Raw genomic sequence first — 139,172 nt, forward strand, 5'->3', positions numbered from 1 at the left:
GTCACGCAGCCTTGATTTGTTTTGAAACAGGAAATGAAATTACGCTGCTATGGTCAAAATTAAGCCACTCTGGCCTCCCGCTCATGAATATTCAGCAAGCCGGCGAGGCTCGCGACACCGCCTCCTACCCCCTGTAGAGAGAGTGCGCACGCGCCGCCGGAGAGCGTCCCAGGTCTGGGAGTGCGCGTGCGCAGCTGGCGCGCCCCTCTGTCGTCATCAAGACGAGCGGGCGCCGGCGGCGCTTGCGAGGAAGTAGAAAGCTGCTATGGCGAGTCCTACAGCTACCGCCGTGAGACCGCCCAGGCCCAAGAAAGAGCCGCAGACGCTCGTCATCCCCAGGAATGCGGCCGAGGAGCAGAAGCTCAAGCTGGAGCGGCTCATGAAGAACCCGGTGAGTCGGAGTGGGCTCTGCGGTCCGGCCGAGGCCCAGCCCCCTCGCCCCTCCAGGCTCGGGAACGCTATCTTCCGTACTCCTGGAGGAGGCCTGGCACGGGGAAGGCTGCCCCGTCGAGAGTGAGCTTCGTGGTTGTCTTTGTCCTACAGCGCAGCTGCATTGAGGGCGAGCTTCAGCCCTCCATACCCTCCTTATATTTTCTTTTTGAGGTACTGTGGAATTACGCGTTTACTCACGCTCCAACTGAATCGGCTCTGTAGCATAGGCAGTCCTCAAGTTTGGGGCTCCCCTGCCTTCGGTCCCCAACTACTCCTACACTGCGATTCCAGGTTGCTCCACAGCTCTTTCTGTTTTAACTTCAATAAGAACAAAAGCGGCAGAAACTGGGCATGATTGGGCACACCTGTATAATCCCAGCACTCTGGTGGCTGACACAGAAGACTGCTACAAATTCCAGGCTAGCCTGGTCTACATAGTGAGTTTCAGGCCAGCTGTATAGTGAGATCTATCTCAAAAACCAATAAAAACCGAGAATCTATGCCTTGGGAAAAGTGCTCAACCCCTCTAAATAGCACCCGTTATTGAAGAGGCATTGGCTAACAAATTTGGAACGCATCACTCTTTACCTTCCAACCCGACTTCAGAAAACAGCCGAGAAGGTCTCATAGCTTCGCCAAGAAGAGGTTGGCTCCCCCCTCAGTAACTTAGATTCTAGACATCTGTAGTGTGGGAGAGTTTTTGCCCATGTTAGACTCCATGGTTTACAGGATGAAGTAAGCTCAGGGCAGAAAATGAGCAGTCAACTCCAGGTTTGAGAAGCGTGCTCATCTGTGTTAGGTCCCGAGAGAGGGCACTTCCTCCGCAAATGCACGCTCACAAATGCGTTTCTGTTTAACTGTTGCAGGACAAAGCAGTTCCGATCCCAGAGAAGATGAACGAGTGGGCTCCTCGGCCTCCTCCAGAGTTTGTCCGCGATGTCATGGGTACTGTCCTTGTCTGTGTCGGGCGGGGGGAGGGGGTGTAATTTTTAAGGGGAATAGGGAACACTATTGTTACTTGTCAGCTAGATCTTTGGTAGGAAGTTGTTTTTGTCTTTACAGTGAAGGAGTGCTGTGTTTTATGGTTTGGCACTAGATAATGGTTGCCTAGTTATTATTTGGTGTTTTTGTTTCTTGTGGTTAAACCATTTTATTCAGAGTCCTTAAAAAGTTGGTAAAGGCTGAAGGGTCCACAAGATCAGACAAACTAGTCAAGGAAGATCTTCCAGGCTTGCTTTGTGCTAAAGGTGCTTGTTTATTTTTTGAGATAGAGTCTCACTATGTAGCCCAGGCTGTGTTTGAACTCAGAAACCTCCTTTGACTCCTTGACCTCCTAAGGACTGGCAGGCATTACAGGCTTTCATCAGTGTCCTAGAGTTTCTGTTGCTGTGATGAAACACCATGACCATAAGCAAGTTGGCGAGAAAAGGGTTTGTTTGGCTTACACTTCCACATTGTAGTCCATCACTGAAGGAAGTCAGCACAGGAGCTCAGGTAGGGTTGGAACCTGGAAACAGGAGCTGATGCAGAGGCCATGGAGGGTGCTGCTTACTGGGTTCATCCTACCAGTATGCTTGCCCAGCCTGCTTTCTTAGAGAACCAAAGACCACCAGCCCAGAGATCACACTACCCACAACCAGATTTTATGGAGGCATTTTCTCAAATAAGGTCCCCTCCTTTCAGATGACTAGCTTGTATCAAGTTGACATAAAACTAGCCAGCACAATGATCGGCCCTCTTCTGGCCTCTCCTGGCACCCATATGCACACATAGGCACCTACTATACACATAATCACTTTATCTCAAGGCTCTTAGCGTAGGTCTGATAAATAAACAAGATGTGGCTCCCCGTCTCTCATTGACCTATTTGTCTTCCTTCTGTCTCTCATGCCATCATGCTTAAACCATAAGTCTAAGATAGACTATTTCTATATAGTTATTCATATGTTTTTGTATCCCACTTCTTTTTTTAAATATTTATTTATTATGTATACAATATTCTTTCTGTGTGTATGCCTGAAGGCCAGAAGAGGGCACCAGACCTCATTACAGATGGTTGTGAGCCACCATGTGGTTGCTGGGATTTGAACTCAGGACCTTTGGAAGAGCAGGCAATGCTCTTAACCTCTGAGCCATCTCTCCAGTCCCCTGTATCCCACTTCTTATCGGAAGCATTTTTCCAGCTGTTAGGGATCTGGCTGTCACTTGTGAAATCATGGAGGGACGCTGTAAGTCTTTCTGGATGGCCAGTTGTCAAGCGCAGTCTGCTTCTTCTCTTACTGTCATATAGAAGCTTTCTTTAGAACCGAGGGTTTGATGTGGAGCTTAAGTTGACCCTGAACTCTGGGTCCTCCTGCCTCAGCCTCTGAGTACTAGATTACAGATGTGTGCCACCACTGCTGTTTTAGAGTGGGATTATAACATGTCGTTAATAAACCTACGATGCGCCACACCCTGTCCTTGTTGTAATACAAGTAGAAAGTCCCAGTACATATCGTACCTTCAGTTTGAGTTCTTGTCCTTAGTCTCAGGGTTAAGTGCAGCTTATGTTGGTAAGTGGATTCTTCCTTCCCTTTTGCCAGGCAAATGCTCTGCTATGGTATTCTGTCCCTAGGCCTGGTTCACTGATTTTATCTACAACTCTGGACCGTTCTGGCTCTAGGTTCCAGTGCCGGGGCTGGCAGTGGAGAGTTCCACGTTTATAGGCACCTGCGGCGGAGAGAGTACCAGCGGCAGGACTACATGGAGGCCATGGCCGAGAAGGTTAGTGAGCCAAGGCATCCGGTGACTCTGGGTCAGACTCGACGAGCTGTTCACACTAGGGGAGGGATGTATAGGAGTCTTCCCTGTATAAGAAAGGGCTCCAGAGTCCCCTTCCCGCCCTCCACAGGCCATTTGTTATGTAATGGAACAGAAGGTCAGGCTTCCACACCATTGTCCTCCTTCCTCTCTTTCCTCTCCGCTGAGCTGAGTGTCTCATACAGTTCATTGTGGTCGGTGTGGTCGGTGGTTTGTGTTCAATGTCGGGTTCTCAGGATTTTAGTTTTCTTGGTTCTTACATTTCCTCCTGATAGGCAATAGAGCCTGTGCAGCCCAGGTAGGTCTGAGTGATGACATGTTTTGTTTTGTTTTTCAGCAAAAACTGGATGCAGAGTTTCAGAAGAGACTGGAAAAGAATAAGATTGCCGCAGAGGAGCAGACCGCAAAGCGCCGGAAAAAGCGGTAAGAGCTTTCTGATCATTGTGGTCTGCAGACGGGAGGTGGGGAAGCGGGTGCTGGATAGTGAGCCAGGGCCTTAGAGGCTCAGGCAAGGACAGGAGTTCAAGACCAGCCCGAGCCAAATAGAAAGACACTGTCACGAAAAAAAATCAAAAGGGTTGGTGATATGGCTCAGCAGGTACAGATGCTTGCTGCCAAGCCTAAAGTTTAGACCCTAGTACCTACATGGTGGTTCTTAAAAGTTATCCTCAAGCTGGCCATAGTGGCTCACACCTTTAACCCGTGCACTCCAGTGGCAGAGTCCAGTGGGTCTCTGAGTTTGAGAACAAACTGATCCTCAGAGCAAGTGCCAGGATAGCCAGGGCTACACAGAGAGACCCTGTCTGAGGATGGGGTCCGAAAAATATAAAGTTGTCTTCTGACCTCCATGCATATGCCAGTCACACACACATCATTCACAACACCGCACGCAAATGTATGACTAGACGGCTCCGTAAGCTTACAGCTCCTGCTGCTCTTCCAAAGGTCCAGAGTTCAGCTCCTACACCTGTGATGTTGGGTAGCTCACAACCACCTATGACTCTAACCCTAGAGGATCTGATGCCCTCTTCTGGCCTCCATAGACACTGCACTTAAGTGCGTATACCCACACTCAGATACACATGATAAATGAATTATTATTATTGTTGTTGTTGGCTTTTTTTTTTTTTGGTTTTTCAAGACAGGGTTTCTCTGTGGCTTTGGAGCCTGTCCTGGATCTAGCTCTTGTAGACCAGGCTGGTCTTGAACTCACAGAGATCCGCCTGTCTCTGCCTCCTGAGTGCTGGGATTAAAGGCGTGCGCCACCACCGCCTGGCATGTTGTTGGCTTTCTTCAAGGCAAGGTTTCTCTGTGTAGCTCTGACTGTCCTGGAACTTATTCTGTAGACCACACTGGCCTCAAACTCACAGAGATCCGCCTGCCTCTGCCTCTCAAGTGCTGAGGTTAAAGGTGTGCACCACCACCGCCCAGTTGATAAAATGAATCTTTAAAAAAATAAACCCTCTCTGGGTGGTGGTAGCGCACACCTTTATTCCCAGTAATCAAGAGACAGAAACAGACAGATCTCTGAATTCAAGGGTAGCCTGGTCTACAGAATGAGCTCCAGGGACAGCCAGTAATACACAGAGAAATCTTTTGTCTCTAAAAACAAAAGAAAGATAGAAAGATAGAAAGATAGAAAGATAGAAAGAAAGAAAGAAAGAAAGAAAGAAACCCTCAAAACAGGTAATAGAAAGTTGACTTGTGTAACCTCCAGGGGTTCTGGGCAGGCCAGCCCTGAGATAGCGGCACTAAGAGGAATGGTTTCTTTCTTTCTTTCTTTCTTTCTTTCTTTCTTTCTTTCTTTCTTTCTTTTTTTTTTTGTTTTAAGATTTATTTATTTATTATGTATACAGTATTGTCAGTATTCTGTCTGCATGTGTGCCTGCAGGCCAGAAGAGGGCACCAGATCTCCTTACGGATGGTTGTGAGCCACCGTGTAGTTTCTGGGAATTGAACTCAGGACCTTTGGAAGAACAGGCAGTGCTCTTAACCACTGAGCCATTTCTCCAGCTCCCGAGGAATGGTTTCTTATAAGACTTTGGGAACCACACGTCCTTCATGGTCCTTCAGCCTGTTACAGATCTCCCAAAGTTACTGCCGGAATTCTGGTGACTGTGTGGGTTTCCATGTCTCCCAACATTTCTGTATTTTGGTTTTGTTTGCCTTTTGAGATAGTCTTGCTGTGTAGCTTAGGCTGGCTTCAACACTGATCCCCTGCCTCAGTTTCCTTTCTACATTTGAACATTTTATTTTTGAGACTCTTTTAACCAAACTTCGCATGTGACTTTTTTTGGGGGAGGGGGGCTGTCAGTTTGTTTCTTTGTTTTTGAGACACTTTTACTATGTACCCCAGGCCAACCTTGAACTCTTGGTTTTTCTGCTTGGCCCCACCAAAATTCTGGGACTACTTTTATAAGCCACAACACTCAGCCTACTCCTCAGAGTTTGATCTCTACTTACTTCAGTGAAAACAGTTGACAGTGACAGGCTAGCAGAATCACTTTTTTTTTAAAGGACACGTGTGTCTGTGTGGGTTTGTGCATGTAAATATGGGTGCTCATGGGGCTGGAAGAGAAGCTGGCGTTGCGGGCAGTCGTGAGTTGCCTGACATGGATGCTGGAAGCTGAGCTCCAGTCCTAGCTGTCGAGTCGTCTCCAGCCGTGACTGTGACATTTGCACTGCTATAAAGATAGCTGCAGCACAGGCTTTTCCAAAACACCCACCAAGGTTTGTGTCTTCCATGTGTAGCCAGAAGTTAAAAGAGAAGAAGTTAATGGCAAAGAAGATGAAGCGTGAGCAGAAGAACCAGAAGGAAGGTGAGCTGTGTCCACATTTCTCTGGGTGCCGGTCACCGTCGCTGATGGCAGTGGCCGCTAAACTGTGAAGACTCGTGGTTAGCTGTGTGTGTCATGTCAGAAAGCCACATGACTAAGCCAGGCATAGTAGTGCACGCTTTTAATCCCAGCACTCAGGAGCCAGAGGCAGGTGGATCTTTGTGAGTTTGAGGCCAGCCTGGTCTACTTAGTGAATTCCAGGACAGCCAGGGCTCTGTAGAAAAACCTAAAAGAAAGAAAGCCAGACTGACTTAAGCAAAAAGGAAAGCTCACAGTAGGATTAGGATATTGGGGCAACTTACTGGATTCCTGGTTACCAGGGTCACCCCTCCCCCGTCCCTGTCCTCACACTGCCTTGCTGCTCAGGTACCTCCAGCTGTCCACCAACTGTCTTCCCAGTGGTTCTCCATCTTGCCTCATTTTTTTTCCCCAGGAGGAAGGATTGAAGGGCTGTCTCAGTATTTGGAAGCCTTTTGTTTTGTAGTTATGTGTACATACATATATACACACATCTGTGTTTGTACATGTGTTGTATGCACATGGAAGCCAGAGACTAATGTCAGGTTCCTCTTCAGTTGCTCTTCACCTGAATTGTTGTGACACAGTCTCACTAAAGCTCGAGTTCACTGATTTTGCTGGGCTGGCTGCCTGACAAGCCCCAGGGATCATTCTTTCTCTGTCTCCCTAGAGCTGGGATTCCAAGCACATACTGCCATGCCTACCCTTTCCATTGGTGCTGGGTCCAGACTCGGGTCCTCATGCTAGCAAGGCAGGCACCTGTACTGACTGACCCTTCGCCTAGTCTCCCATGTAGCCAAGGCTGATTCTGAACTGAGACTCCTGGTTCCCACCCTTCTACCATGTGAGTCCAGGGATCAAACTGAGGTCGTCCAACTTGACAGCAAGAACCTTCACCACGGAGCCTTCTTACCAGCACTCTTTCTCGTCGTTTGGGTTTATTATTCGTTATTTTGTTTTGCTTGAGGCAGCATCTCATGTAGCCCAGGCTGGCCTTGCACTCTGACCCTCCTTACCTTTGCCTTCCAAGTTCTGTGATTACACCTGTCCTGTTCTGTGTAGCTTGTGTTTTTAATTCCCTGCATTTCATAGACTTTCAGCTGCCGCTCTAGGGATTCCTGTGCGGCTGCTTTCACGGTCTGCTTAGTGTCTTAAACAGGCCGTGGGAATGCCCCGCCGTAGGTGTTCCTTCACGCTTGCATGTTTTTTGTCAAACTGGGTAGGGAAAAAAGACCAACTTAACTTGCTGTGTTCATTTGGGTAGCTCCTAATCGTCCACCCACCGGTTGTCTTCCCCCGTGATGTCTCCATTTTGTGGTTGATCCTGTCTTGTGAATTTTGTCTCAGTGGCATAGTAATAGGGAAGCTGTAAAAGCTTTCATTAAATTCTGATTCATGTTTTCCATTTCTTTGATGCAGTTTTACCATCCTATTCGTTTTTTTAAATTTTTGTTTTGTTATTTTTTAGGCAGGGTCTCTCTGTAGCCCTGACTTTTCTGGAACTTATTATATAGACCAGGCTGGCTTTCAGCTCACAGAGATCCACCTGAGTGTTAGGATTAAAGAGTGTGCCAGTGCCACCATGCCTGACTGCCTTCCCGTTCATTTCAGGACTCAGCCACTTTTACATTCTGGAAAAGGTTTAAACCAGATGCTGTCTTGGTTTGCTTTCTACAGCTGTATAAACACCATGAGCAGTGGCAGCTCGGATTTACTCCAGCGTGAGGAAGTCAGCTGACGCAGGGGTTGTGGAGGAACCTTTCTTCCTGGCTCGCTCTCCGTGGTTGCTCAGCCTGCTTTCTTACAGAACCCGGAGTGCCTGCCCAGGGGTGACTGCCCACAGTGGGCTCCACCCTTCCACATCAATCGTTAGTCAAGAAAATACCCTCCAGACTTGACTATGGGCCAATTAAGGCATTTTCTCATTTGAAGTTCCCTCTTCCCAGACGACTCTGACTTGTGTCAAGATGATAAGAACACTAGTCTACATAGCTGCTCACTCCCAGTGCCTGGTCTGTCTGGGCCTTGATCCTTGGTCTGTTTGGGCCTTGGCCCTGGTCAGTCTGGGCCTTGGTCCCAGGTCTGCGTGGGTCTTGTTCCCTAATCTACTTGGATCTTTGTCTCTGGTCTATCTGGGCCTTGTCTTTTGTTGATTTTCTTGTACCAGTTGAGCTTCCTGCCTTTTTTTTTGATTTTTCAAGACAGGGTTTCTCCCTAGCTTTTGGTTCCTGTCCTGGAACTAGCTCTTGTAGACCAGGCTGGCCTCAAACTCACAGAGATCCGCCTGCCTCTGCCTCCTGAGTGCTGGGATTAAAGGCGTGTGCCACCACCGCCCGGCAGCTTCCTGCCTCTTGAGAAGCCAAGTCATCTTCTCGTGTATCTCGAGCTTTTCGAGTGACATCTCTGTAAATGGAAGTTTCTGCCCTGCCTGGTTCCGCAGCCGTTCAACCCCAAATCATCACATTCCTCAAGGCTGTGGTCTTGTTTCTATCTCTAGTGGGTCAGTAACCTGGCTATGTTCAGCAAACAGGTTCTGGCCCTCCCTTGTGCTGTGTTCTCCAGGTATGGCCCAAGAGTGCCATCCAGTGGCCAATCTTGGTTAGGTTTTTTTTTTTTTTTAGTTCAGTGGCTAAGATAAAGGACCTCACTGTTAAAACATGTTTACAGTCATGGTAAAGCATGCATACTGAGGTCTATCCTTTTGGTAAAACTGTGAAGTGCCAGGGAGATACAAGTCTGACTGTTGTAGTTGTAGTGGTGTGGTGTGTTGTTACTGCTGTTGCTGTGTGTGTTAGTCAGGGTCTTACTTTGAACCTAGTGCGCCTGAACTGTATGGCACATGGCTACTTTGTTTTTATTCTGGTGTGTATGTGTGTGTGGTGTGTGTACTCCTCATAGTGGTCAGAAGGAGCTGGTTCTTGTCTGTCAATCTTTTCCCTGTACAGCATCAAGGCCAGTGTGGTCTACAGTGAGACCCCGACATACACACAGACAAAAGGAGGGAAACTCCACTGTGTGGGGTTCTCCGAGTACCACACTTAGAGCGCAGTGATGGTTGCACAGATTTGGGAGGCTGACCGTGGGAAGTTGTTAATGGGCTCTCTGTAGTGTGGACATGGTTGTGGTGACAGTAGGGCAGTAGAGCACTTAGGTGAGGCACGGTGGCGCACACCATTAACCTGAGCACTCCGGAGACAAAGGCAAGCCCACCTCTGTGAGTTCAAGGACAGCCTGGTCTACGAAGTAAATTTTGGTCCAGCCAGAGGTGCATAGTGAGACCTTGCCTCAGAAAAATAAGTAAATTAAATGTAAAGCTCGGAATGGATGGGATGGGACGGGGATGATGGGGGCACGGGGTGGGGAGCCAGCATGAGCTACATAGGAAGACCTTGTCTGTAAAAAAAAGCCATGCTTGGACTTGGGGTACACCGAGTTGGTTAGTGTTTACCTGGCTTCCGTCCCAGCACTGCACAAAAACTCGGCTTGGTTTTGGGCATCTCTGACCCCACGAGATCTTTACCCCTCAGGAGGTAGAAGCAGGAGACTCAGAAGTTCTAGGGCTTCCTCAGCTGGACTGAACAGGTGTTATCATTGGTATGGTGTGTGGCCCACCCGTGCATATCAGGAACATATCTGCTTGTGTGCACTTTGTGTTGAACAGCATAGAAGTGCTCTGGGGACCTCAGCAGTGGCCTGCGTGCCTCTCTCCCCACTTCGTCCGACTATTTCCTCGTTTCTCATTCTGTGAATGAGTGGGATTTTCTAGTTGCCTGGTTGAAATGAATAGAGTTTAATGTAGTGTGCCAACTGTGCCACAAGGTGGCCCCAGCGCACCATGAGGCTCCTGCTGGGTTGGCAGCAGGAAGGGCAGCTGCCTAAGGTTGCAGCCTGTGCTGTGTAGTAGAGCTCAGTCATCGCCCTGTGGTGTGGGACCTGTGTCTGAGTGAGAGCAGCTGGTTGGCCGTGAGCCAGTTTGGATCCTTCTGAGACCCTGAGCTCTGCAGTGCTGTGTCCTAACCAGGGTTTCCCTTCCCTACCACACTGCCCTTGAAGAGAATCTGAAGTGACCTTAAGGCCCCTGTTACTGGACACAACTAGAGCTCTTTCCCAGCCTCGGTGCTGACTATAGCTTGGGTGGTGGGGGCAGGGGGAGTTTCTCTTTGTCTGGAGGGCTCATCCACTGCCCAGTACATCAGAAGCAGCTGCTTCCTCCTGATCATTGCATTAAAAGTATCTCCTGGCACTGCCAGATGTCCCCTAATCAGCAGGGCACAGCATTCCTTTGAGTTAGAGATATTCTCTAGAGGCACTGCGTCCAAATGGCACCTAGTGTGTGCTTTGGACCAACCTACAGAGCCACAGACTTAGTGTAATGGACTGGAAAGCTGTCTGGTTTTTTGTGCCCTTTGATCATGAAGCCATTGTATTTCCTGCTTGGGAAGTTAGGGTACATTGAAAAGGACAAAGTGAAAAATGATAGTGACTATAATCCTTACTAAAAACAGTAGCTTACGTTAGTGCTTTTTTCCGCTTTCAGTTTTTCTTACATGTGCCCTGTTCATGTTAACGCCAGGCTGTTCTAATGTGACCACAGAACTTTGTATCATAGGCAGTTTCCCATGGCCTTGCAGTTCCATGGTACTAGGGTTGGGGGTGGAGGTTTTTGTTTTTGTTTTCCCCCTCCTTATCCTGTCTAATCCATCTAGGGGAAAGAAACCCAAAACCCTGTCGTCTTCAGTTTCACCCAGTGGTATGTCTATAAGCAGAATAAAATCTCCGAATAGAGCTGGACAGTGGTGATGCACACCTTTAATCCCAGCACTCGGAGGCAGAGGTAGGTAGATCTTGAGTTTGAGGCCAGCCTGGTCTACAGAGTGAGTTCCAGGACAGCCAGAACTTTGTTTTGTATAACTACCAGCTCCCCAGTATATACAGAGACTTAATAGTAACTATGAAAGCTTGACCTTAGCTTGGGCTTTTTTCCCAACTAGCTCTTATAACTTAAATTAAGCTGTCTCTATTAATCTACATTCTGCCACGTGGCTTAATTATCTCTGCTCTGTACTGTATATATGTCCAACTTCTCCAGTCTCCTGGCATCCCCACCTCTCTTCTTCCCAGATCCCCCCCAACACCAGAAATCCAGCTTATTCTCTCCTGCCTAGCTATTGGCCATTCAGCTCTGTATTAAACCAACCACAGTGACACATCTTCCATACAGTGTAAAGGAATATTCCACATCAGGTGCTGGGCACTGAATTCAGACCATTTGGAAGAGTAGTAAATGCTCTTAGCTGCTGAATCATTTCTCTGGTCCCTTCAGCCTTCTTTCTTTTCTGTTTGTTTTTTTTTTTTTATTTTTTTATTTTTCGAGACAGGGTTTCTCCGTGACTTTTTGGTTCCTGTCCTGGAACTAGCTCTTGTAGACCAGGCTGCCTCAAACTCACAGAAATCCGCCTGCCTCTATCTCCCGAGTGCTGGGATTAAAGGCGTGCGCCACCACCGCCCGGCTTGTTTTGTTTTTTTGAGACAGGGTTTGTCTTTGTAGCCCTGGCTGTCCTGGAACTCACTCTGTAGACTTCTGCCTCCCGAGTGCTGGGATTAAAGACATGCACCACTACCGCCACCCAGCTTTTCAGCTTTCTCTAAATATGCTTTGTTTTATGTGTTGCTAGGCTTGAACCCAGGGACTTGTGCATACCAATCAAGTACTCTACTCTGAGCTGCACCTACAGCCCTAGATTCACTGAAAGTTATAGAGTCCTGGTGTACCAGTCTCCCCTGTTTAACACCCTGGTCTGCCTACTGTTGGTAGCTAGCTTTCCTCCTTTCTCGGGGTCCTCGCCTTTTATTCCCTCCTTTTTCCTGTTGAGAATTCAGCACAGAGCCCCACAGCGTGTTCAGTCATCATGTGGCCTTGACCTCCATTGACTGAGAGTTTCTCAGACTTTACTTGGCTTGGTATTACATCTCTCAGTTGAGATTTGACTGGTGTTCTTTATGTGATTGGACTGGAGCTGCTGGACGGTGTCCACTGCCGTCCTGCTCCTGCGTGTCCAGGCTGGACAGTGTGGACAACTGACCTGGCTCTCTGCTGCTATTCAGTGTTGTAGCAGTGGTTGTTGGGGTCTTGTTTGTTTTTGTGGTGCTGGGGATGGAAAGCATGGCCTCTTATGCTAGGCAAGCCCTGCACCTGGAGCCACATCCCAGCTTACAGCTGTTAATGTTGCTGTTGGCCACACCACAGAGGTAGTGTTTATCAGCTTTTCCCACTATAAATTTGCTGCTCTTCCTCCGAATAATTTACTTTTTGGAAGGAAATTGCCACGTGCAGCCCATATCTAAGGATTGAGGTGCAGTCAGACCCCTTCAGTCTGAAGGCAGAGATCTACAGATATCCACTTAGGAGATGGTCTCTGTCTACAGAAGTGTTTGTCTGTGAGGACAAACCTGTGTGTGATTCAGTCTTTCTGTACCTTGTTGCTGGGACCATCTGTTGTCCTGGTGATGAGGTCCCATCATCACGGGCCTCCCTATCACAAGTTTTCAGCACTTCCTTACTTTCTGGTACTGTAAAGTACTCCAGGCTCATCTGGAGGATTTCCTGCTCTCAACCCTCGGGTGTTGCTCCAAGACATCTGCTTTCTTCTGTTGGCTTAGTGTTAGAAAGCAAGATCATGGGGGTGGGGTGGAAGGAGTCATTCATCTTTGCCTGGTAGACAAAGCAGTGGAGGGCAGTTCTGCTCTGCAAGGGTCCTAGACTGTATGCCCATCGGTGCCTGAGACACTGCTAAGTGATGCTGTCTGGTGGGCCCTCCATCACACCATGTAGTCCGTCAGTTGATAGAGATTGCTGTGCAGCATGGGGGGGAGGGGCGGTCCTGAGCAATGCCTGAACATGACCATCTGTCCACAGTAAGTTAAGCACGAGTCCCGACGTGCCCAAATTTTCACCATTGTCAGCGGTCATTCCAGCTTTGTCCACCTTACTATCCCTTATTTGTCACCCTGTTCACTTCCACACATGTAGAGAGTTACTGTGTTACTGCTTCCGTGTGGGTTGCAGCTACTTACACCAGAGCACAGGGGCCCTGAGCCTGTAGCTGTAGACTCCACGTGTTTCCAGCGGTGCTGCTCAGCACCACCCCACCCTTCACAGAGATGCATTTATCAGTCAGTTGGACTCTGCATTCCTTCCTAACCCCTGACCTAAGTGACTTTAAAGATGTATGTTCTAATTTATATATATCTGTAGTTATGTCTATGCAAGTATAGCTCCCATAAAGGCCAGGGGAAACCATCAGATATACTGGATTTGGAGTTAATTTTTTTCTTTTTTTAGAGTTTTTAATTTTATGTGTGTCTTACCTGTGTTTATATATGTGTATCACATGTGTGCCTGGTGCCTGCAGAGCTCTAAAGAGTGTGTCAGGTCCCCTGGAACTAGAGTTACTGATGATTATGAGCCACATGTGAGTGCTGGAAACCCAACCTCCGTTCTCTGCAACAGCATCCGGGGCTTTGAACAGTACCCTCTCTCCAGTCCCAGTGCGTGTATTCTGTCCAGTGCGCAGTATTGGGAGTCTGCCAGAAAATAGACAAAGTAGTTTCGCTGCCTGAAAAGTCCCTGTGAGTCAGCTGGGCCCCTGTGCTGAGACCTCCCCCGCCTCTTTGCAGCCAGCTCTCGCCCACTCCCCTGCTCTCAGGACAGGAGGGGGGCTGGGGACAAGATGTCTCTGTGCTTAGCTGTGCCACAGTGCTAAAGCAGTATTAGAATATGCCATAGGGCAACAGGAGAGGGGTCCCTGGGCAGTGTTTGAGGAGAGCCAGGAGGCTGGCATGGCTGTTGTGGGCATAGCCCCTTGTTTCAATGGGCTTTTGTTTGTATTGGTTTTTAAGAACCTCTTGCGGTCTTCATTGAGAACTGAGCCTCAGGCAGGGAAGTTTGGTAGCCCAATAGGAGATATGAAACACCTGGGTATCTCTCTATTTTGGTGGTGATGTAGACAGTGGGGGCCATACACTCAGCAGGCCTGACTTGGGGGTGTCAGGTTCTAGTGTGTACAGCCAGATCTTTTTGGTGAGGCTGAGGTGCTGCTCTCAGAGCAATGCAGATTGCTTTTGTGGTAGACCTTCCAAACGGTGGCCACCTCTGACTCCCAGCTGTTTCTGCCTGGGAACAAGTATACCCTCAGCTGCTCTCTTTTTGAGACAGGGTTTGCTACCCAGGCTAACCTCAAACTCACTATGTAGCTGAGGATGTCCTTGAATTTTTATCTGCCTCCATGTTTGAAGTGCTGGAGTTAGAAGTGCAGCTTCTGTGCCGAGACATTCCCTTACTTAACCCCACATCCATCAGATCTGTCTGCTTATGGTTTGAATGTTGTGTTGGTACAGAACCCAATCAGTGCCAAGAACAGCGTGCCAGCAGCTCTGAGGAGGCATCTGGGACAGAGGAGGAGGAAGAGGAGCCCAGCGTCATCATGGGGCGATGAGGACGCAAGCCCAGCTCATTCTCTGACCGGCCTCAGAAAGGAGAGAGGTTGTGGCCCATCTGCCAGACTGGCTGTGTTGGGAGAAGCAGGAGCCTCCTGCACCACTGCTTGCCTAGGGAGCAGAGGAACCATCCCCTAGACGTGTGAAGATTGCCTGCTACATCCCGCCCTGCTCTTGCTGAAGGGGAGTGCTTTACCTTCCCCCTGGTGCCTGTTTCTTTCTGCTTGAACAGTGATGAGCTCTGGGCTGGTTTCTGTGAAGGGAATATTTATTTAGTAAAGAGCAGAAAACCTGTAGGTTTTGTCCACGTGTTCGAGATGTTAATTGCCAGAGCCTCAGAGAAACTGAAGTGACACAGAGACTGGACCTTGGGATTTGGTGGGTCCTCTTTTGCAGGCTCCCTTCCACACCTACCCTTTGGGTGCCCAGCCCTGTCCCTAATGGAACAGCAGACTTCAGCACTGAAGAACTGTGCCCACCCAGCAGCTCCCAGAATGTGTATGAGCTGACCAGGGCTCTCAGTAGGAGGCTGGGCAGGAGAGAAGCTCCAGGAAGACGACAGGTGATGAAAGAAAGCAGGGGGTGACCAGAGACATGGGAGACAGGACAGGTACTGGCCAAAGCCTTCCTCCTACCCTAAGTCAGGAGATCTAAACCCAGAGGGACTGGAGAGGGGAGCTCTTCGGGACGGAAAACCCTCCTGTCAGTCCTCCCACTGAGTGTCCTTGAGTTGCTGTGGTCCAGACCTGCTGTGTGTATGGGTCCAGAATGCAACCAACACCGTGTCAGGGAGGAGGGAGGTAACCCAGGACTGCCTTGGTCCTCAGCCATTATCAGTCCAGTGGGGTGACGGGCAGTTTCTAGTAGAGCGTGGCTTTGTGTCTGGAGTGTCTCCAGTTCCCCAGAGCGCCGTGTGCCTTCTGTGGACGTTAGCATGTTGAGTGAAAGGGAAACTAAGAATGTCTTCTACTTTTGATTTTTGTTGCTGTTCTTTGATAGCTCCTACATGTTTCTGATGTACTTTGATCGTGTTTACTCCGTTCTCTTAGCCTACCCCTACGGGGTCCTTTTCCCCAGCAGACGTGACTCCCCTCCTGCTTTCGTGTCTTGTTTTTGGCATGGCACGCTTTAAGGTCGCCTGAATGAGCTTGAGTGGTTGGTTATTTACCAAAGCATGGGAACCTTCCCAGTGGCTGTGCCACTGAAGGAAATGGCCCCTCTTCCCTTCTTTTTACTGTGCCTACTCTGAGCCATGTGACGCCTGCCCCTGTCCCTCCAGCACGTTGAGTCACAGGTGATCTTCAGGTGTGCCAGAACGAGCCTTGTGGGTTTGTGATTTGCTTTTAATTCTCCCTTTACCCATCTGTGTCGGGCTCTTACTTTGAACCTGCAGCCTAGACCTCATGGGCTTTTGCTCTTCTGGATGAGGGCTGCTGAGGAGTAGGGCTGGGCCTAAAAGTCTTTCCGTCTGCTGCCTCAGCCGGGGACAAGTCCCTTCCTGCCTCTGCTGGTTTGCCTGGCCTCGAGCTGCACTCAGCACCTGTGTCCGGCAGGTTGGGATGACTAAACCAAAGAACTCCAGGCTGTCTGCTAAGGAGGAAGCGTCTGCGGAGACCTTTCTGGCTAAGGGGTTATCAGTTCTCTAGCTGACTCTCCGTCTATCTTAGGACTGTTATTTGTTTGGGGAGATGGCGTCACTGAGGCGGGTGACTGATACTGTCAGCTGCCCCCAAAGCCACAGAGAGGAAGATTGTGCCGTCATGTGCTTGTTGAGGGCTCATGGAGGGAGAGAAGCCTGTCAGCGAACCCCAGGCCGTATATAACATAACTGTCTCAGAAAGCCTGGTGAGTGTGGCCATCTCACCCCAAACACACCTATCTCTTCTGCTGTGCGAAGCTGAGCCCTCTTGTCCTGGTCTCTGGAGGAGCAAATCTTGTCTCTGAAGATCCTGATTTACCTACACTCTGATGACAGATGTGCTGAGCATTCTGTGTGACAGTCTAGTCATTTAGAATAGAATGTTCTTTACCCTTCTTCCATTAGATTTCTCGTGGAACTTCCCAAATACAGTTTCTCTTGTTACAAATGGTGGCGCTGGGGTTGAGCCAGCCGGTATGACTGGGACCTTTGTTGATGTGCAGCTCTGGGGAGTGTCGTCTGTAGCACCACTTTAGAAGGGGAGGGTGCCTGGTACTGCCAGGGCTGAGGATGTACAGCCCTCCTTTGTATGAGTGATGGCGTGTGGTTCATGAATCTGTGCACACTCCAGAGACCAAAGAGCATCCCTGTCATGTTACACCTGTTCCCCTGAGATGGGGTCTCTAAGCCTGGAATGAGGCCGGTGGCTGACAGGCCCCAGCAGTCCTCTTCTCTGAAATTCCACAGTGCTAGGGTTACAGCTTTTTAGTGGGTGTGGGGATTTGAACTCAGGTCCTCATGCTTGCACAGCAAGCACTCTTACTCATTGAGCCATCTCCTCAGCCCTCATAGAACAGAATTGAGTAAGAGGCTGGAGAGAGGGCTCAGCAGTTAATATTAATAGCACTAATTGCTCTTGCAGAGGACCTGCCTTTGGTTCCCTGCACCCAAACAGTAGCTTGCAACCATGCATTAACTCCAGTTCCTGAGGATCTGGCAGCGCCTTCTGACCTTGATGAGCACTCGATGTGCATGCGATACACATACATACATAAAAAGATTTGAGTGGAGCCGACGCTCATTATTCATGAGTCCTTTTTGTGAATTGCCTATTCATTAAAATCTGTAACACACAAATCCATTCTTGCAGTGCTTTTACAGTCATTTGCAAACCAGTGTCAGAAAGTTCTAGTGGTCTGTCACCACGTTCCCAGATGAGGCTGAAGGACTCGGTCCCATTCCTTCTTTCAGCTCGTGTAGCCGGTCTGTCTAGTGGCCAGTGTTCTGTGCCTTTTGGTTCTCTGGGTGAGACTGCGGTTTAAGAGATCTCCCCAGCTGTTGTATTAGGATGCTGTGTAGTGTTCCTAGGAGCCAGTGTCCTGGATTTCACTCTGGAATAGAATGTGTCAACTTGGAGGAGGAGCTGAATTGGGGAACTGCCTCCATCAAATTGGCCTGGGGACGCATCTGTGGGGCATTTTCTTGACTGAGGATTGATGTGGAAGGGCCTAGTCCACTGTGGGCAGCTCTAGGTGATGCCATCCCTGGGCAAGGGGGGCTGTATAAGAAGAGAAGCTGAGGCTGGAGAGATGGCTCAGAGGTTAAGAGCATTGCCTGCTCTTCCAAAGGTCCTGAGTTCAATTCCCAGCAACCACATGGTGGCTCACAACCATCTATAATGGGGTCTGGTGCCTGCAAGCATACACACAGACAGAATATTGTATACATAATAAATAAATATTTTTTTAAAAAAAAAAGAGAAGCTGAATGAGCAGTAAGCAGCATCCCTCCTTGGTCTCTGCTTCATTTCCTGCCTCAGTTTCCCTTGATGGACTGTGTGTGAGCTGTGAGCCAAATAAACCCATTCTTCCCCAGGTTGCTTTAGGTCAGGGCTTTAGCACAGCATCAGAGAAGCAAACAAGGATGCGCCTTCCCCTCACCCATGTCCATGTTGGTGTCCTCGCGCCGTCCCCTCGCCCATGTTGGTGTCCTCTGGCTCTTCCTTGCCAGGTTGTCCACAGTCCTGTACAATCAGCATTGCTGACAGTGCCTGCTTGCTTCCTGTATTGTCTTCCTTGCTCAGGCCCCAGAGAGTTGGGTGACCCTACTGTCCTCTGTCCACACCAGGCCCTAAGAGAGCCTGTCTTGCTTTGAGTGTCAAGTAAACTGGTACATTCTGATTCTGAGTCTGGGGTCTCATCCCCACTAAGAGCTCCACACACGTGTGTTCGTTGATCACTTAATGGTGTCCCCGGAGTGTGTGACATGTAAATCCTACTGTAAAAGAAAGGATTCTCAGCTTCGGCATGTTCTCCTCTTCTTCCCACGGAGGGAAGCTGCACCGCCATGCACATACTAGCTTGGGGAGCAGGGTCACCTTGTCCCTAACCTATGCCTCACGTCCCCACCCACACCTCTAGCACCTCCACCCTGATGGGGCTGACATGGCCTCCGACCACCTGCCAGTCCTTCCATCAGAAAGAGCGGTTTCACATCCTCAGTCCCCAGGGGCTTTCCTCCAGCCTCAAACCCTTAGCTTTTCAGGTGCTGGACTGTGAATCCCTAGTGCTAGCAGGAAGGTCAGTGTGTGTTAGTAACTGGGAAACAAGGAAATCACAGAGACTGAAAGCTAGAGGGAACTTCTTCAAGCTTGGTACACGAATGTGTTGGGATGCCTGTCTGTCTGCAGGAAGCTGCCCGACAGTTGAAATGCGTATACAGCAGAGATGGAGCTTCAGGATCCATTGAGATGGCTCAGTGGGTGAAGGAGCCTGCTGCCAGACCCCTGTAATGCACACAGAGGAAGGTGACCACTAGCCTCTGCAAGCTTGGAATCCCAGCTCTTGAGAGGTGGAGGCAGGGAAATCAGGAGTTCCAAGTCAGGGCCAGCATGGACTATATGAGACCTTGTCTTAGAAAAAAAGCTAATAAATATGTAGGCTCCCCAGTGATAGCCTCAAATTTTTGATTCATTACCGTTCTAATCATAAGGGCGGGGGAAATGGAGGAGGGTCCAGTAATCAGGAGAATTGGGCTGGCCAGAGGGCATTTGAGCAGGAGTCTTGGGTGATTTCTTCCCACCTTGAGAAACGCTGAATTTTAACAAGTATCTTCTTTTCTTTCTTTAAATTTATTTTTATTTTATTTTGTTTTATTGTATTGTGACAGAGCCTGTCTTAGTGTTCTCTTGCTGTGAAGAGACACCATGGCCACATCAACTCTTATAAAGAAAACATTTAATGGGGACTGGCGTAGAGTTCAGAGATTTAGCCCATTATTGTCATGGCAGGAAGCATGGTGGTGTGCAGACAGACATGGTGTTGAAGAGGTAGCTTTGAGTTCTTCATCTGGATCAGCAGGAAGAGCCAGTGAGCCACTAGCCCTGACTTGAGTTTCCGAAACCTCAGAGCCCACCCCCTAGTGACACACTTCCTCCAGCAAGGCCACACCTCACCTCCTAATAGTCCAGTCCCTGTGAGCCTGTGGAGGCTATTTCATTCAGACCACCACACGGTCTCACTGTGTACCCCAGACTGGCCTAGAACTCACTCTGTGACCAGGTTAGCCTCAAACTCAGAGATCACTGCCTCTGCCTCCCACATGCTGGGATTAAAGACGTGCTCCACCTACCCTGCAAAGAGCCATGAGTATTTTGAATTTACCTGTTTACAGCCTTAATCTTTTAGAGATATTGTCAAATTGATTTAAAGGAGTATTTTAATTTTATTTCTGATACTATGATTTTTTTTAAAAGCTCAATTAAAAAACTAACTTAGACAAGGAAGTGTTTATTTGACTTACAATTCCGTGTTATGGTCCATCATTGTGGGGAAGTCAAGGCAGGGACTGCAGAGAGCTAACCCTTCACACTGCAGTCAAGAGCAGAGAGAAATGAATGCCTGCCTCTCACTTGTGCTGAGCTCAGTTTCTCCACTCTTAACAGTTCGGTAGCCCCTTGCCTAGGGAATGATCTGCTCACAGTGGGCTGGGGCTTCCCACATCAGTTAAGACAGTTTGGGCTAGAGAGATGGATCAACAGCTAAGAGCAGTGGCTTCTCTTTCCGAGGACCTGGGTTCAATTTTCCAGCACCTACATGTTGGCTCACAGCTGTCTGTGACTAGTTGCAGGGAATCCTACGCCACCTTCTGGTATCTGAAGTATGGCGTGCACATGGTACACAGACATACATACATTCAGGCAAGCATAACACATGGTTTGACCCCCCACAGGCTCATATATTCAAATGTTTGGTTCCTAGCTAATGGGCTGTTCAGGAAGGATTAAGAGGTGTGACCTTGTTGGAATTGTGTTGCTGGGGATGGGCTCTGAGGTTTCAAAGCCCACACCATTCCCTGTGTCTGCTCTCTGTCTGCTTCCATCTTGTGGGTAAGTTGCCTTGAATGCCTTTAACCCTAGCACTTTGGAGACAAAGGCAGACAGATCCCTGAGTTCGAGGCCAGCCTGGTCTACAGAGTGAGCTCCAGGACAGCCAGTGCTATACAGAGAAAGCCTGTCTCAAAAAACAAATAAATTGCCTTGGTATGGACAGTAGTAGCACATGCCTTTAATCCTAGCACTGGAGAGATAGTGGCAGGCGGATCTCTGTGAGTTTGAGGCCAGCCTGGTCTACAGAAGGAGTTCCAGGATAGCCAGGGCTAAAGAAAAAAATGTTTCCTATATATATATGTCCACAAGCCAACCCAAAGTAGTCCCTCATTGAGACCTCCCTGGTGATTCTAAATTGTGTCAAGCTGACAAAATTTTCTTAGTTTTTCTTTTTTTTTAATGTATGTGTATGTTTCACCTTCATGAATGTACGTTCACCACATCCTCCGGTGCCTGTGGAGCCAGAAGAGGGCATTGGGTCCCCTGGAACTGGAGTTACCGATGGTTGTGAGCCACCATGTGGGTGTTGGGAACAGAGTTCATGTCCTCTGGAAGAACAGCAAATGGTCTTAATCGCTGAGCCATCTCTCCAGCCCTAACAGGGGGAATGGCACTTCTAGAACTTGGAGATCCAAGCCTGGCTCTGCAGGACCAGGGCCTTGGCTGCTTCCCAAGGCAGCACAGAAGGAGGTTATGTAGAAACTGCTTTCCCTCCTGGTCCAAGAACCAAGCAGACTCTTTCTTTTTCCCCTTTGGAATTTAATTTCTGTTTACTCTCTGGCGTCCTCCACTAAAGGAGCTGTAATTACCATATATTAGCATGTATTTCCATAAAGAGAACACTCTTAGAAATCAGCCTGGAGGGAGTCCAGAGAGGCCCTTTTCAGCTTCCTCGTTCCATAGAATGTAGTAAATGTTTACTGAAAGCCAAGCAAGTGTTCAACCCGGAATTCCAGACCCAGTGAGAGGCTGGGGTATGATGGGGACTGGATGCTGGGGGCTTGGAAGGCCTCTCAAGGGGATCTTTCACCATGCAGTGTGGGCTGGAAGGAGGTTAGGAGAAGGCCCTGGCAGTGATGCCCCCAGAGGGGTCAGCATCCTGACTTAGGGGCAGGACAATTGGGGGAGTCCAGGGACAGAGGCACTGGGGAGGACAAGAGTCCAGAATGATAGGAAGTGGGTCTCACAGGGACTGGAGAGACAGCTCAGTGGCTGTGAGCAGTTGCTGTCCTTGTAGAGGATGGAGTTTGAGTCCTGACACCACATCAGGCAGCTCACAGCCAGCTACCTGCAACTCCGGCTCCAGGGATCCAACTCTCTCTTCAGGCACCCTCACACATGTGCATGAGAGAGGGAGAGAGCACACACAAAATTAAAAATAAATCCAAGGCTGGAGAGATGGCTCAGTGGTTAAGAGCACTGACTGTTCTTCCAGAAGTCCTGAGTTCAATTCCCAGCAACCACCCGGTAACTCACAGCCATCTCTAATGGGATTTGATGCCCTCTTCTGACATACAGGTTTACATGCAGATAGAGCACCATATACATAAAATTAAAAAAAAAATTTAAAGCTGGACGGTGGTGGCACACGCCTTTAATCCCAGCACTTGGGAGGTAGAGGCAGGCGGATCTCTGTGACAGTGAGTTCAGGACAGCCAGGACTGTCACACAGAGAAACCTTGTCTTTAAAAAAAAAAATAGGCGTGAACAATAACGGATCTTAGGGGTGATTTATTTGGTAGAATGCGTGCCTACTTGAAGCCCGGGTTCCACCAGTGGTGGCAGGGCAAGCCTGTGTGCCTGACCCTTGAGAAGTAGAAGGGTAGAAGGTGAGGCAATCAAAATCAAATGCTTTAGCCGGGCGGTGGTGGCGCACGCCTTTAATCCCAGCACTCGGGAGGCAGAGGCAGGCGGATCTCTGTGAGTTCGAGGCCAGCCTGGTCTACAAGAGCTAGTTCCAGGACAGGCTCCAAAGCCACAGAGAAACCCTGTCTCGAAAAACCAAAAAAAAAAAAAAAAAAAAAAAATCAAATGCTTTAACTGCATAGCAAGTTTGAGGTTAGCCTGGGCTACATGAGAGAACCTGTCTCAAAAAACAAAAACCCCAAGTGATACCACTGAGATACCTTCTCATTCTCAAGGACCTGCTGGGGAGAAGGCTGGACCGTCTCTAGCCAGGAGGGAAGGTGGAAGGGTGGGTCTCAGGAAGACCCAGGAAGGGGGTTGGTGGGACTGTAAAGTGAGTAAGAAAGGTCAGAGTAGCCGGGCGGTGGTGGGGCACGCCTTTAATCCCAGCACTCGGGAGGCAGAGGCAGGCGGATATCTGTGAGTTCGAGACCAGCCTGGTCTACAGAGCTAGTTCCAGGACAGGCTCCAAAACCACAGAGAAACCCTGTCTCGAAAAAAACAAAAAAAAAAAACAAAAAAAAAAAAAAAGAAAGGTCAGAGTAGGTAGTATGATTTGCTGCCCCACCCCCCGCCATCTAAGCAGTCTAACCCCCCAAATCCTAATAGCATTATGAGGGCAGGAACTTAACTACCTGTGTTCAGGGGTGGGACCTTTGGAAAGTGATTAGGTCATTAGTGTGGGGCCACTGTTGAACCCTGGTGGCTTTAGGAGGAGAAGAGAGACCACCGTATGGTATGATGGGTACACACCTCTACCACATGAGGCAGTCCAGGGGGCTCCCGCCATGCTGCTAGAACCTCTGTCTCCACAACTGTAAACCAGAATAAACAGCTTGTCTTTATAACATAGCCCCAGGCGTTTTCCTAAAATGCAGAAGTCTGACCAATATATTAGGATGTTTGGTATTAAATTTTTAAAGTAGACTGTGATAGTGGTAGGCCATGAGTGCCGGGGACAAAGAGAGGGGCCAGTGCTGGTCACACAAACTCTAAGACCATGCTGTATGACAAGATCTAGGATTCAGCCGGGCGGTGGTGGCGCACGCCTTTAATCCCAGCACTCGGGAGGCAGAGACAGGTGGATCTCTGTGAGTTCGAGGCCAGCCTGGTCTACAAGAGCTAGTTCCAGGACAGGAACCAAAAGCTACGGAGAAACCCTGTCTCGAAAAATCAAAAAAAAAAAAAAAAAAATCTAGGATTCATAGAAAAGCAAGGAACAGGATTCATTGATTGAGAGAGAATATGCTGTATACCTTCATTGTATGTGTCCAAGAATCGGTGTTCAAAGGCAGGTTGGCTAAGGCTTTAGAAAAAGTATAGGATGCCGGGCAGTGGTGGCGCACGCCTTTAATCCCAGCACTTGGGAGGCAGAGGCAGGCGGATCTCTGTGAGTTCGAGACCAGCCTGGTCTACAAGAGCCAGTTCCAGGACAGGCTCCAAAAAACCACAGAGAAACCCTGTCTCGAAAAACAAAAAAAAAAAAAACAAAAAAAAAGAAAAAGAAAAAGTATCGGAGCCAGCAGGATGGCTCAGTGGGTAAACAGGCTGGCAGGCCTGACCCCTGAGTTCAATCCAAATGTAAAAGGAGAGAACTGACTCCCACAAGCTGCCCTCTGACCTCCACGTGTGCCTCGTGGCACACACCACCACCCTTAAATAAATAAAATGTAATTACATTTTTTTTTTTAAGGAAGTAACTTGCCAAGACAAACCGACAGTTTGCAGACAGCCCAGATAGCAACGCAGCGCCCTGAGAAGACCCCCTGCATCCGGACCTGAACCCCCTTCCTTCTGTGTAACCTCCATCGGCTTCCCGGGGACCCTGAAATGGGGAACCCTTCAACTGCCAGGGCTTCCTTCATTCGAGGGACAAAGTAAACCAAACAACTTTAAAGGCTGTTGCCTGTGTTTGGTTAGCAAAATGGCTCCTAGGAGGACTGGTAATTACAGTGATTACATTTCATTTTTGCCCAGGCATGCCAGATAATTGTGCTGGCGGTGGAGGAGCCCTGCTGCCTGGCACTGAAAAGCCCTACTCCAAAGCCAGGGTTCCTAATAACCACAATGAGCAAAAAACCCCTTGTCAAAAGAATGTCATCCATGATGCAATGGCTGGAGCTTACCAAATGTCTCCTTCCTGTTTTCATTTGCTCAAACTTCAGATCTGCAAGTCGCCTGGCAGCTGCCTTGATAAAACAAGCGGAGCTGGGGCAGTAGCAGAGGGCATGCGGTGGCATGCCACCAGGTGGGTCGGCACCAGGAGGGAGGCATCGGTTTTCCCGTCCTAAGTGATTGGGCTCTGGGACTCGAGTTGAAACTGATGTCAACAACATCTCAACTCTCAGTAGTCAGGAAACTTGGACACGAGTGGAATTTTTCTTTCCTTTGGGTAAATGTGTCACAGTCCAGTGCTATTGCGGCAGGTGGAAAAGTCCTATGTAGAGCGCGCAGCAGCAGCCTACCAGGCAAATAGGAAGCACTCTGAGGGGCCACGAGGCACCCACTGCGGCGCTTGTTTCTCAGTTACCTACTGTGCACTTCCTGCTGAGACCGTTTCTGTTTGAGTTTCTCGGTTGTAAAACCCCAGACTTCACCAGCAAAGGCAGGGGGGTGGCTGCAGCAGCGAGTGGAAGGGCGTGCCCTACCGCAGTGTCCAAACGACCCTTCTCTACCATCCACACAGTGCCTGAGCTTAGCATGTGCCTTACAGGGACACTGTATGGTTCTCACGGTCCTGCTAGAACCCAGAGCCACATGGGTGACCACAGTAGCTCTCTGTGCATGGTGACACGGCACAACCTGGATAAACCAGGATGTCGCCAAGCTGAGCCTTCATTGCACCCCTCTTCCCACTCTGCAGTGCTCTCGCCCTGTCCCCACCTCTCCATGCTGCCAACGACAGATGCTGGGCATCCCCTAGTGATACTCTGCTAGGAGCGGCTCTCTCCCACGCTCAGATCCACCCACCAGGGTCCCACGGGGATGATTGCACTTTGCTGGGGCGAGGACCCCATAGATCTTGGACGAGAGGTAGGTCCCCACCCAGCTCTTCAGGTCACATGGTCCGCGGCGGGACCCACGGGTGGGTCACATGATGGTGGCGGCGCAACGTTGCCTAGGCAGCGGCTGCGGGCGGAAAGAGGGAGGGGGCCAATCCTCCGCCCTGGCCTGGCCACGGGGCCAGCCGGCCCGCCGCGACACAGGCGCCAGCCACAAGCGGGAGCTGGGAGCTGGAGCCAAGTACTGAGGGCTGGGGAGCCAGGGTGAGTGCTTGGGGTGAGGGTGGGAACGTTCATCCTTCTTTTGTCTCGGAAGGGTCTGAAGAGGACAGGAGTAGGTACCCTCTCAGCTAGGGGGCGCGGAGAAGAATTGGATTAGGGACCACTGAACGGGGGAGGAGACAGAGCTTCTTCGTGGGCAGGCATGGGATGGAGAGAAAGGGACAGAATGACCGAAGGGCAGAGTGGTGGCCCCGTGACCCCAATCCCTTGATACCCTTCGTAGGGTGCCATGTCAGAGGACTCAGAGCTTGGGGCTGCCAGCTGATTCCCAGGTCCTGCAGTTGCAGGGAATTCGCTAAAGTAAGGGACAGGAGTGCAGGTGGCTGATTCTGGCTGGCCACTGTACCTCTCCTGTGCGTGGGTGACAAGAGACATTTCCCGTGCCCCAGATATTTAGAGGAAGTTAAAACAAGCAGACTCCATAACCTGCTGCCTGGACTGCTTAAAACAAACCTGACAGGAGAACGGCTTGTCTAGCAGTCTCGCCGGTTTATGGTTTTGGTTTTTTTTTTCCCTACAAGACCTCATCTTCTGCTCTTTATTAAAAAAAAGGGGGGGGGGTTCAGTTTGCCTAGCAGTTCTTAGAGCTGATGCTGTCTGACAGACGTGGGCTCCATCTTGTCTCAGTGCTCCCCCTCCAGCCTGAGCATGGAGTGTATAGTGGGCCAGACTCTGCTCCTCCCCCTGGGGCAGGGGTTGAAACAAGATAGGCCCTAGGAGTATAAGGAATGGGCTTGAGGTGGGGCTGATGGCACATACCTATAAACCCAGTACTCAGGAGATGGAGCGGGACAGTCCCAAGTTCCAAGTCAGCCTGGGCTACACAGCAAGACCCTGCCTCAGAACAAAACCAGCAGTAGAAAGGGGTCAGGTGGGGGCTGTAGATGTGGCTCAATTAGCAGAATATTTGGTTCAGTCCCCAGCACCATGTAAGCCAGGCATGTAATTGCAGCACTTGGAGCTGAGAGCATCCAGAGTTCAAGGCTATCCTTGGTTATGTTTTGGGTTGATGGCCAGCCTGGGCTACATAAGACCCTATCTCAGAAAGAAAGAAAAAAAAAGGGGGGAAGGGAAAAGAAAGTAAAATGGATTTGAACCTCTGGGCTAATCACAGTGGAGGGTGGCTCGTCATTGGACCTGCAGGCCTGTCTCAAGACTCAGAGGCAGGCAGCTCTTCATGCCCACCCCAACCACTCTGGGGCTCTCTGCATAGCCTAGCTCAGCCATGCTCTCAGACTGCAGCCCGGGGGCCTTCCTCATTTGTGGTCCCCTGGGTAGGCATCTTCTTTATGTCATGAATCCTTTCCGTCCTTTGAGCCCCTGGAACTGGAGTCACAGATGGTGATGAGCTGCTAGATGGTGCCGGGACTCGAACCCGGGTCCTCGGGAAGAGCAGCCAGTGCTCTTGATGGCTGAGCCAGCTCTCCAGTCCCTCCACAAGCCATCTCCCAGCATGCCCCAGGCCCTAGCATTGCTGGAGAAAGTCCACAATAGCCCTAATCTGGGTCTGCACCTATCCCCAGGCTGCTGCCCCAGGCCCCAAGAGTCTTCTGTCTCCTTGTCTGTCAACCAATCTTCCTGCCCACCTTCTGGAGGAGGGTAGCATTCCTAAACTTGGCTTCATTTTCTTGCCTCTCAGAACCCTCTATGTGAGCAACATCTTGTCTTGGATTGAGGGCCAGCTTTTGGTTTTTGTTTGTTTGAGATTTTATTTTTATTTTTACTTATATATGTGTGTCTTGGGGGGGTATGTGCACATGAGTGCAGGTGCCTGTGGAGGCCCCTAGAGGGCATCAAACCTCCTGGAGCTAGACTTACGGGGCAGTTATAAGCTGTCTGACTTGAGTACTGGGAAGCTAAGTCTGGTCTTCTGCAAGAGTCGTATATGCTTCTACCTCCAGTGTCCAAAGGGTCTGTCTATGTATGCCACATTGCCTCTCTACCCATGTCTGTATGCCCAGATGTGGTATGCATGTGACAGACAGACAGCCCTTCAGCCCCCCTACCCCCAACCGCTGAAGCAGGTAGCTAACTGGATAAGAGTGTTTCCCGCTTGTCTGGCTCCCCTTTGGGGCATGAGTTCTTTGAAGATAGAGATTCATTCTCTTGTGGGGTTTTTGTTTGTTTTTTCACCCCATCCTGCATGGGTCGGTCCTGGAAACCTGACCGGAGCAACAAGGGAATGACGAGGGGACACACAGATCCAGGTACAGAAAAGCTGGGATCAGGCGGGCCGTGCTCACTCTGATATACAACAGCCTGGTCCTCAGTGAGTTTATTATGTATAGCACAAGGAGAGGATGTCTCTGTGAGTGCAGCCACGTGTATCTCTGTCCCCTACCTCAACCTCCGAGTCCTCTGACACTGCACCCTACCAAAGGTGTCAAAGGATTGGGGTCACGGCCCCTCCCAGGCTGCAGCCCTCCTGGAGGAGGAAGCTGCAGTCGCCAGGCTTTGCACACTGGTCAATCATTTATAAACACCTGCTTGGTCCAGAGGAAGGCGTTGCCTCTGAACTCACCTGGAGGAAGGCTCAGCCAGTTCCCACGGGTCTGAGGCCTTGACCCTTGTCAATACAATGTGTTCGCTCAGGACTTCATCAGCTCCCTACACATCCACGCAAGGCTTCCTTGGTTCCCACAATTTTTGTTTGTTTGAGTTTTGTTTTGCTTTGGTTTTTATTTTGAGAAAGGGCCTCCTACAACCCAGACTGGGCTTGAATTTATAGCAGAAGATGGCCTTGAACTCCTAATTTCCCTGCCTCGTCTTCCCAGTGCTGGGATTTCAGGTGTGCACCATTCCACCCAGTTTTCTACCATGCCGGAGATTCAGCCTAAAGCTAGGTAGTCCTTTTACCACTGAACCACACCCAGCCCCTCACTGGGGGATTCTAGGCAGGGGCTTTACCACTGAGCCACACCCCAACCCCTCACTGGGGATTCTAGGCAGGGGCTCTACCACTGAGCCACACCCCAGTCCCTCACTGGAGGATGCCAGCAGGTGCTTCACCACTAAGCTATGCCCTCAGGCCCTCCTTCGTCTTTGATGTGTGAGAACGGTTGTGTGAGTACCCATGGGGTCCTGGGGAGCGAGGATTGCTTTTCACAACTCTACTGTTTTCTCCAGACTTCAGGCTTCATTCTGTGTTATTGGGGGGGGGGGGTAGTTCATGCTCGTTTCCAAACTGTGACATGTTCAGTCATTGGACCTAACCCATGGAGTGGTGAGAAATATTTGTCTGAATCCCCTCCCAGGGAGGAAGCATCCTTGAGGAGGTAATTATCCACGCTGCTGCTAGCTGCAGGTGTGGTGACATATGACCATAGTCCTCAAGTTGTCATTCCTATAAACAGACCCGCAGGCCAGGTGTGGTGGCACTCAGGGACAGAGATGGCAGACCTTTGTGGTCTACATAGCAAGGTCTAGGCTAGCCAGAGAGAGTCTCTTACACACATGCGCAAAAACAACAAGTGAAGATATTGTTGCCACTGGCTGTCCCTAGAGGAACCACAGATCTGTTCCCTGGGGACCCTTTGGTTGGCCAATAATAGCTGAGGATCTTCAGCTTGCCTTAGAACAAGGAGGAAGGCAAGACAAAGGACCCTTACCAACTCCTGTCTTCCATTTTGGTCTTCTTAGGGAGTGACATGAAGAGGTTCTTCCTTTGCTGCTAATCCTCACAAACACCCCAGCATTTTATGGGACCGTGGACTCCTGCCCTGATGTTTTCTCTCTCTCTCTCTCTCTCTCTCTCTCTCTCTCTCTCTCTCTCTCTCTCTCTCGCTGTTTTCTTTCTTTTAAACTGCATTTTACTTATTTTTGTGTATACCACAGTGCCCCTGTCAGGATCCGAAGACAATGGCAGGAGTCAGCTCTCTCCTTCCACTGTGAGGGCCCCAGGGATCGAACTCTGGTCCTGAGCTTGGTGACAAGCACCTTTCCCCACTGAGCCATCTCACTGGTGTGTGTTCTTTCTCTTCCTGCCCCCCTTTTCTTCTCTTCCCTCCCTCACATAATGCATGCATGCATACACATGCACAACCTCACTCTGCAGCCCACACTGGCCTGAAGTTCTCACTCTTCCTGACTCAGCCTCCACAGGCGGGGATGACAGGCCTGTACCACAGCCCACCTGCCTGTGCTCTAAGCTTTAGATAGGCTTTTCCTGGTCCTGGGAGCTCTGAACACAGGAGTTATTGTCTGATGCCAAGCCAGCTGCAAGGTGCCTTTGCCCTCAGGCTTGTCCTGAAGAGATTACCCAGCTGGATCCACCCGGAGTATGCTGCCACAGGCTACCCTGAGTGAAAGGGACTGGATGCCAATGCTCAGTTAAATAGTGGGGACATCTTTTTTGAAGATTGATTTTTATTATTTTAATTGTGTATGTGGGGGGTGTACACATGAATACAAGTGCCCACAGAGATCAGATTCCCCTGGATTTACAGGCAGTTGTAAGCCACCTGTTGTGGGTACTGGGGGTCGGACTCAGGTCTTCAGGAAGAGCAGTTATGTGCTCTTAACCACTGCACCATCTCTCTGGCCTGAGTCATACATCTTAACACATCACACCTGAGCTTCATTCCACGCCATCTCCTGACCCAAAGTCCACTAGGAGGGAGCCCAGAGATCTTTGATCTATGTGTCTCTTTAAAGCGTGCGGTGTGGGGGTGCACACCCTTAATCCCAGCACCTGGGAGACAGAGGCAGGCGGATTTCTGTGAGTTTTGAGCTAGCCTGGTCTACAGAGTGAGTTTCAGGACAGCTGGGAACATAGAGAGACCCTGCCTTAAAATAAAGCATGCTGATGTCAGTTGATGGATCCTCTCTCTCCCACTCCCTTTTCTTCCACCCCTCCTTCCCTCACTGTGTAGCCCTGGCCGGGCTCCTCGTAAAACACAGCTCTTTCACATGTCTGCTTTGTGTGCGTGTAAAAATGCACATTCCGTAGCGCGTGTGCGGAGGTCAGAGGACAGCTTGTGAGAATCTGTTCTCTTCTCCCACAGTGTAGGTTCCAGCGATCAAACTCAGGTCATCGGGGTTGGTGGCAAGGCTGCAGAGCTGTCTCTCTGGCCCTCACGCTGTCACTTTGATACAGGGTCTCCCATGCAGTCCAGTTCAGAAGCTAAAGAGATGGTTCAGGTAATAAGAGCACTTGCTACGAAAGCAAGAGGACCTGAGTTCGGATACCCAGGGCCTGGGTATCTGGATAAAAGCTGGACATGCGCATCCGTCTGTGATCCCAGACTACAGGGCAGTGGCAGGGGTGGCTGGGAACATGAGAGCCTGTCTCAAAAATTAAAGTAGAAAACAGTAAAGGACAACACCTGATGTTCTCCTGTAGCTACACACATACACATGCATGCACACACACACTCGCATGCACACACACACACACACAACCATAGCTCATAGCATAGCATGGCCATCAACTTTATATCTTCCTGCCTCAACCCACTCTCATTTTTCCTCTTGCTAAAGGCTTCTAATGCAGCCTGGGTGTGGCTCAATTTAGAAAGTTTTGGAGGTGACTTATCATGTTTAAGATTAGATTTGAGCCGGGCGGTGGTGGCGCACGCCTTTAATCCCAGCACTCGGGAGGCAGAGGCAGGTGGATCTCTGTGAGTTCGAGACCAGCCTGGTCTACAAGAGCTAGTTCCAGGACAGGCTCCAAAGCCACAGAGAAACCCTGTCTCGAAAAACCAAAAAAAAAAAAAAAAAAAAAAGATTAGATTTGAGAAGCTAGTAACTGCCGAGAAATACCCCACCCTCACATTGCAAACAGCTTTGGGTCTTCAGGGACATTGTGTTCAAGCATCCAGCAAGTAGCTGGGTCTGGTGGACAGGCCTGCAATTCATGTGTCACAGAAGTTGAGGCAGGAGGATCAACCTGAGTAACTTATCAAAACTGTCTCAAAATAAAAAGTTTAAAACAAAAAGTAAAAAAGAGCAGAAGGGGCTGGAGAGATAGTTCAGTAAAGAGCACTGGCTGCTCTTCCAGAGGACTTGGGTTGACTTTTAACACCCATATGGCAGCTCCTGGCCATCTGGCCTCTTCTGGCCTCTGTGGGCACCATGTATGCACACGATACACAGATGCACGTGCTAGCAAATGAGAGAAGTAGGGGGGAGAGTTTGAGCAGAAAGTATAACTCATGCTGCCTAGAATCCCCCAGTGAGGGGCTGGGGTGTGGCTCAGTGGTAGAGCCCCTGCCTAGAATCCCCCAGTGAGGGGCTGGGGTGTGGCTCAGTGGTAAAGCCCCTGCCTAGAATCCCCCAGTGAGGGGCTGGGGTGTGAATCAGTGGTAGAACATGTACCTAGAGTGCCCCAGTGAGGACAGAGGCATAGCTTAGGGGGAGAGTATTTGTGTAGAATCTACCGGTAAGCAATGCAGACTCCATGCAGCAGCACTGTACCACAGAGCCCCTTCCCCACTGCCGACCCCTAGCTCTTTCTCAGTGTGACAGTTCCCCATTCCTTGAAGACAGCAGCAGTCAGGGGAGTCAGTGGGTACTTTCTGCCAAACTTTAAATTCTAGTCACACAAATAGACTCTGTCCTGAGTGTCAGGAGTGAGGTGGATCCAACTTGACAGAGCAGCAGCGTGGCCATGGGGGTGCCTGGCATTGCGTGCTGATCCCCTTCTCTGCAGAGGGCCCTGTGTTCTATCTTGAAGACTCCCTTAGAGTCTAGGGCCCCAAACCCAAGCTACCTTTAGACCCCGTGCCTCTAACTTTGGACTTGGAAGCCAAGCTAAGTGGTATAGGCCTAGAATTCCAACACTCAAGATGCTGAAACAGGGTCATGAGTCTGAGGCCAGCTTATAGCTTATTTCAAAAACAACACAGGGCTGGGGACACAGCTCAGTCAGTCATAAGGTGTTTGCCATGTTCATCAAGCATGAAGGCCTGAGTCTAGTCCACCCCCGTAAAGCTGTGCAGGCAGATGCACCTGTAAACCCTGTGCTGGGGAAGCAGAGGCAGGAGAATTGCCAAAGAGTGATTGTAGACTCCCAGTGTAAACTCTGGCTTCTGTACACATGTTATCATGTTCATTCACTTGTACACATGCTAACAAATACACAAATACACATATGCACACATTGTAGGTTTGAGGTTTTTTGTTTTGTTTTGTTTTTTGAGACTTTTTTTTTTTTAATGTGGTCCTGGACCCAGCACTCGGGAGGCAGAAGCAGGCAGATCTCTGTGAGTTCGAGGCCAGCCTGGTCTACAAAGGGAGTTCCAGGACAGCCTCCAAAGCTACAGAGAAACCCTGTCTTGAAAAACAAAACAAAACAAAAAAATGTGGTCCTGGCTGTCGCAGAACTCATTCTGTAGACCAGGTTGTCCTTGAACTCAGAGATCCTCCTGCCTCTGCCTCCTAAGTGCTGGGACTAAAGGTGTGCACCCCCACACCTGTCCAGGGTTTGGTATACGGGTGCTGGTGATGCAGCTCAGTTGGTAGGTGTCCACCTGACACACTGGAGGCCCTGGGTTTCCTGCTTGATGCTGCCTAACAGAGTGATGGCACACAGGCCTTTGATTGGTTGGTGGTGGAAGCGGAGGATCGTATCATCCTTGCCTCAGCCCTGTCTCAAAAGTACAGCAGGAGAATTGTAGGAGGCTGCTTGTTTGTTCCTGCAGCTCCGCCCCCAAATAACCACACAGAAATTGTATTAATTAAATTACTGCTTGGCCCATTAGCTCTAGCTTCATATTGGCTAACTCTTACATCTTAATTTAACCCATCTCCATTAATCTGTGCATCACCACAAGGTTGTGGCCTACCAGCAAAGTTTCAGCAAGTCTCTGGCAATGGCTCCCTGGTTTCTTCTAAACTCCGCCTTCTTCCTCTCAGTATTCAGTTTAGTTTTTCCCCGCTTAGCTAACTTGCTATAGATCCAAAGCAATTTCTTTATTAATCAGTGGTATTCACAGCATACAAAGGAGAATCTCACATCACCTCCCCCTTTCTGTTTAAATAAAAAGGAAAGTTTTAACTTTAACAGTAAGATTACATATAACAAAACAGTTACCAAGCAAGAATTACACTTACAATATTTATATCTATTTTATCTTTTATCATAACTAAGTAAAACTATAATTATAACTATAAATTCTTCAACTCCATCAAAGACTCCAGAAGGATATAATATTATGTAAGTAAACAGGAAGTGCATTATAAATAACTTCCAAAACTCTAGAATTGACAGAGACATCTCACTGCCTGGATAGTCACCCAAGGTTCTTCTGTACCTTTGGGGATCCATCTTCAGCCTACAGGCCCATAGTATCCGTAGACTTTTTCATGAAGCAGGAAATATCAAAGACAGTTCTGCCTGTATTGACAGTTTGTCAGTTGCTTCTTCTATGTCCTGAAGAATGTCTAGCAGACTCCTTCATGAAGCAGGGACTCCAAAGGATCATCTCGCCTTTAGGCAAGTTCAGCAGTCATTTCTCTATAGAGCAAGTTCCAGGACAGGCTCCAAAGCCACAGAGAAACCCTGTCTCAAAAAACCAAAAAAAATAAAAAAATAAAAATAAATAAAATTAGCTCTGTAGACCAGGCTGGTCTCGAACTCACAGAGATCCGCCTGCCTCTGCCTCCCGAGTGCTGGGATTAAAGGCATGCGCCACCACTGCCTGGCTCTTAAAACATTTTAAATGCCATATTCTGTAGTCTTTGAAAGATTTGAAGAATCCTTATCCATCTGAAATACATCTCTGTACATCTAGAAAATCTAACTAACATGACTACAAGTTTGACTATTATAACTATCTATTAACCTATATTTCTTAATTATACATTACATTTTTAAATGAGCTACACAAACATGATTTATTAATCAAGACCAGCAATACACACACACACACACACACACATATATATATATATACAGTATAACAGAAGTGACCATAAATTTGTATCAATAAACCAAGATCTATACCATTGCAAATTATTCATATCTATATCATATCCCCCTTTAAATGTAAAAAATAATTATAAGCAGTCATTTAGGGAATCTGGGCATAGTTCTCTCTAAACTACTTCCTACTATTTATTGGGCATAGTGTTTTTGGGGGTGTTCACAGTGATCTTCTGGGGGGCTCTTGGCCCATCAAACCACATTAGTCTGGAAGCATTCCACAGGTTCTCATCTTCTGTGGAAACAAAAAGCAGAACCTTTTCTAAAGCAACAAATCCTTAGGCCCAAATTTGGAAGTCATGATACCTTTAGAATATATATGCTGGTTTAGCTTAGCAGGCATACAATGAAATGTCTCTCTGTACTTAGCTCCTTCACAGTTAAAAAAAAAACAAAACAAAAAAAAAACAAACGAAAAAAAAAACAGAAAATACAATAGTGTACATAATCCAGACTCTTTGTGAATTTACCATCTTTACATGGCTTGTGTTTATTTTTTAATATTTATTATATTTATTCCTTTATATCTGTCTGTGCTCTGTCTCTTTAAAGACTTTACCTTTTTTAAAACCATTTACTCCTTTTTATAACTGTCTTTATTCTTTTTCTTCTCTCTCCCAAGCCTACGTACATTTATCCAACACTGTGACCCATTTAGAGGTCTTTTCCATCTGAATTTGTCTTTATTGTGTATTTGTAATTATTTTCCGACCAGAAATGCTTCTTAAAATGCTAAGCCCTTCCTTTGAACTTTAGTGGCGCCATTGCTAGGGGAAATACGGCACTGTCTGCTTGCCCCACCCAGTCCAGCATGGCGGAGCTGTTTGCTCCTTCTGAGAGCCATGCTCACAGCCTCACTCTTAGTCACACAGCCAGTCTGTTGCCATTAAGTGAGTTGTAGCACTCTCGTGACAAACACCATTTAAATGCTCCATAGCCAGAGTCAGAGTTTGTGCTGGCAGCACAGCCCAGAAAGCCAGCATTTCAACACTGTGACTTTTTCTGCTACCACTGATCAGGAAAACCTCTCTTAAAGGAGCTGCAGCATGCCACCACCTAGCAAAGCCCATTCGGGAAAATAAATTCAGCTAAACTTTGATTTTTAGTGTCTAGAATTCCTTTCCAAGCCCTCTCAGGTTTTATGTGGATTTAGATAGCACACGTTGGAGCGCCAGTTTGTTGTTGAAAGGAGGCCGCTTGTTTGTTTCTGGCTGCTCAGCCCCGAAATTATCACAGAGAAACTATATTATTTAAAACACTACTTGGCCTATTAGCTCCAGCTTCTTATTGGCTAACACTTATATCTTAATTTAACCCATCTCCATTAATTTGTGTATCGCCACCAGGAAAAGTTCCAGCATCTGTCTCTGGCAGGGCTACATAGCTTCTCTCTGACTCCACCCTTTCTCCCAGCATTCAGTTTAGTTTTCCCCACCTCGCTAAGTTCTGCGCTGCTATAGGTTCAAAGCAGTTTCTTTATTCACCAATGGTATTCACATCATACAGAGGGGAACCCACATCAGAGAATTGAGATTTTGGCTCTTTGCAGGGCTAGCAAGATGGCTTAGCAAGCAAAGGGGTTGCTGGCAATTGTGACGACTGAGGTTTGATCCCAGAGAGCCATGTGGTGGAAGGAGAGAACCAACTGCTACATGTTGTCCTCTGACTTCCAGATGCATGCTGTGTCAGGTGAATGTTTGTGTTCATGACACAATCACAAATTAACATATAACGAAAGCATTTAGACCAGGGTCTGGAGAGAGGGCTCGGGGATTCAGAGCTTTTCCTGCTTGTCCTGAGGACCATTCAGTGCCCCCGCCACACGTGTCTCACAGTCATTTGTTTCTCCAGGTCTGTGGCTCCAGTGCTCCTGAAGAAAACAGGGTTTTTTGTTTGTTTGTTGATTGGTTGGTTTTGGCTTTTCAAGGCAGGGGTCTCTGTGTAGCCCTGGCTGTCCTGGAACTCACTCTGTAGCCCAGGCTGGCCTCAAACTCTGCCATCCGTCTGCCTCTGCCTCCCCAGTGCTGGGATTAAAGGTGTGTGACACCACCACCAAGCTAACAAATAAATCTAAAACAAAGTTGGAGCTGGTGAGAGGTTCCAGCCATTAAGAATGCTTGCTGCTCAGCCGTGAGGAATGGATGCCATGTCCCCGCAGCAGCCTAACACGCTGGGCGTCCTGTGTATGTCTGTAACTGCAGCTTTGAGGAGGGCAGAACCAGAAGGAACACTGGCGCTTGCTGAATTCCAACTTTGCGGAGAGACGGTGACCCCTAAATTCAAAAAGAGACCCCCAAAGAATAGGCAGAGTGATAGAGAAGGACACCTGCTGCCATCTGCTGGCTCCACACGTGTACAGGCACATGTACCCACACACATGTACCCTCAGACATGTGCACACGTGCACATACACTCACAAAAGCACACACACATAGATAGGAAATAGTACCACATGGCAACTCACAACTGTCTGTAACTCTAGTTCCGGGGTACCCGACACCCTCATGCAGGCAAAATACCTTAAAAATACATTTTAAAAAAAGTGGGTCCTTCCCACTTGGAATAAGAAATAGTAATATATATTTAAAAAACAAAAACCAGCCGGGCGATGGTGGCGCATGCCTTTAATCCCAGCACTCGGGAGGCAGAGGCAGGCGGATCTCTGTGAGTTCGAGACCAGCCTGGTCTACAGAGCTAGTTCCAGGACAGGCTCCAAAGCCACAGAGAAACCCTGTCTCAAAAAACCAAAAAAAAAAACCAAAAAAAAAAAACCAAAAAAACAAAAACCACAAAAGGCCTCAGACTCTGGGTTTTGCACAAGAACCACCTCAGATGCTCTAACATGTCCTGTCTTCCCTCCTCCAGCCTGGTTCCCACCATGAGTGCAGAGCTTAATGTGCCCATGGATCCCTCCACCCCTGCCTGCCCTGAGCCCGGCCACAAGGGCATGGATTACCGCGACTGGGTCCGGCGCAGCTACCTGGAACTGGTCACCTCCAACCACCATTCGGTGCAGGCGCTGTCCTGGAGGAAGCTGTACCTGAGCAGGGCCAAGCTGAAAGCCTCCAGCAGGACCTCCGCCCTCCTCTCTGGCTTCGCCATGGTGAGTGTAAGGGTGGGGGCTGGGTGAGCATTAGTCCCAGCAAATGAGTTTCCTGAGGTCTCGCAGTGCTCCAGGGAGCACTTCTCCTAACCCTGATAGAAACCCAGCTCTGTGAAGTGGAGGAAAATATGAGAACCTGAGCTCATTCCCTAGAACCCACAGTGGAAGGAGAGATCCAAGTAGGGATAAGCAAAGAGCCTGGGAGATGGCTCAGCAGTTGACAGCATTTGTAAACAAGCGTGGGGATCAGGGTTCAGATCCCAGCAGCCCATGGATGTGGGTGAGCCTGGTGGCTTTCAGTAATTCCAGTCTCAGGACTCAGACACAGAGGAGATCCTCAGAGCGAGCTGACTAGCAGGATCAGCCATGCTGCAGAGCTCTGGGCTGACCCTGCCTCCCCATGCATGAGCACCCACACACATGTGCACATACACACAACTATCAGCATGCATACACTCACACCATGCACACACACACAAAGAGGGGTGGAAAGCACCTGAGAAATAAATCCTGAAGTTTGTCTGTGACCTCCACATAAACATGCATATGAGCACACTTGTTCCACATGAACATACACACACAAAGCAAATAAAATGACTAATACTATAGAGGTAGACCCAAGGTTGTGTGGTCGTGTTGCACACCTTTAATCCCAGCACTCAAGAGGCAGGGGCAGGTGGATCTCTGTGAGTTCGAGGACAGCTTGGTCTACAGAGTGAGTGCCAGGACAGCCAAGGCTGTTATACCCTGTCTTGGAAAGCAAGCAAACAAACTTTGGTGAGTACGGGTTACTGGGAAATTTTATGTTTTGTTGGCCCTATCTCGGGCGTCATGCATGAGTTTGGGAATCCGAGGAGCTTGCTCAGAGACTCGGGGACTATGGCGGGTGGCCAGCCGCCATAGTTGTAGATGCTGGCAAATGTGGCCTCCCCTTGGTGACAGTGCGGCAATGCTTCCAGCCTGGCTCCTGGCTGCCGCCATCTCTCTGGAGTTGCCCCAGGACAAGATCAGTTAAATCTGTCCTGCACCCCAGGGAATTACCCCTGCTGTGTGCTTTAAGTCAAATAATAGCTTGTCTCCACAGCCTCTGTTCCCAAACTAGCAGACCAGGATAAAGTAAACATCCTACGTGGAAAGCCACTGCGGCGGAAGAACATGCTTGGCTGTGAGTGGGCCACAGTGGGAGAGGACCAGACCACACAGGGTGGGGCAGAGGCCACCCTCCTCTGAGCAATAACCTCTAGCAATACTCGGGGCTTTTTCTTCTGCTTTTCTCTTTTTCCTTTTCTGTGATGCTTGTTTGTTACTGGAGGTCAAATGTAGACCTTTTTATTTTCTGTTTTCTTCCTTTTGTTGTTCTCTAGGGCACTATTCAGATTTTCCCTTTTTGTGTCTAGCTTTGACATGGGTGTTGGGATCCAAATAGAAGTCCTCATGATGGCAGGGCAGACACCCTTTAACCACTGCGCCGCGTCTCAGCCCCGAGGACTACGGCCTTGAGCCTGCAGACCTCGGCTCTGGCACTGGCTACTTCCCCAGTGCGTTTGCCGCCCCCCCCACCGTGACGTCATTGTGCTGATGAGCTCAGCCAGTGCAGTGCTTGCCTGGCTTGCACAGAGCCCCAGCCCCGCCCTCAGCAGGTGGAGGCAGGGGCAGCAGAAGTTCCAAGCTCCCCTCAGCTACCTGGTGAATTCAGTGCTAGTCTGACCCTCAGGGAGGAAAGTCAGCCATTGTCGGGTATGGTGCCAGTGCATAGCCTCAAATTCATGATCCTGCCTCAGCTGCCTGATTGCTGCAACTTAAAGGTCTATATCACTGTGCTGGGTCCGAAGCTCATTTAATCTTCCCCAGGGCCTGCTGGTTACAGTTCATGTAGAGACATGGGGCCCAAACGAGGCTGTGGTCTCGGACAGAACGTGGGACCCTCTGCAGAAGACGAGGGTCAGCATGCAATACCAGGCACCACCACGGCCACGCGGCAAACTGGATCCACCCCTCTCCTGATACTCAGGATGAATCAGTTTGTGTGACTAGAATTTAAAGTTTGGCTGAAAGCACCCCCTGACTCCCCACTGTCGCTGTCTTCAAGGAACAGGGAACTGTTACGGTCAGAAAGAACTAGGGCTCGGCAGTGGGGGGGGCTCTGCGGTCGAGCACTGCCCAGCGTGCACAGGTAATGGTGTCCCACTCCGTCATCCCAGCACTGGCCAGGCAGGAGCACAAGGGGCGAGAGCTCAAGGCCCTGACCATCTTGGAACTCTGTGTAGACCAGACTGACCCTGAGTTCACAGGGATCCACCTGCCTCTGACTCCTGAGCGCTGGGATTAAAGGCGTGCGCCACCACAGCAGATGCTGCCCTTAAAGCTGGGACGCGTTCTCTCTCCGCCACTGTGCAGAACTGCAGTTTCTCACCTGCTTCTCGTTTGTTTCAGTTTTGGACAGTTGAGACATTTTACAGGACTTTAATATTTAATGTGCCTATTTCCTTTTTTATTTTTTATTTTCAAACAGGGCCTCACTGTGTAGACAGGCTATCTTTGAATTGAACTCACTATGTAGTCCAGGCCGACCTCCAGCTCGATCCCTTACCTCTGCCTCCCTAGTGTTTGGACTAAAGGGACACACCTCTCAGCTCCTTTTCTCCCCCATCCACCCCCGTGGTGCGAGGATGGAGCCCAGGGCTGTGGATGGCTGCCAGGCAAGCAGTGTACCCCCGAGCCACGCCCCCAGACAGATGGCCCCCTTCTCTGTGCGGCACCGGCTTGGAACTTGCTCCCATCAGCAGCTGTCATTTTTGGACCCAGGCCTATAGACCATTTGGCTTCCCAAACTTTGGAAGAATTTATAGCACCTCACCCAACGAAACGCTCACCCAACGAAACACTCACCCAAACGAAAGCTGAAGCCAGTTGTGAGATTTCCAGACAGGTTCTGTGAAGCATCAGACAGGGAGTCTGCATTCTGGAGACAGGAGGGCCGTCTAGACCTCACGGCAGTAGTCTTGAGTGCATTGGCAGGCCCAGATACCGTGTGACCTCAGCGTGGCCATGCTGCCATGCTTTATTGTAGCAATTCATTTCTACTGCGTTTGTGCAGTTCCCACAGTACTGGTAGATGCTCCCAGAAGCAATTTGTAGATACGTTGAAGAACTTTCCTGGTGCCCTTTGCGTCTTTTCTGGGAGTTTCTTCTAGTGGGCTGTTATAGCCCACCACAAAATGCCCCACGGGAGGTAGAAAACAACCCTGGCCAGGTGGCAGTGGCAGGGCGCGCCTTTAATCCCAGCACTGGGGAGACGGAGACAGGCAGATCTCTGTGAGTTCAAGGTCAGCCAGAGGGAGTTCCAGGACAGCAGGACAGGCTTTCAAAGCTACATCTCAAAAAAAAAAAAAAAAAAAACCAGAATATTCAGACTCTGCAAAAGCAGAGTCCCAGGCAGCAGGCAGACACTTGCTGCCGAGCTGATGGCCTGAGTTCAGTCCTTGGAACCCACATTGTAGAAGGAAGAGAAACTACTTGTGCACATTTTCCTCTCGTCTCCACATGCGTGTTGTGGCACACACATGTATGCACACATGCACACACACCACATAATAATAAAGACTTTTTAAAAGAAGGGGAAAAAACCACCGAGATGGGCTGTGAGCCTGGGGGGTTTTCTTAGTCTACCGCCATCGAAGCAAACTGTCACTCAGACTTCAGGGCAGCTGGGAGAAGCTGATGACTAAGGCTGAGGCTGAATCAGGTCCTGTTGTTTGTTTGATTTGAGACAGGGTCTTGTCATGCAGCCTTGGCTGCCCTGGAATCACTATGTAGACCAGGCTGGCTTTGAACTCATAGAGATCCAACCTCTGCCTCCCACGCACTGTGTTTCTTGTTTTTTTTTTTTTTTTTTGGTTTTTCGAGACAGGGTTTCTCTGTGGTTTTGGAGCCTGTCCTGGAACTAGCTCTGTAGACCAGGCTGGTCTCGAACTCACAGAGATCCGCCTGCCTCTGCCTCCCGAGTGCTGGGATTAAAGGCGTGCGCCACCATCGCCCGGCTGTGTTTCTTGTTTTTTACAAGACGGATGTGGTGGCATTTGACTATAGCCCGACAGCCTTCTATAACCTTAGAGGGCTGAGGCAGGAGGATTGTAGAAAGTTTGAAGACAGCTGCACAAGGCTGGTCACCTGAGATCCATCCCATGTAAAAAAAGCCAGGTGATCTGGTGTGTGTCTGTAATCTCAGCTCCGCTATGACAAGATGGAGGGAGAGAGAGGTGAATTGACTGGACGTTCCCAGGCTGTGCTGGGGCAGGCTTGGCAGAAATATGACTTAGCTCGCCCCTAAACTAGGTGGAAAGAGAGAACCAACCCCGACGTAGTCCCCTGACCTCCAGGGGGTATACACATACACACACACACACACACACACACACACACACACACACAATCATCAAGAAGGATATCTTAGACCTAGGAGGTCCAGGCGGTAACATGAAGGCCTCCCTTGAGCTTCTGCCTCCCAGGCTCCTTCTTTGACTTGTTAGCTTTCCTGGACCTCTCGCTGGCCCAAATTCCAACTACACCCTCCCTGGAGCAGTCCACAGCGGTGGTGCCCTGGGATGGCGCTACAGGCTGCGGGGAAGTGTGAGCGGGAGGCACATGGAGGGTGTGCAGGAATGACTGCAGATACCGGCCACCAGAGAAAGCCGGGGCTTCTGGTCCCCATTGTTTGTGTGTCTTTCACTTGGAAGTGGTTCTTTAAAAGCCAGGCATAATGGCACGAGCCTGAGGCCAGCCTGGTCTACAGAGTGAGTTCCAGGATAGGGGGTAGGGGATGGTGGCACATGCTTTTAGTCCCAGCACTTGGGAGGCAGAGGCAGGCAGATCTCTGAGTTTGAGGCCAGCCTGGTCTACTGAACTAGTTCCAGGATTGCGAGGGCTATACAGAGAAACCCTGTGTAGAGAAATAATAACAAAACAGACAGACTCCCCCAGCAAGGGCTGAAGGCGTGTCTCAGCAGCATAGCCCTTGCCTAGTGCATCTACCATCCCCCACTGATGGCCACGGTGGGGTACACCCCTGCCCACCCGACACAACCCCTACTGTGCCCACAGGTAGCCATGGTGGAGGTGCAACTGGAGACACAGTACCAGTACCCGCAGCCCCTGCTCATCGCCTTCAGTGCCTGCACCACGGTGCTGGTGGCCGTGCACCTGTTCGCTCTGCTCATCAGCACATGCATCCTGCCCAACGTGGAAGCCGTGAGCAACATCCACAACCTCAACTCCATCAGCGAGTCACCGCACGAGCGCATGCACCCCTACATCGAGCTTGCCTGGGGCTTCTCAACCGTGCTGGGCATCCTGCTCTTCCTGGCTGAGGTGGTACTGCTCTGCTGGATCAAGTTCCTCCCCGTGGATGCCAGGGGCCAGCCAGGCTCCCACAGCCACACAGGCTGGCAGGCCGCGCTGGTATCCACCATCATCATGGTACCCGTGGGTCTCATCTTTGTGGTCTTCACTATCCACTTCTACCGCTCGCTGGTGCGGCACAAGACCGAGCGCCACAACCGTGAGATCGAGGAGCTGCATAAGCTCAAGGTGCAGCTGGATGGGCACGAGAGGAGCCTGCAGGTGGTGTGAGGCCTGTCCAGGATGGCACAGTTTGCAGGAGAGTGACCCTCAGGCGGTGTTAGCCACCGTGCCGCCGACAGGAGTAGCCAGGGGGCTGCCAGGCAAACCCTGGCTTCATGAGAACCACCACAGCATCGTAAGCGCCACAGTGGGCTTGCTGAGCAGACTGCACAGATGCTGCCCTGATTCTTCCATACTCCTCGGATGCATGAGGGTCTAAAGGGGTGAGGATACAACCATCTTATCACACAGGCCAGAGGAGGAAACAGGGTCACGTGGCCCTGGGGACTTACTTCCTGGATCAGGGACAAGCTGAAAACACCTTGTCCTGGGAAAGGGGTCCCACCACACCAGAGGTCACAGTAAATCTCAGACATCTGGGCCTTGTGATTGGCAGCCCAGCTAGAGGACTGGGGTTCAGTCAGTAGCTTGTGTAGTGTGCAGGAAGCTCTGGGTTCGCACCCCAGCACCACGTAGCCGGGTGTGGTCATCCCAGCTGCAGGGAAGTGGAGGAGGAGGACCAGGAGCTCGAAGTCGTCCTCTGCTACATGGTGAGTTTGAGGCTGTGTGAGATGCTGTCAGAGGCGTGCACATGCATACATGTGAGCACGCACACACACAAAGGCATGCACATGCATACATGTGAGCGCGCGCGTGCGCACACACACAGAGCAGGCTGCTGGAGAGGGCAGAGATGAGCCCAAGGCTGGCACAAGGGTAACATGGCTTGCAATGACACACAGGGAAATGGAGACTGATCTATGTATGGTTCAGCTTGGTGCTTTCCTCCAGCTCTGGAGAGTATCACGAGGTGTCCAGGATCCTGGGGCACGCACAGCTCATCAAGGGTAACACATACCGTTATTGGAATCCGGGTTGCCTGGTCATAGAGGCTTGGCAGGGTTGAGGAAAAATGTCCTAGAGTCCACCACCAGCGGCTCACTGAAGTCAGAGATGGTGACACACACCCCACACACAGCAGGCTCTCCCACCTCCTAGTCACAGAACGGGCCTGAACCGGCCAGCTCTGTGGACTCCGTCAACACAGTGAGCAGCAGCTGGGTGATGGTGGCGCACGCCTTTAATCCCAGCACTTGGGAGGCAGAGGCAGGCGGATCTCTGTGAGTTCGAGACCAGCCTGGTCTACAAGAGCTAGTTCCAAGACAGACTCCAAAACCACAGAGAAACCCTGTCTCGAAAAACCAAAAAAAAAAAACAAAAAACAAAAAAAAACACAGTGAGCAGCATCTCAGAGACTGGGCAGCTCAGCTCCCTTGCTGCCTGTGGTCCCTAGACACTGAGAGGATAAACTGAAGGGGTTTCCTGTTTCAGCACAGCAGTTTGCCTGGTCTGGCCTGTGGGTGGGGCAGGGGCCTGCGCCAGCCTAACATGAGCGGATATTCCTTGTGATAGCCCAGTTAACTGCAGAGAAGAACAGAACTCCACACTGCTGTGGCCCTGCCAGGACTCTCAGTGCAGGTCCCTGCCCCCATGTTTGCACAGCTGTGCATGAATTTGGCATTGTCACTACAGGCATCTGGCGACCCAGCTGGTGTTGTCCATGTCCTGCGGTACAGCACCAGCTTGCGTGGGAACTGCTGGGACACCCTGTTTACCCACGTCTGCAGCATCACCCGGACTGGGCTCCTGCAAGGAGTCTATATTTGGTGCTGTGGGAGCCTGGAGACCCGCCTGGGGTTTCTGGAAATGGGTCACACTGTTGAGCATAGGCTTCCGCACACAGAGGGCCTGGGGGAGCCTCTCTGAGAATCTTCCTGTAAACTGTGACATCTTTGGGGAACTAGGACACCATGTCCTGTCCTTCAAAGCTGTGTCCTTCAACACCCTCCACCTCTGCAGACATGTCTTGAGACCCTTGAGGTCTTGCATCTCTGCTTTCCTGGGGTCTTTGGGAAGGGCAGCTTAGTTTGATTTGTTTTGCTGAAGAATGCTAGTCATGAACAGGCGCGATGGCTCAGTGGGTAAAGGCACTTGCCACCAAGCCTGGAGACCTGAGTTCACTCTCCATCCTCGGAACTACACACAAATAAGTATAGTAAGGAGAATAATTTACAATTAGAATCACTGTAAGATGGCACATGAGTCCCAACAGGGAAGACAAGATGATCTTTTGGAATGAGCAGCTCCCACTGCTGGGCACCTCTTGGACCACCATGTTGAAGGCTGAGGATGTCGCTCAGTGGGTGGTCTGTTTGCCTGGCATAACAAAGCCCTGGGTCCGATATCTAGTGCCACATAAACCAAACATGGACATGGCAGGACGCATCTGCAATCCCTGTATTCAGGAGGTACAGGCTGGAGGATTGATGGGGAGTTCAAGGTCATAATGAGGTCAAGGTCAGCCTGGGCTGGTCAGAGTTTGTATGGGGGGTGCTGAGCAGACCAGAGTTCAATTCCCAGCATCCACATAGGGCAGCTCACAACTGCCTGAAACTCTGGCCTCTGCAGGCACCCACGTGTATACACACATACACATACAAAATGAAAAGGTAGTTCCTGTGGACATTGGACCCGTCCTTCCCACCCACTTTCTGAGAGCATCTGGTGCTCACGGCAGTGTAGATCTCCTGTGGTCCCTCATGCTGTCCCTTCCTGTCTTCTCAGTCTTCCAGTGCCGGGGCAGGGGACAGCCGTCTGTGTGTGAACAGTGGCAGAAGTCAGCAGCGCAGGCTGAAGGCGAGACATTCACTTTCTGGAGGCATAACCTGTTTTCAGACATTGCTCTAACCACAGTGGGCCCCCTGGGGCCTGCACAGGCTTGCCCTAATTTCGTCTGTCCAAGATGCAGCCCTTCCTAGTGCTCAAGGGACCGGTGTCCTCAGACACACCAAGGCCCTTCCCAACATGGCATACGGTCTCCCGGTACCCTTGACCACAAAGTCTCCAAAATCCAAGCATTTCCATTTAAGAAACTTCAAAGGCAGATTGTGATTAGCGTCTTCCGGAAAGGTCTACTGAGAACAAGCTACAGGAGCCCAGAGAGCCCAAGACTTCCTCTGTGCCACCATTTCTACAGGACACTGTAGGTAAAGCCTGCCCTGTGTGTGGAGTTTTTAGCAGTTGCCCTGGATTGAACTGAATAAATTGATACCGCTTTTCAAAATTCTGTATTTTTGAGAAATGTGTGCCGTGGTTCAGGGGCTCCAGCCCAGCGCCCATGTCCGCTGCACTGCCGCCCCTCAGTCCTGGCATGAGAGCGCCTTACCTGGAGCCTTTTATTGCTGCTTTGACCTCGGGGCAGAGTGAGCCTGGGACCTTCTAGGATGGGCAGGCAGGCTGCTGGGACCCAGGCACACACTGAGTGAGGTCCCTGCCGACTGCACCCCTAGGGAACCTCACACATGGCAGCGGGGCCTCCTAGTTCCTTTCTGAAAGCAGGGAAGGGAAAGGCAGGCCCGATGTGGGTGGCTGAGCTCACCAGAACACATCTGGACAAGATCATCTAGATTTTACAGGCTTCTAGAAGAGGAGCCCCTGAGGTGTTGGCCCCTCGGGTCTCTATGACCCTGGAGCCATTACCCAGTCACCTACTGGGGCCACCAACAAACAAGACACTGTTTGGAAAAGTTGCCCAGACATAGAGGTCCCTCCTAGGAAAATGTTTTTCTTCTTGGGTTGTGTGCGCACACGTGTGTTGTGGAAGCCAGAGGTCAACTCCAGGTGCCGTTCCTTAGACATCACCTTTGGTTGGGACAGCGACTCACATGACTGGAAACCTGCCATTAGGCTAGCGTGGGTGGCCAGACAAGCCCAGGGTTCTTCCTGTCCTGCCTCCCCAGTGCAAGGACAAGCATGTGCCACCAACTAGTTGCTTTAATGTGGGGATGCATGCCCCCAGAAGCTCCTAGGAACAGTCTCTGTGCTTCAGTGTTCCTAACAACTTAGACCCTCAGCCCGAGGATCCTGGGAGTCAGGTGTGCAAAGCACCGGCATACAGGGAGTAGCTCCCCAGGCCAAAGGGCCCCCAAATTGTTAGGAATTTTTCCTAACGTGAGCTCTCTGCCGATGCAAAATTCCCAATCTAGCCAAATCAAAACAAGCCAAATTAAGAAGTATCCAGGTGCCGGGCGGTGGTGGCGCACGCCTTTAATCCCAGCACTCGGGAGGCAGAGGCAGGCGGATCTCTGTGAGTTCGAGACCAGCCTGGTCTACAAGAGCTAGTTCCAGGACAGGCTCCAAAACCACAGAGAAACCCTGTCTCGAAAAACCAAAAAAAAAAAAAAAAAAAAAAAAAAAAAGTATCCAGGTTTAACGGGATTCTTGCGCACTCGGGTGGGTGACCCCAAGGGGGAACCAGGAGGCCGCAAAAGCCACCACCAGGAGGAAGGAAAAGAGACCACGAGTTCCTCTTTAGGGAGTTCATTTAAATACCCTGTGGGAGTGGTCCCGACTCCCCCAACAGGGAGGAGTCAGGACACGGCCTGCTGGGATTTGTAGTCCAGATCAATATAACTCTCGGGCCTGGGGGCTGGGATATATGCGAGGGGCTGGGGCCTACACTCCCAACTTAACATTCCAGACTCTTTTGATATAGGGATAGAAAATTGAAGTGTTAATTATGACAAACATTTAGGGTCTTTTTGGAAAAAAGGGCATAGACTGAAATCTGACTGCTCCCTGCGGGCACGGGGCTGTGTGGGGAAGGGGAGAGCCAGGTGTTGTTGGGTCCACGCCCAGCGAGGTGTGGCTGGAAAGGCATCCCGTGTACTGCCATCCCTTCCCGGAGGAGGTGAGAAGGCAGGTGTCAAGTATCTTGAGCAGGCGCCCGCCTGAGCCTGGAGAAATGGTGCCAGCATGGGTGTCCCAAGAGCTTGGCAGCCGAGGGGGTGGTGAGGATTACCGTGTGAGGTCCTGTCCATCGAGGTTCGAGAGACCTAGGAGTTAACTGAGGAGTACTCTGTCCCCTGGGAAGAGCGGGGCAGGTTTGGGTGCGGCATTAGGGTCCATTGGTGTGGTGGCAGGGAGACAAATGTCAGCGTGTGACCAGAGAAGGGACCTTAAAAGGAAGAGGTGGGTAGGGTAGGTGCCCTGCCAGTGGAGGAGTTTGAACTGGGAGGTGATGGTTAAAGAGAAAGGGCTGCCATAAAGCAGCTCAAAAGGGCTCAGGCCCATAGGGAAATGCGGGGTGGCCCTGAGGTGAGGGCCAAGATAACCTGAGTTCAGTGGAGAGCTTGGTTAGTTGTTGTTTGATGAGTCCATTGGCCTTCTCCACCTTTCCCAAGGATTGTGGATGGTAGGGGGTGTGGAATTTCTAGATGCTGAGAGCTTCTGACAAGAGCTCCATGACCCTGAGCCACCACATCTGCTGTTTCCCTGAAGACTGGAAACGCTTCTATCCATCCTGTGAAAGTGTCCACAAGTGTTAAGAGATAATGAAGTTTTTTTGAGTATGCATAAGCGTGAAATGAACCTGCCAGTCTTTGCCCGGCTGGTGTCCGCGAAGCTGGTGTAGAGACTGACATATGTGGAGAGCCCCTGTGGGCTGGCCTGGGCACACGTCTGGCAGGAGGAGTGAACCTGTAAAATACAATCTCGGAGATGGGTGGGGTCAAAAGGGGGCTCCAAGAAGCAGAACAAAGCTTTGGGGAAGCCATTAAGGATATCTCCACCCAGTAAAGGTGCTGGGCAAGCAGGTATCACTAAGGAAGAATGAGAAAAAATTGTCCTACAAGAATGCAGGGTAGTGGCAAAGTTTTAAGTGGGGAGGAACGGGTCCCGTCCACCCCCATAGCTGAAATTGGTGAGGGGAACGTAAGGCCCGAGTGAGAACAAAAGTAATGGACTTACCCGCTACCTGCAGCTTCACCTTAGGCTTGGATAGGGTTATGGGATAAACCAAGTCTGGGCAGCATCTCTGCAAGGCTGAGAAGTTCGAAGGCTGGCACAGTTTCACTTATTGATGGTGATGCTGGACTTCCATGGTGTGGCATAGAGGACAAGCCGCACAGGGGCATTGTGATTTCCAGTGTTCAGGTTGCTGGCAGATAGGGTATAACCTCGGAGGAAGTGTAGTGCATTATTGTGCCACGTGACCATTTAGGCTACACTTGAAACAGCTTGCTTGTGAGGTTGACTTAGGCTGGGCTCTAGCAGGGTAGAGCCTGGAAGTGAAGGCTGGCCAGCCAGGAAAGGCACAGTTTGCCAGCCCTGAGCAGGTCAGCACTGAAAAGAAAAGCAGTGTTTGTTTGAGACAGCATCTCACTGTGTCGCTCAGGCTGGCCTTGAATTCATTACACAACCCAGGCTGGCTTGGAAGTCATTCTTCCTGCTTCTGCCTCTCAAATGCTGGGATCATTGCGTGTGTCCTCACCCCTGGTAACCAGTCCTTCTTACTCTGCCCGCAGAGCAGACGCTTCCAAGTTAGTACGACGTGCACACATGGGCTCTCCTTGTTCAAGGTTCAGAGTATCAGAACAGGTGACCCAGGCCACCCAACCTGAACCAGAAAGCTTGAAGGGACACATGGAAGCACAAGCCACTCTGTGGTGGCTGATGGAGACCTGCCTTCCGGTAGCACACAGGACCCTATGCCTCAGAGCCATCTGTGATCTAGTACCCAGCCTGATGCCTGCTGTGACAGCCATGCTGGAGGGGCTAAGTGGAAGCTGGCAATGCTTAGGCCCAGATTAGCCTGCGATCCTCCTTCCTCCAGAAGGTCTCTATGTCACAGCCTCCAGTTGATCCGTAGCAGGTGTTTCCTAAGGTAAGTTGTGTCATTGCTGGAAGGGACCTTCCCAGTGCTGGAAAGCACCAGGCAGGGCTGGGAGAACCGTTCTATTACACATGCAGCAAGGGGCCACACATGCAGTAACTCATTCAAGCCTCCATCCTCAGGGCTACCACATACAAGACAAGGAGTCTTTTACAGCTCAGCTACCCTCCCAGCCCCTCACTGGGGGATTCTAGGCAGGTGCTCTCCCACTGGGCTTCACTCCCAACTCCCTCATCTTACTCTACATAAGAGGATGCAGGGCAGCAGTCATGGCTGTCTGGAAGCCTGTTTACTCTGTTGGGCCCTAGGCTCACTGAATCAGAAGGGAACCATGCTGCCTGTCACAGGGCCATTTTAGGGCTTTCTTCAGTCCTGGTACAGACTTCCTAGATAGTCCCCGACTCTCAGCTAGTTCTGAGAGGTATCAGCAAGAACAGACCTGTTGGGACTGGAGGGATGGTTCTGTGGTTAAGCACATTGGCTGCCCTTCCAGAGGAGACAGGGTTTGATTCCTAGCACCCACAAGAAAGCTCACAAATGTCTCTAACTCCAGGTCCACGGAATCCAATGCCCTCTTCTGGACTCTGTGGGTACTGCACACATATGGTGTACAGATAATATATGCATGCAAAACACCCATAAAATATGCTAATTTCCCAAATAAAAATAAGAAATTAAAACAGAGGCTGGGAAGTTGAGCTCAGTCAGTGAATAACTTGGCCTGCAACCATGAAGACATGATTTCAATCCCCAAAGCCCACAGAGCTGGTTATGGGGCAGGTGTAATTCCAGAGCTAGCAAGGAGGAGAAAGGCAGGTTTTTGTGCCCGGTGCCCACCAGCTCAGCCTACTTGGAGAGATCCAGGCAAATGAGAGACCCTGTTTTACAAACAAAATGCATGGCACCTGAACAACAGTAGCTGGGCTGCTGGCATGGCTCAGATGGTAAAGGTCTTGGCTGCCAAGGTTAATGTCAAGCCCCAGAACCAACACAAGGAAAGGAGAAAATTGATTCCCTTAAATGGTTCTCTGATCTCACACATCCCATACACCAAGATAAATAAATTTGAACGTACCTGGGCAGTAGTGGCACACACCTCTAATCCCAGCACGTGGGAGGCAGAGGCAGGTAGATCTCTGAGAGTTCGAGGCCAGCCTGGTCTACAGAGTGAGTTTCTGGACAAGCCAGGGCTACACAGAGAAAGCCTGTCTTTTTTTTTTTTTTTTTTTTTTTTTTGGTTTTTCGAGACAGGGTTTCTCTGTGGTTTTGGAGCCTGTCCAAAACTAGCTCTTGTAGACCAGGTTGGACTTGAACTCACAGAGATTCGCCTGCCTCTGCCTCCCGAGTGCTGGGATTAAAGGCGTGCGCCACCAACGCCCGGCAAGAAAGCCTGCCTTGAAACAGCAACAACAACAACGATAATAAACACAGCTGTTGACCTCTAGCCCCCAGATACATGCACACAGCAAATGCATGTGTACCCACATAAACGTGGCAGCCTTCACCCCCCAGAAACACACCAAAATTTGTATCTTAAAAGAAACAAACCTAGGGCTGTGACCCTTTTCTGGGGGTGCAGGACAGTGTGTTCTGTCCTCAGAGCCTCAGGACAGAGCTGTCATGAAGGCCAGCCAAATAACGCCCAACACCCGCCTGGCCTGCTCTCTGCCTTCTGTCCTCCCCATGTACCCTGCTCAGCAATTTCGAATTTCTTTCTTTCTTTCCTTTCTGTTTGTTTTTGAGACAGGGTTTCTCTCTGTATCCCTGGCTGTCCTGGAACTCACTCTGTAGACCAGGCTGGCCTAGCACTCTGAGCTCCACCTGCCTCTGCCTCCCAAGTACTGGGATTGAAGTGGTGCACCACCACTACCTAATGTGCCCTACTCCTATAAATAAACAAACAAAAAAATAAATGTAATTTTAAAAAATAAGTTTGATCCCTGGGTCAATGTTTGAGTGTTTGAGGCTAGCCTGGGCTACAAATGGAGAACTTATCTAATAAAGGAAAAAGGTTGGGCATGGTGGAATGGTGTATATCTTTAATCCCAGCACTCACTCAGAGGCAGAGACAGAAGAATTTCTGTGAGTTCATGGCCAGTCTGGTCTACAAAGTTCCAAGCCAGCCAAGGCTCCACAGTGAGAGAGACCACCCCCCCACCCCCCACCCCTGTCTTAAAACAATAACAAAGTAACCGCGACTCCTTCACACAGAGATGGGAAAAGGAGAAAAACATTTCACATGGCAACAAGGTTTTTCTGTTTTCTCTTTTATTATAAAGTTTGTCAGAGGGGCAGTGAGTGTGTGGAGGCCAGAGGACGACTTCAGGAGCGGGTTCACTCCCTCTACCATGGGGATTGCAAAGACTGGACTCAGGCAGTCAGACTTGGTGGTGCACGTTTACCCACGGAGCCTTCTTGCTTCTCCCGGATACTAAGGTTTTAAAAGACCGAATACCTCCAAACTGTGACAAATTAAATAACCCAAAGAGCATCCAAGATCCAGGCCCATCAGAACCAGCTCCAGGCCGGGTATGTGATGCTCATGACATCTGGGGTCACAGGCTACATAGTGAGTCCAGGCCTGCCTTGTCTGAAAACACCCAACAGGGTAGGAGTATAGCTTTGTTGGCAGAGCACTTGCTTAGCAAGCAGGAAGCCCTGGGTTCTATCCCAGTACCAAAAAAAAAAAAAAAAAACAACAACTGAGCGTGGGGGTGCACACTGGCAACCCCAGCATTCAGGAGGTAGAGGCAGATCAGAAGTTCAAAGTCATCCTTGGCTATAAAGGGAGTTTGAGGCCAGTCTAGGCCAGAGACCCTGCTCAAAAAGAAGAGAAACCAAACAACCATGATAAAGCCAGGACTGCCAGCTGCGCACCAGGAACCCAGGCACTCTGGAAGTGGTGGCAGAAGGATCAAGAATTCAAGGTCTTCCTTGGCTACAGAATCCACTTGAAGGCAGCCTAGGATACACAAGACCTTGTCTCAAAGAAAAAAAAAAAACAATGACTCTAATGAGCTGTGGAGAGACCTCAGTGTTCGCTCCCTTAATGGTTATGGTGGAGCCGTGTTTCCAGCCAGGCCGGTGCCAGCTCTTGTGCCCATGCTCCCCAGGGACGCGCTCACACGGGCCTTCCTTGGAAGGAAAGTGCAGCCTGCAGCAGCTCCCGCCCCAGTTCTTGCTGTTTTCCCCCGGGCAGGAACTCGCTGGCCAGCTCTCTGAAGGTGGCACAGACACGGCGAGCCTTGATGTGTCTGCGGTGGATGGCATGTGCCCACTGGTGCCGTGCAGCCCCCGTGAGCACCAGCAGAGAGCGGCAGGGCACAGAGATGGCTACCTCCACCTCCTGGCAGGGGACAGACCTGCTAGGGGCCCCGACGCTGCCCTCAGGAGCATCAGGTCCCATGGAGGGGGCCGAGCAGAGCAGCAGGCTGCCAGGGGCTTCACAGGACATGGACACCACGGTGGCTGACAGGAGGTTGAGGCTCACCAGCCGCTCGCCCCACAGCCAGGCATCATCCAGGTGGGGGTCGATGGCCGAGCCCCGCTCTGGGCTGTAGTCCAGATTACACTGTTCTACGGGCTGGAAGTCCTCCAGTCCCCGGTAGAGGCCCATTCTCTGGACCACCTTCTGGCTGAAGCTGGGGAGACCCTGGAAGCCAGCCATCTTCAGCTTCTGCTTCCGAAAATTGACCTTCGGGCCGTAGTCCTGGAGTAGAGACAGGAAGGAGCAGAGGAGGGGCTCATCTTAGGAAATGCCAACCACAAGCTGGGCATGGCTGGTGCATGCATGCAATCTAAGCACCTAGGAAGCTCAGGCAGGAGGACTGTCTGGAGTTCAAGGCCAGATGGGCTATAGCGTGAGACCCCTTTTTTTTTTTTAAATAGGGTTTTTTATATTTATTTATTTATTATGTATACAATATTCTGTTTGTGTGTATGCCTGCAGACCAGAAGAGGACACCAGACCCCTTTACAGATAGATGGTTGTGAGCCACCATGTGGTTGCTGGGAATTGAACTCAGGACCTTTGGAAGAGCAGGCAATGCTCTTAACCTCTGAGCCATCTCTCCAGACCGAGACCCTGTCTTGAAGGAGAAGCAATGCCAGTGTAGTAGTGCCTACCACCAGTACAGTGTGCCCTTGTGGAGTGGAGGCAGGAGGACCAGAAGCTCATCCACATGGCAAGTGGGTTCTATGAGACCGTGTGGCTGGGGGCTTCATGGAGGGAGAAGGGACAGGTACAACACAAGGTGGGGTGGGTAAGAGAACAAGGTCCCCATGTAAGCCATACAGTTCGACCTGAGGGTCAGGGGCAGAGTGGGTGGCTGGGGTGGTCCCAGCTCAGGGAGAAACTTGAAGGGAACTCTTATTGGCTGATGTCCCCAGAGCTCTAACCAAACACTCCGTGCCAGAACAAAGGGTGGCCGGGCGATGGTGGCGCACGCCTTTAATCCCAGCACTCGGGAGGCAGAGGCAGGCGGATCTCTGTGAGTTCGAGACCAGCCTGGTCTACAAGAGCTAGTTCCAGGACAGGCTCCAAAGCCACAGAGAAACCCTGTTTCGAAAAACAAAAAAAAAAAAACAAAAAAAACAACAACAACAAAAAAAAACAGAACAAAGGGTGAAGGGGCACCTTTGAAACCGCTACAGGAGCTGACTGAATTGTGGGAGTTGAGTGAGGGGGAGCTAATGAGGAAGAGGAGAAACAGGAGGAAGGGTACCACTATCCCTAAGGGCCTATCAGGAGTCCAGACATAGAATGAGTGAGGGATAAGGGACAGGCTGGGATGGATGGAGCCTGGCAGGCTCCAGGAGCCGGGCAGGGTCATAATTACCATCATCGCTCCCAACCAATGACACAGCAGCATAGACTGCCGGCGGCCGTGGCCCTGCTTGATGAGGAAGCCCACGTCCCGTGACTGGCCACCCACTCCCTCCAGGAGATAACCAGGGATCCCAGCAAAGGGACTGCCCCTTGGTCCAGCTAGGGCCACCATACCTGTTTCCTCCGCCCAGACTGAGAGAGCTTCCAGGGGTCAGTGTCCATCAGCCGCACCATCTCAGTCTCTTCCTCTGGGGTCACAAAGTCCTCTAGCAGAGTCACTCCCGGGAACGGGAAGGCCCAACCTTCAAAGTCAGAGTCCTGGGGCCCCACGGCCCAGCCTGTGTCCGGGCAGTAAAGGAAATGGTATTTTTTCTGTAAACAGAGATAGGAGGGAGTGATGATGGCTCAGACGGCCAACTGCTGACCTTGCAAGCACCAGGACCTGAGTTCGGTCCCCCAAAACCAACAATCCCAGAGCAGGGGAGGCAGAGATGAGAAGATCAAGCTGGCCTGGCCTACTTGGAAGTTCTACGCCACTGAGAGACCCTGTCTCAAAAAACAAGTTGGGTGTCTGAGGTTGTTCTTGCCTCCATGTGTACACATGTACCCGCACACACACACACACACACACACACTCACACACACACATCCCAAACAGAAGCACCCCAGAACCCCCAAAGACCCATGATACCCACATGTGCCTTAGGTCCCCAGGATCTTCTGGCCGCTGGGGTTCCAATGCTCTTCTTGGGACTGAGGCCATGTGGAGAGGTGTCTGGAGTCCCGGGACGACACAGACAGGCTGCAGCCCCAGGCCTGCAGCCCTCTAGAGCAGGAGGATTCTCATCCCTGAATTAATGGATGTGGGCACTCTTCCTTTGGCATTGTGGGTACCTCCTGCCCTCAGGGTCAAGAGGACAAAAGGACACAGGCTGTATCGGGAGTCTGAGAAGTCGGCCAACCCTGAGGCTGTGGTCTTGGTGGCCAGGGACTGGACAAGGCTTGTTGGAAGCCAGGGATTCTCATCTTCCTCAGCCCAGCTCCTGCCTCCTGAGAGGAGCAGTAGCTGAAATTCGTGCAAAAAGGTCAGCATAGGGACCGGAGGGATGGAGGGATGGGTTAGTAGTTAAAAGCACTGGCTGCTCTTCCAGAGAACTGGGGTTCAATTCCCAGCACCCATATGGCAGCTCACAACTGTCTAACTTCAGTTCCTGGGAACCCGAAACTCTCACACAGACATGCATGCTGGCAAAATGCCAGTGCTTATAAAATAAAATTAAATTATTCTTTTTTGTTTGTTTGTTTGTTTTTGAGACAGGGTTTCTCTGTATTGCTTTGGAGCCAGTCCTGGAACTAGTTCTTGTAAACCAGGCTGGCCTCAAACTCACAGAGATTCTCCTGCCTCTGCCTTCCAAGTGTTGGGATGAAAAGTGTGTGCCACCACCACCCAGCAAACAAATTATTATTAAAAAGAGGCGGGTAGCTGAGATCAGAGGCTGTAGCTCAGTTGGCAGAGTGCCTGCCTAGCATGCACGAAGCCCTGGGCTCCATCCCCAGCGCTGCACAATACATTTGTCATTCTCATGTACAGAGCAGGGTGATCAGGACCTCATGGCCGTCTATCACTAGATAGTAAACGTGGGCTCCACGAGACCCAGCCCCCAGGACCTTGTAGGACAAACATATTCAGTGTCTTAACCATCTCCCTGTCCAGTTCAGGGAGTAAGTAAATGGGCACTGGTATAGAACCGCCATGATCATCCACTTCTAGAACTCTCATTTTTTTGCAAAACTGAAACCAGATACCATTAAACACTAATTCTCCGTTCTCTTCTCCCCCAGAACCTGACACCCACCATTCTAACTACTTTAGATACTTCATATAAGAGAGATTGCACACACAATATCTCTCCTGCTGGAATGGCAGTGTGTGTGTGTGTGTGTGTGTGTGTGTGTGTGTGTAGACAGAACCCAGGGCCTAGCACGTTAGGCAAGCACGCTACCACTGAGTTACATCTTACATCCCACCCTCACTAGGACATTCTTCAAGTTCTTTTTTTTTTCCAAATTATGTTTTTATGTGTGTATTTGTGTGTGGCAATGTACATGTGACCGCAGGTGCCCTTAGAGGCCAGAAGAGGGAGCCAGATCCATTTGGACCTAGAGTTATGAAGGCAGTTGTCAGCCACCTGGTCTGGGTGCTAGGAACCAAAAGTAGGTCCTCTGCAAGACCAGGATGTGTTTTTAACTGCTGAGCTAGCTTCCCTGCCCCCTCACTGGGGGATCTAGGCAGGTGCTCTACCACTGAGCCACACCCCAGCCCCTCACTGGGGGATCTAGGCAGGTGCTCTACCACTGAGCCACACCCCAGCCCCCTCACTGGGGGATCTAGGCAGGTGCTCTACCACTGAGCCACACCCCAGCCCCTCACTGGGGGATTCTAGGCAGGTGCTCTACCATTGAGCCACACCCCAGCCCCTCACTGGGGAGATTCAAGGCAGGGGCTCCCCCACTGAGCCACACGCTAGCCAGTGATTAGCTTCTTTCATTTGGCATCACGTCCACACATAACTATGTTGGAATTGCCTTCCTTTCCAAGGTTATATAACAACCTATTGTGTAGATATCACAGATATTTTTTAATAATTCATCAGTTTATTGTGTCTGTCTTTCCTTTGTTCTTTTGAGACACAGTCTTATGTAGTTTAGTCTGGTTTTAAACTTGCTATGAAGCGGCAGCTGTCTTTACTCCCACCCAAGCTTCCTGCTTTCAGCTGCCAGGTCAGAACTCAGAAGATCCCAGCACCACCACTGGTAATGAACACTTGGGTAGTGGCCACCCTTTGGTTGCTGTGGCTGCTGCTCGGAGCTCTGGCTACAGACTACTTGTGAGGCAGTCCACGCAGGTTTTTTCACATGTTGGACATTTTAGCACCAAGAGAGACACTTCCCACTGGCTTTCCAGTTTCCTCACCCAAAGATCCTTTGAAAGCTTGACTTTTTAAAGGAGCGTTCTTTAAAACCCCTTCAGAATTTCCCCACCCCAGGTATTAAGTCCAAGTCTGTTGCCGCTCCCTACTTAAAAGTCACAGAGGTGATGTCTCATCGCCGCTTCCCTACTTCCAAGACCCCTCCTCAAACTGCTGCGTGGCCGAGGTTGGCTACAAACTTCTGGGTCTCCTACCACCGCTTTTCAAACGCAGGAATCTCGGCGTGCAGCAGCTCTCCCCGCTCATTCATTCATTTTCAGATGATGGCACTTAGGGAGCGCCCATCTCTTGATTGTTGTGAATAACAAAGCTATGAGCGTTCCCAGCGACTCCCCTACCGCGAGGCTTTGATCCCCGCCCGTTTCACAGGCAAGCTTGGGTCTCAGTTTCCCATAAAGAGGAAAACTCTTTTCTGGGTTTGACTCTTTTCCCAGTCCGTACCTGAGGGGAGATCTGCCAAGGCGGGGGCCCGTGGCGCTGTCTCTCGCAAATAAGACAGGTCCGGATGCCCTTGCAGCCGCAAGCCTGCAATTGAGTCGCTTCAACCACTGCAGCCGCGGCCGTTGTAGCCGCCATATCGCCTTCCAAGTAACCAGAGCGCAAGCGCGAGGCGCAGGGGCCGCTGGGAGTTGTAGTCCTTGCACGTGGAGACAGGAGGCAGGGAGCGTTCTGCTTCCTTCCGGTCGCCATGGAGTCTTAAGGGGTTGCTGCGCGCCATCTCCTGGGCTCTGTGGCTGCGTTCGTTAGTAACCGGCCTTCGTGGAGGCGCGGGTTCGGTTGAGCCCTCGGATATCTATGGCTCTCCTTACGCAGCGGCTGCTCTTTCAACGCGGGCGACCCAAGACCAACAGTCTGGGGAAGATCCGGAGTCTGGAGTAAGATCTATAGCGGTGTTGAAGCGGATGGGGCGAGGGGTCCTGCGGGATTCTTTTCCCCCCATGGGTCGCCTGATGGGCGGGGTGCAAGGCTCAGATCCCTTCCCGTCCCTGCCTGTTCACGTTATTCTGTTAGTGGGCGGTTTCGGGTCCCCGTCAAGCCTGTGTCTCGCGACCAACAGTGATGCGGGAGCGATTGGTAACCTTAGCCCAGGGTCAGGCGAACCTGCAGCGAGCTCACTTAGCCCTGCGGAGGGTGGAAAGACAGCACTCTCTGGGATATTGAGGAAGTGAGTACCACAGAAGGAGCATGCAGGAACGAGAAAAAAAAAAACCAAAACATTCAAGTGGGAACTTGGAGGCCTTAGGTTCTAATTACGAGATCTAGCACTCAGGACCCCCGCACAAGGCGAACGTCGTGCGTTGAAGTTAACCTGGGCAACGGGTTGAGACCCTGTCTCAAAAAGAAAACTTTTTGTTTTTCCAGGCAGGGTCTTTCTGTGTAACAGTCCTTGTTGTCCTGAAACTCTCTTTGTGGACCAGGCTGGCCTCGAACTCACAACCATCCGCCTGCCTTCCAAGTGCTGGAGGGAAGTCGGGCCAGAGAAATGGCCCCTCGGGTAAAGATGCCTTTCACCAAGCCTGAGGTCAATCCCTAAACCAGGCCTCCATACCCACGCCTTGGACTGCGTCCATTCATACAGACACACATACCACACGCACCTGCACACCATAATAAATAAAAATGTAATCTGAAAAGTGGGGGAGATGGGGGCTGGAGAGATGGCTCAGCAGTTTAAGAGAACTAGCCGCTCTTCCAGAGGTCTTGGGTTCGATTCCCAGCACCCACATGACAGCTCACAATTGTCTGTAACTCCAGGTCCAGGGGATCCAACATCCTCACACAGAATATGTACAGGCAAAACACAAGTATGCATTAAATAAATCTTTTTTTTTTTTTTGGTTTTTGAGACAGGGTTTCTCTGTGGTTTTGGAGCCTGTCCTGGAACTAGCTCTTGTAGACCAGGCTAAATAAATCTTTTTTAAAAAGTGGGAGAGGCTACAGCTCCGTTGGTAGAGCGTTTGTCAGACTAAAAGAAAGCTGGAGTCTCCATAGGCTTCCCTTCCCACCTGAATTGCTCCGGGTGAGATAAAGGCAGGAGAGTATGTTCAAGGCTTTCCTGGACTACACAGTGAGTTGTGGATTGGATCTCTCTGAGTTTTGAGGCCAGCCTAATATATGTAGTGAATTCCAGGCTAGTCAAGTCTAAAAAAAATAAGCCTAGGCTTATTCTTATCCGTAAGAGATTGCTTGGTGCAAATCCCTTTAGGGCAGATGAGGGTAACTGGTGAAAGGGTCTGCCCAGCCTCCTGAGCTTTTCATCTCTGCCCTCCCCCCAGTCTCTCGGGACTGAAGCTGCGGTCAGAGCACTTGGACCCCAGTCTCCTGGGGCGTCTGAAGCAGTTGAAGGAGCTTGACCTCTCTGACAACCTGCTGGAGACATTGCCTGCCCACCTGGGCCTGTCTCAACTGCTCATCCTTCGCTGCGCCAACAACCAGCTGGGAGATGTGACTGCCTTGAGCCAGTTTCCGAACCTCGAGGAACTCAACCTGGAAGGCAACCCCTTCCTGACGGTGAGCGGGGGTCTGACCAGCTCAGTGCTAAGGACCAGGACTCTGGGGCAGACTCGGGCGACGCAGGGTCTCATGTAGCCCGCTGGCTTCAAATTGTCTACGTTGACAAAGATGGCCTTGAGCTTCTGATCCTCCTGCCTCTGAGCTCCAGAGGTGGCCATGCTCTACCAGGCCTGGTTTATGCAGTACTGGGGATCAAGCTCAGGACTTTGAGCACGCTACGATAGCAATCCCTCAACTGGGCTGGGTACCCACCCTGTTTGGGGTTTTGTTGTTTTGCTAGTTTGAGACAAAGTTTTGCTTTATAACCCAGGCCAGCTTCCACTTCACTATGTATCCCAGACTAGCGTCCAACCATGGAGCATCCCTAGAACAGTCTCCCTGAATACTGGGATTCCAGGCCCGCACCGCTACTCCTGCCTTTCCACTATTCCTCCACCCTTAGGTCAATGACAACCTGAAAGTCTCCTTTCTCCTGCCCAAGCTGCGTAAGGTCAATGGCAAGGACACAGCCTCCACCTGCTCACAGGTGGAGAACCTCGATCGGGAGCTGACCAACCGGGTAAGGGTGATGGAAAGCTGATGGAGATGGGGCCTTGGCCACATCAGCAGGATATTGGGGGGGACAGAAGTGGATTTTTAGGGTGTGTGTAACAGAGATCTTACCCTGACAGCCGCAAGTCTGGTGTGTTGAGTGGTTCTGTTGCTTCCCGCATTTGGAGGCCCTGTCTCCGAGGCGTATAGCCAGGAGGCTAGAACTCTGCGGTCAGCTTGTTTTTTTGAGACAAGGTCTTAACATATGACCAGATGACCTAGGACTCTGACACCCCAGCCTCCCAAGTGTTGGAATTACCAGTCTGCCCAGGTGAACCAGGTTGGTTTCAACTCATGTGACTTAGGTATTATTAGTAGAGAATAAGAGGCTATGCTTTCAGAAGTTTCCAGAAACTGGTATGGTCAACACACCTTGTGCCCAGAAAGAGATAGGGTGGCGGTGCTGTGTGTGGCCAGGAGACCCAGGCTGGACTGGCCCTGGATCGGGTCCCTCTTCTGCCAGGTCACAGCTCACTGGGAGAAGTTCATGGCCACTGTGAGCCCTGAAGAGGAAGCTGCTGACAAACTCCAGGCTGACTTCGTGAGGTCTGCAGTCAGGGATGTGCACTATGGTCCCGAGTCTCTCAGCGAGTTCACGCAATGGCGGGTGTGTCACTGGGGGACACTGTGCTGGGGGTTGGCTTCCCTGGTTCTTGGTTGTCCTGGGGACGTCCTGACTCTGATGGATTGGGGGACAGTGGGGAGTGAGATGGCTCAGGGGATGGGACCAGATACTGAGGAGAGGCTAGGGGCACCAAAGACTGCTCAGCCTGCTGAAGGCCTGACCCCACCCAGGTGCAGATGATTGCTGAGAAACTAGTGACCTCAGGTGGGACCCAGGTACAGGAAGCCAACATAGCAAAGGATATACCAAAGGAGCCTCCACAGGCTGCAGCTGCCTCCAAGCTCAGGGTGAGTATGTTTCCACACGGCTGTGAGGGCCACTGGGCCTTCCTGAGCTGGAACGGAGGGGGGCCTCTGCGTGAGCTCAGGGGAGCTGGACGCAGAGGGTCTCTGCGTGAGCTCAGGTGATGCCCGAGTGTGTTAGCTAGCCCTTGCTGCGGCTCACGGGAAGGAAAGGTTCATTTTGGCTCATTGTTTCAGTCCATAGCTGCTTGGCTCCAAGGCTGTCGATAGTGTGAGCTTCCAGAGTAAGAATCTGTGTGAACCTCGTGGTAGCCAGTGTCCCTGTGTCCCCTCAAAGGGACGCCTCCCAGTGCTAAGTCCTTTCCCCTGCACTGTATTGAGTGGGGCTGCAGGCTGGTGACGCAGCTTTTCAGCCTTTGATCCTTGGAGAACATTTTAAGTGTCCAGCCCTAAACACAGGCCAAGCTCCCCCTGACAGTGGCTCGGTTCTTTCCACTTCATTCTTTTGAAGGGTGTAGTTGAGCCTGTAGCCAAGGGAGGAAACCCCTGGGACATGGATACAAGTCCCCCACATTCCACAGGCCAGAACAGTGGCCTCAAAACGGCCAGATAAAGTCCCGCTTGACCTCCCTTCCACCAAGCGAGTGTGTTTCTCCTCAGCAACCCAGATGGAGGGTACACCTGTGGAGTCTGATGGAAGCCAGGTAAGCTCTCCAGTCAGCAGAGGGAGGGTGCTGGAGGGAGCAGGCCGAGTGGCAACTGTAACCGCTTGTATCCCCACAGGCTGCCCTACGCCTGGAACCCCTGCACTTCCTGCAGTGCCATAGCAAAAACAACAGCCCGAAGGATCTGGAGACTCAGCTGTGGGCCTGTGCCTTTGAGCCTGCCCGGGAGGAGGGTGCGTGCTGGGGCTGATGGGCAGTGGGAAGCTTGGGCCACACAGTGATGCTCAATGGGAGTCAGATTAAAAGATACCTGGGAAATTCAGTGAGATTGGCTTTAGGGTAGAAAGAAAGGGCTGGAAGTGGGTGGTGGCACACACCTTTAATCCCAGCAGCCTGGAGGCAGAAGCAGGATGATCTCTGTGAGTTCGAGGCCAGCCTGGTCTACAGAATGAGTTCCAGGACAGCCAGAGCTACACACAGAGAAACCCTGTTGCAAAATAAGAAAAAGGCAGGTCTGGAGAGACACTGGCTGAGAGTGCCTGCTGCTCTTGTAGAGGACTGAAGTTTGGTTCCTAGCACCCACCATGGGCGGCTCACAACTGCCAGTAACGCCAGCTTCAGGGAATTTGATGCCCTCTTCTGGCCTCTGTGGGCACCTGCACTCATGTGCACATACCCCCACATGACACAGGTACATAACCACTGTTTTTTTGTTTTTGTTTTTGTTGGTTTGTTTTTCGAGACAGGGTTTCTTTGTGGTTTTGGAGGAGCCTGTCCTGGAACTAGCTCTTGTAGACCAGGCTGGTCTCGAACTCACAGAGATCCACCTGCCTCTGCCTCCCGAGTGCTGGGATTAAAGGCGTGCGCCACCACCGCCAGGCTCATAACCACTGTTTTGTTTTGTTTTTTTAAAAGGTAAAAAGGCCATGGATGTAGTATAGTGGTACAACGCTTACCTATCATGTGTGAGGTTCTGGGTTCTATCCCCTTACCTCTAATAATAATAATAATAATAGTGAAATTGTCATGGAGGCCAGGAAAAGGGACTCTAGGGAAGAACTTTGCAGAAAAGATGTTTATGTGGCTGATACACAAAACAGGGCACTCGGGGGCCACGTCCCAGACTGTGGCCACATGTGGCGGAGAAGCTGTCTGCGTGATAGACTGCCAGACAGGCATCGTGCTCCATAAATACAAGGTGCCAGGCGAGGTGAGTTCCGGGCCCTCTTCTCAAAGACTGCTGGGTCCTGGGACAGGAGCCCTCACTCTGCTCCTCGTGACCCAGGGTCTCGGGCCCACTGTGAGTGCTCTGCCTCTGAACCCTTGCCCAGCTCCTCGCTGCCCACAGCCCTCTGGGAGCTTTTCTCTGTTGTTGAGACTCGCTGCCCCAGGTGAGCCCTCCAAGCAGGTTGCCCCTCATTCCGTGCTCACCTCCCTTTTTCTTCCCACCCTTGTCAGGAGTTCTTCTCAGTGGCCTGGACAGCCCTGACGGTGGTCACACAGGCAGGCCACAAGAAGCGCTGGAACATGCTGGCTGCTGCGGGCCTGCGAGGCATGGTCCGGCTGCTCCACGTGCGTGCAGGCTTTTGCTGCAGCGTTATCCGGGCCCATAAGAAGGCCATTGCCACCCTCTGCTTCAGCCCCACCCACGAGAGCCACCTCTTCAGTAAGACCCTCAACCCTGAGCTTCCTCAGCATCGTAGGCTTTCTGCCCTGGTGCCCTGTGTCTCTTTCTGGGAGTGACGGGGTTCACAGGATGCTGGGCACAGATGGCTTTGGTCAGATGTGAGTTAGTTTCTTGGCCAACCGGGATCTCTATTCCAGCACGCTATGTGGCCTTGAAGTTTTCTAGCAACCTAGGCTCCTGTTTCTCTGCCTGGGACCAGGGGAGATAACCCTGCCCCTGGGGTGTGGTGAGCCCAGCGAAGGTGGCAGATGTGCTGGCTACACAGACGGCTGTGATGCTGTGCACACTGAGTTCAGGCAGGACTGTGGGGTCGTGGCTCCTGAGTTCTCGTCCTAGCCACAGTCTGCTTGCTCTTCCTGCCTGTGATTAGTTGATTGAGGGACCCACCCCACAGACTCAGCCTGCAAGAGGGGCAGGAACTTCTCGGGGCTACCTTTTTCCTCCATCCCTCCTCAGCTGCCTCTTACGACAAACGGATCATCCTCTGGGACATTGGGGTGCCCGACCACGAATATAAGTTCCAGGCTAGGTGAGGCTGTAGACGGGCCTAGAGAGGGGCGGGCTGCCAAGGGTGACGGTTGCAGCCCACAGCTCATGGTTTTCCACACCCGCATTGGCAGCCAGCTCCTGGTGCTCAGCTGCAGCTCTACCCCCTTGCGCCTCTGCCCTGTCGCCTCCTGCCCGGATGACTTGCTGCTGGCTGGCTGCGAGGGAGGTTGCTGCTGCTGGGATGTTCGGCTCGATCAGCCCCAGAAGCAGAGGTGAGGATGCCGGGGATGTCTGGAAAGCTTGGCCCCCAAGCTGGGTGTCGTGGGTTCACAGGGACCCTGGGCACATCACAGTGCTGCTTGGGCAGCCTTGGAAGCTCTGTTCAGGGGCTGTTTTCTTAATTACCACATCACAGACAACTGCCTGAGCCCCAGTCCTGTCATTCAGCACTGTGACCCTCCCGCTAGCATGGTGTCCTCATCTGTGAAGAAGAGGCAGTGAGGTAGCCCAGGGATCGTGAAGGTAGAGATAGAATGTACGCAGGGAAGCAGCTCTGATGATGCTTTGTGGCTATCTGCCTATGTGGAAAGACCTGAGACCACTCAGCATAGGGTTCCTGTCCTAGGGGGACGTGGTGGTAAATGTGAGGGCTAGGGCTGGAGCAGAACACTGAGATGCACGGAGCTCCCAGCGCCACATAAACCAGGTGTGCTGGCCTGTGCCTGCTATCTCAGCTAATGAGAGGGTCAGAACATCAGAAGTTCAAGGTCATCCTCAGCTCCGTGAGAGTTGGAGGCTAGTCTGGGCTGCAGGAGCTCTTTTGTGGAAAACAAGGCCCTAGGAGTAACTTCAAAGGGGCGTGTCCTAAGGTGCAGCCTGCTGACTGACAGAACTGCTCTGCAGAGAGCCTGGAGCTGCCAGGGGGCAGCAGTGTGCAGCCAGCCAGGAGTGGGGAACGTTCATGGACCACCTTGGCTTGGCAGATGGAAATGTCATGGAGTGAGGCTCCCAGGCAGTGGGCACTGAGTTTTGTGGGCTGTGGTGTCAGGAGAATTTGGTTTGTTCTGTCTGTCACAGAAGCCCATGAGTAGAGATGGGGTTTGAATATTAAAACTGTCCTTAATCCAGAGAGAGAGCAATCTGGGAGGCCTTGGGGGAGCCTGCGTCCTGCCTCCCTCACCTGAGCAATCTCTAGTTAGTATAGTATCCATCTTCACGTGGTTCCAGGGACACTGTGTTCTCCAGGTCCATCTTCATTAGCATTCTTTTTTGAGACCAGAGTCAACAGCAGTGTGAGGTGCAAATTCCTTCCTGTAAATGTTTATTACACTTACTGACTTACTTGTGTAGCGGGACACACATGCCGCGGTGTGCACGTGGAGCACAGAGAACATGTAGGGCTGGTGCTTTCCTTCCACCATGTGGTTCCCAGGGACTGAGCTCTGATCGTTGGGCCTGGCAGCAAGCACCGCTCCCTGAGCTCTTAAGTACACTTGCCTATGCTTTGAGTGGCAGTCTCAGCATAAGGAACAGCCCCGAAAGGATTTTGGGGTGCTGACAGGACTCACTGGTCTCAGGGCTGCAGCAGAAGCATGCCGATGTGGCATCCCGCTGCTTGGTGGACATAGGTTTCCTGTTCATCTGTCATACTTGGGAGTTACCTTGACTACATCCGCAGTTCCAGATTCTGCCCTCCCCCATGCCTTGTGGTCTCACGCTCTGTCCTGGGATGTCCTAGCCGGAGTGTGCCCTCTGGGCAGATGCAAGAAGGCCCATGTCTTCCCAGATGGAACCACACCCAACTCTTTTGAGACAAGGTCTCAATATGTAGCCCTGGATGGCCTGGAACTCACTATACAGATCAGGTTTTGGGTTTTGCCATTGAGTGTGTATGTGGGCATGTGTGGAGGTTTAGAGGACTTTCTGGAGTTGGGTTTCTTCCACCTTGACCTGGGTTCTGGAGGTCAGATTTGGGGCACCAAACTTGCATAGCAATCTACTTCCTGAGCCAGTGAGCCCCTCCTTTCCGGAGCTGCTCTGTCCTTAGTTGGAATGGGAAGAGTGGCACTGGAAGCATCTGGCCTGCAGTCCTGGAAGACCAGCCCCTGTGAGCCTGTGCTTCCACCCCTGTGACTACTCACACCCCCAGTAGGTGGCTCCCCTGCAGGACAAAGCTAAAGGTCTCTGGGCCAAGGACCAGGCAGCCCCTTGGGTGAACACATGGCTGTGCATGGGTAAGGCTAATGTCTTCTGCAGGGTGTGTGAAGTGGAATTCATCTTCTCTGAGGACTCTGAGGGACAGAGAGTGGACGGGCTGGCTTTTGTGAATGAAGATGTTGTGGGTGAGTGAGCCCGGCTGGGACAGCTTGGGCTGGGACTTCACTCTCAGGGTGCTAAGGCACCCGTTGGAGAGCGGGAGGTTGTGGTGACAGCCGGCCTGAGCTCACATCTCCTCTCCCTGCAGCCTCCAAAGGGAGCGGACAGGGCACCATCTACCTATGGAGCTGGAGGCAGACATGGACAGGCCGGGGCAGCCAGTCTGTGTTGCCTGTGGTTCTCCTGGCCCGGCTGCAGTGGTCATCCACCAATTTGGCTTACTTTTCACTCAGCACCTGTCCTGGTGAGCCCGCCTACCCCACTGGTGGGCACCCCCTCTTCCCATCCCAATCTGGCCCCAACTTAGGCCCCCACTTGTCCTGGCAGACAAAAACCTCGTGCTGTGTGGGGATGAGGAAGGCAGTGTGTGGATCTATGATGTTGAAAACCTGCTAAAGCAGCGGCCTCCACCAGCAACAACTCTGCAGGCTCCGACCCAGGTACTGTTGGGCACCCTGCACACTCTTCCTGGTACCCTGGGCTGCTGTTGGGTAGGCAGGAGCCTAGTGCCTTCTTTTTTCCCCTCAGATCCTCAAGTGGCCTCAGCCAATGGCACTGGGCCAACCAGTGAGCAAGACCATGATAAACACAGTAGTGGCCAATGCAGCCTTTACCTACCTCACTGCTCTGACGGACTCCAACATCGTGTCCATCTGGAGGAGTTACTAGCTTGCCCAGAGCAGTGGACCAGGGACATGGCTTATTAGCTTGGGGCTAGTGGTAGAGGAATTTGTACCAATGAGTATTTTTATTAAATTCTCTATTGTGGACTAGAGGCCGGTGGAAGCTGAGTGGAAACACAGGCCTCTCTGGGGTTCCTGCCTGGATTAACTCAGGCATGCCCAGCAGCTGAGGCAGCAGAGATCCAAAACCTGCTTCGTCATTCTGCCTCCCCAGCAGCCCCAAGTTCTGCCTCAGCTTGTGGTTAGGATCTCTGTGTGACCGGCAGGTCACCTGGTCACCTGCCACCATCAAGTAAGTCTGAGAGCACACACGCTGCAGTCCTCTGGGGACCGCCATATTACTTTATTAGAAAAGTCACAGTCTATGTACAGAACAGGAGTGTCCAGCTACAGAGCCGAGTGCCTGTCGTCGTCATGGGGTTCTGAGAAGGCCCTGAGGGTGCAGGCACCAGCCTTACAGCCAATAGGCAGTCGCTACTCAATTCCTTCTTGCTTGTCCTTGATGGCCACCTGAAGAGAGAGGACAAAAGGCAGTGACTGCACTGAAATGACCCCAGTGTCCCCTGCTTGTGTGGCCAGGAACCTGTACTCCAGAGAATACGTGAGGCAGACCAGTCACCAAAGGCTCAGCAGGTTCTACCTACCCTGCTCTGAGCCACCGGCTTGCTGAGGACTGGGGATGGAGCCAAGTGGGATATGCCCAGCCGGGTGAAAACCTCAAAAGGTGTGGCTCACACTGAGGGCCCCTGATAACTGCCTCCTACCCTGTGGTGAACAGTCTCAGAGGCTTTATGGGCTAGAGAAGCTAGTGGCAAAGAGGGGAGATTTTTGATGATGGGGCTGGAGGGTTCTGGTGGGAGGGTTGCAGCTCTACTGCTGAACCACGCAGCCCAGCTCCTCACCCGGAATCGCTCCTCCAGAAGAGAGAGCTCACTGATGAGGTCTGTGATGGCGTTGGTGAAGGCCTCCTGGGGACTGTAGTCTGGGGTGGTCTGCACACGAATGATGATCTTGTGCTCCAAGGGGTGAGGGACTTTGTAGCCGGCAAACAGCACCTGTGGGTCCTTCAGCAGCTGTCTGAGAAACAGAGACTGTGAGGGAGGAGGTCAACCCTGGCAGGTTTTCTAATCAGAGTAGCTCCTGGCCCCCAAGTGTAAATGGGTGAGAATGGTGGTGTGGTGTAGGCCCGTCAGCCCAAGGCCACCTTAGCCAACTTAGTGAGATTATCTTTAAAAAATACAGAGGGCTGGGGATGTAGCTCAGTGGTAGAATACTGGCCTAACAGACATGAGGCTCGAGGCTCCTGCCCAGCACTAGGGGAGGGGAAATCAAGTTAAAGGGGCTTAAGGCCATATGGAAACCATGTTATCTACGAGACCAAGGGCCTTGGCTGGGAGCCAGTTTGTGATGGCGTCTTCCATCACAGAAGCTGAGAACCTGTAACAGTGCCTGTGGAGCACACCTAGGCCAAAACATAGTCAGGGTTGAAGCGACCAGAATACAAGGCCCCATTCCTAGGTACAGCAAGCAGGTGGGAAGAGAGGGCACCAGGCAGCATCCATATACATGGCCCTTTCCAACAAAGCTGAGGGAAATGAAGAACCTAAGGGCACGGGCTCTAATTGGCCCCTGCCATACATCTGAAGAGTTGTAGAACGGGGTTGGAGCAATGGCTGCTCTTCCAGGGAACCTTGGTTCTCACATGGTAGCTCACAACTGAGAGTCCCAGGGGAATCCAACACTTACGGCATGCAAGGGCGCCCATGCTACACAGGCCTATGTGCAGGAAACGCACCCTTGAAGAGTTACAGGTTGAGCTGGAGCAACCACACAGTGGTGGAGCACTATTGCTCTTGTGGAAAATCTGGGTTTGGTTCCCAGGACTCCTTTCGAGTGGCTCACAACTGCCTGTAACTGCAGCTCCAGGGATCCAACAACCTCTCCTCGCCTACTCAGACACCACACTCACAAGACATACATTTTTTTTGGTTTTTTTTGAGCCAGTTTCTCTGGCTGTCCTGGAACACTCTGTAGACCACGCTGGCCTTGAACTCAGAGATACCCACCTGCCTTTGCCCCGAGTGTTGTGATTAAAGGCGTGTGCACATACGTTTATTCTCTAAGCTGCAGGTTGGGCTGGAGAAGTGGTTTAGCAATTAAGAGGTTCCCAGCATCCATGTGGCAGCTAACAACCACCTGTATCCCTGTTCCAGGGGCTCTAGGGCCTTCTGACCTTCACGGGTAACACATGTGGTAGACATATGTAGACAAAACATTCCAAAGTTTTTATTTTTGTTTTGTTTTTAACTTAAAGAGTGCCTGTATACACTGCCCTTGGAGAGGACCCAAGGCAGTTCTCAGCACCTATGAGGTGGGAGCCGTCTGTGACTCCAGCTCCAAAGAATTCAGTGTGTCTGACCTAAAAAGGTGCTGGCGCTGGCACTCACACTCAGGGACAAAACCACAAGTTTTTACAAAGTTGGAAGATAAAGAAAAGGAGCTGCAGGCTTCAGCAAACCATCATATGCAGGAGGTGCCCCTACTGGCTTTTTGTTTTTTGTTTTTAAATGGGGTCTCTATGTAGACCTGTCCTGGTGCTCACTATGTAGACCAGGCTGACCCTGAACTCAGAAGAGCTCTGCCTGCCTCTGCTCCCCAAGTGTGGCAATTATAGGTGTTTGCCACAATACCCATCACCTGTTGACCTCTTGATGCCCATTAAAATGAAAACCGGCTTTGCTGGAGTTCCCTGAACTTGATTTTAGCCAAAAGACCAAGAGGCAATTGCTGGGGGTCCCTGCAAAGTCTTACATAAATAAGCCAACCCGAAGCTCAGGGCCCCAGCAATGGCAAGGTACAGGCAGGGCTCAGGAGCCCTAATGGAGTCATCCTCCGCTATGTAGTGGGTCAGCCTACACTACACAAGACCCGTGTGAGCAGACCTCAGTGCCAGGCTGGAAAAAAGGATCTGCCCTGATGTATCAGCAAGCTGAGAGACTGTTACAGGACACATGCTCAGTTTAGAGCCCTGTGATACCCAACCCCCAGGGCCTCTGGCCTGGGACTTACGATTTGATGATGTTCCCCAGAGTGTGGTCTTCTTTGTTGATGGTGAACAAGCAAGCATTGGGCACCTTAGTGTCCTTGTTAATGGTGATTCTAGAAGGAGACAGGCAAAAGCTGAGCGAGATTGCTTTCCTGAGCCCACATCCAGCCAGCCCTTGAGATGCTGGCATTGATCCTCCAATCAACGTCCCCCCCGGGGGGGGGGGTCAGAATGCCCCCTTTGTGGTCAAACATCCTTGAGACTGCAGTTGGGCTGTTCCCACTACCCCAGAAAGTACCCACTACCCACGGCTCTTTCCCACATATGGATTAGTTGCCTTAAACTAGCTGTTGACTAAATTCTTTCCTAGAAGACAGAAAACAGCTGGGTGCTGGTGGCCACACACCTTTAATCCCAGCACTTGGGGAGCAGAGGCAGGCGGAGCTCTAGTTCCAGGCCAGCCTGGCCTACAGAGCAAATCCCAGGACAGTCAGGGCTACACACAAAAGTCCTGCCTCAAAAAACAAAAAGAACCAGGAGACCTCTAGCCTCCAACCCCCCCCCCAACAATTCAAGGTGGACCCAAGACCATCATTTTGCAAGCCCTACTATTCCCAGCGGTACTAGGAATTGAACCTAGGGCTTCAAGCAGGCTAAGCAAACCCTCTACCACTGAGCTATGGGTCCAGCCCTTGGAAGCCCTTCAATCTGCTCACCCCTAAAGGACCCTCTGAGAGCTCTGGGATGGCTCGGTGGTTGACCATTTACCTCGAATGTGTGAGGCTCTGGGTTTCATACTTACCACTCCCCATTCAAACAAGCTAGGCCTGCCTGATAGTTCAGACCAGTAATCCCAGCAACTGAGGCAGGAGGGCAGAGAAAAACCCTCAATCATCCTTGCCTTCCTCTTTGCTCCTGGATACACCATGCTAGCTGACCCTCCTTTCTCATGTCTCACGTCCCTGGAGGAGCACGGGAAGCAGACAGCACAAGTGTGACACGGGTTCTGGGGTTCCACACTTGAGTCTTCAGTAAATGCTTTGAGCTATTACCCAATGAACCATCTCATCAGAAATGTTTAAAGTGTGTGTGTGTGGGGGGGGGGGGATATGGAGCTGGAATGAGCCAAACAGTAGTAGCACACACCTTTAATCCCAGCACTAGAGGCAGAGGCAGGAGGATCTCTGTGACTTTGAAGCCAGCCTGGACTACAGAGCAAGTTCCAGGACAGCCAGGGCAACATAAAGAAACCCTGTTTTGGAAAACCAAAAGAAAACAATAAATAAAAAAAAAAAAAGCTAAACTGTAGCTTAGTGATATAGCAGTAACCCAGCAGGGGCTAGACCCTGGGTTCTATCTCCAGCACAACAAAGACCAAACAAGGAGCCCTCTTTACCTACCCCATGATGGCCCCTTATCTACACACCAGGGACCCTCATCCACATGGGATTGCTTCTTCCCTCACCCCCCAGGACAGGGGTTCTCGATGTAGTCCTGGATGTCCAGGAACTAGCTTTGTAGACCAAGCTGTGCCTCGAACTCACAGAGATCCGCCTGTCTCTGCCTCCGAAGTGCTGGGATTAACAGTGTGTGTCACCACCACCTGACTAAGCATTGGTTTTTTTTTTTCTAAAGCAGAATATCTCAAACTTAATACAGAAATATGTATTTCCTTTGTCCACGCCTGTGTGAGATCATTGGACAACCTGCAAATTGTCCTTTCCTTCTACCATCCTGTCCCGGGCATTGAACTCAAGTCATTAGGCCTGACTGTGGGTGCTTGTGCCATCTTGCCAGCTGTGCACATGGACATCTTAGACCTGACCGCTCTTCTCTGACAAGCTGTCTAGTACACCAAGGGTCATTAATAGCATCCTTTGCCTCTGCCCACTAGATGCCAATAGCAACCGCCTTGGGACAACCAGAAATGTTTCCAGACATGACCAAATGCTCTTGCCGATGGGGCACCAACAGGATCCTCAGCTGAGAACATGCCCTCAAGGGAGGCTGAATTAGCAAAGGTCAAACACAAAACCCTGCACAGAGGTCTCTTAGAGGTGCGAGGTCAGTCACCGATCTGCAGTATACAACACTGCGTTGTACAAACCCAGAGAATTTCATTCAACTGCATTATTGGCTGACTGACACAGGGATGAAATGAGCCCTATGTGTGCTGGGCAAGCAATCTACCACTGTGGTCTACCGCCATACGTTTCTTTTTGAGACAGGGACTCACTTTAGCCCAAGAAGACTTCCAAGGAGAGTACCCAGGGCTGGAGAGATGGCTCAGAGGTTAAAAGCACCACATGGCAACTTAAAACTGTAACTCCAGTTCCAGGAACTTGACACCCTCACAAAGACATACATGCAGTCAAAACACCAATGCACATAAAGTATAAATAAATGCACATAAATTTTTTAAAAAACAGGGGCACTCAGAAAAGAAAGGTTTTTAGCAACCTTTTGAGATAAAACTTTTGAGTCATCAAAAGGGTGTTTCTGGTTACCATTAAGACAGTTTTCCCACTGCAAAATGGACGCACTCGGCGAGAGTTCGCACCGCCGCCTACTTCTGCGGACGCGCCCGGGGCAGAATGCACAAAGCACAGCCCGCCTCGCTTCCCCCGGGCGGGAGCAGTGCGGCGCTCCGCCGGGGCTGACGGCCAACTTACTTCTTCTCGCCCTCGAAGAGCAAGAACGACTCGAAGGCCGGAGGAGCGTTCATCCTACCGACGTGCTCTGTCTCCGAGACTCCAACCTGCAGCCGCCGTCACCACACCGAGCTCCTGAAGCGCTACCACTTCCGGGTCACGCGGCCCCAGCCAATCAGAGTGAGCGCCTGGCTCCGCGCCCCCTGGTGGACCGGATGACCTTCCGCAGGCGCCCGCAGGCAGGGCAGAGGGAGACCGCGAGTTGTGCTGCGCACGCGCCAGTCTAGTCCCGTCCGTTGCTGTCACCCGGTCGCTTTTGGGCGCCTGTGCCTGCGCGGGGAAGGCTGAGCCATCTGCAACTGGCTCGCTGGTCCGCCCTGAGCTGGCGTCCGAGCTGTGTGTGTAAAGTTGCCTGTGTGGGCTGCTGCTGCAGGACCCCCGGCTGGTGAAGTTTCCTGGATGAGATTCACGAGACCAGGAAAATGTGTAAAGGTCGGGGAAGAGCTTGGGGTGCCAGTGGATTCTCTTGGGCACACAGATAACTAAAAACACGATGAAATCCTGGCCCCTCTCCGTTTTTTTCAGCGGTCTCTGTGGCAGTTAGTGTTTTCTATTTTTAAAGATTTGTATTTGGCTGGCTGTGTGGCACGTGTCTGTAGGTGCCTTTGGAGACCAGAAGAGGGTTGGGTCCCTTGGAGCTGGAGTTACAGGTGCGTGTGAACCACCCTTACGTGGTGGCTGGGAACCGAACTCTAGTCCCCCGAAGAGCAGTAAGGCTCTTAACTGCGGAGCCATTTCTCCAGCCTCCACGATGGTTCTTGTCAGCCGGATGAAATTTAAGATCATTGTGGAAACAGACCTCTAGGTGGAACCAGCAAGACAGCCCACTGGGTGAAGGTAGTGTCACCACGCCTGACTACCTGGTTTCAATCCCCAGGACCCATGCAGTGGGAGGAGAGAACTCCTCTGACCTCCCCGTGTACAGCAGCCTCACATCGGTGCACATACAATGTAAAATTAAAAACGAAACAAAATTTCTGGGTCTGTCTGTGAGAGTCTAGACAGGTTTAAGTGAGGAAGAAAGACTTACCTTTAATGTGGGTGACGGCACACTAGAGGCTAAGGTCTCAGACTCATTAAAAGAAGAAAGTAAATCATCTCATTCTGCTTCCTGGCTGCCGATGGCAACCGGATCAGCTGCCTGGCACTCTTGTGGCTATGACATCCCCACCATGATGAGCTGTACCCTTCCTTAAGATGCTTCTGTCAGGTTTGTAGACACAACAAGAACAGTAACTATTACCGGCTCAGTCTCCCAGGCGTTGGAATCGCAGGCGGGAGCCACCCTATCCATTGGTATTGTGAGCACTGAGGCACCAGTGTGTGGCATGGATGATGGCGGTGCCGCAGGAAACAGGTGAAGACGATGTCAGGTACCAGAGGGCTTGGGAGCCCCTCACACTGTCTCACAGACCCCTGCCTGTGCTCATGGGCATGGTATTCCTGGAGGGTCGACCTAAGAGCCAGTCACAGCTACCCCAGCTCATCCACCTTGAAGGTGACATGCTATTCCTGGAGGGTCTACCTAAGAGCCAGTCACAGCTAGCCCAGCGCATCTGCCTTGAAGGCAGAAGGCACAGATATTGCAGGCATCTTGCTCAGCTTTCGTCCCTTCAAATTCAGAAGAAGACGAAGAGGAAGAGCAGAAGTCATCCAGGGTTCTTCAGTCACAGCCCAAAGCGTGTACTCACCTTCATTTCTAGGAACAGCGGACCCCCTGTGAGGAGGAGTCGTCTCATGGGAAGGAGCAACAAGGATTTCTTCAGCTACCCTGAAATCCAGAGCTCAGACGATGAGAAGCCAAGCCACGCCCGGACCAATAGCACTTAGTTATTGTTTGTGTTGGCTGAACTGTTTACGACTCTGGAGATGGAACCCAGGTCTTGTGTATGCCAGGCAGGTGTCCTACCACTGAACCACACTGCCAGCCTGAGTGTGATTTTTGAGCATAGCCCTTGAATTCAGGCATGGTGGCTTAGGCCTGTAAAGCCAACACTGTCGGGATAGAGTCACCGGGATCAGGAGTTCAAGATCCTCCTCAGCTGCACAGTTGTTTGAAGCCAGCCTGACTAGATGAGATACTGTCTCAGAGCTAACGGGGCCAGAGCTGTGGGTCCACTGGGAGAGAGCTTGCTGAGCACACATCGAGCCCTAGGTTTTGTGGGAGCCCACGAGTGACTCGGTTTCCATCTGGAGTTTATTCTGACTTAAAAGTCATCTGAGTTCGAGCTTGCCTGCTCTGCCTGCTCCAGCATCCTTGAGAGCTGTGAGAAAGTCCTGAGTAAGCCCATGGGAAAGAACACATCGTCTACTAAGACACAGGCTGCTGAGAGAGGTGGTTAGCTGTACCACTCCTTGCTCTGCCCTCTCTGCTCTTCATCTGTAGAAAAGCAGGTTCTGAAATAAACTCTGGGCTGTTTAGTATTGGCCACAGACCTCCCGGATCTATCCTGTGTCTCTCTCAATTTCTTTCATCTGCCATATCCTCAATCCTTGCCCCCCCTCCAGGTATCTCAGTTAACTCATTGGCAGGCTCTGGCAAGGTTTAATGCCCAGCTCTGTATAAACCGCCTGGCTCACACCCCTAACCCCAGCACTTGGTGGTGGAGGCAGGAAGATCAGGAGTTCAAGGTCATCCTTGGCTATCTAACGAGTTTGAGGCTATAATGGTCAGGTGGCATACCCTGTCTTAACTCTTCCAGAAGAAAATAATATGAGTAATATATCACTTGAATTGGGAGCTGAATGCCCCCTACTCTTCCCTCTGTGGCAGGAGCAGAACTGCAGCCAGGGCGCTGCTGTGGAGAGGCTTCCTCATTTAGGGACATCGGGAGGGAAGATGCTGGCTGAGTCTGTCTAGACCAGTGGTCCTCAACCACCTTCCAGATGCTGCAACCCTTAACCCAGTTCCTCATGCTGTGGTGACCCCCAATCATAAAAGTATTTTCACTGCTCTCTCATAACTGTAATTTTGCTACTGTTATAAGTCATAATGTAAATATGTGGTATTTCTGATATTCTTAGGCGACCTCTGTGAAAGGGTCATTCAATCCCTAAAGGGTTGCGACCCACAGGTTGAGAACCGCTGGTCTGGATGGCTACCTTCTGGGCTTCTCTTTCTTCAAAGGCATGAAGGCCCTGCCCACCCTGCCACGGAGAGCTCCAGCCACAAAAACACAACATGTGGCCTGGGTATCACAAGGAGAGGAAGTGACAGCGCCACCCACTCACACCCTAGTGACTCCATTCCTAACCCCATCATCACAGCCCCACACCCCTCTCTCCAACCCTGAGCAGAGGCACTGGCAATTTGGCTCTGGTATCCCATCGAAGATGGAAGGGGACATTGTAGCCCAGCTCTGCCGTGTCATCTGTAAGGATGCCCTGAGCAGAGGGGCTTTGTGTGGTGACTGCTTCCAGCTGGAAAGAACCATCAGCCAGGCAGTGGTGGCACAAGCCTGTAATCCCGGCACTCGGGAGGCAGAGGCAGGCAGATCTCTGTGAGTTCGAGACCAGCCTGGTTTACAGAGCTAGTTCCAGGACAGGCTCCAAACTTACAGAATGGAGGGGTGTGGAGAGCAGTATTGGGACAGCGGTTGGGAGTTTAAACAGATATAGCCCTAGGTAATATGGAACAAGAAAACAAGGGCAGGAACTGCAGAAAGGCCATGCTGGTGACCCAGTCCTTGGTCAGACCCCCAGCCCCATCAAGGGCCCCCTGGAGTCACTTTCTCAGAGCCTCAGCAGTCACAGGTTTATTAATGACAGTAGAGCACCGTGACACCCGACCTAGAGGGTCACACGGGGGCAACGGTGATGTGATGGCTGGGAGTGTGGCAGGGCAAGGTGGGCAACCTGGTCTCCTGGGTGCAGAATCCGGGCCGCAGGGACTACCTGAGCAGTCGGGTCTCCCAAAGACGCAGGTGCCACCGCTGTCCCCCACAGACATGGAGAAGACCATGTTGGGCTACGGTGTCCCCAGAAGAGATGGCCGCGACAAGGGTCCTGAGCATGTCGGGGTTCTCCAAACGCCTGCCAGGCTCGGCGTACGCCTCACGTCTGTAGCTCTAGAAGGTGATGGGGCTCTCTGGGTGGTGCGCCAGCCAGGCTGGAGCTGTGGGCTTCCCGGAGGTCTTGCAGCACACAAAGCAACTGGGCCAGCGGGTCCTTGGGAGCTAGGTAGAGAAGTATCATGGGGAGGACACGTATGGCTTCAAAGGTCGGCCAGCCCACACACATGTGCCGCTGGAGGCAGCTGAGGCCACCAAACCTGAGTCCCAGGTGGGAGGGACCTACCTCCACCACGGTCTGTGGGTGAGCTTGTTCCTGTTTCCCCACTCAGTAGCCGCTGCTTCTCCCTGCAGAGGAAGGCAGAGTGAGGGCCAGCAGCCACACCTACCTTGCAGGGAATCCTTCCTGCATGTGGGCTCCCTGACCTGCAGGTGGCGCTCAGCGGACGGGCGGATGCTTTCAGTCCACAGGGAATAAACACGGGTCTGGCTTCCACTTTCCCCTTCCGGTCACCTCTCTCTGGAGCCCCCACGTTCAAATACCGAAAGGCCAGAACCCCCCTCCCACTTTCAAAACTGTTCTTACTGCATCACCAAGCCTGTCCTTGAAATTCCATCCTCCTGCCTCAGCCTCCCTAGTGCTAGGGGTACAGGCGTGAGAACCATGCCCGGACAGGAAGGCCAATGGCAAACCAAGCCAAACTGTGTCCTGGTTTTGCAGGGCGTATGGGAAATCAGCCAGTTGGGTTCTGAAGTTCCTACCTGCCAATAGGTTATGGGAGGAATTCAGGGATGGGGCCGCAAAGACAGAACCCAGTCTTATCTGAGCTAGACATTCATTCTTCTGCTGTTTCTTTTTTGTATTGTCTTTGTTTTTGGGGGGGGGGGGTTTGCTTGTTTTTGATACAGGGTCTCGGCCGGGCGGTGGTGGCGCATACAGGGTCTCACGATATAGACCATGCTTGAACGCTCTACCTTTCAGGTGCTGGGACCAAAGGCAGGTGCCACCACACTTAGCTGTTTTGGTTTCTGGGATGGGTCTTATGTGGCCCCAGCTGGACTTAAACTCACTATATCACAGAGAAAAACCTTGAACCTCTCATCATCTTGCTTCCAACTCCAGAAGGCTGGGATTATAGGCATGAGCACTGTGTCCAGCTCAGGGATTTTTGTTTGTCTTGTTTTTTTTTTTTTTTTTTGGTTTTTCGAGACAGGGTTTCTCTGTGGTTTTGGAGCCTGTCCTGGAACTAGCTCTTGTAGACCAGGCTGGTCTCGAACTCACAGAGATCCGCCTGCCTCTGCCTCCCAAGTGCTGGGATTAAAGGCGTGCGCCACCACCGCCCGGCTGTTTGTTTGTTTTTGAGACAGGGTTTCTCTGTGTAGCCCTAGCTGTCCTGGAACTGGCTCTGTAGACCAGGCTAGCCTAAACTCAAAGATCCACCTGTCTACCTGTCTCTGCCTCCCAAGTTCTGCAATTAAAGGTGTGCACAATCATACACAGCTTTTTTTTTTTTAATCTCAAAAAATTATTATTTTATGTGTGTAAGTGTATGCATGTGCATATCTGTGTACCATATGCATGCCAGGTACCCACAGAGGCCAGAAGAGGGTATCATATCCTTCTGGAACTAGAGTCACAGACGGTTGTGAGCTATCAGGTCAATGCTCTTAACTACTGAGTCCTCTCCTGCCCAGGTTTTTGAGGGAAGACCAAAATCCCAGGAGATGGCTGAGTGCCAAGAAGGACCCTTACTCCCCTGCTGGGATCTAGAACACTGTGCACAGACAAGCAGCCCCTATGGTGTAGCCCAGGAGCTGAGACGGCCTTAGCGCATCCTCCGCCTGCCCCGCCCAGTGGTTCAAAGCTGATGGGGCCCAGACTTGCTGTTTCACAAAGTCATTTTAGGAAGAAGCATCCTGGAGCCTGGCAGTGGTGGCACATGCCCAGAGGCAGGCAGATCTCTGAGTTCGAGGCCAGCCTGGTCTGGTCTACAGAGCTAGTTCCAGGACAGCCAGGACTACATAGAGAAACCTTGTCTTGAAAAACAAAACAAAACAACAACAAAACAGCATCCTTCTGTTTTCTAGGGTTCATAGTCAAATCTAAAAACCTTAACTGGTAAGCTAGCCCAGGAACTCATAGATTAGCTGGAGGCAAAGCCAGTGTTCTGATGCCATCTAGAAGGCTGGGCAGATGGAGTCAAATTAGCACAGAAAGCAGTTGTGGCCATGACCTCTAGCACCCTAACAGGAGATGACCTCGTTGTGCAGAAAGGCAGTTGGGGGGCGGGTGCTTAGCCTCATCAAGAGAGGTAATGCAGGGCCAGCAAGATGGCTCAGCAAGTAAAGAAGCTTGCTGCACAAGCCCAAGGACACAAGTTCAAGCCCCGAGACCCACACGGAAGTGGCAGGAGAGAACTGACCCCACAAGGCTGTCCCAGCTCCACGGGAATGATGTAGAAGCACACGTCCCATGTATCCATTACATACACACGAAACAATAACATAAAGAGATGATGAGCACGCTGGGTGTGGTCATGCACAGTCACTTCAGCTACTTGAGAGACTGAGACAGGAGGATCACAAGTTCAAATAAATCCTGGGATACATTGCAAGACCCCGAGGACCAGGGAGATAGCTCTGTGGGAAAATGCTTACGCTATAAGCATGAGGACCCGAGTTTGATCCACATGAAAGAGCCAGGCATGGTAGTATATGCTTGTAATCCCAGAACTGGGGAGGTGAAGATAGGTGGGAATTCGGGCTAGCCAATCTTGTCTAAGCAGTGAGATCAAGACTAATCACAGGTCTTGTCAAAAAAAAAAATACAATCACAGCAGGATGCTGGAGAGATGTCTCAGCAAAAGCATGTACTTCTTGCTGGACAGACAGTGGTGGTGCACATCTTTAATCCCAGCACTTGGGAGGCAGAGGCAGGTGGATCTCTGTGAGTTTGAGGCCAGCCTGGTTTACAGGGTGTGTTCCAGGACAGGCTCCAAAGCTACAGAGAAGCCCTGTCTCAAAGAAACAAAACAAAATGAGAGAAAGAAAGAAAAAAAGAAAGAAGGAAAGAAAAAAGAGAGAGAAAAAAGAGTGAGTATATACTTCTCTTAGAGAGGCCTGAGCTGTATTCCCAGCACCCATAGCAGGTGGCTCACAAATACCTAAGACTCCAGCTCTAGGGGATCTGGTGCCCTCTTCTGGCCTCCATAGGCACCTGCACTCATGTGGCATACAGAGACATACACACATGAAAATAAAAAGAAATATTTTTTTTGTTTGAGATAAGGTCTCACTGTGCAGATTTGGCTGGCCTAGAATTTGCTATGTAGACAGTGTTGGCCTCCAACTGACTGAAATCCTCCTGCCTCTGCCTCCCAAGTGCTGAAATTAAATACATGCACACCATACTTGGATAAAAGTAAATCTTTAAAAAAGTTAAGATTAAAAAAGCACAACGTAAGAAAGTGGACTTGAGGAGTGACATGCAAGGTTGTCATGTGGCCTCTACACACACATGTATACACCCACCATGCAGAAAAACGAACACGGAATCAAAGGCAAACAAAGAAAAACAGAAACAAAAGACGGGGCAGCCGTTACTTAGCAACCCTCAGGTCCAATTCAGGCTGCAGCCCTCCAGCTGCCCCTCCATGAGCCTCCTCACCGAAGTGTGGCCTCCACGCCTAGCAGGTGCTTGTAGAGGAGCTGGGCCTCAAGGTCATGGTCCAGGGGGTCATTCCACTCCTGCAGGGTCACCCGAGAGTGCGTCCTGTCACAGCCCTGGTCTGGAGGCGGAGACAGGGCAGAGTTACAATGGAGATACCATGTCCACCTTCCCGGTGGTACAGAAAGGGGAAACTGAGGCTGTGAGTGACGGAAGGGTTGATGAAGGGGCCCCAGGGGTGGTAAGGTGGCCCTGGCTCTGTCTGTCACTATCTACACTTTGGCTGCGGCAGATCATCTTTGCTTCAGCTGCTGGACCACACAGTCTATACTACGGACTGTGGGTGTCCTGTGGCAGTCAGATCAGGGGAGCTGGTAGTTTTCTGGAAGGTTTGTCTGGAGGTTGCCCTGAACTACATGAACATGGTCGGGTGGGCCCGAGCTACTTGTATTGGAATGGACTGGTCCTGTTACTCACCAGCTCTGCCACGTTTGCCCACTCTCCTGCCCACTGTAAGCCTCCATTATAGACTGTGGACATGCCTTAGCAATATAGCTGTTGCCTAGACCCCCTGAGTGAGGGGCTGGGGAGTGGCTGTGTGGTGGCAGAGTTGATTACCTAACACATCTGTGGGCCTGAGTCCCATATGTAGCAACACACACACACACACACACACACACACACACACACACGTCTCAGGCTTTTCCCAGTAAAATGAAATCTCTGGTTGTGTCCTGGGCCACAGTGAGGCCTACATCAGCTTTAATGAGGGAACTGCTCTGAGGGCCACAAGGAGCCATCAATTCAAAGCCAGGGCAGAGAGGGTGCAGTCAGTGCATTGGGGTGCAGGGCTTTTCCTATGCCAGGCTCTGGGGGCTGAGGCTCAGAGGGCAGGGGGTCCAAGTCTTCAACGCTGAGTCGGAAAGGTCGTGAAATTTCCAGAATTGATGGACACTGTGTCACATGACTGTAACACCAGAACTCAGGAGGGCTGGAGAGATAATGGCTCTACAGTTAAGAGCACTGGCTACCATTCCAGAGAATCAGGGTTTGATCCCCCAAAACTCACGTGGCAGCTCACAGGCATCTATAACTCCAGTTCTAGGGAACCCAACAATCTTCCGACCTCTAAAGGCACCTCCTCACACACACGTGACACACAGATGCACATGTATATACATAAATAAAACAAGTGTTTATTAAAAATAAACATAAATCTTTAAAAAGAGAGAGAGTTTTACTAATGAGTTTTCAGGCTTTGTCAGAATATCCAAAAACACTCACACGTACATAGCACACACTTTGCACACCCTTTGCACAGCATTTACCAAACCACCCAGTCACAGCTCTTTCTGTGCCCAGAGCACCTGCAGGGCTGGCTTTCCTTGGGCAGCATTGCCGTAGGTAAGCATGTGACTTTCCAGCCAGGCTGTCCCAGCATGTCTCAAGAAGCCTTCTCCCAACCTATGACCTGCTCGGGACAGACGTGGAGGGACCCAGCACTCACACCTGTCCTGTCCTTCTGGTGACAGCAGCTCCACTTATCCCCGCGGAAGATGCCAGGGTGGTACGATCCCAGGAGTCCCGTGTTGTTGATGCTCACCTTACGCAGTGCGGACAGCCACTGGTTCAGCTCATTCACACACTGTGAGGACAGCGTCTCCGTGGTCAACTTTCTTCCTCCCCGAGGCAGACGCCCTTTCCTGAGCCACCTCCCCAACCCTCTCACGCACTCTACTTGATACAGATCAAACTAGAGCAACCTGGGAAGAGGGAAGTCAAAAGAGGAGCTGCCGCCATCAGATTAACCTGTGGAAGCCTGTGGGCCATTCAATTTTGATGATGTGGGAGCCCTCCCCCACCCCTCCCGACTGTGAGCGGCACCACCGGTGTGCAGCTGGTCCTAGGGGGTACAAGAAAGCAGGCTGAGCAAGCCATGAGAAGCAAGCCAGGAAGCTGCATGCTCCATGGGTTCAGTTCCTGCCTCCAGGCCCCTGTCTAGGGATCCTGCCTGGCTTTCCCTGATGATGGACTATAACCTGGAAGCCAAGTAAACCCGTTCCTCCCCAAGTTGCTTTTGGTCACAGCCTTCATCACAGCAACAGAAACCTAATTAAGACACCAACCTTCAGCCCCTCAAAGGAGATTCTAGGCAGGGGCTCTACCTCTGAGCCACACCCCAGCCCCTCACTGGGGGATTCTAGGCAGGGGCTCTACCTCTGAGCCACACCCCAGCCCCTCACTGGGGGATTCTAGGCAGGGGCTCTGTAGCTTGAATCATGCCACACCCCCTCCAGAATATCACTTGACACTTTTAATATTTACTCTTGGGAACTAAGGCATTGAGTCCCAGGCTTGCCTGACCCACAGTGAGTGTTAAAAAAAAATCCAGAACAGAAAAGAAAAAGGCAAGCAAGCTTTGAGTCACAGGACCTTTAGATATCTATCTAGCCATACACATACCTACATATGGAGGCCCATAGCATGCATGGACCACGCATCTGGGCATGAGACCCCAGAACACTAAACATACACACAGCCTGAAGTACCTAACGTGGCCGACAGGGGGCGAAGGGGACTCCTGAAGCCCCTCCCCACAGTGCCCTCCACAGGTCGCACCTTGCACTGCAGGTAGACAGTCTGGGCCCTGCCAGCATCGTCTGCGTAGATGACCTGCATGACGTGGGAGCTGCCAAAGCTCTTTTCCTCCACCTTCTCCGCAGCCCGGATGCTGGCGAGCTTGATGAAGGCGCTTTTCTGGGGCAGCCAGAAAAAGGAGGCTGAGGGGGCTGGGCAAAGCAGGGCTGTTCTACTTTCTTCTCTGGCCTCCACATCCCCTTCAGCAGGAGGAATTAGGGCTTACGGTGAGGGATCTGAACAACTCATGGCTCCCGTTCCCAGGGGCCTGCTCTGGGGAGGGATCTCAGCTATAATCAAGCACAGGTTTGATTGTGACCAAATCCCAAGACCCTGAAAATGATACCCAAGTATGGGAGAGGCGCTAAGCATACGCTTATATCCAGACACCCCTTCTCTGGGTGACAAAGGCCAGGTATTGGAGCTAAACCTGCTTTTTAGGGTTTGCGTCATGAAGGTCTGCGTGCGGAGTATATGCTAAGCTAAAATACCATAATCGTAAGCACTCAGCCCACTAGGCTATAGTCCTATTTGCTGTTTTGTTTTGAGACAGGGTCTCACATAGCCCAGACTAGCTGTGAACTGTCTGCGCAGTTAAGGCTGATCTTGAACTCGCTGATCCCCCTGCTTCCACCTCCCAGTTGCTGGGATTATAAGCATCACCATCCTAGACAGTTTCCCTTCTGCTCACCTTGGAGCTGGATGTCTTGGCAAAGCTGAGGGCTTCGGTGGTGAGAGAGAAGTACAGTTTCTGAACGAGGAGGACGCAAGAGGGCCTTTGCCCTTGGTCCTGTGGATGAACAGCGGACCCTCCTTCACTGGCGGTGCCTGCGAGTTCAACGCCCGCTGCAGGTCCAGCTCTGGAAAGCAGGCAAGAAAACGATGGAGGGAGAACCTCGCAAGGAAAGGGATTGGGGAGCTTAGGGGAGGAGCTAAGAACGACTAGAGTTGAGTCAAGCTGGGGGCGGAGCAAAGGCAAACCGAACGGTGTGATTAGCGGTGGGCGGGGCCATGGGTAAAAAGGGCCAGGGATTACGGTCTGTCCAGGAAGTGTTGGTATATCCCCAGCACCACATAAAACCGGGTTTGGTGGCACATGCCTGTAATCTCAGCCTTTTGGAGGTAGTGGCAAGAGGATCATAAGGTTTAAGGTTATTCTTGGCAGTGGGTTTGCGGCCAGCCTTGGGTTACATGGGACCTGGTCTAAAACAAACTAACACAAGTTGGAGCGGGCAGAGAGAACTGGCTTTGTTTCGGTGGACAGGGCGGTAGGCGGGGTCAAGTAATAGCCTTGCACGAACACCTTGGGGCGCAGTACTGTGGGGAAGTCCTTGCCTTCCTTCTCTTCTATGTCCACGAGCTTGGTGATGAAGTCCTTCAGCTGCGCCACACCCTGGCGCACAGTGGGCTGTAGCGGTTCCATCCACGCCTCCTTGGCCCTGGAGACCGGTGTGTCCAGATTGCCTACATTCTGCACTACCTAGGGGTGACAGCAAGAATGACAGAGCTTCGGGGGAGACAACAGTTCTTCCATGGCTACCTACCTCAGCCTAGCAACAGAGACGGAGGTCGAGGAGGCAGGCGCCTGGCCGTGGTCCTAGGTGGGACTCGGGGATGCATGGATCACGGCATTTTGAAACTTTGGACACCTGGTTACTTGGAACCAACCTTTCTGCTTTCGTCTGCAAGTCTGCCTAATCTTATCATTGTGGGCATGTGTGAAGTTCGCTGATGACTGTGGGAGTTGGTTCTCCCCTTCCACCACGCGGGCTCCAAGGATGGAACTTGAGTCATCAGGCTTGGCAGCAAACATCCTACCTACTGAGCCGTCTTGCTGGCCCCGCAAGTTTCATCCCTATTATCAGACTGCAGATACATGCAGACCTGGGGATAAAACCTGCGTTCGAAGATCCCAGTTTACTCTACGGGCTCTGGGATTTGTCTCCTTATGTATGTATGAATGGGGCTCTCAAGAGGTGGTCACAGCAATGCTTTGTAAACTGTGAAGTGCAATGCCATAGAGTACCAGTGGGCTGGATGCAAGGCCTTCCTAGTGCCAATTGGTGCAACACTACGGAGCAGGCCAGGGTCCCTTTGTAATCTAACTGGTCTTCCCACCCCGGTCTGCAAGTCCACACCTTGGCCAGCAGGAGTAGCGTGCGGCTGGTCCGAGCATCTGCATGCCGCTCCCGCAGATGGAAGAGCTTGGGCGACATGATGGCAGGAGAGAAGAAGCGCAGGCACAGGAAGCTAGTGACAGCGATGAATGGTACATTCTGGAAGGGTGCAGAGAGTAGAGACTGGTCTAGAAGCCGGTCTGTCTTCCAGGACCTACACCCCACTGGATTCCCTTTCCTCTCTCTGCCTTCGACTCTGCCGACAGGGGTCGCACCTGATGCTGGGCGCTAGGGAAGCGCTCCCGCACGCGCCGGAACAATTGCCGGAAAGTCGCGCGGACCACAGCTGGGCATGCGCGAACCGAGCGGCATAGTGCGCTCAGCAGCGCCACCAAGTGGGTACGCAGCGTCTGTGCGCTCTGCTCCAACACCTCGGCCTCCGTCTGTGGGCGGTGCAGCCCAGAGCACCTGTACCGGCAGGAATTAACCAACAGAGGGTGAGAACGTGGTGGCAGGGGCTCCTCTTGGACATCGGACACAGAGAGAAAGGACAAGTGAACCCAGGCAGAAGGAACCATAAGCACTTGGATACGGGGCCTGATTCCGCACAGTTATGCACCCAGCGATCACCCCGGCCTCACCCCACATCCTTAACTTCCACTTTGCTGGGGTCCAGCTCCACATATTTCTTCTCCTCGAACACTCTGTCAATAATGGGGCCCAGGATGCCATGCAGATAGCGCATTCCTGCCACCTGGGGGCCACCAGAAACCACACTAGTTAATCCTGTGTACCATCTGACTGGAGTATTGACTCAGCTTTGGGCCAGATGCACTGTTAGACTCAGCGCACTTCACTGAATGTGTCTATATGCATGCATGCATGAATAAATGCATGTATAGATGAATTCATAAATGGATGATGGAAATTTTGGCCTTCAAGGGCCGTAGACAGACAGAACTACCTTTTGCGGACCTGAGGGTCTTTATTCTTTATGACCATGCAACCTCACCTTCAGCAAACACTCCATCGATTTCGAGGCCAGAGAATTGCTCCGGAAGAGGGTGTTGGCCTCACCTGCAAGCACAAATTCTAGTGGGCAGAGAGCTGGGACAAGGCCTTGGAGGCCGGAGGACAAAGGGATGGAGTCTCTCAGTGGTCCCTCAGCAGATGCTCTTCTGAACATTTCCCACCTGCCCCTGCTGGACTATTTGCTCTTTATTAGGGAGGGGGTGGCCCTGCTTCCATATCAGAGGGGCCTATCAATGTGCTAGCGAGGGCTTTCTCCACCCTGCCTGGGGCAACTCCTCTCAGGCCTCACTGGTTCGGCCCAGCTCCAGCTGAAAGAGCAGGTCCAGAAAGTCCTTGGCCAGTCCCTGCCCCAGGAAGAGCTTGAGCAGGGTGGTGGCCACTTCCTGGCGACACTCGGCACTCGTTGTCTCCTCGATGACGGGAATCAGCTGCCCTGGGCCCTGCAGAAAGCAGCAGATACGTGGGGCTCCAACCCACCAAGGAACATGACCCTTCCCGGGGTTAAGACCTCAGAGCATCAAGGGGAGGTTGTAGGGACAGGGCCGGGATCTCTGGACATTGGTAAGTGCATTCCCAGCCCCAGGAGTCAGCCTGCTGCTTTGCTGAATGGGGTTCAGGACAGGCGAACTGCTCAACTAAGCATGGAAGCTCCCAGTTTCCCTCAGGGCCTCCTTACCTGGGTGCCCAGCTTCACCTCCTGGCACAGGAGCTGCACGAGAGGCTGGTAGCAGGTGGACGGCAACACTGTCTCATCCCGCAGCCGCACCTCCAACTGTAAGGAGCCCAGGTTGCCCCTGGAATGGGCAGTCTGTGATCTCTCCACCAGGGACCTAGTTTCCCTGGGCCACACCCACTCACAAAGCTCAGGCTCTGTTCCTTTGAGATCGGCCGTGCATTCCCTTTGCTTACATCTATCAGCTGCCTCCCCCTAGCTGTGCCTTTCTTTTTTTTTTTTTTTTTTTTTTTTTTGGTTTTTCGAGACAGGGTTTCTCTGTGGTTTTGGAGCCTGTCCTGGAACTAGCTCTTGTGAGATCTGCCTGTCTCTGCCTCCCAAGTGCTGGGATTAAAGGCGTGCGCCACCACCGCCCGGCCTAGCTGTGCCTTTCTGTGTCCCTGTCTGGAAGACCCTTCTCGCCCAATTACCCAAAGAGCTTTCACCCATCTTCAAAGCCTAGTTTTGTTTGTTTTTTTTTTTTTTTGGTTTTTCGAGACAGGGTTTCTCTGTGGCTTTGAAGCCTGTCCTGGAACTAGCTCTTGTAGACCAGACTGGTCTCGAACTCACAGAGATCCGCCTGCCTCTGCCTCCCGAGTGCTGGGATTAAAGGCATGCGCCACCACCGCCCGGTGCCTAGTTCTTTTTTTTTTTAAAAGATTTATTTATTTATTTATTGTATATACAACATTCTGCTCTGAAGTATGCCCACACGCCAGAAGAGGGCATCAGATCTCATTACTGATGGTTGTGAGCCACCATGTGGTTGCTGGGAATTGAACTCAGGACTTCTGGAAGAACAGTCAGGGCTCTTAACCTCTGAGCTATCTCTCCAGCCCTTTCTTGTGTTTTTATTCTGCTCATTCTGGCGGCCCCATCTAGAAAAGTCTTTGGCTTGTTTCTGTCCCCGTTACACTTCTCGACTGACTCAGCTTTGGTTCCCTGAAGGAGGGCCCACATCCCTCATCTGTACCCATCTCAGGGCATTGGCAGATGGCCAGGGGTGTGTCCAGCCCAAAGCATTTGCCTAAAAGCAGTCTAGGACAGCCTTGATGGCGTCAGCTCACGGGGTGTGTGCTAGGCAGTGTGGCTGCCTCAGTGTGCCCCGTGGGGAGGGCAGTGGGAGCCATAAGGAACACTGACAGCCTTAGTCGGTGTCCTCTGCAGAAGAGTCATAGAATCTTGGTGGTTAGATTTACTATGGCTGCCTAACTTGCCTGAGTCGGAATTTCTCTGGTAGGTTAACCACTTGCTTCCTGGGTAAAGCATACAAGTGACGTGGTGGTGTTCAGGAGTTGATAGATTTGGAATATGAAACCTTGGTATACTCGGGTGGACTCCCGAGCACTGCCCAGCACACACCCCGTGAGCTGATGCCATCAAGGCTGTCCTAGGCTGCTTTTAGGCAAATGCTTTGGGCTGGACACACCCCTGGCCATCTGCCAATGCCCTGAGATGGGTACAGATGAGGGATGTGGGCCCTCCTTCAGGGAACCAAAGCTGAGTCAGTCGAGAAGTGTAACGGGGACAGAAACAAGCCAAAGACTTTTCTAGATGGGGCCGCCAGAATGAGCAGAATAAAAACACAAGAAAGGGCTGGAGAGATAGCTCAGAGGTTAAGAGCCCTGACTGTTCTTCCAGAAGTCCTGAGTTCAATTCCCAGCAACCACATGGTGGCTCACAACCATCTGTAATGAGATCTGGTGCCCTCTTCCAGCCTGCAGACAGAACACTGAATACATAATAAATAAATAAATAAATAAATAAATAAATAAATAAATCTTAAAAGTAAACCCACAAGACACCAAGCTAAATTAGTGAAGTTTTAGTATCAGCATGGCTTGAATAATGCCTGATCTTCTTTCTTGAGACAAGGTCACACCTTGTAGATTCAGACTAGCCTGGAACTCTAGATCCTCCTGCCTCCGAAGAGCTTCCTAAGAGCTTCGATTACAGATGTGAATCACTACACCTGGTTTGCATTCTTTTTTCTTTTTCTTCCTTCCTTCCTTCCTTCCTTCCTTCCTTCCTTCCTTCCTTCCTTCCTTCCTTCCTTTCTTGCTTTTTGTCTGTTTGTTTTGTTTTCTTAGTATTTTTTTTTTCGAGATAGGGATTCTCTGTGTAACAGCTCTGACTGTCCTGAAACTCACTCTATAGACCAGGCTGGCCTCAAACTCACAGAAATCTGCCTGCTTCTGCCTCCCGAGTGCTGGGATTAAACGCGTGTGTCACCACACCTGACAGTGGCTTGCATTCTTACGTTAAACTGGGGTTACACGGGTGTGTTATTCTGCTTCACTCCAGGTGTCCCATCTGTGCACACTTGCACATGCCACTGTGCGTGTGTGAGGTCGGAGGATCGCTTGAGAGAGTCGGGGTTGCCGGCTGCTGAGCCATCCTGACAGCACAAGGTGCTCTGGTGTTTATTTAATTTTTAGCTTTTCGGTACTGGAAACCAGACCTATGGTGTGTGCCTACAGGACAGGTTCTCTACAACGGGTATATCCCCAACTCTGCCTTGCCTTTCATACAGCAACTCTATTTCTGGAGACTCTTGGGGAATGAGGGTTTGGAGTATGGCTCTGAAACACTCTCTCTAGGGACCAGACAGCTGCAAGAAAGCCCTTTAAAGGAAGGAGTCTGAGGACTTATTCTAGAAAGTGCCAGGACTCACAAAACAGGAGATCCATGCATAAATTTTAGCTCAGAAGACAAAGGCATATAAAAACAGCAGGAAGGTTCCACCAGTATGAGAGAGGGGCTGGCGCAGTGGGCAAAGGCTGAAAGACACGTGACCTCTGTACTCTTGGCCCCCGACCAATCAACCACTGGTAGGCACTCTGTCTCAGCACACACCCCAAGGCCCAGAGTGGCACTTACCCGCCTCGTTGGCTTTTGGACTGGTCAGGTTGCAGCCGGAACCAGCCCTCTTCCTGCCGGGCTGAACACAGTCTCTGGACATTGACAACCACCTGGGAAAAGGGTAAATCAGGGCTGGGGCACTTAGGTCACCTCCTAGCCAAGTGCTGATCTTTTATCTTTTCTTTTTCTGAAGCTGGAGATAGAACCCAGGGCCTCACAGATGTTAGGCAGGGCTCTACCACTGAGCCACACCCCAGCCCCTCACTGGGGATTCTAGGCAGGTGCTCTACCACTGAGCCACACCCCAGCCCCTCACTGGGGATTCTAGGCAGGTGCTCTACCACTGAGCCACACCCCCGCCCCTCACTGGGGATTCTAGGCAGGTGCTCTACCACTGAGCCACACCCCCGCCCCTCACTGGGGGATTCTAGGCAGGGGCTCTACCACTGAGCCACACCCCAGCCCCTCACTGGGGAATTCTAGGCAGGGGCTCTACCACTGAGCCACACCATCAGCTAACAATAACTGTTGTGATAACTATTCTTGGTTGTCAACTTGACTACATCTGGAATTAACAAAGATCCCAAAAGTAGAGGGTACATCTGTGAAAGATTTCTGCTTCAGTTGAAGTGGGAAGACCTACTTTTATTTTTCAAGACAAGATTTCTCTGTGTAGCCCTGGCTGTCCTAGAACTCACTCTGTAGACCAGGCTGGCCTTGAACTCAGAGATCTGCCTGCCTCTGCCTCCCCAGTGCTGGAATTGCAGATATGGGTCACCAAGCCTGGCTTGTTATTTCATTTTCTGAGTTAGCATCCTACTATGTAAGCCCAGGGTGGCTTCAAATTTGCAACAATCCTCCCGCCTCAGAATCCCAAGTGCTGGAAGCGCTGCTATGCCTGGATTACTTTTTGTTTTGAGACAGGGTCTGGCTGGGTTGCCCAGGCTGGCTTTGAATTCACTCTGTAGCCCAGGTAGGCCTTGAAATGAAGATCTTGCCTCAGCCCCCCAAATATCTGGGATGGCAGGCTTGCACTACTGGGGCCTGGCTTCCAGTATCGTTCTCTCCTAGCGTGGAGGGACGCCTTGAAAGGGTCCCAGAATACCAGAGCCAGGAGGAATCCCAAGTTTACTACCTGAGAAAGCAGGTAGCAGGGCCGGAATGGACACCAGATGCTGCAGGTGGGGGGTGTGACCTGGGCAGGTGGGAGTGTGTGAGACCTGGGCAGGTGGGAGTGTGTGAGACCTGGGCAGGTGGGAGTGTGTGAGACCTGGGCAGGTGGGGGGTGTGACCTGGGCAGGTGGGAGTGTGTGAGACCTGGGCAGGTGGGGGTGTGTGAGACCTGGGCAGGTGGGAGTGTGTGAGACCTGGGCAGGTGGGGGGTGTGACCTGGGCAGGTGGGAGTGTGTGAGACCTGGGCAGGTGGGGGTGTGTGAGACCTGGGCAGGTGGGGGTGTGTGTGTGACCTGGGCAGGTGGGGGTGTGTGTGTGACCTGGGCAGGTGGGGGTGTGTGAGACCTGGGCAGGTGGGGGTGTGTGACCTGGGCAGGTGGGAGTGTGTGAGACCTGGGCAGGTGGGGGTGTGTGAGACCTGGGCAGGTGGGGGTGTGTGAGACCTGGGCAGGTGGGGGTGTGTGACCTGGGCAGGTGGGGGTGTGTGAGACCTGGGCAGGGGGTGCGTGTGACCTGGGCAGGTGGGAGTGTGTGTGACCTGGGCAGGTGGGGGTGTGTGTGACCTGGGCAGGTGGGGGTGTGTGTGACCTGGGCAGGTGGGGGTGTGTGTGACCTGGGCAGGTGGGGGTGTGTGAGACCTGGGCAGGTGGGGGTGTGTGAGACCTGGGCAGGTGGGGGTGTGTGAGACCTGGGCAGGTGGGGGTGTGTGAGACCTGGGCAGGTGGGGGTGTGTGTGACCTGGGCAGGTGGGGGTGTGTGTGACCTGGGCAGGTGGGGGTGTGTGAGACCTGGGCAGGTGGGGGTGTGGGTGACCTGGGCAGGTGGGAGTGTGTGTGACCTGGGCAGGTGGGGGTGTGTGACCTGGGCAGGTGGGGGTGTGTGAGACCTGGGCAGGTGGGGGTGTGTGTGACCTGGGCAGGTGGGAGTGTGTGTGACCTGGGCAGGTGGGGGTGTGTGACCTGGGCAGGTGGGGGGTGTGACCTGGGCAGGTGGGGGTGGAGCTGGTGCTTACTTTGCCTAGAAAGTCATTCCGGCTAACAAGGTCCCAGTCCCAGGCCTCCACGGACAGTGCGTCTGCAGCTCCCTCCTCCAGATCAAATTCAAATGTCTCGTTCCAGCGTGGGTAGCAGGATTTCTTCACCACCTGCTCCGAAAGGAATAGTATAGTAGCTCAGTTCGCAGGGCTGCCCAGGGCCAGAGCACAGTAGCCCTACCCCACACAGCTCCCCTGACTCTGTACCGTTAGCGCTTCCAGACCCAACTGGGAGAGGTGAAGAAGCCCATCCCTCAGCTACTTAGTCAAGAAGACTGAAAGGTCAAGGCCAGCCTGAGCAACTCAGTGAGACTCTTGCTTCAAAAATAAAAACAAGCCGGGCGGTGGTGGCGCACACCTTTAATCCCAGCACTCGGGAGGCAGAGGCAGGTGGATCTCTGTGAGTTCGAGGCCAGCCTGGTCTACAAGAGCTAGTTCCAGGACAGGAACCAAAAGCTACGGAGAAACTCTGTCTCGAAAAATCAAAAAATAAATAAATAAATAAATAAAAACAAATGCCTTAAACCTATGAGTAAAGAAAACAACAATTCCAGGTGCGCTCTAGTCCTCACTGCCAATGTGAGATGAACTGCTGAGCCAGTAAAGTCTGCCGCTAAGGCAATCCACCTACAAATCACTAAATATAAAAAAAGGGCTGGGGTGTGGCTCGCTGGGGTGTGGCTCAGTGGTAGAGCCCCTGCCTAGAATCCCCAGTGAGGGGCTGGGGTGTGGCTCAGTGGCAAAGCCCTTGCTTAGCATGTGAGTCTAGGATTCAATCCCCTATACTGAAGAACTACTTTATAAGACATCACACACTCTACCAAGGGGGAAACTGAGGTCCAGAGTGGACATGGGACTTGTCCAAGGCCACACAATAAAGCAGACTGCACGGAGCCCAGCTCTGGATAGTCTCCCTGGGCTGCCACCTTCACGATGATGTTCACAGAGCTAAGAAAATCTAGACTGGGAAACTGTTCCAGAGTTTCCATGTCCCCCACTCCCCCAGTGAGTCAGTCCCCCAGCTTCCTCACCGAGGTCTCCTGGGTCCGGCCATTGTAATGCACTCGGACGAAAGGGTCAGACGCGCCATTCCTGTCTTTCGGGGCTAGATCCCTGGCGGTGAGATGGGACGGGGATTACTGCTCCTGCGGTTTGTCTCCAGGTGTACACAGCAGGCTGGGAAGGCATGGCCCATTCAGGCCTGCATGCTGGCTGGCTGACTGGACGGCAACTCGCCCCTCCCCCACCACGGTCACTCATCGCCCCCTTTGCCCACCTGACTGAACAACTGCAGAGATGCCACTGTGCCTGACTGTGGGCAGCGGATGAGGGGGCAAGAACACCTGGGAACTGTCAGCCATAACGCTTCTGTCTCAGCACGCAGGAAGCTGAGGCAGAAGATCTTGAGTTTGAGGCTAGCCTGAACGACACATCGTCAGTCTGAGATACATAGGAAGACACTCTCTCAAAAAGTGTGTGTGGTGTGTGTGTGGGGGCAATAGTGTCCTCCCTACCTTACTCTGAGAGGAGGCTATTGTGGCTGCAGTCCCTGGAGCAGAGGACAGAGAGGTGACTCACGGAGGGAGGAACACATGTTTCTGTGTTAACCATCCTTTTTATTTGGGGGGGGGGTTCTTTTTGAGACAGGGTTTCTCTGTGTAGCCCTGGCTGTCCTGGATCTAGCTCTGTAGACCAGGCTGGCCTCGAACTCACAGAGATCCACCTGCCTCTGCCTCCCAGGTGTTGGGATTAAAGGCGTGCGCCACCACCGCCTGGCATGTGTTACCCATCCTGACGAGTAGCGTGCGCCACCACCGCCTGGCATGTGTTACCCATCCTGACGAGTAGAGATGCATGCTTAAGTGATGGTCCCAAGGTCCTGAGGTTGGATGCTCTATGCAACCACGTGCACATGTTTAGAACACATTGCCCTAGGCAGGTTGGTGCCACAAGGGCTGAGGATGGAGGCCGGTGGGAGCGGAGCCGGGATGGAATGGATTGGAGAGGGAAGAGCATGGACCCACTCCTCATGGCTCCAGCCTCAGGGCAGAAAATAAAGCTGGGGGCAGGCACCAGATATCCAAAGTGTCAACCACGAAATGCACGTCCCTCCAGGTACCAAGGAGACCACTTCCTCCCAGATGGGCTAACAGCCTCAGGGTAAGGGGCATATTTAGTTTTTTGTTTGTTTGTTTTGTTTTTGTGGAACTGACTGGCCAGAGAACACACACACACAAACACACACACACGGGGGAGGGGGGAGACTGGACAGGGAGGAGGAATCTGGAGCCAGAAGGGAAGGCGCCTCTCCTGGAGTGTCTGTGAGTCACAGCCAGGCCCAGACAGGAATGGGGACAGAGGTTAAAAATACCCTAGGGCCGGGGGTTAAACCTGTCATAGGTGACTCAGGCCCCAGAGCCATTCAAGCCATTGTCCCACCCCCACACCCTGTCTGGACATATCAACAATTTTTCCCTTCCACCCACATGAGAGATCATAAACACACACACATGCACACATGTGAACACACACTCACACGCACACATGTGAACACACACACAAGGTAAGTATATAATGTCGCTGGGTAAGGAAGCCCAGACCTAGCACTGGGACACTGGTGTCTGAGCACACAAGGGTGCACACTACCCCTGCTCCCCTACTGGACAAGCAGGCCATCATCTCTCGAGAGCAGGCTTCGGTGGGAGCAGGAAGAAGAGGAGGAGGCTGGACTTCTACAATGATCCCCACATTCCCTCCCTCGGTCCATCTCACCTGGCCTCAAGCACTGAGCAGCGCAACCGGCTGGCATGGGTCCCCGGCACCACCTCCAGGCGCAGGTGGATCTCGCCCTGCACCTCCTCATTCCGGTCCACCTCCATCAGGTGGGTCCAGCCACTGAATCCTGCGGGGCTTCATGTCAGCCAAGGATAGGGCCCACCCCCCACTCCCTCCACCCCACCTGCTACCCAGAGCTCCTCTATTACCCCTTGAAGTCCTCTAGATATTCCCAGTGACAGATGGGGAAACTGAGGCCCAGGCGCCGAGCAGGAGTTGAAAGTGCGGAGATATTTAGTTGCATGTATTGTGTGGGGCTGTGCTTTTCTGAGCATGCAGGGGCCAGAGCTGGATGTTGGGTATCTCCCGCTATCTTATATTTTGAGAAAGAGTCAATCTGAAGCCACCCCCACCCCATTTCAGCTAGGCTGGTTGGCCAGTGAACTCTAGGGTCCACCTATCTTTCCCTGACAACGGTGGAGTCACAGGCACAAGCAGCCATGCCTGGTTTTGCCTCGAGTCCCGGGACAACACGAGCTCTCCTCTCCATCATGAAGTCAGCTCCTCATTCCCTGCTCTCTCGTTATAAAGAACGGTCGGTCTCATGTAGCCCAGGCTGGCCTCACTCCCACTATGTATCTGAGGATGACCTCACGCTCCCAATCCTCCTGCCTCCACCTCTCCAACGCCAGGATTACAGGCACATACCCTGTAATAGTGAGGTTGGAATTTAAGTCAGAGGTCAGGGTTCTAGGCCTTCATTATCATTCTGTGCTTTGATTGCATGCGCCTGACCCTGACTGGTTGTGGAACTACCGACTCTATCCTTAGCTTTCCCTCCTTAAAACACAAGAACAGTGGCTCCCTCCTGGCTATTGGAGTGATGTTTCGCAGGCCAGATGTGGGAGCTAAGGGAGCCACCAGCAAGGAAATGCACCAGGAATACCTGGTCAGCTGGGGCTGCAGCAGGAGAGGCCACTGGCCTGGCCGGGGCCAGGAGGCTCCATGAGTCAGCAGAGCCTGCCACCCCCTCATCCCCACCCCCAGCCTCACAGACAGGAACAGGTGCGTGCCCTGGGAAGCCATGAGACAGTCAGAGGCTCGGCTGGCAGAGCCCAAAGGACCCAAGAGCTCTTGGGCTCAACCACCTGAAAAGCCCAGAGAGGTCAAGACCTGTCTGAGGTTACACAGTGAGACCTGGGCAGGGCTGAGACTTCAAAAAGCAGTGTGTATTCTGGAAGTAATCCAAGTGGCCCTGAATCTGGACTGGCATCAGGCCAGTCCCTTTGGGTCTGGGACTCAGGTGTGGGGAATGGATGGAAAAGAGGAGCTACATTGAGTGATGGGAGTCAGGTACTAAATAGACCTCTGGGGAGATGGGACATCTTACCCTTTGGGTGAGAGGCTAGCATATCCCTCGTGAGGCAGACCTTTCCAATAACATCGTCCCGGCTGCGGGTGGAAAGAGAGAGTCAGAGCTGAACTATGGAACAAATTTCCCTGGAGCCCAGCAAACTCAGCCCTCCAAGCCCAGCCCCCACCCTCCAGGAAGCCATCCACTGCAGGACAGCACAATAGGGCAGATCGCAGGACGCTTGTGCAAGCTGTGGACACTCTCATGGTGATCTAAAACACACCAAACTCATGCCCTCTGGGTACCCACTTCATAGCTCACGTCACAATGCGCATGCACACGTCTGTGCAGCTAGTCCACACGCAAGCTCAGCCCCACCTCCTCCCAGGCCCTCTGGACACCCCCCCCCCCCGCCAGTGGAGCGCAAAAGAGGATGCAAAGAGGCCAGCAGTCAGCAATGGTCACATCCTGGTCCAGCTGCAGAGCAGGGCAAACTTACCTGAGAGCATCCTCATCCATGACATAGAAGGCCACCGCGTGGAACGTGGGAGGTAAATGAACTTGATACTCCTCACCCCAGAAAGGGCACAGGGTCTTCCACACAGTGGCTGTCCTATAGGAGAACACCCCTCAACATCTGGCCATGCCACCCCTATCTTCTTTGCATCTGGTACCCGGTAATCACATTGGCTGAGCACATGATGTTTCCTTCCCATCTTTCAGTCTTTGCTGTTGGCTTCCTGTCCACCCTGGATAGGAGATGAGCTATTACTGTAATTTGGGGACATAGATCTCACAGTTGACGGTAGCCAGTCTCAAGTAGTAGGGCAGAGGCAGAGCAGCCCTCCCCCACCAGAACAGAGCTGTCAATCAACTCATGGGATTCAACAGGACACATGGTTTCTTGGGAGCTGAAGTCACCAGAGGACCAGATGGAAGCTCAGGGGGCTGCCCCACCCCAACTACTTCTCAGGAAGGTCATGAGGACATCATATTGTCTGTTTCTCTGTCTGTGTGGGGCAATCAGAACCACCATAGCCCTCTCCCTGTGTGCTGCCAATGGTTTAAAGAAAGCCTGAATTTAGGCTTAGCTTGTCAATTAGTACGAGGTGTCAGCAATGGCTGCACCGGTTCAGGTGTGCATTGCAACCCAGTAGCTCTGGTCATGAACTTTAGAGGATGGGGTCCGAGTGGGGGATGGGCTAGTACAGCAAACATCAGTTCTCGAAGTTGGAGTTGGCCAGATAGTGCATCGGGTGAAAGGGTTTGCCGTCCAGCCTGGGACCCACATGGTGGAAAGAGAGAATGGAATCCTGCAAATTGCTCTCTGACCTCCACCTACAAGCTGGGGTGCACTTTCCCCAATCCCTAAATAAATAAACGATAAATAAATGAATATCAGTACAATCTAAAAACACAAGTCAGGGACTGGTGGAAAGGGCACATCCAGAGGAAGCGGCCCTTCTGGGTTGAAGAATGGATTTATTGGGAATGATCTCTGTGAGAGAATCTCTCAGAGGGAGAGCAGCACCAAGACAGAGCACAAGGAAGTTCTGAGGTAAGCCAGACTTGACTTCCGGTCTGGGTTTGTCAGTTCTTCCGTGTGAGGCCCTGGGCAAGTTACCTGGTCTGAGCCTTACTTTCTCCACCTGTCCATTGTAATGAATTCCAAGGGCTGATAAAGGGTTAGCCGGGAGACTGGTGGAGACCGTGTTCTAACTACTCATCACCGTGTCTCTCTGGTGGTGAAGATGGAACCAGGCAAGTGACAATTGCTTGCCCACAGGGCAGGAGATAAGGATAGCTTATAGCTGAGTTTGCTGTAACTCCAAAGTTACAGGTCGGTCTTTCTCAGCTTGGAGCAGAGACAGTACCGGAGCCCCAGAGAGATGAGGGACTCCCAGCCTTCATCCATGTCCTCCAGGAGGAGCAGGTGACTGGATGAGGGTCAGTCAGCCCTGGATTCAGGAAGGGAGCAGCAGTACCTGATGATGGGTTCATTGTCCACCTTCACGATGCAGTAGGGGTCGCTGCTGCCCGTGCTGCAAGACAGAAGGGCAAGGGACGGGGTTGGCTGGCAGCCAGATGACACCGAGAGGAGGGGAGGGGGACTAGGGCGGTAACGTTGCCTGGGGGCGGGGCTAGGGACACTGACGGGGTGGGGCCTAGGGTGGACAATTTGCTGGAGGCGGGACTTAGGAGCGGGGCTGAAACAAGTTCTAGAGGAGCCGGCGGGGGCGAAAAAGTAAGGTGCCGGGGACGAAGCACTGGGATGGAGCCTTTCTGGAGGGCTTGGGGGAACGGCTGTCGAGAGGTCTGGAGGAGAGGCCGAGGGGACAAGCCTGATGAATAAAGAACGACTACAGAGGTGGGACTGTGGCGGGGCTTGCGAAAATTCAGGACCTGGGCGGGGCTTGTGGGGAAGTAAGCAATGGGGCTGGGGAAACCATCTAAACCCCGGCCAAGGAGGGAAGCTTTCCGCGGGTGGGGCTGGTGGGAGGCCTGCTGGGGGCGGGACTTGTAGGAAACTTTCTAGGGGCGGGGCTTAGGCAGCTTTAGTTCTGGAAGTTTCGGGGAAGGGGGACGGGGAGGTGGGGGGGTGGAGGAGAAGAAAGGGCTTCTCCCAGGCAGTGCCTTCCATCTGTCTAAGAAGCATCCCGAGAAGACAGTGGAGACTTAGGCACCGTCTCCAGGCTGCTGCCCAAAGCCTTTCAGAACACGAGCCCCTGGGAGGGGGATGAAGAGGGACCTTCACTGTGGGCTTCTGAGTCCACGACGTGTGTGTGTGTGTGTGTGGGGCGCCACTCACTGCTCCTTCCCCACCCCTCGACTTGGTGCCAAAACAGTCTTAGCAACGAAGGCCAGGCATCTCCCAGCACCTCTAGCCTCCACACCAAAGGCTGTCTCTGTATGTTTCCCTTTGAGTCTTTCCCCTGTTGTCCCTGCTCCTGTAAAAACCCTCTCCTGCCTTGGAGACAGAGTAGGGGGCCCTTTGGGATCCTGCAGGCTACAGCTCCTGCTACCCTTCGGTCTTCGGCACCCCAGGCCAGGCAGGAGCGCACCTACCCAGTAGTACCTGCCTCCCTTCAGGGCTAGAAGCTAGTGTGGGTGAGAATCTTCTTTTGTTGCTCATCACAGGACTTGACCCAAGACTGGGGCCAAGTGTTTGCTGAGTGAATGAGTGAATGAATGATCCCGAGAAAGGAGGGCTGGAGAAGGCAAGTCCAGGATTTTTCATATATTTATACTATGGAGCTCATGAGGTTGTGAGGGTAGCGGGCAAACAGACAGTGCCTGTTTGTCCTTCATAAAAAGGAAGTGGATTTATGTGATACAAGCTAGGGAATCCCATTTTCTACTTCCCAATTCTTTATTTTATTTTATTTATTTATTTTTAGACACTGGGTATGGACTCAGGCCCCCCTGAATGTTAGGCAAGAGTCCTAAGGCGGAGCCATATTTTCTTGACTGTCACTGGAAGAGTCTAATCAAGTACTCTTGCTGCTTAGCCACGCCCTCAGCCCCTCACTGGGGGATTCTAAGCCAACCTTCTCTCTCTAAGTTACATTCCCAGTCCCTATGTCCCAACTGTCTACAGGGGCCCTTGAGGCAGGGAATGCCACTGAGGCCCAAAGCCTCCCCCCTCCCCCCCCAAAAAATTAAAAACCCAAAACAAAACAGGAAACATCTGCCCAAGCTGTTTGGTTTCTGGAAAGCGGGAAGTGTAACATCAGCTCACGGGGTAGCTTCCCCGGAGTCTCTGAGACAGCAAGGCTGGTGTGTACAAGGTCACAGATGTCGTGGAACTTCAGCGGTGGTCCCTGTGACCACACAAGTCCTCTCTCCTCCAGTGAGTCCGCCCTCCAGCATCCTAATTTGCATCGCACCGGCTCAAAGCTGTGAGATTCCAGGTCTCGCCAGGTGGTGGCGCACGCCTCTAATCCCAACAGGCAGGTGGATCTCTTGAGTTTGAGGACAGCCTGGTCTACAAAGTGAGTTCCAGGACAGACAAGGCTACACACAGAAACCCTGTCTCTACAAAAAAAAATAAAAATAAAAAAAAATCCAGGCCTCAAACAATCAGACCCCAAGTGCACTTCAGGAACAGAGCCTCAATGATCAGTGCCCAGAGAAGGTGATAAAGACCTCTTTAGGCTGTGTTTTCTATCTAAAAAGTTTTTTTTTTTTGGTTTTTCTGTTTTGTTTTGTTTTTCGAGACAGGGTTTCTCTGTGTAACAGCCCTAGCTGTCCTGGAACTAGCTCTTGTAGACCAGGCTGGCCTCGAACTCACAGAGATCTACCTGCCTCTGCCTCCCAAGTGCTGGGATTAAAGGCATGTACCATCACCGCCCGGCTAAAAAGATTTTTTTAAAGTTGTGTGTGTGCGCGCACACGTGTCTGTGTTTGGGCATGTGCACATGTGAGTACAAGTGCCAACGGAATTCAGAAGAGGATGCTGGGTCCCTGGAGCTGGAGTTACACACCCCACAAAGGTGCGGGGGTACTGAACGTGGGTCCTCTGCAAAAGCAGTAAGCATTCTAAACCAAGGAGCATTTTCGAGCCTCTGGGCTGTCTTTCTGCTTTCTTTTTTTGAGACTGCTTCTCACTCTGTAACCCAGCCTAATCTCAGGCTTTTGATCCTTCTGCCTCAGCCTCCGGAGCACTTGGGTAACAGGCATGTGCCACAGGACCCAGCTTCTTTCTGGGCTGTGGCCCACCAGAGGGCCCCCTCTGCCCTGCTAGCGCTTCCTAGCTCACGGGTTCCTTGGGATGAGACCCTTCCTTAGCTTGTGCTGCAGACCCAGTGCAGCCTTGCAGAACGGATGAGTGAGTCCCGGAATGAATGGCGGCGTTTATAGGCGGGACCAATGGTAGGCAAAAGCGCGGAGGCAGGAGCATGACCAGGTGGGAGAATGCACCAGAGGGGTGGGAGGAGGCAGTGTCAAGAGCAGACAGATATCCACGGTAAAGAGCGTGGCCCAACAGCAGTCACCGGAGAGTTCTGGCACCTGTGCCCTAACAATGCTCCCCACCCTAGCGAGACCTGTGGAAGTGGGCCCTGTCTTCTTCCACCATTCCTTCCTCAAGCCAGTGGCCACTGGCCCAGTCTGGCGACTTGTGGGCCTCTATATTTAGGGCCTTGGCAGTTTCTAGACTGTGGAAGAGGAAGGAGAGGGCAAACCCCGAAATAGCCGTAGGCTTGTCCCCAGGGCCACAGGGTGTAGGAGCCAGTGGGGCACAGCTTTTTGCCCAGCCTACCCAGGTACCCAGGGATGGAGGGCAGCAGGGAGAGGATGGAGAGACAGAATCAGAACACAATGGCAGCTGAAGAAGAAGAAAATAAAGGAATGGCAGGTGTGGGGTGACACACTCATATAATGTCATATACCCTGGGAGGGAGGCAGGACGGTGAGCTTGAGACAGCCAGAGACACAGGGTATGGAATATATCCCTATGGTACAGGAGCTCAGAGACATGAGTCACGGCCTCTGCCCTCACACTTGTCAGGGACTGGCAACCCCTGGAGGCTTCTACTCGGTGACCAGAATGTCTAAGAGCAACAACAGGATCCAAGAACCCTTCCCGAAGGCTCTAGGGAAAGCCTCAGATAGGAAGTTTGAGGAGGCATTGTAGGATGAATAGGAGTTTTCGGGGGGGGGGGTCTAAAACGGAAGGTCAGAGGGTCTCCAATATTTAAAAGCAGAACTGATCAAGAGAAAGGCCCAAATGTGGGGGCTGGCATTTATGAGCTGGTTCAAGAGGCAGTTTGCACACAGCCAGCCATCAGGTGCAAGGAGAGGAACGGTGATCAGGGTTGTCAGGAGAAGCAGGCTGGGAAGCAGGGCCTGGAAAGAGATTCCAGACTTAGGACTCCCAGGACTGGGTGGCCCCTCTCCTGGGGGTGGAGACCTCGTTCCAGAGTCCCAGAGCGGTGGGGCCCAGGTAGGCACAGCCCAAGAGCTTCTGGAGTCAGGCAGCAGAGCAAGCTGCTGGCAGAGCCGAGAAGGGGAGGAGGTGACAGACGGAAGGGGCTGCTCCTCCCAGCCACCACCAGCCAGAGGAAGCCAAGATGACCTGGTTTACCAGTGCCCAAGGAAGGGAGGGGGTCAGGGAGTGGGGGGGGGACTGGGAGGGCCTGGGGAGCTGTGGGGGATGGAACCCTTCGTCGAAGCTCATCCAGCCCCCACCCTAGAGACCTAATTCCCACTAACGCCCCTCCTCTCTCCACGCACGGAAACCCACCTTGAGGAGGCCCACCCTCCTCCCTCCTCATTGCCATGGCAACTGCTGAGCTGGACTCTTCAGGCCCAGGGGGCCTTGAACTGGAACTGCTCCTGGCGCTTAGAGTGCCGGGAGGGGAGGGCCCGCCCCGCCGGAGAGAGATGCCCTCCCGCCTCCGCTGCTTCTGGCTTCTCCGTTCTCTGCAGCCAGTAACCCACCGGGGACCCGGAGCAGACTTTGAACCCTAGGTCCCTGCCCCACCTCTTTCTTTAGTTTTATGATTTCCACTTCTCCCCGATACCAGGATTTCAGACACTCGGCTAATAGAAAAGGAAACCGAGGCTTTGCAAAAAATGAACGGTCTAAGGCTGCACATAAAAAAAGCCACTAAGCACATTCGAGGAGTCCCGCGGTTGATCTCGGGAACCTACGGGAAACAGTATGATAAAGGGGTGCCTGCAAGCTCCCCAAATCTGGCCAGGGATTAGAAGAAGCTTTATTTAGAATATAGCAATGCAGGTTAGGAGCCCTAGATTCAAGATTTTGTTTTGACACCTTCAGCTAGCATTTCCTGTCTGTGGGCCTCGCTTTTCTATTCTGTAAAATGGACCGAAGAGAAATATCTTGCAGGGAGCGATTAAAGGGAGGGCTCTCGCAAAGTCCAGGGAAACTAAATCCTCCCTCTTTGCATCACTCCTGGCCCCTTGACTGACTCCCCACTTTTCCCCTGCCCAAATGAACAGCAAGCAAGTCTGGCGGACAACTCGGGGTTATTATGGGCTCTGGAAGTACCGGGAAAGAACCGTGATTGTTAAGGGGCATTCCGCTCCTTCCAGCCACACCCTGGACAGTTCTCACAACGAGGCCACCCCAGCGCCAGCCTCAGTCCTTTAAAACCCCTGCCCCTTTGAACCCCGATTTATTGCCTCTCCTAGATCGAGAAACTCCCTCCCCTACCTCCTGCCTTCCAGCTATCGCCTCCCCCTCCATCCCAGTCAAGGTACTCACAGTTAATCTCACTGTCCCCATTTTCCTAGCCAATCCCCCTTCGTGGCTGCACACGCCACACCCTCTCCGCTGCTCTCTTTGTGGGGAGGCCCTAAGGACCCCCGCAAAGGTCAAGTGTATAAAAGGGGATTCCAGCAAAGTTGGGGTAGCCACCCCTATCCGCTACTCACATGTCCTTGGCAGGCAGATTTTTCCCTTCTATGATTCGGATGGACAACGAGCTGCGCCTGGCCATCGCGGGTCCGCGACGTGGAGGCCTGGCGGGGAGGGATCCGGACGCCTGGGTCCCCTCCCGGGGGCAGCGCGAGTGGCGCGGCTGGCAGGCTGGTGCCAGGACAGGGAGGGGAGCCCTGGGGCGGAGGGATCGCCTCCACTCCATTCACCCCTCCCCGTCCCTCGTGCGAGGGCGGGAAGATACTGCACGGGAAGACCAATCAGCGGGCTGGCTGCACACAATGGGCGTGGCCTCTGAGGCCCGCGTCCCTCGTTGGTCGTCTGGAGCGAGGAGGGGCGGGGTCTGAGAGGAGCGCCTCCTCCACCGCCTGAATCTCTGATGGAGCGCGATCCCTGAGCGAGGGCTGACGCTAGCGGAGAGAACTGAGCGTGTGTTCTGGAAAATGCTATTTGTGGGAACGTGCCAAAGGGAGGCAGGCGTATGCCCACCAGATCGGGATCGCCCCGGCCACCCGAGTCTGCGCGGGATGCACAGTGCAGATGCAAATTCATGAATGAATGCGTGCTGGGAGGAACTTAGTTGGCAAGGCAGAGTTTTTAACAGGCCAGGAAAAATGTGGCGAAGACCCGGGCAGCCGAGAAGTTTGGGGACATCAAGTCTGGAAAATAGGGTTGTTCTTGGGGGCGTTTTTGTGTTGTGTTTCGTGTGTGTTTAGGTGTGCAGCTGCACATACATGTGTGCGTGTAGAGGCCAGAGGTCAACCGAGATCATTCCTCAAGATCCGTCCACCGTTAAAATAATTTGTTTCACATTGGTTGATTAATTGTAGGGTTTTGACTTGCGTGCCGTGACCCCACGTGGAGATCAGAGGACAACCCACAGGAATCTGTTCTACCCTTCCACCTTACGGGTCTCAGGGATCAAACTCACGTCGTCAGGTTTGGCGCAGGAACGTTTATCCACTGAGCCATCGCCCTGCCCCACCTTGATCTCTCACTGGCTTGAAACTTACGCTGTAGTTTAGACTGGCTGGCTATTGAGATTCAAGGAGCCACCTGTATGGATACAAGATACAGAGGTGACGCCATTAGTTCTGGGAACTGAACTTACGTTATGTTCTTTCCTCTCTCTCTCTCTCTCTCTCTCTCTCTCTCTCTCTCTCTCTCTCTCTCATTTATTTATTTATTTAGCTTTTTCGCAACAGGATTTTTTTGTGTAACAGTCCTGACTGTTCTGGAACTGCTTGGCAGACCAGGCTGGCCTCGGACTCACTGAGATCCACCTGCCTCTGCCTCCTGAGTGCTGGAATTAAAGTGTGCACCCATCTGGTGAAGCCCAGATGACCAGACATGAGTGACAAGCTTGTTCACTTGTTGAGCCATCTTGCTGGCTCCAATGCCCTAGTTTTTAAAACTGTTCGTGATCACCATTTTTTCCACGTATCATTTAATTGTAGGGGGCGCCTTTGTGTCACGGCGTGGGCATGGACATAGAGGACCACTCTCAGGAATCCATTGCTCCTTCCCCTGGGTTCTGGGGACTGAACTCTGTAATGAGGCGCTGAAACAGGAGATTTTCTGTGATGAGCTACTTCACGACCTCCCCCCCTTCTGAAAATTGCTCTGCAAAATTGGAGCATGGTCTGAGATGTCTGTAATCCCAGCCCTTGGTGCGTGATCAAGAGTTTGGAATCATTCTTGGCTACACAGTAAGCCCAGGGCCAGCCAGGGCCTACACCAGGCCCTGTTTCAATTTTTTCAATAGTAAAGAAAGAAAGAAAATAAAGAGAGGAAGGGAGAAAGGAGGAAGAGAGACGAAAGGAGGGAAAGATTTTGTTATGAAATCTTCCCTTATGCTTCCACTCCAGATCAGCCCACTGCCCGCTCCTCTCTTCCCCTCTACTCTCCACAGATATTTGCCCTTCTAACTCACACATCTGACAGGCTTTTTTTTTTTTTTTTTAAAAAAAGATCTAAACTCAGCATATGAAATAAAACGTGCAATATTTGCCTTTCTGAGTCTGAGGGCTTTTCTTAGCACAATGGTCTTCAGTTCGACCCATTTTTTGTACAAGTGACATAATTTTGTTCTTTCTTACAGATGAATAGGTTCTATTGGGGATACAGACATATTTATGTGTGACACATGGGTACAGTACTCCTGGAGGCCAGAAGAGGGCACCAGATCCCTCTGGAACTGAAGCCACCTGTTGTAGGTGCTTGGAATCAAACTCAGGTCCTCTGTAAAAGTAACAGACACTCTTTGTCTCTGAGCCCCCCACCTCCACCTTTCCTCTTCTCTTCTCTCTCTCTCTCCCTCTCTCTCTCTCCCTCCATCTACCCACCTATCTGCATTTTATGCATTCCCCTGATGACGGACAGCTAAGTTACTTTGGCATCATTTTGGCTGTTTCAAATGAACGTTGGAGCTTTCCTGTGGGATGCTGACCTGAGATTCCTCTTTTCCTACTCATACATGAACCACAACCACTTTGCCATATTTAAAGCCAGGTATGGTGTGACACACCTGTAATTCCAGCACCTGGAAAGTGGAATCAGGACAATTAGGAGCTCAAGGCCATGTCTGCCATAATGACTTCCAGGAGAGTCCAGGCTACATGAGACTCTCTTCCACAGACAAAGCCACCAACAGACAGGAAGGTTGCCAACTGCCCAATGACCACTGATCATATAATCTTTAAGTGGCACACACAGAACATTGACTTCTGGGGTGCTTTTGACTATTTTGTTTCTCTTTCTAAGATTTTATTACACTAGCCAGGCAGCAAGTGGCACACCTTTAATCCCAGCACTTGGGAGGCAGAGGCAGGTGGATCTCTGTGAGTTAGAGGACAGCCTGGTCAATAAAATGAGTTTCAGGACAGCCAGGGTGGTTACAGAAAAAAAAAACACAGAAGAAAATGTTGTTGTTGTTGTTGTTGTTGTTGCATTCTTTGGTGTGTGCGCATGTGTGTGCATTTGAGCATGTGTCACAGCATACATACGGACCAGGTTAGAGGACAACTTGCAGCAGCTAGCTTTCCTTCTGCTATGTGGATCCTGTAATGGGTCTGTCCTGTCCCTTTAAGAAACAAGCCCTGCCCACTCTCTACCCCCATCTGCAGGCAAGCAGATCTTCCTTCTGCTTCTAGCCTGAGCTCCTTCCTTCTTTTCCATCTCTCTCCTAAAGAGGTAACTTCTGCTCGCTCTCTCTCTCTCTCTCTCTCTCTCTCTCTCTCTCTCTCTCTCTCTCTCCTTCTCCTCCCCTTCCCTTCCATAACCCACTAAATAAATATCCAATCTCACTCCACATGGTGTGCCTATCCATCTCTGTCTCTCACGGGTGCGTGGCTCCCTGCCTGGGACTCACTGGCCCTCATGGCCTAACTGCAGCTTTTTATTTAAACCATAACAGATCCCAGGGATCAAACTGAAGTCATCAGGCTTGGCAGCAAGTATATTTACACACCAAGCAATTTCACCAGCCCACCATTTCTTTGAGTTATCTTGTGAAATCTAAGTTAGTCTGAAATTGCTGTGTAGCCCAGACTGGCCTTGAATTCTTGATCTCACTGCCTTCCACATCCCAAGCACTGGAATTGCAGGCATGCTGCATGCTGGATCATTTTCTAGCAATCTACTAAAGCTACTGCCATTCTTGCTCTGTGAGTTTTCTCCAGGTCTGTCTCCATTCCTCCCCTTGAGATGTGTGCACACCACATTGTAGGTGTGGTGGTTTGAAAGAAAAATGGCCCGCAAAGAAAGTGCACTATTGGGACGTGTGGCCTTGCTGTAGAGTAGGTGTGGTCTTGCTGGAGGAAGTGAGTCACTGTAGGGGTGGGCTTTGAAGTCTCTTTTCTCAAGCTTCCCTCAGTTGACTTCCTGCTCCCTTCTGGTCAAGATGTCTGCCTGCATGCTGTCATGATGATAATGGACTGAACCTCGGACACTATAAGCCACCACCTCAATTAAATGTTTTCTTTGCAAGAGTTGTCATGGTGTTTTATCAAAGCAACAAAAAACTCTAACTAAGACAGCAGGGGAAGAAGTTCTGCTGGATTGAACCTTTTATTCTTTTTTCTCTCCTCCCTCTCGTTTTCTATCAGTGCTGAGGTTGGAACCAGGGCCTTACACATGCTAGGCAAATGCTCTGTTGCTGAGCCATGCTCTAAGACTTCCCGTAGGGGTTCTAGGCAAGTGCTTCACTGCTGGGCTACAGTCTCAGCCTCCTTTGCCTTCCTTCACTTCCTGCACAATCAGATCATAAAACATAGCTACTGAAAGCTAGGCTAAGGAGGGGATGTGGAGGAAAGGGTGAGGTAGACCTTTAATCCCACCAGTTTAGAAGGCTGGGGTAGGAGGAGTTCAGGGCCAACCAGGACAGCTTAGTGAGATGCCATCGAAATAAAAGGGAAGAAAAGGACTGAGGGTGTCGCTCAGTGGCTGAGCGCTTGTCTAGCATGTACAAGACCACGGGTTCCAGGCCTAGAAAGGACACAAAAATAAAACCCAAATCATGCCCAGGAGTGGCTTGGTGCAGACACACCACTGCCGACACTGCCAACAGGCCTTTCAACACCACGCTTAACACTCTGCTGTCCTCTGCATCCCTCATGGGGCTCAGAAGCCAGGGACATGGTCAGAACCTGTGCAGGGTGGAGAAAGCAACAGGCCCCAGGAAGGCAGCCAGTTCCCTGCTGGGCTACAGTATCTGATGAGAGATTGAAAATAAAATACTTTTTTTTGTTTTATTTTTTCGAGACACAGTTTCTCTGTAGCTTTAGAGCCTGTCCTGGAACTAGCTCTTGTAGAGCAGGATGGCTTCGAACTCACAGAGATTCGCCTGCCTCTGTCTCCCAAGGGCTTTGATTAAAGGCGTGCGCCACCACTGCCCAGCAAAATGTAATTTCATTACAGTTATCCATTTTGCATGCATGAGTGTGTGTGTGCCATTGCAAGTGTACGGAGGTCAGATGTCAGCTCTAGGGATTCAGCTCTCTCCTCCCACTCAGTGGGGTCCTAGGGATTGAACTCATTAGGATAGATGGCATTTTACCCACTGGGCCATCTTACCAGCCCCCCATGAAGGAACTTGAGCATCTCCACGCTGCGCCTCCAACACTTGATGTCAGCACTCACTGCTCCAGCAGAGGACTGGGTTTGGTTCCCAGCTCCCTATCATGGGGTGGCGCTCAACCATCTCAGAACATGGGCTCCTCAGGAGGACAGCCCTGTCGACACGGAAGTTAGGGTGGGGTGCATAGCAAGATCTCAGCAAGTCTCCACACACCGGTCTCTAGGGGGGAATGAGTCAGAGGGTGAATCCTGGAGGGAGGCTGAGGTTTGGCCCCACCACTGCCCAGCTCTCTTCCTCTGTTGGTGCTAGCTGCAGAAGAAGGGGCTCCCGTGTGGCTCAGCTCAGCTTCTTATCTTTTTCATCCTTCCATCCGCTCCATCATTTGCCTGTTTACTTAGCAGTATTGGGGGCTGAACTCAGGGTCTCACACATGCTAGGTAAGCTAAGTCATACCCCCGGCCCCTCACTGGGGGATTCTAGGCAGGGGCTCTACCACTGAGCCACACCCCAGCCCCTCACTGGGGGATTCTAGGCAGGTGCTCTACCACTGAGCTACACCCCAGCCCCTCCCTATGAGTTTGTGGGCGTCAACTACATTCAAACCGCCACACTCATTAAAGCCAATCTCCTTGCTGAGTAAAGCTGACCTGGAGGATGGACATAGGCAGTGAGAGCAGGTGTGGAGTGTGGGGTGTGGAGGGACGAGCCCAGGCCAGGGAACCTTCAAATAAGGAGTGACGTTTCAGCCAGGGCAGGAAGAAGAGGGAGGAAGCATGCATGCTGGGAAAGGGCTGTGATTTTAACATGGTTCCCAAATTATGTTGTCACCATAACATTGCAACTGTATGTCAACCTGGTGGCTTAGGCCTGTCATCCTAGGTTCTCAGGAGACTGAGGCAGGGGACTGAAAATTCAAGGCCAGAAGGCTGCGGAGATGGTTCAGTGCTTAAAACTCTTGCCATGTATGTGCGGAGCTCAGAGTTTGGATCCCCAGAACCTGTGTAAATGCTGGCTGGGCGTGGCGACACACCTGCCCTCTGCTGGCTGGGTGGTGACACACCTGTCATTCTTCTGGCTGGGTGGTGACACACCTGTCATCTGCTGGCTGGGCGTGGTGACACACCTGTCTTCTGCTGGCTGGGCGTGGTGACACACCTGTCTTCTGCTGACTGGGCGTGGTGACACACCTGTCTTCTGCTGGCTGGGCGTGGTGACACACCTGTCATCTGCTGGCTGGGCGTGGTGACACACCTGTCTTCTGCTGGCTGGGCGTGGTGACACACCTGTCTTCTGCTGGCTTGGTGTGGTGACACACCTGTCTTCTGCTGGCTTGGTGTGGTGACACACCTGTCATTCTGCTGGCTGGGTATTGTGACACACCTGTCTTCTGCTGGCTTGGTGTGGCAACACACCTGTCATTCTGCTGGCTGGGCGTGGCTATGCACCTGTCATTCTGCTGGTTGGGTGTGGCTATGCACCTGTAATCCTAGAGATCAGATTCTCCAAAGCAAGGTAACTCGCAAGACTAGACTTATTGGTAAGCTCTGGGTTCAGTGATGAACCCTGACTCACTGGGGTAAGCGTAGGGAGTACCAGGCCCTAGTTTTGATCCTCTGCACAGTTTGACTTGTCACATGACACTTGCCACCACTGGGGAAGTCGCTTTACCCACACATCTTAGTAGATGGAGAGTTGTGAAGGAAGACTCAGATGCTAGCCTTCTCCTTCCATAGGAGCAGAAGATACACTACATGTATACACACACATGTGTGCATGCACATACACGTGCCCCCTCACATATTCACACAGACACACACAATCAAAAAATTCAAAGCCAGCCTGGGTTACAGAGTGAGATCTAGAACCACCCTGGATAACACCTTATCTCAAAATTAAAAAATAAAAAGAGGATTTCTAGGCAGAGGTAGAGCCCCTGCCTAGAATCCCCCAGTGAGGGATTGGGGGTATGGCTTAGTGGTGGAGCACCTGCCTAGAATCCCCCAGTGAGGGGCTGGGGTATGGCTCAGTGGTAAAGCACCTGCCTAGAATCCCCCAGTAAGGGGCTGGGGTGTGGCTTAGTGGTAGAAATCTTGACTAGAATCCCCTGAGTGAGGGGTTTGAGCTGTAGTTCAGCAGCTGTGGTACTTTGAATGTAATTGCCTCCATAAGCTCATAGAGAGTGGCACTATTAGGAGGTGTGGCTTTGTTGGAGTGGGTGTGGTCTTGTTGGAGTAAGTGTGTTACTGTGGAGGCGGGCTTTGAGATCTCACATGTGCTCAAACCATGCCCACCCAATGCATGCCTCAGTTCACCTCATATTGCCTGCAGGATCACGATGTAATGTAGCTCCTTCTCCACTCTCCACTCCTTCTCCAGCACCATGTCTGCCTGCATGCTGCCATGTCCCACTATGGTGATAATGGACTAAACCCTCTGAAAGTGTAAGCCCCCAATTAAATGTTTTCATTTATAAGAGCTGCTGTGGTCATGGTGTCTCTTCACAGCCATAGGAACCCTGACTCTGACAGAAGTCGGTACCAGGGACTGGGGTGTTGCTGTAATAGGCCCAACCATATGGACCTTGGGATTGTGGGTTAGAAAAGCAGCTGAACACTCTAAGAGCTGCCTGATGGGCTCCTAGTAGGAGCACGGAAGACAGTGGTGCTGAGTGTGATTTGGACTGTGGGTGCCTGGCTGGAGAGGTTTCAGCAGAGTATGTGAGTCTGTGGCTTGGAGATGGTTCTTGTGATATTTTGGTGAAGAATGTGGCTACCTCTTGCCCTTGTCCAAAGAGTCTGTCTGAGGCTAAAGTGAAGCATTTTGGATTAATTCCGATGGCAGAGGGAATCTCAAAACAGCCTAGAATAGACTCTGTATGTGGTTATTAGTATTAACTCTAATGAAGATTTATAATGAAAAGGAGCAAACTGAACAAGGAAAAATACAAAATGTAAAATTTGGGGAGAAAAAGAGCACCAGGAAGTGGAATGGAGCTAAATCCTGTGTTCAAGGAGATAAACAGATTAAGAAATGGAATAAAGGGTGTGGTACCTCAGGGCAAGATCCCACCCAGCTAAGTTGCCAATTTGAGAAAGGGAATTAAAGAAAAGCTTAGTTAGACCAGGGTGTGGTGATGCCTGCCTTTAATGGCTGTGCTCAGAACACAGAGGCTGGCAGATCTCTGAGTTTGAGACCAGCCTGGTCTACAGAGCAGGCTCCAGAACAGCCAAGCTTAGGCGATGAAGGAAAACCTTGAAAAGAGAAAATTGGTGAAAAAATGATAAGATCTCAGAGTTCAGGCTAGCCTGATCTACAGATCGAGTTCAAGGCCAGTTCAAACTACAGATGGAGTTCCAGGACAGTCAAGCTTAGGCAGTGAGGGAGAACATGGAAAACAGAAAGCTGGTTAAGATGGAATTGAACGAGGGGGTTATGTTCCAGCCCCAGCCAGCATCAGAACTTGGCAGCTTCAGCCATGTTGTTCTGGCTTTAGCGTCATGGATAGAAGAAAGGAATTACAGAATATTCCTCTGAGACTGAGGTAGGCCACTGTGTGAAGCTGTAAAGGTGAAGCCTGGATTGCCTCGGATACCCCGAGATGTTGGAGATGCCAGAGCCATAGATACCTGCGGAGGAAAACTGCTAACAGGGAGTAGAACCAACCCAAGAGAAAGAAGTGTGTTGCCGTCAACAAATCTGACAGGAGCTGGAGATCTGAAGAGTGTTTTGACATCAGACGTGGAGATGCAGAGCTTGGAGTTTGCCCAGCTGGTTTTTGGTTTTCCTTTGGTCCAGTATGAGCCCTCACTATGCTCCCCCCTACATTTGGGAACGGTAATGTATATCCTGTGTCACTGTATGTTGAAAGTATGTGGTCTGTCTTATTTTTTTTATTTTGATTTTTAGGGGGTTACAGTCAAGAGATTGCCTGACTCTCAGAGGAGACTTTGAACTTGGGAGTTTTAAACATTGTTGAGACTGTGATAGACTATGGGAACTTTTGAAGTTGGACTAAATGCATTTTGCATTATGGTATTATTGCAAGCTTATGGGGGCCAGAATGTTTTGGAATGTGGTAGTTTGAATGTATTTTGAGGCAGGGTCTCTGTGTTGCTGTCACTGGAACTAGAACTCATACTGTAGACCAGGCTAGCCTCTGAGCTACATAGGCCAATCTTCCTGATTCTGCCTCTGGGGTACAGGGTCGTAGGCTGTGTCACCAGACACAGATTTCTCAGTTGTGTTTTAAAGCTGTGTGCCTTGGTTTGTGGCTGGGATGGTTTTCTTTACACACATCATGCGTTCCTGGGGATCTTGGAGCTTATTTCAGAGGAAGAAAAGATGGCCTGCGCGTTGTTTTCTTGTTCCTTGAGGTGTTTTGAAATGCTAAATTTTACAGTGGATAAACCTGATAGGAAACATTTCAATGCTTCTCCTTCTCCTCCTCCTCCTCCTCCTCCTCCTTCTCCTTCTTCTTCTTTTTTTTTTGAGACAATGAATTCTCACTTTCCAGCCCTCAGAGTTTTTTCTGTTGGCTTGAGTTCTGTCTGTTTTGTTGTAGCTTTGCTTTGAGACAGGGTCTCACTGTGTAGCTCTGGCTGGTCCACAGTTCCCTATCTAGATCAGGCTGGACTCGAACTCCCAGAGACCCATCTACCTCTCCCTCTCTTGTGCTGAGATCAAAGGTGTGAGCCAGAACACTTTTTTTTTTTTTTTTAAATTTGAGGTAAGGTCTTAATGGAGCTCAGGCTGGCCTAGTACTAGCCAAGGATGACCTTGAACTCTGGATCCTCCTGGCTGCTGGGATCACTGGTGTGAACTGGGATTGAATCCAAGGCCTCAAGTAGGACAAGCAAGCACTCTACTGGGTGAGTGTATTAGCGAGCATTCTCTAAAGGGCAGAACTGATAGAATGAAAATAACATATATGGGGTTTATAGGATTGGTTTATGGGCTGTGGTGTGGGCAGCCCAACAATGACTGCCCCACAACAGAAAGGCCAAGAATCCAGCAGTTGTTCAGGCCAGGAGACCGGATGTCTCAGCAGTCCCAACCTGGTGATGAAAGCCTGGAGGATTCCCAGAGAGCTGCTGGTCCTCAGTCTACTCTAGAGTTCCGAAGAAGCCGGTTCTAGCATGAGCCAAGGAGCCTCAGCAAAAGATGGAGGAACGCGCCAGTGAGCGAGAGTGAGGACAAGCAGGCGGCTGATAGGGCGGCTGGAGCAGCAGCTGAGAGCTCACATTTCAAACTGCCAACAGCAGGCAGGGAGAGCCAACCTGAAACAGTTTGAGTCTGTAAGTTCTCAGAACCTGCCCCCAGTGATGTTCTTCTTCCAGCAAGGCCACATTTCTTGCCACATCTCCCTAAACAGAGCAACCGAGTGGGGCCATACATTCATATTCTGGAGATTGCGTTGGGAAACATTGCGTTCAAACCAATACAACAAGTCAAGACTGCAAAGATTTGGATGTCTTCTGTGCGGAGGGGAGGTCACCTACCCTTAACTTTCCCCTTTCATCCTGCAGTGGTCAGAAGGAGCCTTTGCCAGACATTTGGGAGGAGGCAGACCAACCGTAGATGGGACAAGGACAAAGGAAGGCTGGTGGAGAGAAAGCAGGGCGTTGGACACTAATGGGAGAAGGGATAACCCCTGCTCAGAGGTCTGAGGCAGCCAGATCCTAGCCTGCCTGAGCGGGGCACAGGGGATGGGCTAGCTCCAGCAGGAGCAGATGGAGCCATGGCAGGTTCTAGGCTGAGTGGTAGTGTGCCAAGCTCTGAGCAGTTAGGAGGGGCAGACTGAGCAACGCCCCACAATGCTACCTGCCCCAGTGATCTGGACAATTTACCCCTCTCATTTAGACAGCTGGCATTCAATAATATTCTTTTAAAAAAATATTTATTTATTTATTTATTTATTATGTATGCTGTGTTCTGTCTGCATGTATGCCTGTAGGCCAGAAGAGGGCACCAGGTCTCATTATATATGTTTGTGAGTCACCATGTGGTTGCTGGGAATTGAACTCAGGTCCTCTGGAAGGGCAGTCAGTGTTCTTAACCTCTGGGGCATTTCTCCAGCCCCTAAATAACATTCTTCAAACGGGTCCACAGTGAAGAATGTAGGGTTTAGGCACAGACCAAGTTCAAATCCAGATTGTTACCAAAAAAGCAAACTCCCTACTCTCCTCATTTTGTTTCTGTCACCGTGATTAAAATACTGTGACAAAACAAAAAAATCCAGCTATGGGATATCTCAGCTCAGAGGTTACAGCCACCATGGCAGGGAGGTCTCCACAGCAGGTGCTGGAAATGGCTCGTCACCTCGCAGCCACAGTGAAGGGCAGAAGGAAATGAAGCTCAAATGGTTGCCTGTGCACAGCTCTGCTCTTCTGCCACTGAAGACCCCCTGCGTGATCCTGCGGTGGTGGCTGGATCTTCACAGGCCAGTTACCTTAAATAAGACTATCCCCCCCCTCAAAGGCACGCCCACAGGCCAGCCCAAAGTGGACATTTCCTCCTCAGGATTAAAGCCAAACCTGCTGTGTGACTGTAGGTCAATTACTCACCCTCCCTGAGGCTCAAGTCAGAAAGGGAAGGAAATGTGATCAATAGTTCAAGGACAGCAGGTACTACAGAGTGAGGTCAAGGTCAGTCTGGACAGCGTAGTGAGAACTTGTCACTGTCAAGAGAAAATGAAGACCTGGATGTGATTCAACATTAGAGCACCTACCTAGAATCCCCCAGTGAGGGGCTGGGGTGTGGTTCAGTGGTAGAGCCCCTGCCTAGAATCCCCCAGTGAGGGGCTGGGGTGTGGCTCAGTGGTAGAGCCCCTGCCTAGAATCCCCCAGTGAGGGGCTGGGGTGTGGCTCAGTGGTAGAGCCCCTGCCTAGAATCCCCCAGGGAGGGGCTGGCACACACGAGGCCCTATATATTCAATCCACAGTATGACAAAAGCAGGGACAATGAGCAGGGAGCTTCCTTCTGCACTTTGAAAGCTCTGTGTGGCACCTGGGGACTGGTGGGACTGTGTGCTTCAGTGGCCTGGCCACCCACCCCAGAAACTGTAGCTCTGCTCTGTAGGCAACACTGGTAAGCATGCACACAATTTTGGGGGAGAATGGCAGGGATTTGGGCACTCACAGGAAATTGGGACAAGAAAGAAGAGCTTAGAGACAATTGTTCCCTTGATAGTGAGTCCAGAGGTATGGAGTCCGATATGAAGTGCATCTCTCTCTGGCTGAGCCTGAGGCAGGCTCCTAGCTTGCTTGTTTTGCTGCTGTAACGAACAGCTTAGGGGTGGGGGCTGACTCATGTGACTGGCCATCAGAGGAAGTCAAGACAGGAGATGGAAACAGGAACCTGGAGGCAGGAACTGAAGCAGAGACTATGGAGGGGCACTCCTATGGCTTGCTTGCCCTGGCTTGATCAGCCTGCTGTCTTATACATCCAGGGACACCTGCTCCAGAATGGCACTGCCCAAGGTGGTCTGCTCCTGCTCACACCAATCATTAAGAAAATGGAGCCAGGTGGTGGTGGTGGTGGCGGCGGCAGTGGCAGCTGCGGCGGCGCACACCTTTAACTTCAGCATTCGGGAGGCAGGTGGATCTCTGAGTTCAAGGCCAACCTGGTCTACTGGGTGAGTTCCAGGACAGGACAGCCAGGGCTACACAGAGAAGCCCTGTCTCGAAAAGCAAAATGAAAGAGAGAGAGGGAGAGAGAGAGAGACAGAGAGAGAGACAGAGAAAGACAGAGAGACAGAGAGAGAGAAAATGTCCCCACAGACTTGCCTACAGCCATTCTGATGGAGGCAGTGCCTCAATGGCCAGGTGTGCCCAGGTTTGTGTCAAGTGGACAAAAATTGACCAGCACAGAACTTCTTGGAAGTTTGGCACAGGGCTGGCTGTGATCCTCTGAGGACCTAGGCAGATTCTCAGTGGGCTTCTCCACTGACCATGGCGCTGAGCCTTAAATCCAAGACAAATTAGTGGTAGATATCAAAGACTTCCTGAGCCAGCAGCCCCTGCCCAGACCCCGAGTGGCCACTTCCCTCAGCAGTCCTTGCCGTGCCGGTGTTGCCCTGTGGAATGCTCCATTCTGTCCTTTAGTTCTCTCCGAAACTGCCCTGGGATCCAGTGGCTCGTCAAAGGGGTTGAGCGGTAGCCCTGAGGCAGCCCGTGGACAGGCTGAGTGACCAAAGTTCTGTCCCCGCCCCACCCTTGGCATCCAGCCCAGACTTGGGTTCCTTTCTTCCCAGAATTACATCCCCTGAGTGCTACGTGCTTTGTCCTCATTAACTTCCTGAACCTTCTAGAAAGGGGATGGAGACACCCTGTCTCGTTCTTCCACTGTGGAAGGGTGGGGCAGAGTTGGGGGGGGGAGTAAGGAGACTGCCCAGGGCTGGGGATCAACTGTCCAGGCGGACGATTCTCCTAGGAGGGTGGAAAAGCCACCATCCCAACCTCCCACCAAGGGCCCCATCAGTCCTGCGTTTCACCGGCAACCAACCCTCTCCCCTAATGTCATGGTGAAATGGCTCTTCCAGTCTGATTTGGAAATCCAAAGGGGCTCTCAGCTGGGCAGTGGTGGCGCACGCCTTTAATCCCAGCACTCGGGAGGCAGAGGCAGGTGGCTCTCTGAGTACGAGACCAGCCTGGTCTACAGAATGAGTTCCAAGACAGCCAGGGCTACACAAAGAAACCCTGTCTCAAAACAAACAAATAAAAACAACAAAAAGTGGCTCTCGGGCCTGCTGTGAAGATTCCTCCGTTGTCATACACTCAGCACCAGTAAAGACCCAGCACCTTAGCTATGTCTAGTCCTCCCCTTCCCTCCTCCCTTCTCTTCTCCCTCCTCCTCTTTTTTCCCCTCTTTGTTTATTTTTTTTAAATATTTATTTATTTATAATGTATACAGTGGTCTGCTTGCATGAATGCCTGCAGGCCAGAAGAGGGCATCAGATCTCATTATAGGTAGTTGTGAGCCATCACGTGGGAATTGAACTCAGGACCTTTGGAAGAGCAGCCAGTGCTCTTAACCACTGAGCCATCTCTCCAGCCCCTAGCCAAGCCATTTCTAATACAAGACTTAGACTCCTTAGGATAAAATGATAACTGAAACATTTAGCATGTGTTCCTTGTTTAATATTATTTGTACTGGTTGTACTTCTAATTTTATACTTGATATCTATTCTCTCTCTCTCTCTCTCTCTCTCTATATATATATATATATATATATATATATGTATGTATGTATGTATTGGATTTGGAAATCTTATTTAGACAAAAGGGGGAGGTGATGGGGAACCTCTTCCAGCCAATGGCCTTTGAGAGGCTGGACCAGTTGAGGCGTGGCTTTTGGGTACCAAAAAGCCGTGGTCCCACCCTGCCCCTGCTCAGCCTTTTCTTCCAGTGAGCCACACCTGGATGTTGGACCCCATTCCTATTTCCTTGCTGTGATCCGTGAGTTCTGAGTTCCCTTTAATAAAGAAAAACCTTAGAAGACTCTATTCGGAGTTATCTTGGGATTATTTGACTCGCGTTCCTCCCCTCCCCATTTGATGTGTTCTGCATCACCAGTCCATAGGCAGCAGGCAGAGGGAGAGACTCTGGGCCTGGCCTGGGCTTTTAAAACCTCAAAGTTCTGCCAGGCGGTGGTGGCGCACGCCTTTAATCCCAGCACTCGGGAGGCAGAGGCAGGCGGATCTCTGTGAGTTCGAGGTCAGCCTGGTCTACAAAGTGAGTTCCAGGACAGGCTCCAAAGCTACAGAGAAACCCTGTCTCAAAAAACCAAAAAAACAAAAAACAAAAAACCTCAAAGTTTACCCCCCCACCACCTACTCCAGGGCACACCCACTTCCAACAAGGCCACACCTACTAATCTTTCTCAAGTCCACTAACTGGGGACCGAGCATTCAAGTTTATGAGCCTACGGGGGGCGGGGGGGACATTCTCATTCAAACCATTATAGTGTATATACCTACATGTGTGCCACATGCATGCAGGTGCCTGAGAAGCCAAATGAGGACATCAGATCTCCTTAAACTAAAGTTACAGGTGGTTCTGAGCCACCCAGGGTGTGCGGTGGGACTAGAACCCGCTCCCTGCAAGAGCAGTAAGGGATCTTAGACATTGACCATCTCTCCAGCCCTCAGAACAGGGTCTCATGTGTAGTATGCATGTATGATGTATTGTGTATGTGTGTAGTATATGTGTGTAGTGTGTATGTGCATAAGTGTGTGTGCATATGTGTGTGGTGTGTGTATGTGTGCATGTATTGTGGTATATGTATTGTGTGTGCATGTATGTCGTGTGTGTATTGTGTGTGCATGTATGTGTGGTATGTGTATGTGTGTAGTATGTATGTGCAGTATATTGTGTATGTGTATAGTATATGTGTGTATGTGTGTGCATATGTGTATGGTGTGTGTAGTGTGTATGTGTGTAGTATGTATGTGCAGTATATGTGTGTGTAGTATGTGTGTGTACTGTGTGCGTGTGTGTAGTATGTGTGTGTACTGTGTGCATGTGTGTATGCACATGTGTGCATACATGCCATAGCATGCCTGTGAGGTTAGAGGGAGTCAATTCTCCCCTCCACTGTATAGTTCTCAGGTCTGAACTTGGGTGCTCAGGCTCAACAGTAGAAGCTTTTACCCCTTGAGCTCTCCTGCTGGCCCAACACCCATTTGTCTGCCTTTTCTGCTTCTCTCCCACAGAAGCCAGCTCAGAGAGCATGACTTCAGTTCCTATGGTCAGGGTTAAAAACAGGGACATGACACAGTGAGATGTGGAAAGGGGACCCCCACAGATGGAAAAACAGACAGGGACAGAAAGAGGCCACAAGACAGGCTCCTCCCACCCATTCGTTATTGGTTTGCTGTCGAGGGAACACATGGCTCCTTGGACATCATTTCTCCATCTAAAATCGTCATCTCCAGGTGGGGCTGGAGGCTTAGGTCTGTCATCCAGCTAGACACTAGGAGGTTGGAGGAGAAGGACGTAAAGTTCAAGGTCCGGCTGGACTGTAGCGCGAGTTCAAAGCTGAGTCAGGGAACTTGGAGAGAGCCCTGTCTCAGAAACAGAAAAGAGGGCTGGGGCGAGGCTCAGTGGTGCGGGTTCAGTTGTGAGGGCGTGGCTGGAATCCCCCAGTGAGGGGCTGGGGCGTGACTTAAGCATTGCACATTTGCCTGGTATACATGATACCCTGGGTTCCAATCACACACACACACACACTCACACACACACACACGCACGCACACACACATCACTATCCCCAAATCTGTGTTCCCAAGGTATGTTCCTCTGAAATTGGGGAAAACAAAAAGCACGCTGCTGTAGCCTCACCTTGTCATGGGGGGAGGAAGCCATGTCCCTCACCAACCCTGCACAGCCCACAGAGAAGCCCAAATGAATAGCAGAGGTTCTGTGTCTTCCTTGGGAAGCCATCTCTCCTCCTCTAAGGCCATGGCCACACACCTGCACCTCCCAGGTAGGATCAGGATACGAGGCGTGTCCCTCTCTCTTTGCAGTCCTCTGGTTATCTCTGGGTATGCTCAGCTGCCATTGAGGCGGGCTGGGCTTCATGGACTAGGAGTGCTCGTCTGAGGGGGGCTTGGGGAGACACCAGCACGGTGACGATGACGTGATGACGTGATGACAATGACGTGATGACGTGATGATGCGTGGCTAAAGTCTAGCAGTCTGCTGAGTGCGGAGGGCAGGAGGAGAGGGATGGAGAGATGGAGGGAGGGAGAGAGAGGGAGGCTGGGAAGGAGAGAGCAGAGAGGGAGTTAGGATGGAGAGATGGAAGGAGGGAGGGAGGGAAGAAGGGAGGGAGGGAGGGAAGAGGAGAGAGGGAGGGTGGGAAGGGGACAGCAGAGAGGGAGTTAGGATGGAGAGATGGAGGGAGGGAGGGAATGAGGGAGGGAGGGAGGGAGGGAGGGAAGAGGAGAGAGGGAGGGATGGAGAGATGGAGGGAGAGAGGGAGGGAGGGAGGGAGGGAGGGAGGGAGGGAGGGAGGGAAGAGGAGAGAAGGAGGCTGGGAAGGGGACAGCAGAGAGGGAGTTAGGATGGAGAGATGGAGGGAGGGAGGGAGGGAGGGAGGGAGGGAGGGAGGGAAGAGGAGAGAGGGAGGCTGGGAAGGGGACAGCAGAGAGGGAGTTAGGATGGAGAGATGGAGGGAGGGAGGGAGGGAGGGAGGGAGGGAAGAGGAGAGAGGGAGGCTGGGAAGGGGACAGCAGAGAGGGAGTTAGGATGGAGAGATGGAGGGAGGGAGGGAGGGAGGGAGGGAGGGAGGTCAGAACAGATAGGAGAAGGAATGGAGAAAAGGGGGGAGAGGGAGAAGATGGGGGAGGGGATGAAGTTGTTTATTCATCATGGGTTAGGAGGCTGAGGCCCAGGATGTCAAACAGAACACCGAGGCCTGGCCTTGATATTGACCCAGGCACTATCCCTTGTATCTTCCCCGGAAGCAAGTCATGTAACACCCGTGTCATCCTAGGGAGAGTGGTCGGGGCATTATAGGGTCAGGTACCCTGGATCACAGCCACTCTCTGTCATGCTCAGCTTATCAGGGTGAGAAGAGTTTTAAGAAGCCCCCCACCCACCACACACATATACATAAACAAATACACATACACAAACACACACACATACACAAACACACACACTTACACACACAAACACACATACACAAACACACACATACACACACACAAACACATGCACACATACACAAACAAATACACATACACAAATGCACACACACAAACACACGCACGCACACACTGGCAGTCACACTGTGTTGGGCTCTTCATATGTGACTGAGGTGACTCTGGCCTCAGCTTCAGGCGAGGTCCCAAGGAAGTGGATTGCTTCTATGTGGCAGGGCTGTCTCTGTAGAAGGAGGCATCACACCTGGGGAAGGGCATGAGTTGGACTGGACATGTCCAGGGTTTGATGTGAGGATCAGAGGACCTCAGAATGCGCAGGTGCAGGACACAGCAGATCTAGGTTTCATAGGTCAACACGAAGAGCGTGAGGCTGTGTAACAGAGTGGATAGGGAACGAAGAACACAGGGCAGCTACGATGGGGGACCTTGAGCGGCAACAAGAGACAACTGAGGTGGGGGCTGTCTCCACAAACAAAACTTTGAAAATTTGGTCATGAAGTTTTGTGCCTGCAAGCCTAGCGCTCGGGAAAAATAAATAACTAAATGTCATTTAAAATGAAAAACAAGGGGACATGGCAGGCTGGGGTGTGACTCAGAGGGTAGAGTGCTTGCCGAGTATGCAGGGAGCCCTGGGTCCCATCCCCAGCACTCCATAAAATGTGTGATGGCACACCCCTGTGATCTCAGCACTCAAGAGGTAGAGGCAGGAGGATCAAAAGTTCGAGGTCATCCTCAGCTACATAAGGAGTTTGAGGATAGCCTGGGCTACATGAGGCCCTTCCTGTCTTAAAAAAATAAAAAATAAAAGATAAAAATCCCATTCTTGTCCTCTGTGTGTCCAGGAGCTTGGCTTCCGGTTAGGCGTATCCCCGAGTGGGATGACAGAAGTGGACATTGTATCCCTTTGGCTCCTTCTTGGGGCTCAGGGGTTCCTGCTGGCCCTAGGCCACCCACACCCCTGCTCTCTGTAAACGGTCTCAATTGCTCTTACGGACGATCGACCATCTGTTTCCAGCCCTGGCCGCTCATCCAGGGCGTGGATTGAGGCCTAACAGATGGAAGGCATCAAATCAGTTCATTCGGCCTTGGCCTTTTCTCCCTTCTGGTTTTTTCTTTGTTTGTTTTTGTTGTTGCTGCTGCTGTTGTTTTGTTTTGCTTTCGCTGGTTTGTTTTTAAGACAGGGTCTCCTGTAGCCCAGGCTGGCCTCAAATTACAGGCTCGAACCTGTACTGTTACATCAGGGTTGCACAGTGCTGGCAATGGAACCCGGGACTCCACGTGTGACAGACGAGCACTCTGTCAACTGAGGCACATCCTTAGTGTCACCTCCCTTGCCCTTTCAGAGACAGGATCTCCTGTAAGCCCAGTTAGTCTTGAACCCCCTATATAGCTCAAGTTGGCCTTGAACTTCTGACCTTCCCACTGCTCCCATTCCTAGGGTTACAGGTGTGTGTTGCCATAACCGGTTTCAAACTTGGTGTTTTACCTGGGTGGAGGGGTGAGGTCTAGACTGATCACCCAGAGGGAAAAGACTATGGGGGAGCTGAGGGGGTGGACCAGTCTGAGGTACACAGAGAAACCCTGTCTCAAGAAACAACAGCAACAAAATGGAGTGTGGTGGTGCACGTCTTTAATCCCAGCATTTGGGAGGCAGAGGCAGGTTAGAGGCCAGCCAGCGTTAATAGTGAGAGTCTGTCTAAAAAAAGAAAAGAAAAGAAAGAAAGAAAGAAAGAAAGAAAGAAAGAAAGAAAGAAAGAAAGAAAGAAAGAAAGAAAGGAGGGAAAGGAGGAGAGAGGGAGGAAGGAAGGAAAGGAAGGAAGGAAGGAAGGAAGGAAGGAAGGAAGGAAGGAAGGAAGGAAGGAAGGAAGGAAGGAAGGAAGGAAGAAATGGTCAAATAAGAAGGGGCAGTAGAGACAGCTCAGTGGTTAAGACTGCTTGTTACTCTGGCAGAGGACCCACGCCTGATACCCAGAACCCACATACGTGGTGGCTCACAACCATCTATAACTCCAGTTCCAGGGGCTCTCATGTCCTTTTCTCATGGCTGAAGGTCTCAGACATACACACATACACAATACATACATACACACATACCCACATACATACATATACACACATACACACACACATACATACATATATACATATTAAATAAATAAAATGCTGGGTGGCATGATAGGGCATGGACGTGATCCTACATCTTGGGAGGTGAACACAGGAGAATTAGTTCAAGGTTATCTTTAGTTAATGACTTGGAGACGAGCTGGGGCTACATGAGATTCTGTCTCAAAAACACAAAAAGGCTCTTGGGAGCCGGGGGTGGAATCCTGCTTGTTCTCTAAGCCTTCCTGTTTCTCCCAGCCAAATTATTACTTGGTCATTTGAGAGTTTCCTCTGTAGAAGAGCCTTATCTATCGGTTCAGGACCATAAACCACTTAGGGCCATTTGCAGGGATGGGGACCCATCCAGCCATACTTTGCCTGACTTCCTGTCTTCCGGGGTGAGGCCCTACATGTGGCACCAGCAACCACGCACCCTACCTCAGGTCATGTTGTCCCTAAACTGCCTGGCCGGCAGAACCGCGTTGCTGTTTTCGTCTGGGCACCCCGCCCTTGCCCACCTGGCCCAGGTGTCCTGCTCTTTCACCAAAGCCACACGGCTCCAGGAAGCCTCCAGTGTGGATCTTTCCAACGGCTGAGTGCACTGTCTCCTGCATCCCCACCCTCGGCAACCAGGGAGATTGTGAGGGCAGAGTCTTGCTGGGCATCTGTGCTGTGGAGCAGGGTTGATGATAACACATCCTGTTTTGCTTTGGGCAGGGTTGATACTAGTTTTGGGAACCACAGCTTCGTGTGTGTGTGTGTGTGTGTGTGTGTGTGTGTATCCTGCCCTCAGGCCCCAACCCTGTCTGGTCTTCACTCTCTGGTAGTGTGGGTTGTGTCAAGGACAGTGCCAAACTGCACCTCCTCCTCCTCCTCCTCCTCCTCCTCTTCCTCCTCCTCCTCTTCTTCTTTTTCTTCTTCTCCTTCTCCCTCTCCTTCTCCTCCTCCTCCTTCTTCTTTTCTTTTTCTAGATTTTTATTGTGTTAGGTTTTTTTTTAAATATTTATTATTTATTATGTATACAATATTCTGTCTGTGTGTATGCTTGCAGGCCAGAAGAGGGCACCAGACCTCATTACAGATGGTTGTGAGCCACCATGTGGTTGCTGGGAATTGAACTCAGGACCTTTGAAAGAACAGGCAATGCTCTTAACCACTGAGCCATGTCTCCAGCCCCTTGTTTTGTTTTTTTAACAAAACAACAAAACAGGGTCTTTCTACATAGCCCTGCCTGTCCTAGAACTCACCAGGTAGACCAAGCTGGCCTCGAACTCACAGAGATCTCCTGCCTCTGCAAGAACAGCTCTTGACTATTGAATTATTTCTCCAGCCAACAGGGTCTCACTATGTACCCCGGCTGCCCAGAACTTGGCTGTAGACCAGGCTGGTCTTGAACTCACAAATATCCACCTGCCTCTGCCTCCCAAGTTCCCTGAGTCTTAATATCTTACTTGAGAGCTTCACCCAGAGGAGTTAAGACAAGGGGACAGGAAGGCTACTCAGGTGACGTCTTAGTGTTCCATCGCTGTAAACAGACCCTATGACAGGGTTTCTCTGTGTAATAATCCTAGTTGTCCTGGAATTAGCTCTTGTAGATGAGGACTCACAGAGACATGACTATGGCAACTCTTTTTTGTTGTTGTTTGTTTTTTTTGTTGTTGTTGTTGTTGTTTTGGTTTTTCGAGACAGGGTTTCTCTGTGGTTTTGGAGCCTGTCCTGGAACTAGCTCTTGTAGACCAGGCTGGCCTCGAACTCCCAGAGATCTGCCTGCCTCTGTCTCCCGAGTGCTGGGATTAAAGGCGTGCGCCACCACCGCCCGGCCATTGCAACTCTTATAAATGAAAACATTTAATTGGGGCTGGTTTACAGTTCAGAGGTCTAGTCCATTATCATCAGGGGGGGACATGGCGGCTTGCAGGCAGACATGTGCTGGAGAGGAAACTGAGAGTTCTACGTCTGGATCAGCAGGCAGCAGGAAGAGAGAGTGAGACACTGGGCCTGGCTTGAGCTTCTGAAACCTCAAAGTCCACCCGCTAGTGACACACTTCCTCTAACAAGGCTACACCTCCAACAAGGCCACACTTCCAACAGGGCCACAGCTCCAACAAAGCCACACCTCCAATAAGGCCACACCTCCAACAGGGCCACACCTCCAACAAGGCCACACCTCCAATAGTGCCACTCCCTATTTGTTGACAGGAGCCATTTTCCTTATATATTGTCATGCTGGCAGTCAGGACATCAACGCAGGGAGATCATGAGTTCCAGGCCGGCCTGGGTTATATAGTGAGACCCTGTCTCAAAGGAAGTGGGCCTGGAACCCCAGGACTTCAAGAGGCAGGTGCAGGAGAATCAAAGCGAGCTCCAGGCCCCGGCTGCACAAAGAGACCTTGTCTCTTGCAGCTCAGGAAATGACTCGGTAGGTGCCTCACAAGCACCTGAGTCTGATGTCCAGCACCTGTATATAAAGCCAGGCACAGCAGCCTGTGTCTGTGACCCCACTGCTGGAGAGACAGGGAGGGACCCCTGGGGCTGAGTGGCCAGGTAGCTGAAAGGGCCTGGAGAACTCCACGTTCACCAACAGATCCTGTCTCAAAAGAACAAGGTGGGGGCTGGAGAGTTGGCTCAGCCGTTTCTGTTTTTGTTTGTTTGTTTGTTTATTTGTTTGAGACAGGGTTTCTCTGTGTACCTTTGGCTGTCCTGAAACTCATTCTGTATACCAGGCTGGCCTCGAACTCACAGAGATCCACCTGCCTCTGCCTCCATGTGCTGAGATTAAAAGTGTGCACCACCACGCCCGGCAAGCACTCTCTGTTCTTGCAGAGGACCCAAGTTCAGTCCCCAGCACTCACACAGTGGCTAACAACTATAGCGAGACTCCAGTTCCAGGGACTCTGATGCGCTCTTCTGGCTTCCTTGGGCACCAGGCACGTGTGTGGTATATACATGTACATTCAGACAAAACACTCATACATATATAAAAAAAAATAAGGTGGAGAGAGAGAGAGAGAGAGAGAGAGAGAGAGAGAGAGAGAGAGCAAGCTGTGGATTCCATGTGCACACATACACACACACACATGTGTGCATGCACACACAAAGAGAAGAATGGCTGGGGTGGGGAAGACGAACCCAGGTATATGTGAGACAAACACAAAAGTATTAGGGAAATTTATTTCTGATAAGGACTGGCTAGTCCAAGCTTTGGATTGAAAGCATTTCCCGCTAGAGTTCCAGAAGGTTCCAAGCAGGCCCCAGCCCAGGTTCAGCCGCTTGGCCCCTGGAGAAAGCCCTTGGAATCTCTCAGGAACTCTGCTCGGCCCGAAGGTTGTCCATGTGGTGGGTGTGATATTGTCTCATGTGAACTTGCTCCTCTGGGCTGGACACAGGAGTGTTCCAGCAGCTTCGGGAGATCGGGTAAGAGAAAGTGAGAGAGAAGGGTCAACGAACGGCCTTAATTCTGCTTCCACTTTGCTGTGGGTTCCAGGAGTTTAGAAGAACACCAGAGTTCTCTTCCATGAAACCGGCCCTGCTAACCCAGTTTCTAGCTCCCCTGTGCAGTGGTCTCTGTTCTAAAAACTACGATGGGGTTTAGATAAGACCCTCTAAAGTTATTGTTGTTGTTAGTTGGGGGTGGGGTATGTGTGTGTCAAAGAGCACACGTGACCCAGTGAGCCTGCTCAGTGGGTGAAGGTCCTTGCTACCAAGCCTGAGAGCTTGATCCCTGGGTCCCACATGGTGGAAGGAGAGAACTGTCCCCTGACCTCCACATGTGTGTGGTGATGCACACGTGCTACACACGAAATAAATAAATCAAGTGTAACATAAAAAACAACTTTACAATCGGCCCCCTCCTCTCTGTCATTTTGTGCATTTTTACGTTTGTTTATTTTGTTTTTGTAGTCCTGGCTGGTCTGGATCTTGCTATAGACCAGGCTGGCCTTGAACCCATAGAGATCTACCTGACTCTGTCTCCCAAGTGCTGAGACTAGAAGCCTGTGACACCGTATCTGGCTCTCTCTGTCCCTTTGTATGTAATTGTACTAGCAAGAAAGAAGATATTTTTTCTTTTTTTTTTTTCAAGACAGGGTCTCATTAGCCCAGGATGGCCCTCAACTCCTAACTGGGGATGGCCTTGAACTCCTGACCCTCTTGCCTCCACCTCCTAGGTGCTGGAATTACAGATGTGCACCACCATGCAGTCTGTTTTAAGCAGAGCTGGGGAAACCTTTGTGCATGCGAGGGCAAGCACTCTACCAGATGAGCCGCACCCCTAACCTGGGAATAAAGAAACACTTATGTCCCTTCCTTTGGCTATCAGACCATAAACAATGGGTCCCAAGACATCTCACAGGAATCCCATGCTGGGAAGCAGAGGGTTGAAGCTGGTGCCAGCCAGAGGGAGACTGGTGGAAGACAATGGGGATGGGCAGTGATGGCGGGGACCATACCGTCACCAGCGTTGCTCAGCTATGCCTGGCTCACCCTCTATTTAAACCTAAAGCTTACATCAAGATCTTGTCTGGATCCCAGAGATTGACTTAGCAAGTCAATGGGTCTCTTTGTTACTCTTTCCCACGTAGGGACATTGAATACATACATCTCCTTTCTCTGCCTTGGACTACTTTTGATTTTTTTTTTATTCTATCACTTTGAAGTGTGTGTGTGTGTGTGTGTGTGTGTGTGTGTGTGTAGGCCAAAGCACTGAATCCCCTTGGAGCTGGAACTACAGGTGTTTGTGAGCTGTAGGCACGGATGCTGGGAACTGAACTCAGGTTCTCTAAGCTTAGTCCACACTCTTAACCACTGAGCCATCTTTCCCGCCCTCCTTCTATTATTATTTAATTGTCCCACCCAGGATGGCTGACGGAACACAGCTTGCTAGGGCTGCCAGCCCCTAGGCTTTGGCCCTAATAGGTCCAGTAATACCTTCTTATTGCCTGGCCCCACCCTAAATCCAGGGAGCCTTAAACCAGTGGTTCTCACTTTCTTCCTAACGCTGTGACCCTTTAATACAGCTCCAAGTGTTGTGGTGACTCCCCGACCATAAAATTATTTTTGTTGTTCCTTCATAACTGTAATTTTGCCACTGTTATGAACCACAGTGAAAGCATCTGCTATTCAGGATATCTAACATGTGACTCTTGTTCAAGGGTTGTCCATCGGCAAAGGGGTCATGACCCACAGGTTGAGAACCACTGCTCTAAAAGGTACCAATAGCTCTCTCTTGATTACACTCCACTGTTGGTTCCCGTGGGCCCGTGAGACAGAGTTCGGATCCTCTGCAGGACACCTCGATTCCCTGCTCATATCTGCTGGCAAACTGTCTCCAGGAGCAATGTCCCCGGCCCACACACCTCCCGGACATCTCGGCTTCCCCTACACAGAGATGCCTCTCCAGGTCCCTCCGGGCGTTGAATGTCTTTTCTTCTGGGAACTTTTGTGCCAGCCCCCAGTACTTCAGCTCTCTGGCTGAGATGTCAGAGCCAAGGCTTTTAGTGGGCTGAGCCTGACCGCAATTCACCTTTCCACCTGCGGGGCCTCACTTTTGGAGTGTTTTCTGACCACCCGCTTGCAACTCCAAAAACTGCCGCGAGGGGGCAAGCGGCGACCGCGGAGAAACCAAGCCTTTGATGGCGACAAGGGAGAAGGGCTATAGATAAATTTTCCTTAATCTTCAGGGGGAAGAACTTCATCAGACAACAGCAAGAAGAGACCAAGGCTACTGCTGGGAGGCGGGACAGCACCAACCCTATCCACTCACCTAGCGGATATGAGCAGGGCGAGGAAGACCGCCAGCAAGATTGACGAGAAGACGATGATGACCACAGTACTCTTGCTTCGGGACCCTGGGGCTCCTGGGAATGTCTGGGCTTCACAGGCAAGCAGTAAAAAAGTTATTTACCCTCACAAAAGGGTCATTTAGTCAGCTTCCAGACCAACCGTCCCGTGTCCACTGGGGAGGTGTAAGAATCCCATAGACTAGAGGAGGGGGTACGGGCAGAGAACTGGATAGGATCCACTGTGTTCCCTGATTTGGGGAGACCTACTTTCCCCAGGTCTCTGATGTCCCCGGTCTGTTAGCACCCCGTATACATTTTGAGCCACTCTTAGGTCCGCATACCTTGCTGCAGGTAGATTTCCTCAGACCACTCTGTCTCAGCCACAGGACCCTTGGTGCTCATCGCCAGGAACTTCACTCTGAACAGGAGACCAGCGTTGGTGGTGGGGACGCACCACCCCATGGTTCTGAAACCCTCAGATCTTAATGCCAGGGATCCCGTCCTTGGGGGAGAGCAGCCTAAGGCAGGAGTCGGGTCCTGGGACTAAAGAGCACAGCCCCAGAGCCCCACAGAAGCTGTGACCTATTCGAGTTGTGTGACATTGGCAGTGGCCCTCACTGTGTGTGTGGATTAGATCTCTCCATACCAAATATGAGTAAATCAAGCATCTAGTGAGAGGAGAAGGAGACCAAGGCTAGTCCCCACTTAGGAATGCCTGGTCTGGATCAGTGTCAATCCATACGCTCGGTCAGGACCTCCCACGACGGTGAGGCCTTGAGTTAGAAGGATGCTATTTAAAGATGTGACCATGTCAGGTAGTTCAACTGCCTGTAACTCTTGTTCCAGGGGATCAGACACGTGTGGCCTCTGAGGGAACCCACACCCATGTAAACAAAACAACACGTACATAATTAAAAACAAAATAATTTTTTCTTTTAAGAAAGAAAGAGGCCGGGCGGTGGTGGCACACACCTTTAATCCCAGCACTCGGGAGGCAGAGGCAGGCGGATCTCTGTGAGTTCGAGGCCAGTTTGGTCTACAAGAGGTAGTTCCAGGACAGGAACCAAAAGCTACGGAGAAACCCTGTCTCAAAAAATCCAAAGAAAAAAAGAAAGAAAGAAAGAAAGAAAGAAAGAAAGAAGGCTCAGGTTTTTTTTGTTTTGTTTTGTTTTTTTGGTTTTTCGAGACAGGGTTTCTCTGTGACTTTGGAGCCTGTCCTGGAACTAGCTCTTGTAGACCAGGCTGGCCTCGAACTCACAGAGATCCGCCTGCCTCTGCCTCCCGAGTGCTGGGATTAAAGGCGTGCGCCACCACCGCCCGGCTTAGGCTCAGTGTTTAAGAGCACTTGTTGCAGAGGATCCAAGTTCGATTCCCAGCATCCACATGGAGGCTCAACATCTCCTTGGGCACCAGGCACATATGTGGTACACAGACATACATATAGACAAAACAGTCATACACAGAAAATAATAAAAATAACTCTAAAAGGGAACTATGTAAGGACCTGCCTGTGATCCCCCAGTGAGAGGGTGGGGTGTGCTAGAGAACCCAGTCAGCTTGCTCCATGCCCAGGTTCCACCCCCAGCACCACTAACATAAATAAGAAAAGAAGGGAGGGAGGGAGGGAGGGAAAATAATGGGGAACTCAGGCACTCTATTTGACTTCAATGAACCTTCTAGTAGCTGCCCTGGGCTCCTGTCTGTCCCAGGCAGGGCCCCTCCCCCATCTTTGCTGCTCACCTGTAGGGGCCAGCACCTGGCAGAGGAGAGTTGCAGCCCAGGGACTTCATGGAACACTTGGTGTCATTGCCAACACGGAGGATCCGGAGCTGGCTGCCAGACTGGCCACCCTGGTAGTGTACCCGGCTGGTCCTCAGTGTGAGGTAGTAGCCGTTGTGGTCAAAGCTGGCCGGGGCATGTATGTCCTCTACCTTCTGCGGGGCAGCAAAGTTCTGGGTGGCTGAGGGAGGCACTGAGGGTCAGTCAAAGGGAATCGCGTGGGCAGGACCGCAAGGTCCAGGCTACCAGGTTCTGACAGCCTTTCCCAGACACAGCCCCCCAAGCACCTCCCTCCCAGCTCCCCGGCCTACCAAGCCTCTCAGACCCCAGCTCCGTTTGCCCATTTCACAGCGAGAAAGCAAACACGTACCATTGCTATGAGCCACCACCAGCCAGATGGGGTCTGGGTCAGAAAGGCTGACATTCTCAAACTGGCTCAGGGGCTGCTCCAGCGTGAAGGTGGACTGTGTGAGCCTTCCCAACAGGGTGGCGCTGGAGAGCTGGGGGGCATAGCCAATGCTCTCTGGGCAGAGTGGAAAAAGAGTAAATCAGTCCAGCTTCAACCAAGGCAGGATGTATCCATCACCAAAGCCACATTCCAAAGGGAATTAAGGAACATATATATATGCTGGGAATTGAACCTGGGTCCCCTAGAAGAGCAGCCAGTGTTCTTAACCTCTGAGCCATCTCTCCAGCCTGTTAAGGAACAATTTCTTCCACCACACTTTAATTAATTGATTAATTAATTAATTGGTTAATTAGTTCTCTGTCTCTCTCACTCTGTGTGTGTGCATTGTATGTGTGTGTGTGTGTGTGTGTGTACACAAACCCATGTGTGCCTCAGGTCAAGGACAATTTTGGGGAGTTGGTTCTCCACCATCTGGGTCCTGAGGATCAAATGCTAATTATCAGGGCTAACAAATGTCTTTACCACCTGAGCCATTTTACCTGATCCAAAATTAAGGAATCTTTATGGCAGGTGCCCTTGGGGGGCTGTGGAACGTCTGGACCCTCCCTCTCTTGGCAGCCTACTGGAAGGTAGATAGGTAGGTGCTGTGTCACTGGAGTGACGATCGAGGAATGGCGAGGGACAGAGGGAGGCTCAGGAGACTCAGATTTGGGGCGTCCAAAACCCTAGGCTGGGCTTGTCCAGAGACCCTGTGTGTTCCTCTTGTTCAAGCCTTGTGGTCCAGGCTCTCCCGGTCAAGCCTTGCGGTCCAGGCTCTCCCGGTCAAGCCTTGCGGTCCAGGCTCTCCCGGTCAAGCCATGTGGTCCAGGCTCTCCCGGTCAAGCCTTGTGGTCCAGGCTCTCCCGGTCAAGCCTTGTGGTCCAGGCTCTCCCGGTCAAGCCTTGTGGTCCAGGCTCTCCCGGTCAAGCCTTGTGGTCCAGGCTGGTTTGTTTGATGAGAATGAACAAGAACTAGAGAGATTTGATTCCATACGTAGTAAAGCGCCTACCTCCCAAACATGAGTTTAGATTACCGGAACCCATGTCAAAAGCGAGGCATGGTGAGAGGCCCTGTATGGGAGGCAGGGACCAGCTGATACCTCGAACTGATGGAAAGACTGGCCTGGCCCACATGGCAAAGTTCTGACCAATGAGAGACCCTGTCTCAAAGAGAAGGTGGAAAGACCCTGAATACCAGCATCCATGGTCTTCTGCTGACCTGTACACACCCCATAGAGCCACCTGTAATCTCGTGCATGTGTGCACAGAGAGAGAGAGAAGAGAAGATCCTCATAGAAAGGACAGAGGGGGAGGCACACAAATGTCCCCTGGACTGAGACCCTGACTCGGGACACAGACTACCTAGTGGGACCTGAGGCTAGCTCATCCAAAGACATTACTTGCTCCCTTCTCAGTTCTTTGCCACCCCCCCCCATCATCTTCCATTCGCATCGTGGCCACATGACCAACATCATCATGGTCACATGACCAACGTCAATCCTTTCAATCCTCATCCTTTAAGTCCCCTTCTCAGATCCATCTAAATAGTTTCGTATGCTACAGGGAACCCCGGGGAGCACCACAGCTTTGTCCAGCTCTGCTGCTCATGGGAGAAGCCCAGCTCTCCCCTCAGTCCTCCTTGATCCTCCCCTGCCCACAACCAAAGCCATAGCAGGGTTCCAGCTCCAAGCCCCTAACACTGGGACAATAAAAAGATGAAGTGGACCTTTGTACAAATCTTGTATCACTTCAGGGCTGTGGGGATGGCTCAGTGGGAAAGCAGTTGCCTTGCAAGCTTGGGGACCTGAGTTCTAATCCCCAGCATACACGTAAAAAGCCGAGTGTGGTGGCACACATCTGGAAGGCCAGCCGTGGTGGACACAGACAGGTCCCTGGACACTGGCACCTGAAGTGATCCTCTGAGCTCCACACTGATTGTGCACGGACACAGCCTTGTACACAATGTGTGTTTGATTGGAGACAGGATTTTTCTGTCCTAGAACTCAGAGATCCACCCAACCCGATGAGCTGAGTTCTATCAGCTGGCTCCTGAAAGTTGCCCTCTGACCTCCACACTTGTATCATAACAAGCATTCCCCAATCCCCATGCACACACAGATACATAGACACGCATACACAGAGAGACACACACAGAGACTGAACAAACAAATAATAACAAAGCCCCTGTTGTACTTTGGAGGACTAGGGTATCCTGTATACAGTAGGTAGCTAATGTTTGCTTCATTTGAGGGAAGGGTAATAGAGCTATGGAGAGGAGGGGCTACTTAGGAGCCATTGGTAAAAGTGTGAGCATGAGAATCCAAAGGAGGAGAGAAGCAGAATTCTTGCTCTTTAGTCTGGCGGTCGAGAGACAGGCAGCCATCTGTGATTGTGTGAGGTGGGCTGAATGTCTTGACACACCCAGGAGCCCAGTCCACAACCAAGGGAAGGGGTGCTGGGGTGCTGTAGGTATTCCATCCTACAGAGAGTAGAGTATGTGGGGGTACCCCGCACTCCCCAGCCTCACTCACCCAGACCTGCCCCACACTGGACCAGCAGCAACAGCGGCATCAGCAGCAGAGACTGTCTCTCTTGGAGCCCCATGGCTGGGATGCTGTCCCTTCTTCCAGATCTGCCTGCAGTATGGTCCCAGCTGCTCTGTCTGGGCTGGGCTGCTCTGGCTTGGAGGTGCCCCCTCGTCCCGTACAACTGGTTGGACCAGCTCAGGGGCTGAGTCCATAGGTTCTGGGGGATTCAGCCTCACTAGGCATGGGTCTGAAGAAAACAGAACAATGAAGGAGACAAGCCAGGACATCTGCACCCCACTTCAGGAGGGCCTGTGCTGGGAGGGGCCAGGGATGGAGCAGGCTGTTCTCAGCAAGGGCTGTCCCATAAAAACCCTGCTTACCTGTCCTGGGTCCTGGCCACTAGGAAGGGAGGGAGTCCCTTTATCTTCTAGACAAAGGACATAGAAGATAGGTGTCTCTTCAAGATAGGACCAAGATCACCTAAGCTGACGGACAAAACCTTGAGGTGGTCCAGTAAATATTGACCCTAGGACTGACTCTCTCTCTCTCTCTCTCTCCCTGTCCCCCCTTCTCTCCCTCTCTTCCATCACTTTCAGGTAGTTTCTACGCTGGCGTCAAACTCAGTACGTAGCCAAGGATGGCCCTGAACTCCTGATCTTCCTTCGTGAGTGCTGAGATTACAGGAGAGTGCAGGACACCACAGCTAGCAAGCCACAGTGTGTACCCACATGGATAATGCTGTTATATCTCTATGTGTGTGTGAGATATGTAAAGAAAGATGATAGATGATAGATAATAGATAGATAGATAGATAGATAGATAGATAGATAGATAGATAGATAGATAGAGAGGCTGAGATGTAGCTCAATGATAGAATTCTTTCCTGGCATGTATATGACTCTGGGTTCCTTGCCCAGCATCACAAGTATATGGATGTATGTGTGTGTGTATACATGCATGCATACATACATACACACATACATATTCTCTCTCTCTCTCTCTCTCGGATGTTGAGAGCAGTCATCAGAACAAGGATCCAGGTATAGTTAGTGCCTCACACCTATAATTCCAGCACTCAGGAGGACCAGGAGTTCAAGGTCTTCCTCAGCTACACAGCCAGCCTGAGCTACAGCACACCCCATCTGAAAAACAGCAAAACAGGGTAGAAAGGGCGTCCTTGCAAGAGCACATCCTTGCCCATCCTCTCTCAGGGCCCCGAAACTGGGCAGGGTCAGCCTCACACTTAATCACATCATACAGATGACAGGATGGTTCTCACAGGGAGGGCACTTCCTGCATCCTCACGGTCAATCGGTCAACCATGAGTCTAGGAAGCAGCCCTGCTCTCAGCCCCCCGACAGGCTGCTGCTCGCTCCCCTCCGTGTCTAATTCAGACAAATGATTCATGTATTTCTCCTTGTGTTGCCCTCTCCATTCCAGGCATCCTCTCTAGGCAGCGCAGAGACCCTTGTGTCAGCGCCTGTGGGGCCAAACAAGCGAGCCCAGAACTGAAAACTTAAAGTAATAAACACTTCCTTTTTCTTTACTTTTCAAAAGGTCTACAGTTTTTTTCTCCTTTCTTTTTTTAAGATTTATTTATCCATGTATTTTATGGATCTGAGCACTCTTTCTTCACACACACCAAACCTGATCCCATTACAGATGGTTGTGAGCCACCATGTGGTTGCTGGGAATTGAACTCAGGACCTCTGGAAGAGCAGCCAGTGCTCTTAACCACTGAGTCATCTCTCCAGCCCCACTTCTTTTTCTGATTTGTGCATCTATTAGTTATCTATCTTTGTATATGAGTATGCATAGCACGTGTGTGTGTGAGCACACACACGTGAGTGCCATGGCTCCTGTGTGGAGGTCGGAGGATGACTTTCCAGTTCCACCTTGTTGAGGCAGGGTCTTTTTGTGTCTGTGACTGTGTTGTGTCATACTCCAGGCTAGCTGGCCCCGTGAATGTCCGGCTGATTCTCCTGTTTCCACTGCCCGTTTCAGAACAGAAATTCTGGCATTACAGATGTGTACCCCTATACCTGGCCTTTAAAAAAGATTTTTTATCTCTCTCTCTCTCTCTCTCTCTCTCTCTCTCTCTCTGTGTGTGTGTGTGTGTACATGCACACATACCTGCTTATACAGAGGTCGGAGGGCAGCACTAAGGAGCCAGTTCTCTCCTCCCCTGGGAATGATGGGGCTGCAGTTCATGGCAGTGGAATATGTAGTAAGGCTGTTCACACCGTGGTGAACCAGGAAACAGAGGGAGCGCAGGGTAACCTTCAGAGATCGACCCCTAGTGACCTATTTCTGTGACTAGACCCCACCACCTCTCCACTACATTCTGAAACAGTGCCACAAGCTAGGGATCGAGTACTCAAGGAGTGAGCCTCTGGGGACATTTCAATTTAAGCCAGAACATGGTAGCTGCCTCTTTTTCCATTACACTGAGGGCAGGGGTCAACCTGCTCAGCTCCACCTGGTTTGTGCTGGGTTTATGATATGGCAAACAGATTTGTCCAAAAACTGATGATTTGGAAACTTCTTGGTGTGTCTGGCTGTGGCTTGGGGCTGCCATTTTATTTTTACAGCATCAAGGGGATGGCCATAATGGCATGGCTTCCTCCTTTCAGGGTCCTAGGACTGTCCAGCACCAGTGAGAACTGGCATGAAGGGAGTGGGTCCCGGAGCCCCAGAGGGACCAAGGAGTGCCATACCAAGTCACAAGGAATACTCCACCCCTTTTGACTTTTCTTGCTGTGTACCTTTGGGGGTGACTCATAAGGTAGGTGGGGCTCCCCACTTGCTACCTCCTCATACAAGTCAAATAGAGTTCCAAAGACTCACCCAACTCCAAGTCACCAAACAAAGGCTCAGCTCCATAGCAACTGTCACACCCACAGTCTGAGGAGGTACACAGGGAAATGGTGCCTCTAAGAGTTGATCAGGCTTGCCTTATGCCCTCCAAAGAGAGAGGGCTCAGTCAGGGCTTTTTTGGTCCCAAAGAGAAGGCAGAGAGTACTCGGTGCCCCCTCCCCCACCCAAGCCCTTATGCAGTGGGAAATGCTCCAGAACTCCTCAACCCCACCCTGGACCTGAGTCTTTCTACTACAAGATGATTTAGCCCCTACCAGTTCTGCTATGCGTCTCTTAGGACAGACAGCTTGCCACACTGAAAGTCCTGTGCTGTGCCCACCACCATAAACTAGAAAGTGCTTCCTCATCAGGTTCAGCAGTGAGGCACCCTCTGAGAATCCCCCAGAGAGGGGCTGGGGTGTGGCTCAGTGATACAGTGCTTACCTAGCATGTGGAAGGCTCTGGGTTCCATCTCCAGTGTGGCAAATGTAATCAAAAGCTATTTTTTTTTTTAAAAAAGCATCAAAACCAACCACAAATATACCAGGCATGGTGGCACAAGTCTGCAATTTTTCCCAGGCTGAGACTGTTTTGCACTGCACGGGAAATTCCAAACTAGCCTGAGATGCTTAGCTCCACACCAGGAAGAAAGGCTGGGGAGATGGCTCAGCAGTTAAGAGCCCTTGTTGCTCTTCCAGAGGACCCAGGTTCAGTTCCCAGCACCCATGTGATGTTTCACAGATGTCTGTAAGTCCAGTGGATCCAACGCTCTCTCCTGACTGCAGGCACCAGGCATGCTGTGACACACACACACATGCACGTAAATCACTCATGCAAACGAAAGAAACAAATCTTTTTTAAAAATTAAGTTCTTTCCTTAAAACATACAAAGAAAAGCATAGTTCTTTTTTTTGTTGTTGTTGCTTTTTTTAAATTGATTTTTATTGAGCTCTTCATTTTTCTCTGCTCCCCTCCCTGCCTCTCCCCTCCCCTTCAATACTCCCTCAAGGTCTACATGCTCCCAATTTACTCAGGAGATCTTGTCTTTTTCTACTTCCTTTGTAGATTAGATCTATGTAAGTCTCTCTTAGTGTCCACATTGTTGTCTGGGTTCTCTGGGATTATAATTTATAGGCTGGTTTTCTTTGTTTTATGTTTAAGAACCACCTATGAGTGAGTACATGTGATTATTGTCTTTCTGTGTCTGGGTTATCTCACTCAATATGATGTTTTCTAGATCCATCCATTTTCCTGCAAAATTCAAGATGTCATTTTTTCTGCTGTGTAGTACTCCATTGTGTAAATGTACCACATTTTCCTTATCCAATCTTCGGTCGAGGGGCATTTAGGTTGTTTCCAGGTTCTGGCTATGACAAACAAAGCTGCTATGAACATAGTTGAGCACATGTCCTTGTGGCACGATTGAGCATCCTTTGGATATATACCCAAAAGTGGTATTACTGGGTCTTGAGGAAGGTTGTTTCCTAATTTTCTGAGAAATTGCACACTGAAAAAAACCATAGTTCTTTTTTCAGT

The 139,172-nt window shown here is 51.3% G+C and overlaps 7 protein-coding genes across 11 annotated transcripts; 3 read left to right on the top strand and 4 right to left on the bottom strand.

Moving 5' to 3' along the window:
- The first annotated feature begins 201 nt into the window (after window positions 1-201).
- Window positions 202-14,878, top strand: Prkrip1 (PRKR interacting protein 1). Its single transcript, XM_057765901.1, has 6 exons — window positions 202-391; window positions 1,299-1,377; window positions 3,095-3,195; window positions 3,569-3,654; window positions 5,983-6,050; window positions 14,484-14,878. Exons 1-6 carry the CDS (start codon window positions 266-268, stop codon window positions 14,579-14,581), a joined length of 558 nt encoding a protein of 185 aa, XP_057621884.1. The 5' UTR covers window positions 202-265; the 3' UTR covers window positions 14,582-14,878.
- Window positions 14,879-25,457: 10,579 nt separating this feature from the next.
- On the top strand, window positions 25,458-50,271 carry Orai2 (ORAI calcium release-activated calcium modulator 2). Of its 5 annotated transcripts, none has more exons than XR_009056857.1 (4): window positions 25,654-25,779; window positions 37,586-37,823; window positions 42,924-43,993; window positions 49,813-50,271. XR_009056857.1 is itself a non-coding variant. In XM_057765484.1 (3 exons), the coding sequence occupies exons 2-3, from the start codon at window positions 37,599-37,601 to the stop codon at window positions 43,449-43,451; spliced, it is 753 nt and encodes a 250-aa protein (XP_057621467.1). In that variant the 5' UTR covers window positions 25,458-25,546; window positions 37,586-37,598; the 3' UTR covers window positions 43,452-46,560. The 5 variants fall into 5 exon arrangements, 3 of the variants coding, with proteins under 3 accessions (XP_057621467.1, XP_057621469.1, XP_057621468.1); XR_009056856.1 differs by lacking the exon at window positions 49,813-50,271 and adding an exon at window positions 46,068-46,560; XM_057765484.1 differs by lacking the exons at window positions 25,654-25,779; window positions 49,813-50,271 and adding an exon at window positions 25,458-25,546 and having other exon boundaries at window positions 42,924-46,560.
- A 2,173-nt stretch (window positions 50,272-52,444) lies between these two features.
- Window positions 52,445-58,567, bottom strand: Alkbh4 (alkB homolog 4, lysine demethylase). The gene is made up of 3 exons (XM_057763392.1): window positions 58,435-58,567; window positions 55,178-55,341; window positions 52,445-53,884 (listed from the first exon to the last, which is right to left on the bottom strand). The coding sequence occupies exons 2-3, from the start codon at window positions 55,235-55,237 to the stop codon at window positions 53,297-53,299; spliced, it is 648 nt and encodes a 215-aa protein (XP_057619375.1). The 5' UTR covers window positions 55,238-55,341; window positions 58,435-58,567; the 3' UTR covers window positions 52,445-53,296.
- A 119-nt stretch (window positions 58,568-58,686) lies between these two features.
- On the top strand, window positions 58,687-67,957 carry Lrwd1 (leucine rich repeats and WD repeat domain containing 1). Its single transcript, XM_057764384.1, has 15 exons — window positions 58,687-58,868; window positions 60,270-60,504; window positions 60,950-61,066; window positions 61,562-61,705; window positions 61,894-62,010; window positions 62,547-62,669; window positions 62,749-62,863; window positions 63,731-63,840; window positions 64,089-64,296; window positions 64,774-64,846; window positions 64,938-65,078; window positions 67,063-67,148; window positions 67,271-67,426; window positions 67,510-67,622; window positions 67,711-67,957. Exons 1-15 carry the CDS (start codon window positions 58,789-58,791, stop codon window positions 67,849-67,851), a joined length of 1,959 nt encoding a protein of 652 aa, XP_057620367.1. The 5' UTR covers window positions 58,687-58,788; the 3' UTR covers window positions 67,852-67,957.
- A 208-nt stretch (window positions 67,958-68,165) lies between these two features.
- Polr2j (RNA polymerase II subunit J) lies at window positions 68,166-73,717 on the bottom strand. The gene is made up of 4 exons (XM_057764385.1): window positions 73,584-73,717; window positions 70,935-71,024; window positions 68,768-68,942; window positions 68,166-68,375 (listed from the first exon to the last, which is right to left on the bottom strand). Exons 1-4 carry the CDS (start codon window positions 73,634-73,636, stop codon window positions 68,340-68,342), a joined length of 354 nt encoding a protein of 117 aa, XP_057620368.1. The 5' UTR covers window positions 73,637-73,717; the 3' UTR covers window positions 68,166-68,339.
- Window positions 73,718-77,369: 3,652 nt separating this feature from the next.
- Rasa4b (RAS p21 protein activator 4B) lies at window positions 77,370-104,591 on the bottom strand. Its single transcript, XM_057764903.1, is given in 22 exon segments — window positions 77,370-77,797; window positions 77,919-77,980; window positions 81,300-81,420; window positions 82,809-82,944; window positions 83,919-84,056; window positions 84,628-84,689; window positions 84,692-84,796; window positions 85,272-85,416; window positions 86,075-86,212; window positions 86,329-86,521; window positions 86,695-86,807; window positions 87,066-87,130; window positions 87,375-87,525; window positions 87,762-87,879; window positions 90,678-90,769; window positions 92,845-92,976; window positions 93,897-93,978; window positions 95,638-95,767; window positions 97,031-97,092; window positions 97,494-97,607; window positions 98,980-99,036; window positions 104,396-104,591. Coding segments are annotated over 22 exon segments (2,403 nt in total). The 5' UTR covers window positions 104,461-104,591; the 3' UTR covers window positions 77,370-77,675.
- A 22,955-nt stretch (window positions 104,592-127,546) lies between these two features.
- LOC130872210 (uroplakin-3b-like protein 1) lies at window positions 127,547-134,856 on the bottom strand. Its single transcript, XM_057766082.1, has 6 exons — window positions 134,784-134,856; window positions 132,176-132,328; window positions 131,767-131,986; window positions 130,368-130,444; window positions 130,008-130,116; window positions 127,547-127,646 (listed from the first exon to the last, which is right to left on the bottom strand). Exons 1-6 carry the CDS (start codon window positions 134,854-134,856, stop codon window positions 127,547-127,549), a joined length of 732 nt encoding a protein of 243 aa, XP_057622065.1.
- Window positions 134,857-139,172: the final 4,316 nt, after the last annotated feature.

Source organism: Chionomys nivalis, chromosome 3, assembly GCF_950005125.1.
Source record: "Chionomys nivalis chromosome 3, mChiNiv1.1, whole genome shotgun sequence".
In the NCBI taxonomy this organism is placed as follows: Eukaryota; Metazoa; Chordata; class Mammalia; order Rodentia; family Cricetidae; genus Chionomys; species Chionomys nivalis.

Coding starts and splice junctions, on each gene's coding strand:
- Alkbh4 (XM_057763392.1), bottom strand. CDS start 55,237: ATGGTGCGGCTGATGGACACTGACCCCTGGAAGCTCTCTCAGTCTGGG. Junction 53,885..55,177: donor AGTCTGGGCGGAGGAAACAG/GTATGGTGGCCC, acceptor TCTCTACTCCAG/GACTACGGCCCGAAGGTCAA.
- Prkrip1 (XM_057765901.1), top strand. CDS start 266: ATGGCGAGTCCTACAGCTACCGCCGTGAGACCGCCCAGGCCCAAGAAA. Junction 392..1,298: donor AGCGGCTCATGAAGAACCCG/GTGAGTCGGAGT, acceptor TAACTGTTGCAG/GACAAAGCAGTTCCGATCCC. Junction 3,196..3,568: donor TGGAGGCCATGGCCGAGAAG/GTTAGTGAGCCA, acceptor TTTGTTTTTCAG/CAAAAACTGGATGCAGAGTT.
- Lrwd1 (XM_057764384.1), top strand. CDS start 58,789: ATGGCTCTCCTTACGCAGCGGCTGCTCTTTCAACGCGGGCGACCCAAG. Junction 61,706..61,893: donor GCGAGTTCACGCAATGGCGG/GTGTGTCACTGG, acceptor GACCCCACCCAG/GTGCAGATGATTGCTGAGAA. Junction 64,847..64,937: donor GAATATAAGTTCCAGGCTAG/GTGAGGCTGTAG, acceptor CCGCATTGGCAG/CCAGCTCCTGGTGCTCAGCT.
- Orai2 (XM_057765484.1), top strand. CDS start 37,599: ATGAGTGCAGAGCTTAATGTGCCCATGGATCCCTCCACCCCTGCCTGC. Junction 37,824..42,923: donor TCCTCTCTGGCTTCGCCATG/GTGAGTGTAAGG, acceptor CTGTGCCCACAG/GTAGCCATGGTGGAGGTGCA.
- Polr2j (XM_057764385.1), bottom strand. CDS start 73,636: ATGAACGCTCCTCCGGCCTTCGAGTCGTTCTTGCTCTTCGAGGGCGAG. Junction 68,943..70,934: donor CTGGGGAACATCATCAAATC/GTAAGTCCCAGG, acceptor TCTGTTTCTCAG/ACAGCTGCTGAAGGACCCAC. Junction 68,376..68,767: donor TTCTGGAGGAGCGATTCCGG/GTGAGGAGCTGG, acceptor CTCTCTCTTCAG/GTGGCCATCAAGGACAAGCA.
- LOC130872210 (XM_057766082.1), bottom strand. CDS start 134,856: ATGGGGCTCCAAGAGAGACAGTCTCTGCTGCTGATGCCGCTGTTGCTG. Junction 130,117..130,367: donor GGAAATCTACCTGCAGCAAG/GTATGCGGACCT, acceptor TTGCCTGTGAAG/CCCAGACATTCCCAGGAGCC. Junction 127,647..130,007: donor GCCCTGCTCATATCCGCTAG/GTGAGTGGATAG, acceptor GATCTCCCGAAG/CTGCTGGAACACTCCTGTGT.